General features: G+C 40.8%; 3 protein-coding genes across 4 annotated transcripts; all 3 read right to left on the reverse strand.

Moving 5' to 3' along the window:
• Positions 1-6722: 6722 nt before the first annotated feature.
• Positions 6723-31240, reverse strand: NUP93 (nucleoporin 93). Of its 2 annotated transcripts, none has more exons than XM_075188974.1 (22): positions 31155-31240; positions 28397-28588; positions 27254-27371; positions 26529-26591; positions 26134-26262; positions 25960-26034; positions 24866-24958; positions 24533-24672; positions 24293-24425; positions 24046-24203; positions 23760-23925; positions 20817-20910; positions 20524-20715; positions 18622-18748; positions 17516-17588; positions 17394-17438; positions 16890-17006; positions 16020-16138; positions 11570-11687; positions 9577-9660; positions 6993-7121; positions 6723-6919 (listed from the first exon to the last, which is right to left on the reverse strand). In XM_075188974.1, exons 1-22 carry the CDS (start codon positions 31211-31213, stop codon positions 6809-6811), a joined length of 2535 nt encoding a protein of 844 aa, XP_075045075.1. In that variant the 5' UTR covers positions 31214-31240; the 3' UTR covers positions 6723-6808. The 2 variants fall into 2 exon arrangements, with proteins under 2 accessions (XP_075045075.1, XP_075045076.1); XM_075188975.1 differs by lacking the exon at positions 31155-31240 and adding an exon at positions 29717-31004.
• An 11659-nt stretch (positions 31241-42899) lies between these two features.
• LOC142103384 (5-hydroxytryptamine receptor 3A-like) lies at positions 42900-57309 on the reverse strand. The gene is made up of 9 exons (XM_075187447.1): positions 57303-57309; positions 56089-56249; positions 54184-54228; positions 53605-53714; positions 50199-50365; positions 47917-48074; positions 45754-45961; positions 43291-43512; positions 42900-43165 (listed from the first exon to the last, which is right to left on the reverse strand). Exons 1-9 carry the CDS (start codon positions 57307-57309, stop codon positions 42900-42902), a joined length of 1344 nt encoding a protein of 447 aa, XP_075043548.1.
• A 2991-nt stretch (positions 57310-60300) lies between these two features.
• On the reverse strand, positions 60301-119608 carry LOC142104358 (heat shock factor protein 4-like). Its single transcript, XM_075188981.1, has 13 exons — positions 119419-119608; positions 102352-102460; positions 101825-101952; positions 87361-87485; positions 85795-85870; positions 82522-82586; positions 80307-80406; positions 72006-72130; positions 70248-70472; positions 68252-68357; positions 67922-67987; positions 66182-66269; positions 60301-64893 (listed from the first exon to the last, which is right to left on the reverse strand). Exons 1-13 carry the CDS (start codon positions 119539-119541, stop codon positions 64718-64720), a joined length of 1512 nt encoding a protein of 503 aa, XP_075045082.1. The 5' UTR covers positions 119542-119608; the 3' UTR covers positions 60301-64717.
• Between the last annotated feature and the right edge of the window lie 12466 nt (positions 119609-132074).

The raw sequence follows: 132074 nt of genomic DNA on the forward strand, positions 1-132074 counted from the left end.
TGGAAATATCTGTAGCAAGTACAGGTAGGCAGTTTTATCCGCTGCGCGAAGCTACTTTATTCTATGCCAATGGCCAGAATATAAGCAAATGGATCTACAACTGCCGTGTTTGGTCTAGGAAGGGGAACTCGACAAATATTAAAGACCTCCGCCTTCGAGATGTCACCAACAGTGTACGCCGATAGGTTACTATTTTTGGCAGATCCTGAGGATAGCTATCCTTCTTGGGTTGATAAACGCAGTAACATTTTCGGGTCTCAGAATAAATTGGACCAAATCCAACATTTCCGTCTAGGCTGGAATGTCCCAGATGACATTACTACATATCACTCGTTATTAAGGAATACCAAGTATAAATATCTGACATAATCCCAGGAAAACCTGGCCACCGATATTCCCAAACTTAATATTGACCCAGTAACTGAGTACCTCATAAGCAAGTGCCACACTTAGAAAAAAAAAACTTCCTCTTAGTGACCAGAATTAACATGGTCAGAATGGTCATTCAGCCCAAATAGGAGTTTTATTGTAAGTATGATCGAGAAAAGAGGATTTATATACTCACGTTAAATCCGTTTCTCCGATTCCGTCTGGGGGACACTGCTTACCATGGATTGTGGAGGTGAGCACGGGGAGTTGGCATCAAGTTAGTTAAACTTTAGCACTGCTGACAGACCCCTCCTCTCTACAATCCCCCCGCCTCTTCCTCCCCAGTTAATTTAAAAAGCCCCAAGGAGATAGGTCAAACAAGAGCATACAGAGGAAAGGCAGAAGGGAGGGATTGCAGTGTCCCCCAGACGGAATCAGAGAAACGGATTTAACGTGAGTATATAAATCCTCTTTTCTCTTTCATCCAGTCTGGGGGACACAGCTTACCATGGGGACGTTCTAAAGCAGCCCCCTAAGGGTAGGACCGCTCTGAAAGCCCCGCTCGTAGAGCACTACGAGCGAAGTTTGCATCCGCGGAAGCGAATACATTAAACTGATAGAATTTGGTAAATGTGTGGACAGAAGACCAGGTGGCGGCCCTGTAAAGCTGGTCAGCAGAAGCCCCATTTCTTGCTGCCCATGACACCCCTACCAATCTGGTGGAATGGGCCGTAAGTCTCTCCGGCACAGGAAGGTTAGCTCTTATGTAAGCCTGCTTAATAGTTGCCATAATCCATCTTGCAATGGACTGTTTTGAGGCTGGCCAGCCCCTTTTGTTAGAATCATATAGGACAAACAGGGAATCAGTTAGTCTAATTTGAGATGTTCTTTTGACATAAATCCGGAGAGCCCTAACCACATCTAACTTTTCCATTGACTGCAGATCAGACTGAGAAGTAGATGAGAAAACCAGAACTACAATTTCCTGGTTTAAATGGAAGGATGATACCACCTTTGGAATAAAGGAGGGAATCGTTCCCAAAACCGCTCTGTCTTCATAAAAAAAACAGATATGGTTCCCGGGAGACAGAGCTCCCAATTCCGACACCCTGCGTGCCAATGCAATTGCCAAAAGAAAAACAACCTTCCAGGTCAAACACCTAAAATCTGCCTCAAGTAAAGGCTCAAAGGGAGGCCTTTTAAGCATATCCAGTACCAGGTTAAGATCCCATGGTGCTGTAGGCGGAACATAGGGAGGCTGAATATGTAAGACCTATTGAAGAAAAGTCCTGATGTCCGGCAAATCGGCTAATTTCATTTGAAAAAAAGACTGAAAGTGCCGATACCTGAACTTTTACGGAACCTAAACGAAGCCCTGCTTCTAGCCCATCCTGAAGAAAAGCCAATACGCGAGGGAGACGAAAGGAGGATGTGTGACATGTTCTATTTTCACACCATTTGATATAAGCTTTCCAGATTCGATGATAGATACGAGCCGAAACTGGCTTTCGAGCTCGCATCATAGTGTTCACTACACTGGAGGAAAAACCCCTAGCCCTCCAGAGGCTGGCTTCAACAGCCGTGCCGTTAAACTGAGCTGAAGTAAATTCTGGTGACGAAAAGGACCTTGTGGAAGTCTCATGCCGGAAGACGATATCCTTGGCCCACCGCCATGGATATTATGTCTGCGTACCACACTCGACGCGGCCATGAGGGAGCTATTAGAATCACCGGCCGGCCGCCTTGCCTCACTCGTCTGAGTACTCTGGGAAGCATGGGAATCGGGGGAAATAGATAACCCAACCTGAATTCCCATGACATGGACATCACGTCCACCGCTATTGCTAAGGGATCTCTTGCCCTTGCGCAAAACCTGTGAACTTTCCTGTTGTGTCTGGAGGCCATGACATCTACATCCGGAAGACCCCACCCCTGAACTAGAGACTGGAATATTCCGGGTGAAGGGACCACTCCCCTGGCATCATCGCATTGCGACTGAGGTAATCTGCCTCCCAATTTTTTATTCCTGGAATGAACACCGCCGATATTGCTGGAACTTACTGTTCTGCCCAAAGGAATATCTGAGCTACAACGCGCATTGCAGCTGCACTTCTGGTTCCTCCCTGTCTGTTGACATATGCCACAGCCGTGGCATTGTTGGACTGAACCCTGACTGGGTGGCCCTGAAGGAGAGTCTGGGTCCCCCAAAGAGCTAAAAGAATTGCCTTCAACTCCAACGTGTTGATTGATAGAGCTAATTCCTGTACTGACCAGAGCCCCTGGAGCCTGAGGTGCAGGACTACCGCCGCCCAACCTCTCAGGCTGGCGTCTGTCGTGGCTATGATCCATGACCATGGAGCAAAGGACCTGCCCACCGCCATGTGATCCTGAATAAGCCACCACTAGAGCGATTCTCTCGCCCTTGGAGACAGTGAGATCCTCTGGAGATCTAAGCGTAGGTGGGATCCTGACCATTTCGTCAACAGATCCCACTGAAAACATCGAGAATGAGCTCGACCGAAGGGGATGGTCTCGAAGGAGGCCACCATCCTTCCCAGCAGCCGCATGCACAAGTGTATTGAGGGGCTGGGAGAAAACAAGACCTGAGTTGTTATACTCCGAATAGAACCGATCTTCTCGGCAGGCAGGAACACCTTTTGCTGGCTGGTGTCCATGATGAGCCCTAGGAAAACCATGCGTTGACACAGAACCATCTGGGATTTCATTAGGTTTATCAGCCATCCATGGCCCTCGAGAACCGCCAAGGTGAGGGATAAGTGATGACGTAAGCAATCCTCTGAGGAGGATTTGATGAGCAGATCGTCCAAATAAGGCACGACCTGAACTCCCTGTAAGTGAAGACACGCTGCCCTCACTGACATGATCTTTGTGAAAACCCTCGGCGCTGTGGAGAGGTAGAAGGGGAGGGCCCGAAACGGATAGTGGGAGGACCCCACTGTGAATCTTAGGAGAGACTGATGGTCGCTTCAAATGGGAATGTGGAGGTATGCGTCTTTTATGTCTATGGACGCCATAAACTGATCCTTCTCCAAGCCGTTTATCACCGACCTCAGGGATTCCATCCGAAATCTGTCTACCCGTAAATGCACATTGATGTTCTTTAGGTTTAAGATGGGTCGAAAAGAGCCGTCCCGCTTTTTGACCAGAAACAGATTTAAATAAAACCCCTGTCCCTTCTGGTAGTCTGGAACCCTGCAGATGACTCTTTGCGAAAGAAGAGAGGCGACACAATCCTGAATTGCCTGTCTTCTTGTTGGATCTCGGGGTAGCGGGGTTATGAAGAAACGATGTGGTACCGGGCCCAGCAGGTCTATCATGTACCCCCTTGATAGAATGCCCCGAATCCAAGGCTCTTGGGAGGACGCTGCCCACCGTTCCTGAAACAAAGACAGACGTCCCCTCACTGGTGCCCCCTCCTGCAGAATAGAGTGGTCGTCAGGACGCAGGCTTCTCCTGGGTCTTGGAGGCCTGGCGCCTAGCTGCAAACGAGGATCTTCACCTGACAGAGGCGCCTCGAGCATTTGATGTCTACCTCTAAAGGCAAGGAGGTCCCCCGAAAGGGCTGAAGAAAGGAGCTGACCCGAGGGTTTCAGCTCCTGTTAGAGAATACCGGCAAGGAAGTGCTTTTGCCTGGGAGATCATAGTATCCAATTCCGGGCCGAACAAACCTGCTGCTGAAAAGGGAATGGTTTCAATGGACCTTTTTGATTCTGCATCTCCTTCCCAGGATTTCAGCCATAACGTCCTTCTTGCTGAAATAGATGCAGCCTGAATAGAGGAGGACACAGACGCTGTGTTCTGGGCCGCCTCATAAAGGTACCCCTCTTTCAAATGCAAAACCAGGGGAAGTAAATCAGAGTCCTGTAAAGCCTCTGCCAGTTGGTCTGCCCACGCTTCCATGGCTCTAGCTGAAGCAAATGTGGGTCTAAAGGAAGAACCCGCAGACACAAATATAGATTTCAGCTGGGATTCCACTCTGCGATCATTGGCATCCTGCAGAGTTGCCGAACCTGGGGCTGGTAGTAAAGTGTGTTTGGCCAAACGGGCTACTGGAATATCCACTTTGGGAATACTCTCCCAGCGAGCCACATCTTCCTCCTGCAACAGATACAGGGAAGAGAACCTTCTGGGAACAGAGAATCTTTTCTCAGGCTGTTTCCAGGCTCCCTCTGCAATATCTTTAAGTTCTACAGAAGGGGGAAAACGGATAGGCTTCCTTTTGGCCTTTTTAAAGAGACTTCTGTCTCTAGGAGTGGGATCCTTCGGTTCAGGGAGGTCCAACGCTTGCCACTAAAACCAAATCATCCATAAATTGGCTTTTAGTGTTTTCTTCCTGCTCCAAAGGTTGAACCTGGTCAGGATCAGAATTTATTTCCCCCTCCTCTTCTGAAAACCCCTCAGAGTCTGAAAGGACCATAAGGGTATTATCAGAACTAGGCCGCTTTCTTTTAGCAGGCGGGATGTTTGGGGATTCAAGTAACTGGTTTAGTTTATCCAAACCCTTTATAAATGCTGCGGACCATGCCGGTTCTGTGGGAACAGGGGCCTGGTCCGTAAGTAATGAAGAAGGTCCTGGTATAGACGTTCCAATAGAATCTGAGGTAGCGGGGAGGGCCAAAGGTGTACTAGCAATATTAGCCACCGAGGCTGCCACATTAGATAGCAATTGATTGGATTGCAAAACCATCTGTGCTAAAGAGGAAACAGACTGTGTCAGGGAGGCCACCCAGGCCGGTTCCTCCGTCAGTGGGGCTGAAATAAGCTGTGTTTGTACAGACAGACAGAGCAGAGTGCCAACGGGTCCTTCTGCCCACATGGTAATTCTACCTTACATTTTGAACATGTGAAATATTTTGCCATAGGGCCCTGTCCTTTATCTGACATTTTTATAAAGGAAGGCACACCCAATACACAGGCTTAAATTGTAAAATTTAGCTAAGTAAGGAGAGAGAGAGAGCGAGAGAGTGTAGAGAGAATAGTGAAAAACAAACAAGTAACCAACTAATCTGAAATAAAAGTTGTACTTGCAATTTTAAAACACAATATACTATTTTTGGCAAGTAGGAGATCTACAACCCCTACTAGCCCCTCTGTACACAGCAAATACAGTAAAAGTGTGTTTAAATAAGATCAGATACTTAGCCCAAAGGCCAAACAGGGGAGAAGTCCAACAGCAGTGTCCTGGTGCCTGCTCCCTCTGATCTGTGTCCTTTTCCCGGGCTTCTGTTTGGCGCCAGACCGGGCAAGTCCACTTCTCTCTGGAGAGCGGGGGAGCTTTATATGCTTTAGCTCCCCCCCCCTCTGATATGCTGTCTCTGTTTTACAGCTCATCTCCGATGTTCTTGTAAATAAAAGAATGGTATGTAGCAGAGTAGTGGAGACCTCAAGTTGAGGTCTCCGCAGCGGTTTGCACCCCGATGCCCCCTCCTATAATGAGGGGGGATCTTGGTTTTGCCTCCTTCTTGTACTCGGTCCTCCGCAGATCCAAGATGGCCGCACGCATATGTAATCTCCGATAACCGGCGCTCTATACCTGCAGTGGCAGCACCGGTTATCGGGGAGGCTCCAGGAGTGACAGCGGTCCGGAGAGACCGCTTGTCACTCACTATTCAGGCACCCTATGCTTCTTTCTCTGTCAGTGAGAGCCTCTGGCTCTCATCTGACAGGGAAGTGCCTGCGCTGCTCTGCTGGGAGTGTGTTCCCTATAATAGAACACACTCCCGGGTCTGCCACCAAAAAGAGGAAAAAATAGTAAAATAAAAGTAAAGTAACAGCAGTTAAATAAAACTTGCCCAACTCCATGGGCACCTAAAAAAAACAGAGGAGGAAGAGGCGTGGGGATTGTAGAGGGGAGGGGTCTGTCAGCAGTGCTAAAGTTTAACTAGCTAGGTGCCAACTCCCCGTGCTCCCCTCCACAACCCATGGTAAGCAGTGTCCCCCAGACTGGATGAAAGGGAAATATACTTTTCCCAATGATACATCCCATAGTTATCATTGTGCAAGTAGTAAAAAGCCACAAAGTTACCCCGGAAACTAAACCACTGGTTCTTATACGTATAAGGATCCCAAAAATATGTACTTTAGGTAAAATGTATTGCAGCTACACCAAATGTAGATTTTGTCTTTAACATTAATTTTTCTCAGGTCTCTCCCACCATTTATAGATTCAGTGTAACCTGGATTTATGCAGCCAACATAAATATACATTGGATGGGATAAAAAATAGTCAGTTGCGGATATAGATATAATTATGGTTGGTGGAAAGGAATTAAATAAAAACATACAAATTGTAGTACTTTGGGTCAAGTTGCACAAAGAAATCAGGCAGCAAATTCAAAAAAAAAGGTTGTATTTGAATATTACAATAAAGAGCACTGACAACGGTGCTGGGGAGAGGCTTATCGCAGGGATCTCTGTATCAGTTCATTAGAATTTCCATCTGTACAAGTCGGGCATTTGTGTCTCCAGACATCCTATATGGGATCATTCCAGCGAAGGTGATGAGGGCGTGGGCTTGGCTGCGTAAGACCTGTGTAAGACAGTAGAATTAGTGGTTGGTGTAAACACGCAGCGATCTCCGCCATAAAAAGGTTTGCACTCACCGAGTCTTTATCATCTAAGACCCGCTGCGGTCTGCCAAGGGTGGAGGGGCCGCTGCTCTTTAACCTCTTGTACTGAGTGAATAATATGTTCATAGTTGAAAGGAGAACTTCAGACAAATTATGTCTGATCTACACAAAGAGAGAGAGTGGATGAACGTACACGAGCAGAATCCCAGAAACTGCAAAGTAAATACTAGACATCATACAAAGTCTACACTCCATCTGCCACTACACTACAAGTCCATCATTGTTTATTATATTCCTAAAACACTTATTCCACTTCATGACCAAGCAAATTGTTGTACCCCTGTCACCATCAATAAGTATATTTTTGTAGTTTAATTGTGAATTTTATACTGTTTTTTTCAGGAGAGACATGACTTCAGTCTGTTAAGATATCAAAACATATTTTAATTGCATGATATAGGCAAAAATAAACAGAACAAGCTAAATAAAACTCCATGTATTCAATATGACTAACTTTTACAGTCAGTACAACAATACTAAGTACGTGTTTATATTATATCACATTATATTTTTAATCAGCAGCAGATGATTCAGTGTAAATTGCGTATGTTCTACCCATGTGTGGGTTTGCTACCACACGCCAAAAACATACTAGTAAGTTAACCGACAGATATTAGAATTGATCTTAGTCTCTCTAAGTATGTGTGTTGGGGAATTTAGACTCCAATGGGACAGGGACTGATGTGACAGTTCTCTGTACAGCGCTGCAGAGTTAGTGGCGCTATATAAATAGCAGATGATGAAGAAATTGGATCTACTGTAATAGAGCAGCTTCTGGATGTTATAGAACTAGACACAGATCTCTACTGTACTGCCCTCTGCTGGGGAATCCTTCTGATGTCTCAAGGATTTACTCTTCAAATAAGGAAGCAGCACAGTGATTGATGTGTGCTATGAGAAGTGTGCCAAAGAAATCAAGGACATTCTCCTTCACCGGTTTTTGCCTTCAGTTTTAAAAAGCTTAGTTTTTTTTTATTTATTATTTTTCGAAAGTCTTACTTTACAAACCAATAAACATGTAGATGAGGAACAGGTCACCCAGCATTTTCTAATTTATGTAATACACATCATGAATAAACACAAAAATCACTTAGAATAAGGCGGAGTGGGGGTGATTGGCAGCACGTAGTTAAGAATACGCATTATAATAAAGGGGATAGATCTATTTTCTACAATGTACTCATCAGCGATCAACACTACATACACAAATTAACAAATACACTAAAAGTGTAAATAGTGTGCAAATACAGTTATATGTCATCCAAAACACTAAGACGAGGGCAAAGGGGAAGTAAAGCCACAGAATTCACACACTTAAAAACAACACTATGCAATGAAAGTGATAAACAGGTGAAGGGTACAGGCCTATACAGATATTACAGTCTCAGTCTTAGTGGGCATTACCATCAGGACTCTAAAAGCGGTTGGATTTGAGTACCGCTTTGCGAGATTGAAGTGCAGTCCTTGTGGCAGTGTGGGACTTTCACAGAAATATGGCAATGTGCAGGAACCACTGGAATAGTGTTGTTCTTGATTCAAGGAACGGTAACCTAGTATATTCCCTTCTCCTCTATAACATATCCAAAATCAGATGTAGTGTCACACAGCAATGGCTTGTCATTATAACCTAGGAAGCCTTTTTTCCTAAGGTATCCCCTCCTGCTAGCCAGAGCCCCGAGGGCTGCTCCGTGCAGTCTTTGGAAACGAGCTCCTCTGTTTCTCTAACAGTTGGACAAAAACTAAATTAATTAATAATTTGTAATACAAAACTAGCAGAACCCCTGGAAAAAGGGCTGTATGCTCAATCCCAGAGATCCAGCTGTGGGACGAGCGTCCTTTCATCATCATCATCATCATCATTTATTTATTTATATAGCGCCACTAATTCCAGAGCGCTGTACAGAGAACTCATTCCCATCAGTCCCTGCCCCATTGGGGCTTACAATTTAAATTCCCTAATATACACACACAGACACACAGACTAGGGTTAATTTTGATAGCAGCCGATTAACCTACTAGTATGGAGGTTTTTTTGGATTGTGGGAGGAAACCCACGCAAACATGGGGAGAACATACAAACGCCTCACAGATAAGGCCGTGGTCGGGAATTGAACTCATGACCCCAGTGCTGTGAGACAGAAGTGCTAACCACTTAGCCATGTTTCCTAGGAGGTAGCTTTAAAGTGTTCACAGAGCACAGGACATGTAGCCTCCAAGTATGTGCACACATTCTGAGGGGCATATTCAATTCCGATCCGCGGTATCGCGCCGGAATGGCTGCGAACCTGATCCGCGGTATCGCGCCAGAACGGCCGCGAACCCGATCCGCAGTACCGCAATAACGTGGATTTTCGTTCGCAGCCCATAGGGCTGCGTACGAAAATCCGTGTTATTGCGGTACCGTATTACCGGCAGTACTGCGCATTTTCCGCGGTAAGGATCGGATCGGAATTGAATATGCCCCTGAATGTCTAAGTGAAGCAGGCAATGTATGAAAACATTTATAATTAGTGATAACCTCATCATGACTCAGGCAAAGGAGACACCGCTCACTCACCTCGTCACTGAAATTTCTGAATGCAGCAACTCTCTCCTCCACACTGTCCTGACTCAGTGGGACAAGCTTCAGCCTCTCGATAACCTACCATTAGATAAAAAGTTATTAAGATCCAAAACTAGGTGCCTAGTACAGAACCCTGTTAACGTAAGTCATTTTTCTATACAATCATTTTTAGGGTGTGTCATGCACAACTATAGCCGGCCATCCAGGAGAAGGTTCGGACCACAACAGTTATAAAACAGTGGTACTAACCACCACACTGGAAAGGAGGGAGTTAAGAAGCCCATCAATGTAATTAAATAATTGTCCATAAATATTAAAACCTGTACTTTTGTACTTACTCTTAAATCTGTTTCTCGTGTAGTTCATTGTGGAACACATTAAGAATAGGCCCCGTCACCAGGAGGTTGGAACGAGATGACCCCTGTCCTGCAGATCTTACCCACCAGACATGACACTAGCTAATTAGTTAATTGAAAAGCAAACTTAAGGGGATTTACTACAAGGACACAAGGAGAAGAGAACATCTAAACCTACTAAATGGGTGGCAAAAGCTCTGTGTTCCCCAATGAAGGACAGGAGAACAGGATTTAAGACCTGCGCTCGGGGAGAATGAAGTTTGCAGACAAGGCCATAACCAGTTTAGTGGCTGCGCTACCTTTGCAATGTTAGTAAAAGGTTAAAAAGAGAGTTAGCGCTTCGAAAAAACTTGTGCTCAAAGACAGGCACTGAGTGTACAGACCCCACCCAAGGGTGCAAAAGGAAATGAAGGACTATGCCCTGATTTGGATGGAAAGAGAATACGACTTTAGGAAATAATTTGAGAACCAGCTGAAGCAGACTCTTGATGGAAGACAAAGAATGGCACCTTTATGGCTGAGGTCATGGACATGAAGAACATCAGGGAGGAGCCATATGAGCAACACCCTGAAGAAACGTCCAGATGTGAGCAATAGAAGCAAGATGTTGGCAAAGGTGCAGAATCACAGTGGTCCCTTGTAATCGGGGAACTGCCAAGACAATCACCGGTAGCTTCAATAAAAACATTGAAGTCACTCATAGTCTGAAAGGAATAGACACCAACTGGAAGTACTGGTCTAGGACTGCAAATCGTTTAATTGTTCCACCAGAGGTACTATGGAATCCACCATATCCTATGTAGTGAGAAGTGTCTGCTTCTCCTTGAAATGAGTGAAATAAACAGGTCTGATTATTGTTTTTAGTCTAAAAAAGGAACTGTCTTGTCACCTGACTACTCATCTTATCAGTTTAAGGCCCAGGAGCAGCTATACCAGAAAGCAATGCTTGCCATGGTGCACTTTGCAGTAGGAGCAGAAGACGAGATCTTTAGCCTGGGTGCAGCAAAGGACAATGGAGAATGTGCGAGTAGCAAGGCGAGCAACTTCCTGCAAAGGTTTAGGTTCCCTCCACAATCTCTGTGCCTCCACAATCTCTGTGCCTCCACAATCTCTGTGCCTCCACAATCTCTGTGCCTCCACAATCTCTGTGCCTAGCATACAGAGCTGGGAGGGAGCTAAAAGGAGCGGATCCCATTGGGCTCTTCCAGCACGTCACTTGTCAAGAGTTCCCTGACTGGGTAAGGAGACACCACAGAACTGTACACAACCCTTCAGTGAAGCCTGAGTACAGATAAGAGATCTAACCCTGTTACTGCCCAAAGGTAAAAGAGAAGGGCACCCTGGGTGCCTGAAAGTAAAATGAAAGTATTAAAGGCTCAGAAGACCTGATTACATTCCACCTCCCAAGGAAACATCTCGTTCTTACTTGGTGTCTAACCTCCTGGAGGCAGCATGGCCTATACCCACCTCCCTGTGTTCCCCAATATAGAGCAGATTTTGATTATAGACAGATATATAATGCTGCTGTATTCTCACAGGTTCAGGATTTATCATTGTTACACATCCATACAACATGAGGCTAATTTCAGTTTCATTTATAAAAACACATCCAGAACATTTTGTCAACTTACATCAAATGCCAGATCGATGTGGCCAGCGTGATAGTTATCAAAAAAGGTAATCAAATCCAGCAGCAGATAAAACGTGGAGTTTACTGATTTTTCAGCACTTACACCCTGGGCTCTGTATCTGGGGGGAAAAAAAAAAAAAAGGAAGAAATCAATTCATACATTAATGTATAAATCAGAAACTCAAACATTCTCAGCTGAGGACCAAGATTCCAGTGAGAGTCATCTACAAGAGTCACAGTTCAGTGAATGTTGTTTTTTCAATGACCGTTGGACACAGTTTAATCCTCTTATTTTCATTAAAATTAAACTTTCAGCAGAAAGAATATATCCCTACTATACACTATGTTACTCTCTACAACATATGAAACCCTCTGCCACACATGGTGGACCTGTCCACAGATCCCCCTGCCCTGGCACGCTTAGAACCACCAATCTACAGACACATCTCGGTCACAGAGCTGGACCTTGAATTAGAGTCAGAGCCAAACTCTGTGTTAAAGTCCAACTCACCTAAATATCCCCCCAACAAATTTGCTCAACAGCTCCCCTTCTCTTCTGCCCTAGTCTCCACTCTAGTTACTCTCAGTTACCACTTTTGGTTCATTTATGTAGTTAATACCTGTTAGGCAAACTGTGGCAACTAAAAATTGTTGTAATATCTGCTATATTTCTAAATGTTTTTTTTTTCTTTTACATATTATGAACTTATAAAATATGGATTTAAAAAAAAATAAATAAAAACAAATTAAAAAAAAGTGTTAGGAAATTAGGAACTTGAACAGAATATTAAAATATCATCAATTTATTACAATGTTCATATAATGGAAACAAATGGTTGGACATAAGGGAGATGATGTTATCTAGAACAAGTGCAACCAAAGCTCAAGTAAGGATTCTTCTCTTCCACATTACAATATAGTAAGGATTCTTCTCTTCCACATTACAATATAGTAAGGATTCTTCTCTTCCACATTACAATATAGTAAGGATTCTTCTCTTCCACATTACAATATAGTAAGGATTCTTCTCTTCCACATTACAATATAGTAAGGATTCTTCTCTTCCACATTACAATATAGTAAGGATTCTTCTCTTCCACATTACAATATAGTAAGGATTCTTCTCTTCCACATTACAATATAGTAAGGATTCTTCTCTTCCACATTACAATATAGTAAGGATTCTTCTCTTCCACATTACAATATAGTAAGGATTCTTCTCTTCCACATTACAATATAGTAAGGATTCTTCTCTTCCACATTACAATATAGTAAGGATTCTTCTCTTCCACATTACAATATAGTAAGGATTCTTCTCTTCCACATTACAATATAGTAAGGATTCTTCTCTTCCACATTACAATATAGTAAGGATTCTTCTCTTCCACATTACAATATAGTAAGGATTCTTCTCTTCCACATTACAATATAGTAAGGATTCTTCTCTTCCACATTACAATATAGTAAGGATTCTTCTCTTCCACATTACAATATAGTAAGGATTCTTCTCTTCCACATTACAATATAGTAAGGATTCTTCTCTTCCACATTACAATATAGTAAGGATTCTTCTCTTCCACATTACAATATAGTAAGGATTCTTCTCTTCCACATTACAATATAGTAAGGATTCTTCTCTTCCACATTACAATATAGTAAGGATTCTTCTCTTCCACATTACAATATAGTAAGGATTTTTCTCTTCCACATTACAATATAGTAAGGATTCTTCTCTTCCACATTACAATATAGTAAGGATTCTTCTCTTCTACATTACAATATAGTAAGGATTCTTCTCTTCTACATTACAATATAGTAAGGATTTTTCTCTTCTACATTACAATATAGTAAGGATTCTTCTCTTCTACATTACAATATAGTAAGGATTCTTCTCTTCTACATTACAATATAGTAAGGATTCTTCTCTTCTACATTACAATATAGTAAGGATTCTTCTCTTCTACATTACAATATAGTAAGGATTCTTCTCTTCTACATTACAATATAGTAAGGATTCTTCTCTTCTACATTACAATATAGTAAGGATTCTTCTCTTCTACATTACAATATAGTAAGGATTCTTCTCTTCTACATTACAATATAGTAAGGATTCTTCTCTTCTACATTACAATATAGTAAGGATTCTTCTCTTCTACATTACAATATAGTAAGGATTCTTCTCTTCTACATTACAATATAGTAAGGATTCTTCTCTTCTACATTACAATATAGTAAGGATTCTTCTCTTCTACATTACAATATAGTAAGGATTCTTCTCTTCTACATTACAATATAGTAAGGATTCTTCTCTTCTACATTACAATATAGTAAGGATTCTTCTCTTCTACATTACAATATAGTAAGGATTCTTCTCTTCTACATTACAATATAGTAAGGATTCTTCTCTTCTACATTACAATATAGTAAGGATTCTTCTCTTCTACATTACAATATAGTAAGGATTCTTCTCTTCTACATTACAATATAGTAAGGATTCTTCTCTTCTACATTACAATATAGTAAGGATTCTTCTCTTCTACATTACAATATAGTAAGGATTCTTCTCTTCTACATTACAATATAGTATGGATTCTTCTCGTTCTACATTACAATATAGTAAGGATTCTTCTCGTTCTACATTACAATATAGTAAGGATTCTTCTAGTTCTACATTACAATATAGTAAGGATTCTTCTCGTTCTACATTACAATATAGTAAGGATTCTTCTCTTCTACATTACAATATAGTAAGGATTCTTCTCTTCTACATTACAATATAGTAAGGATTCTTCTCTTCTACATTACAATATAGTAAGGATTCTTCTCTTCTACATTACAATATAGTAAGGATTCTTCTCTTCTACATTACAATATAGTAAGGATTCTTCTCTTCTACATTACAATATAGTAAGGATTCTTCTCTTCTACATTACAATATAGTAAGGATTCTTCTCTTCTACATTACAATATAGTAAGGATTCTTCTCTTCTACATTACAATATAGTAAGGATTCTTCTCTTCTACATTACAATATAGTAAGGATTCTTCTCTTCTACATTACAATATAGTAAGGATTCTTCTCTTCTACATTACAATATAGTAAGGATTCTTCTCTTCTACATTACAATATAGTAAGGATTCTTCTCTTCTACATTACAATATAGTAAGGATTCTTCTCTTCTACATTACAATATAGTAAGGATTCTTCTCTTCTACATTACAATATAGTAAGGATTCTTCTCTTCTACATTACAATATAGTAAGGATTCTTCTCTTCTACATTACAATATAGTAAGGATTCTTCTCTTCTACATTACAATATAGTAAGGATTCTTCTCTTCTACATTACAATATAGTAAGGATTCTTCTCTTCTACATTACAATATAGTAAGGATTCTTCTCTTCTACATTACAATATAGTATGGAACGGTTATAAAGTTTTTTGTTGTTTTTTTTTACCATAAAATCACTTCCTTGGTGGCATGTAATGACAATCTAATACTACAGTATTTAGCTGACAACTCCTTCAAGCTCTAGACACCCCCTATCACACAACTGGGGACATCCCAAAGAGACCAAGGAGAATAATCAAGGTGGAAAACAAAATTAGGAACAATGAACCAGAAAAGTTAAGGAAAAAAAAAAAAAAGACATTAAACAAACGGTATGCAAAACTTTCCAGCCACAATCCACACAGTCTATGAAGCAATAAACACTGTAACACTTAGGGGTGTATTCAATTGTTAGCGGTAACGCTGATAAACGAGCGCTCAAAAAATCTTACCGTTAATACGGTATTTACTCGCTGAATTTCATCTCGCAGCTCAGGGAGCTGCGAGATGAAATTCAGCGAGTAAATACCGTATTAACGGTTTTTACGCGCAATATTACCGTATAAACGGTAATAGTTTTAACGCGCTCGTTTTCCCCGGCGGCCGGAGGAACAATTGAATACGCCCCTTAGTGAATGTGTGGACTCCACTGCGACATGACAGAACTGCTCCACTGATAACATGTTCAACAGAGTTCAAGACAGAAATATTGAGCAAGATTGTATGGAATAAGGAACAGGATTCTCAAAACAGCTGTAAACAACATAGTCAGCAGCAATCATTTGGAATATGGATACTGGATGTAGAAAGCTGCAGTCTGTGACATGTAATAGCAAAAAAACCTGTTCTAAAAATGGACAAAACAAAGATGGTGCATAATGGGACAAGACACCCACATTGCGAAACCTGCAGCAAAGAGCAGATAGCTAATAGGAAGGCTACTTTTCAGGGGAAAACTTTGCAATCACAGATGACCAAACCCCCCTATTAGATTGTGCGCTCTCAATGGCCCCAAATGTATTTTGGACTGGGCTGTATGTCAACCCATTTCCAACCACTACTGTACAGCACTATACAATTACAACACACCAGAAATGGCTGGAGAATGCATCTACTCACCTTTCAGCAATAGACAGAGCCATGTTTTTGAGTCGTTCCTTGTTGGACTGTGGAGCGCTGATTTGAGAAACTACAGGACTCAGCAGCTTATTAGTTAACTCCAAAACTTTGTCTGGGTTCTAGAAAAATACAAGTAAACTGTAATCGGACCTTTCATGTTATTTGATCATTTCTCTACAGTATGCGTTTACCCGATCACCCCAAAGTAACAGGTGAAATAATAATCAGCACACGTGGATGATTTGGAATTGGGCAACCATGAATAACTACACCTGCCCCCCTCTATAATGATCCGAGAACCATTGCGTTGTGCTATTATGGAATAGACTCTCCTTATCTAAACACCAGAGGGCAGCCTTTACATTCCAATGACGCTCTTCACTTTGCTAAAAGGGGATCCACTTTAAAAGCACTTTTTTTTCTTCACAAACCTCCTCCTTCCCCACACTAGAAATATGGCAGGTGGTCCCCTAGCCTGGGTCTCCACTGTCAGCTGAGTCCTCAGCATAGCTGAAGCTAAATATGTCTAGGCAACAGAGGAGAGATGGATCCAATGCACTGACGTGAAAGGACTGCCTTTTATTATTGGACAAGGGGAGAGCCAATCAATCAGGAGCTGGCTGTCAAGTGTGTTCGGCCATCCCCCTTCTGTGGCACACAGACATCATTACCTCAGATGGCAGGTCTACACAGTGAGCGCTGAATAAAGCAAAATAGGGAGCAACCTTCTCCAATGAACCAGTAATGGGAATGGGGGGGGTTGAAATAAGTTAATTTATGTGAATTTAAAGTAGAAAAACCCTTTAAAATAATACACAATCTGACAAATGTATCCTCTAAATACCTCCGAGAGAAGACTGAACACTTTACCTTTGCCAAGTCGTAGAGTTTAGCTGCTTCTTCAAACAGTCCCTTCTGTTCTGCTGCAGCCGCCACCTCACCAATAATCGGCTTTGTGTCCCTTGTGAATTTATCTATTGCACCAGGCTATGAATATATAAAAAGACATCCTAAATATACAGCCGCTGTTATGCTGGGTGGGAATTATGCTACATTCTTATCCGAGGATTCTATTTCAGTACAGAATTCTAAACTGCTACTGCACCACAGAACTAGCGCCCCTACGTACATCAGCGATCATACCGCGTTTATACATTTAACATATTCATCATCATCAACATTTATTTATATACACAAGTCTAACAAGGTCACAGAAATGGAACAAAATGTAATTATTTTTTTTTTAAAAAAAAAACATCCTTTTTTTTTTTTAATCATCGTGTTAATTTGTTACCAATACAACAGTTGGCACATGCATTTGTGGGATAATATATGTTCACTCAGCATTTTATGAATACAGAATAACTCCATTACCTTCCTTGTACCATCCTTCTCCAGCTTTCCCAGCAGCATGTCAAACTGAAACAGAAATCAGGGATTAGCCAGAGGACAGAAAGGGCAACAAACAGAATAATTAGGGCGAGGAATGTCTGTACCTCTCGGCTTTCAATCACCAGCTCGCTGACACACCGCAGGAACATGTTCTTATCCTGGCTGTCTCTCTCATTTCTAGAAGAAAGAGGTTGGCAGAGGATGATATAACTTGAGCATGCAATACAATCTTTAACTTACAAAATGTGGACAAATGTTTCAAGAGTAAAGCTGGGTACACACTACAGAAAATTACTGCAGATGTGATTTCTGTTAACGATTGTAGCAACAACTGACTGTCCCGATGAGCATGCAGATTCATGTGTACACACCACAGGATTTACCTTCAGCTCTGTGCTCTTCATGTGTCATAACCATGTGCTGAAAAGATTGTGACTCTGTAGAGATCTGCCTACACTGCTGGTCCCGAGTGCGTGCACACTTTCACATTTGCCAACATTGTTACATCGTTAATCGTAGTTTTTAGCAAATTTAGAAAACCAAATCAAACGATACGATGTGGTTTGGTGAGATAAAACATGATCGTGGGAGAGTACACACTAATGCGATATCTGACCACACGGTGGTTGACATTGTGATCCGCATGAAAGCTGCATGAAATTACTGTATAAAGCACACAGAATAGGCATAAGATTATGTTGAGAGCACTGTAAGTGGACATTAATCAGTTGATGACCAGAAGACTTTCACCTTCTCATGACCAGACCAAAATTCACCATACACACTGTGTGTTACCGGACAGGACAAACACACTCTCCTGTACTCTGAATGACACCCACATTTCAAATGATATTTGGCAAGCTGATAGTCTAGTAATTGTAAAGCAAAAAAAAATAATAAAAAAAATAATTGCAGCATTACAATAACTTGCTAAGCCATGAAACGCGACTGCATTTCTTGTAAAGTATAGGTGGCTCTGTCATACTACTAATAAGATGCAAGCTTCAGTAACAAGCTCTAAGGGTGTAACACCTGCAAAATACACTTGCAGATTAATAGCTACAGAATGACAATATTTGCACTGTTGAAAGATGTAGCACTGTCCTCAGCAGGAGACGCCTTTGCTAAAACATCACCCTTCACTCTAAATTTCCGGCCTGCAGCTGCAGCATGACACATTGCATTCCTTTATAATCTTTTTGACATTTACCTGAGAAAGTAAAAATACTGTAAGGCTTCTCGTGGATCCGTCGACTCAAACTTCCGCGTGTACAGCATAAGGAGGCGGACAAAGTTCAGGCGCCTGATACCAATGGGGTCTCCAGCCTCCTGAGCCACTACACAGAAACAAAGAGGGATGCAGAAGACCGGTGGAAGATAGATATAATATTCATACATAAATACCAGCCACACAAACACAAAGCTGTGCTGACTGCGTCAATTACAGTGGTGCAAAGGGCTACTATCTGAAGAGCTCCTGCGGTCTCACCCAAAAATGCACACACCCCTCTGCACACAGAGTTCTATCCAATCATCAGGATTGAATACAGCCGAAAACAAAACCAAATCCTAATACGGAATTCCAATGTATACCAAAAATGATTAGGTTTGGAAACTAGCTATAATTAAGAAATGCATACATCATTAGATGGTTCACACCCATTTAACAACCAGAACAAGTTGCTTATTAAAAAAAACAAATATTTTGCTTTCCATTGTAATTTCACTACCATATATTATCCTTTGAGATAACAGAGGTCCCCCATGTGTTTAAATATCAGACAGTAGTATGCCATTAATGTCATCAATTATTTATTTCAGCTTGTAGAAGTGCAATTGGAAAAGGAATATGAACAAGTGCAGAAACATTATGTCACGTGGAAAGGTGTGTGATATAGGGAGTCATGGGACATGCGAGGGATTAATTTAGGAAGACTGAAGGCTGGTGAGTAATTATAGGCCTTAGTATATAGCAGTTAGGGATTCTGGGGAGCTTTATGTAGGTAACTTGGGAGTGTCAGGTAAGTAGCACGGGGGATGGCTCCTGCTTAATTTGTTAATGGATCTGGTTCAGTCTTGAAAAAGGATTCAGACAAATTCCTAAACACATATGCATTCTTCTTCAACACTATGGGGCATATTCAATTGTTGACGGAAACGACAAAAATCTTGCGCTCTGCGCACTATTACCGTAATAACGGTACCGTAAATACCGTTATTACGGTAGTTTTCTCGCTGGATTTCAGCTCGCAGCTCTGCGAGCTGAAATCCAGCTTTACGGTCGGTAATAGTTTTAACGCCGCAGGGACTTCAAAGAATTGAATATGCCCCTATGTGCACAAAGCTGAATTTTGAAGTTGGTTAAGGTTCACAAAGTATTAGGATAGATAAAAACTCTGTTCTAACAGGGCAGCTTTTCCCTGCCAAACCGTCTGCGTAAAGAAAGCTATTGAGACGTACACAAAAAGGCCAAATCAAGGGTTTATTCTATTAATCAAAGAGATATAACTCCTAAATCTGGCAAAAAGATTTAGGTGTTCTCCCTATTAATCAAAGGCCCCGGGCCGGTAAGGGCCATAGCAGGTGTTCGCCTATTTAACATCTCAGGATGTATGAGTTTTGGTGTTGTTTGTAATGTATCTGGAAGCCCAGGCCTGGGTTTCCAGTTCCAGGGCGCATGTACAAGCCCAGGCCTGCCGAGTGGTAAGACATGTTTTGGATAAATTGGGCGGCCATAGACTTTCTAGCCTTGCGATAGGCAGTGACAGAATATCTTCAAAATACCTGGGACTTGATTAATAGACCCCTAAGGAACCTGCTGCAGCTATAGGTTGCTCCCACTGCCCAGGAAAAATATCTAAACGAGGAGACAAACACCCTCTCTCTTGCCAACAACACTTCAAAACCAAACAATATGGACAGCATGACACAGCTGATAGAGCACGTCTGCACACTGCCATATCAGAGCCGATCATCTTACAGCTGCACCTAGGATATAGTGGGAGGAAGCTAACTGTAGGAATCCAAAATACGGCACATAATCAATCTAGTTTTAAATTAGTTTGAGTTAGAGGTCTCCTTTAAGAAGTATGCTCTATACATGTATACTTACACAACTGCGCACTTTGTCCAGATGACTTTAAAAGCAGCTTCAACTCAAAGAGAGCAAGTGCCACGTGCACGGCATGACAACGCGTACGCTCCATGCGAAACAAGTAGGCGATAGCAGCTTCAAACTGCGCGGTTAGGAAGAGGACTTGAAAGTACAGGAAAGCATGCTGGTTGCCGCCAAAGTGAGACTCGCCTAGAAGGGACAAGAGATCAGAAACACCATGTAAAAAAAAATCTGATCATTATCAAGAGTGCGCCGTTTTACTGCATTTATAGCTATTAAGCTGTTTATACCGTAGTCTTCAAGAAGCTGCTTCTGGAACTGCGGCAGCGTCAATCTGTCTTGCGGGGAGCTGCTGGTGTCATCTTCAAAGCAAATCTGACTCAACTGAATAGAGAAAACACAGAGCAGACAGATGCAAGTCTGAAACTATAGTACGACAAGCACTAAAATACAACAGTTTGTGCTTCTTCAAGAAATCATTTTGTGGTGCTACATACAGACCACATGACTATGTACCACTGACATGCTGATTACACATAGTAAATACAGCATGCTTAACGTATCCCATTACTACTGAAATCCACTTTGATCACATATTAGTATGTCTGTTCTGAACATTAGACAACACAGCTCCACTTACTGCGGTACTGGAAGTGTTGTTAATACTTACAATTAAATCTTTTTTTTCTCATAATAAATAAGGCACAACGATCGTATAGTTGGAATCACCAAAATGCCAAACACTTAATCGCTAAGTGAAGGTCTGTCCCCTCTGGCTGCACCCTTTGAGCTCAAATTATCATCCTAGTCATAAACTGAAGGAAATAATATAATCTAACATAATTTATTTATATAGCGCCACTGATTCTGCAGCGCTGTACAGAGAACTAACAATAGTCAGAGTTGTATTCATGTCAAGAGCCGTTTCTCCAATTCCATCTGGGCGACACTGTTATCATGGAGTTAAGCTGGGCATGCGTGAGCTGGGTACTTGGGGGTTAAACATTTGAAAGTCTGAAGTTCCTCCCCTCTCGGTTCATAACTTACAAAGCTCCAAAAGACAGGGTAAGCAGGAGCACACTCAGATTCAACTCCAAACAAAACTTCAGCTGAACGCCGAGTATAGGTACAAGAATCCTTCCTTCTCATTCTTGCTGCATGGGGGACACTGTTACCATGAGGACTTTCCAAAGATGCCCCCTAAGGGAAGCGAATTCTCAGATAAGGCTGAATGGACCTTTTGTCAAAAAAAAATAAAAAAATCCTCTTTGGACACGAAAAACATGAAAATAGTAAAACGTAGTAAATGTGTGGAGAGAGGACCAAGTTACGGCCCTGATCACATCCAGTAAGGAGAGCTGGTCCTCATCGTGCTAAGATCTGGATTTCTTTAGAGAAGAGATAACAATCTCCTGACTACGGTGGAAACAAGATACAACCTTAGATTGGAATAAAGAAGTTGTCCTCAAGACCGCCCTATCTTCGTGAAGTATCAGAAAGGGAAATTTTCAGGATAGCGCTCCCAACACTAAGACTTGATGAACAAGGCGGCATGTTGTTTCCAGTGACAAAAACCTCAGATCAACAGTCTTCAAGGGCTCAAACAGTGTAGGCTGGACAGCAGAAAGAACAAAGTTTAGGTCCCAAGGTGCTGTTGGTGGGACATATGGAGGTGGAACATGTAAAACTTTCTACCAGAACGTTTGCACCTCAGGAATAAGCCAATTTCTTTTGAAAGTAAGTAGACAGAGCCAAGATCTGAACCTTAGGGGAACGAAGGGAGTCCACTGTCAAGACTGCCCTGAAGAAACAAAAGAAGACAAGAAAACCAAAAGGAAGAAGTGTGAAAACCTTTTCTCCCCCCCCCACACCAAACAAGGTTTTCCACACCCGGTGATAATTCATAGCTGGCTCTGGAATGTTTGCCTTCAACATGGTCTAGATAACTTCTTCCAAAACTCCCTTGGTTCTCAAGATCCCGGCTTCAGAAGCCAGACGATAAAAGTTCTGGGGTAGAAATGGACCCTGGGATAGAATATACTCTTAGTGGAAGCTGCCATCTTGGCTCTGCCGCCACCCTTAGGATGTTGGCGTATCACGATCTTCTTGGTCAATCTGAAGCCATAAAAATCACTGGAACTTCTTCCTTTTTTGGCTTTCTTGAAAACATGAGGAAACGTGGAAAAAGATACACCAACCTTGATTCCGAGCGGTGTGGTTATAGCGTTCACTAAAGTTGCCAGAGGGACCCTGGTTCTAGAACAGAACTAGTCATCTTGTTGTTGTGCCGAGGCTTTCATGTCCACCTCCGGCTGACCCCACTTTTTCACCAGTAGATCAAACACCTCTGGGTGAAGGAACCGTTCTTGGAGGATGGTGTGTGTGCTTAAAATGGCCACTACAAAATTCTCCACACTCAGAATGTAAACCACTGACATTACCAGAACAAACCACTCAACCTATTTCATAGTAAATAAAAATAAAAGTTCTCATCTTTTGACATAAGTAACCCAATAAAAACAATGCCCAGCCCCCTGGAAACTTACGGGAGAGATGTTGGGAGAGGGAAGGAGCTTTAGACTTTCAGATGTTTAACCTCTAAATGCCCAACTCAACCCCATGGCAGCAGTGACCCCCAGATGTTAACTTCTAAATTCTCACACGGATCACTGTGTGTGTGTGTGTGTGTGTGTGTGTGTGTGTTTGTAAGTATATAAGTGGCAAAGAAAAGCACAAAACATATTAGGTGGATAAACAAACTTTACACATGTATTATTGCCAAAAGAATAATCCCACTCAGCAAAGAACATATATTTGGAAGAAGATAAATAGTTTATGGGTTGAATTCATTGTCAAGAAAAAAAATAATGAAAAAGCACATTTTTCATGTTCCCCTACTAGAACACCTATAAATTGAAAAATAAATGGGACCGATATGAATGAGTTCTCTGTACAGCGCTGCGTAGTTTGTGGCGCTATATAAATAACTGATGATGATAAAATAAAGGCACCTCTTAAGGCGTAAATTTGGCACAGGCTCCAGGCAGTGAAAGGGTTAAATATGTAAGTTAAAAGTAACTGAAATATTAACTTAAATATTGCTGACAAAACTAACCGATACGTGACTAAAATGCAATTCGGAACGGAATGAGTACACGCTCCTTTCCTGGTAGATCCATTAGATTGCCAAAGCAGTAAGTTCTTGGACTGCAGAGTAAGTAGCCATAGCTCACCTTTAGCCATAGGTAGTCTTCTGTTTTATCCGCCAGCTCAGTATGATTGTCGGCCACGTCACAGCGACCAATTATACAGTACACTGCTCTCTTATACGGGTCAGTGCTCGACCTTACAGCTCTTCTGTAATGTAAGCGGAGCTTGTTTTCTGTTGCTGGACATAACCTGGAAGCAAATATATTATTACTTTTAAACTTGAGTGGCAGCAATACTTTAAATACTTCCTGATGCGCTTAAGGTGCACCTGTTGCTTACACGTGTGAAGTTTGGTTTTTCTGTAGTTACCTGCGGTCATTGCTGTGGACGTATTCCTGGAACCAGTTCTTGAATTCTCCCAGCTGATGCTGCACTCTGTTCACCACCTGCTGTGCTGCCAAGATATCCCCGCAGCGCAAGCAGTAATAGATCAGTGCCCAGACCGGGAACCCTTCCAGTTCACCATCCTGCAAACATCAGAACATTGTACATTGAGCAATATACTAAGTAGAGGGACCGTATCCTATATAATCCATGGCCAGGACTGCGGACTCACCTGTAATCCAGGAATAGGCGCAGGCAGTCTGATATTAAGGAAGCTTCGCACAAGATTGTAGGTCCCAGGGACACCTCCCAGCTGAGCCTGTTGCAGGTTGGCAAAGACACTCATCATAGTGTAGTTCTTATAACTGGAAGAGATTCAGACAGACAGCAGCTGAGTTACAGTAGATGTATTCAAGTTCCAATAAAACATCCAGGGACATCCTCATTAATGTCGATCTCTCTTACAAGTTACCTTTCTTCTAGGAAGTTTAACGCCTGTCTCACAAAAGCCATTTGCATCTGGACTGAGCAGCGACTTTTCAATGCATCAGTGGCTGGGACTAGCAGAACATCGGTCATCTGTTTCACCATCACCCAGACATCAGATATATTCTGTAAACAGGAGTGTACAAGTGAGGGAACATAGTGACATATGTGTAACTTGATCATTGTAATCATCATGGAAATGACCAAAGGGCAATTGTGTGAGCCATTTGCAGAACATAAAAGAGCACACACACGTGTAAACCTGAAACACGCTGCATATTGTCACTGTGCTATAGATAAACAATGATGGGTTTCTTACCTTGTCATCCAATCTCTCAGCGACTGTTACACACAGATCTACAAGGTTGGGTTGTAGGTGTCCACTCACCACCTTCTCATTGTATACATAAATCTGCAGAGAGAAACAATTACCTAGCAATGAGTAATATATTGATTCACCCGGTCATGGGTATATCTTGTTAAACTAGGCCAATCATAACAAGGGCTTATGGAACATCAGTATGATCATTGTAATGTACCAAGTATTATGCATGTACTCTGATGAACTTCTTTTTTTGCCCTTGAATAAGACAATATGTGATTAATAAAAGTATTCAAAGTCCTGGGGGTAAATGTATCAAGCTGAGAGTTTTACGGAGGGTTTGAAAAGTGGAGATGTTGCCTATAGCAACCAATCAGATTCTAGCTGTCATTTTATAGAATGAACTAAATAAATGATAACTAGAATCTGAAAAACTCTCAGCTCGATACATTTACCCCCTGATGTTATGCTGGTAAAGCCTCCATACTGCAAGAGTACGTGTCAGTGTTCAGCGCATAACACGCTGTCAAAACCACAAGATAAAAGTGCTCTACTTTGTATTGGCGTCTATAGAAATCGTCAGCACTCAGGACATCCAACATTCCCATAAACTATTTTATGTTTATAAATTAAGGAATAGAAAATAGACACAGATTGGTCATGGAGCATTTTAGATTTTTAAAACAACACTAAATCTAACTGTTGAGAGCACAACCAAAAACAGTCAAAAAAGTGTTATAGTTTAAACATCTTAAGCCACTGGTCTACAGTGGTGCAGAATGTGGAGGGCACCAATTAAATCTGTGCGACAGGTAACTTTTTCAAGTAGTCAGCGATAGTAATTTACCAACAATACATTGTAATCTACATTGTTCTGGGTGTTTTCTATGTCTAACGCTATAATGAAGGGTAGATGTATGTGACGCAATAATTCTTTATATGGAGACCACCTTGCCTTGAAAAGGGTTTACTCAGGAATAGGAGGAAGCTCTCTGACCAAGTGCCCTGTGAGTGGTGCTTAACCCCACTGAGCCTGCGCCGCCTTCGCTGAAGAAAGAAACATATATAATACGGCTTTATATCTGCCTCACCTGCCGTGCATACGCCATTTCCACATTATCAAGAGAACTGCGACTGGGAGCGCCAAGCTCGCTGGTGTAGCTTGTCTGCCACAGAAACGAAACACAAATATTACACATATACATCATCAACATCTAAACAGAACCCTTTCTTGGCAAAAAGAACTGTGCTGAGTGTTTTCATACCTCAGACTCCTGTGAGAAGCCCAAGTCATCCTCCCCCGAGGCAAGCAATGTGTGGAGGATCCTCTGCTTGACTTGTTCCCACTCCACGAGCATGGACTCTCTGTGGTACTCCTCCGCCATAGCAAACGTCTGCAATGTAAGAACAGACATCTGAGCACCACATCATGCACATAAGACCCTTGAAAGATATTATTCACAGGGCATGCCGAGTGATAACAAAACATAACAAACAGCGATGCCCAGGAAAGATACAGGACCCGTACACGTGACAAGAACTGTAGGATATGAAGCATTTTCACTGACTATAGAAGTAATGCTGCTGGCACTTTGTTAAGTCGGCACTGAACACTTTTACTTATACTGAGAGATATACAACTTGTCCTAAAGATTCTCACCCTCCTCCTGGATTCCTCAATAGCAGACAGCAGTGCATTGTCCTTCTCATTCTTTAGAAATCCCTAAAAATAAAAAAGACTAAGTCAGAACCAGTCCTGCAACAGAACAGCTGGGAATCACATAACCAGCATACAGAGAGCCGTGGTCGTGGTCTATTAGTCATGGTCTTTGTCTACTGGTGACCGCCCTGCAATCGCCCGGTAGACTGTGATCAAATACTTAAGCACCACTGACACAAACCTTCAGAATTCAACAGTTTTACAGTCCATGCACCTCATGAGAAGAGGTCACATTTTATTTTCAGGGTTTCTTAGTAAACGTGTCTTCAAGGCCTTCAGGACCAATGCTCTTACAGGGATGAAAAGGCCGATGTGCTAGCATAGAAGATAGAGGAGCTGGAAGGAGATCTTCTCCAACTACATCCAGCGAGGAACAGCAATTCCTGCCAGAGAACATAACTTATAGATACATATACAGGGATCCAACTAAGACACATAGGGGAAAAATGGCCACACGGTCTTAAACTAATCCACCTGAGGCAGGGTTCAGAGAAAAGATAGGCGAGATCAGGGAAGGTGTCAATCAGTGGACTGCCCCTCATGGTCCAGTCTCCTGCTGATACAAGCTATATGTTATGGTCCCTGCGTCTCCCTGTGGGATAAAAATATACCAGCATATCATACAGTAACATTATCAGCTGTCCACACCTTCGCTGTGCACTCACCTGGATATCTGTGTCTTTCACTGGCTCAAGAGGCTCAAATGTTGTGGCTGCGCTGAGACTCTCAAGCCTGTGGGATATGTGAGATATGTCCAAGCCTCGGGAGCCCAACAAAACAGACCTAGAGAGAAGAGAGACAAAGCTGCAGCCACCTTGTATCATATATCCCTAACGATCAAGTATCTACAGAAAATAACTGGATTTCTGTGCTTACTGTCACCTTCACCTGTAGCTCAGATAGTGGGTATAGGACATGTCTACTGGAGGCTGCACATTAAGTCTGAGAATTGTACAACTCCTGCGGGCCAAACACTAAACCACCCATGGTATAAAAACTGGTGGGAAAGCTCTGTGTCCCAAAATGAACTACAAGTGAATGGCACTGTGGATCCATTTTGGTACCCTATAAATAAAGGTTAATAATAACAATACAAAAGAAAAGTATTTAACACCAAGTACAAAAAACACAATTCCTCATGTGTTACATTGGAGGACACAGGAATAGTGGGACATTCCAAAGCAGCCACAGAACCAAAAGTAGCCACTATGGGGAGAACCCCTAAGACACAGCAGCATATAACACCTTGTCCCCAGGATCTGCTGATGCCACCAAATAGTTTTGTTGTTTTTTTTTAAAAAAACAAACATGGCGCAGCTGTGCATGGAGGGCCGCAAAGCCGCTTTGCATAACTATTCCATAGACGCATGACCCCTGTCCTATTTAGGTTCTCTCACAGCCTCACTCATTGAGGGGGAGATAGAGGATATCCCTAGAACTGTGAACAGCCATCTATTGAAGCCTCGGGCACAGGGAACAGGAGAAAGGTTCACAATAAAAAAAAAAACCTCAAATCACAGACTAAGCAGATCCATGGTCTAGGTCCACATCATAAGAGCACTGAACTAAAGTGCACTCTAGTTAGGATAAAGCTTTTTCTTACTCTGTGTCTGACATCCAGGAGGTATCGCCTATAATCCCAGTCCTGTCACCAACAATAGAGCCCATGAGAAAACCGCATTAAAAGTAGCCCCTAAAACTCAAGACTCTAAAATAAATCCGTAGACTACCCAAAATCAAACTATTTTCTGACATACTAACTGCAAATTAATTGGATACTATGCACATTGTTAGAGGTCCATCCTTACGCTTTAACGTTGGCTGACTCCTGGGAGGTACGGGTCATAGTCCTGGAGCGCAGCCTCTCCCCCGCCTGCTGAATCTCCTGGAGATTACGTTCCACATGAGGTAACTCTGTTACTCCCTCAGTCTCTGCAGCCAATTGTTCTGCTTGCTGCAGCAGCTCTCCAAAACCCTCGCCGTCCATTGTGAGGGGAAATCTGTCATTAAATGGAAAAAATAACAGTATCAAGTCAGGATATCTAGACATAGTTATATCAGTATTATGTATTAAATGGAGACTTGTGGAAGGGAAACCCAGTAATGGCAACATTCAATTAAAGAAATAGTACTAACTGGCTACGGAGAGGGCCTCATGAGTGTATTTGGATTTATTATTATTATTCAAATGTATTCATATAGCGCCAGAATACTCTGAACTGCTTTACAATTCAGATCTGAGACATTTTCTCATAATTAATGAACTGCTGCTGTCAATCTGTCCTAGATCCCTTAGATCTACATAGTGGAGGGTCAAACAGCATCAAGGTTTTGTTTTGAGAAACAGTAGATAGTAAACAATTATGCAGTGTCAGAAGAAAGTAAACAGGTCAACGTCAACCTACGACTCCCACATAGAGCCCAAACACCAGCATTATCTGCGATGGGGAAAATGCTACAGTTATATGCCCTGCAGAACAACCTCATGCCCACCACATGCAGTCTACAACCAACATAATTTACCCATTCCAAAATAGAGCTCCTTCATCCAGCTCATTCGCTTCAATTACCCACTAGTTTACCCTCTCTATTTGGTGGTGACTAGTGGTCTCAGCACATTAGTAGGTTTGAGTATACCCTGTCAGTGATGCGTCTATGAAAAGGAAGCCAACAATTGCTAAGGCGCGTAGGGACTGAGCACCTTATTGTATTCCACCTACAATGCCTGCTTTCTAGGGATGTCCTCCATTTTCAATTGGGTGGGGATAGAACAACCTATAGCCAATAAGATACTTGGAATGGTCAGAGCGGCAGGAAATGAGTGCGATCTTGCGGGAGGCAGTGACCTGTCCACTTGTGCGATTATGTTAGAGAGATCAGGGCTGCATGTGGCGGCAGTGTTGTGATGGGAGGAGAAAAATGGAAGAAAGCAGAAGGAGCAGGGTTCTCAGAAGCACAGAGTAGTAATACCCCACTGCTCAATGATTTGGTGAAGCTGAAAATTGTTTCAGTCCATTGTCTAGATATTGCCCTAAAGCAGACTAACAAATGTCTGAGTCCTATGAGGAAGGGACAAAGTGAAAAACAGATATTGTTTTGCCTATTCCACCAGAAGGTGTAATATATACCATGTCAGAATAGTAGTTGTCTTGACCAAGCTGGGTGGTGGGGATGGATGTCTTGATCTCCAGCAAAAGTTAAGTTCATCCACTGCATATCCATAATAGAGGTAACTATATGAGTCACCTAAACTGCAAGATACAATGACTTGTCTTGTTGAGTTTTCAAGATTACTAAACTTCCACCTGCTCTCATTCCATTGTGTCCGGAAGATTAACTCTTTCTGACTGGGTGCCCATTAGTCCTTGGTGCAATTCAAAATTGATGTGTTACTAGATTAGGGCTTCATCACACTTCATGTAGGTCATATAGAAATACAATGGCTATGAAAATAATTGCCATGCTTCTAAATAAATCAGTTAGAAAACACGGCCGTCACTTTGGGCATTACGGTATTCGCTCTACTGGCGAATGGTGCATATGGCATTCACGCCTTTCAAAGCCCTACAAGATCCCTTAAGTAAGATAGCTGGTATCTATAGCCATAGGAATCGGCTCTGCAGTTTACAGGATACAGTGGACAGAAGGCAGTTTATACATATATTTCTGCATGTTGACAAATTGCAGTAAAATCTGTTTACATTACTATTCATCTTTGTAACAATTTTCAGCACAAATAAAATTGACCTATTTATTGAAAGGAATCATTTTCAAACTATTTTTAAATCTTATCAACTATATGAGTGACAGTATACAATTAGTACACTACCGATATGATACCTTTGTCCAGAATGGACATGGCTTTCTGGTTCAAAGACTTATCATGCTTAAATTTTATTAAAACAAAAACAACTTATCGGTCATTCCCTAAACCTGCCCGAACATTCGCTCACTACCCTGCACGGCGGCGCTCAAGAGACAATAGAATAAGATGATCTATGACCAGGTCTATGTGACATTACCACAGCAACACATATGTATCTTTCTGCCTGGGATCCCTCAGGATAGAGGTAGTCTGCACAGCAGGCACCACTAGTCACCAAAGATATGTAGAATGAGCAAATACTATAACTGATGGCTAGAGATGCAGCTGTCAACAGACCAGTATAAATCACTGAATAAAGGTGCATGATACAGGTATATATGTGGCAACTGCTGAACTTCCATATTACTCATGTTCCCCTGACGTACACCACATGGACCACAATGTAGTCGACTATACAGCTTTAGAACTGCAGGTCCTGGCATGCTGGGACTTGTGGTCCCACAGCGGCCGGGCCCCCGGCATGCTGGGTCTTGTGGTCCCACAGCGGCCCGGTCCCCGGCATGCTGGGACTTGTGGTCCCACAGCGACCCGGCCCCCGGCATGCTGGGACTTGTGGTCCCACAGCGACCCGGCCCCCGGCATGCTGGGACTCGTGGTCCCACAGCGGCCCGGCCCCCGGCATGCTGGGACTTGTGGTCCCACAGCGGCCGGCCTACATCTGCCCGGTCTCTGTACCTCACCTGAGCCGCCTCTGCTGGTCTCCTCGCGCTCTCACACCGCTGCTCTCTGATTGGTCCATTTACTTCCCAGCGTTCTGTGCGAATACAAAAGCAACTTTATTGACAGTGTGACAGCGGTTATGTTGTCAGTATATACACCCTGTGCTGGAACCTCTGTATACTGTATTTGTCTTCATTGCTCCTGCCCTCCTTCCCACTGTTACTGTCGGGGTCAGGGTCAGATTAGCCCCTCTGCCGGCCCCACCATTTTACTAATGTGTGCGTCAGTTTCATCTGGTATAACTTTATTTTTTATGCCACATGAGAAAATATTTGTTTTAGGGGGCTGTCTCTTAGTATCATAGTCAAGTAAATATATTTTATTGTTTTCATGGACATTACTCAGGCAAAAAATGAACCAGTTTGTGATTTTTCTACTCTCTACTTTGACCAAATGAATTCACACCATAAATTTTGTGTCATAATATTTACAGGGATACCAAATATTTATACTTTATTGGAGGTTTGGTTTATGATCTGGGTTGTTAAATATATATAACTTTTTTACCTATTTTTTTTATATTTTTCATTGCTTTATAAACACTGTAGTTTTTAAAAACTTAATGTAACAGTTGGGTGTGATAACAGGTGTAATATTGTAATGAACAATTCTCAAACCCTTTAGTTAGAAGAATACACATCAATATATACATATTATAAAGGGGGATTTTTATGGATATAAATATGCCAAGTGTATCTCCTTTCATCATCATCAGCTATTTATATAGCGCTACTAATTTCCTTTGTATAATTAGCCGATATGTGTGATATGTGGAACTGTCTGGTTTCCTCACATATCAGACATTTAGATCTGAATATATTTTGTAGATATTATTTTAGGTTGCACCCGATAAGATACATTTTGGGATCTATAGCTCTGCAACAAGTCTTTTGGGAACTATTATTTCTTACATAAGTGTCAATATGAACCTTAACCTAGAATCTAGGGAACATAGTAAATGAAATATTCTCTTTATAGGATGTAATATGTCATTAACATTAAGAAATCGATTTATCAAACCTAAAAAGGAAAAGTGGAGGTGTTACACGTAAAAACCGACCACATTATAGCTATAAATGATAACAAAAATCTGATAGGTTGCTATGGGCAACACCTCCACGTTGCCTTATTAGAAGGTTTGATGAATCTACTCCCTATATGTAATATATGTCAGTTGGTCTCCTAGTATTTTAAGTGTCCTCTAGTGGATGTTTCATAAGTTACCATACTGCAGCACATCTGAGAATGAAAGCTCACATCATTCACATAGTTATCATGAAATAGAACATAACATTAGAAAGAGGGTTTTGGGTTTTTTAGAACATCCTTCCACACTTTCAAAAAACACACAATAAAGAAACTTCAGGCCCATTAGAAGGGGCAGGAAGAAGAGTGCACAGCAGAGAGAAATAAGACAGGAAAAAGGAGGAAAAATTCAACAGGAGGAGATAGACAATGTTCAAATTCAACAAGCGTGGTGGCTTAGTGGGTAGCACTTCTGCCTCACAACACTGGGGTCATGAGTTCCATTCCATGGCCTTGTCTGTGTGGAGTTTGTATGTTCTCCCCGTGTTTGGTGGGTTTCCCCCATGTGCATCGGTTTCTTCCCACACTCCAAAAGCATACTAGTAAGTTAGATGGCTGCCTGCAAATTGACCCTAGTATGTGTGGGAATTTAAGCTGTAAGCTTTAATGGGGCAGGGACTGATGTGAGTGAGATCTCTACAGTGCTGCGGAATTAGTGGCGTTATGTAAATAGCTGATGATGATGATAAACAAAAACAATCACTCAGAATCATTAATCACATGTTATTTGTCAGAGAAAGTCTAAATAGTTCCCTAATGATGTTATTTGTCCACAAATAAAAATCTTCACCTCTTTAGTCCATATATAAAAGACCTAGATAAAATGATTGGCCAAGGGGACTTGAGATCGAAGGGTAGTAATATAACAACAAAACAGCAAAAAGTCCTGCAAGAAATGGAAACGGGCAGGATGTACTAATTAAACCCTCGGATAAAGGGGGTGTGTGTTGATTTGGCAACATAACAAATACAAAAAGGAAGCTTTTAAACAAAAGAAAAAACATGCTATCAACAAATGTCATTTAATCCTACCACTAAATATACAAAAGAGTATGATAAGATCATCAATGAAGCATACAAAATAGGAACAATTAGAACTGAATTTGACTTTCTGCAGTGTAAAGAACCAAAAGTTTCTACATTTTATTTGCTCCCAATAATACACAAAAACAAATTAACACTACCGGAAAGACCCATACTGTCCAGCATTGGAGGTCTCACTGAGCATGCTAGCATTTTTCTTTGATACCCATTTGAGAAAATATGTTACATGTGTACCGCCATATATGCAAAACACTACAGATGTTTAAAAAAAAAACTACATGACGTTAGTTTAGATTCTGATGTATGGCTCGCCACGTGTGACGATGAATCGTTGTATACGAGCATTCACCATACAGTGGGTATCTCAGCAGTGAGATGTTTTCCAAATTTGAACGGGGATTCATAATTTAATGGCTTTAGGTGCACGGCAATGGGGACGGCATGTGCTCCCACGTATGCTAACATATATCTTGGCTGGTGGGAAAGAGAATATGTCTTCTCTGATGAAAATTAGATTTATATAAATCGCATTATATCATGGATGAGATACATTGATGATATTTTTATCATCTGGGGGGAGGGCGGACAAATATCTCCTCGAAGAATTCCTTGCCAATTTTAATGTCAATTACAGTTAGTGTTGAAACCACCCATCTCTGCATCATCCCTAACATCACTATACCCACTATCGAGTTTGGAGCTTTTAGAGCAGCTGGGGGCCACAAAATGATTGGGACGGCCCTGACCTAGCAGATGAAGCAGTGTCTTGATTAGTGGTAAATTAAATTCTATAGATACATCCCTTCATTTTGGCATATTTCTCTCCACTGTGGGTATTACTGCAAGGGTTATTACTAACATGACTTTGTTTATATTCAGGATTACAAAGGGGCTGTTTTGGCCAATGTTCCCACAATAAATGCTTAGAAGATCATTGGCTGATCAGACTTTCCACTCTGCCTGCTCAAAATAAATTTTGGTCAGCAAGATCAGGTGGGAGCAGTGGCGGAACTACCATTGGTGTATCTGGTGTGGTGCATCGGGGCCCATGGAGATAATGGGGCCTGCAGCACAGGGATCTAGCGAGCTGTGGGCCCCAGTTCCCTCCTCCTGGGTTCCCTGCACTGGGGCCCACAGCTCACTAGTTTTGCCTCTGTGTGGGAGACTAGGGGGTGGGATAGAGATCCATATGCAATTTCAGGAAAATTTAATAAACGGACAACCCTATCGGCCGACCCAGTTTGCATCTATATGGAGAGTTTTAGGTGCCTAGTGCAAAACTTTACCCACACAAAACAGATAACAACTATATTCAGCTTAAATATAAAGAATACACAATTTTGATGCGTGTGGCTATAAAAGACGTGATGTGTGAAGCATATGTGAAGGCTGCATCACTGTATGTTCTTCTAAACACAACCTACATATATTTGGATGAATTGGATTAAGAAGATTCCGAGGTGTTGAATTCTATACATTCTGTAACACCTGTTCTCAAACTTATTCTGCATATGACCTTTACAACTCCCTTCTACTGAAAGAAATTCTTCCTTTTATTTAAGCTCTTCCTTTTTGTACCACAGTATATTGCCCAGAGGCTCATCGTACATCCTTGTCCCTCCGTTCCTGTCTCCTTAGGGTATAGTGCAGTATATTTTACATTGCTGTTTATCAAAGGTGTTTCTATTGATAGCCGTTTCCTTGTTAAACCTGTCTGCATTAAGTTGGCTTCTGTTGAACCAGGTTTTGTCAACTATTTTTGGCCCTTCAGATTATATTTTAAATTCGGGAGTCCGTTTCAGGACCGCTGTTCTGTTTTGCATTAATAATGTATTTTCTTTTAATGACATCACACAGGAGGCTCTAGTATCTTGTTTTTCTATGTTTGTTCCCAATCCACCGAAACCCCAAAATTGAAATTTTTACATATTAACCATGAAGGTAAAATACATTGTACAGTGTTCCCATTGCATTCTCTCTTCTTCTAGCTCTGTTAAAGAGAAAAAGATTACCTTAGTATTTCTTCCCATCTGCTCAGTTTTATTGGTTGAAGCAGCGGCACAGGAGATGGGACATGGGAGGGCAGGGGGTGCTGTAATGGGCAAATGCATTGTTCTAAAGGATCTGTTTGTGCTCACTCACAGCAATGAGATGCTCAGGCAGTCAGGAGGACTGACTGATGGCTCAAACTCTGATTGGCGGAATAACCAGGTCGCCTATATCCAAAGAGGACCCATTCAGTGGAGAGCAGAGAGAGCATTAATTGGTTGCTTCCAGTAATATCCTTTGCTCTCCCCAGATTGGCTCTCCGGGCAGCCTGTGGGTGAACACTGTCCTCTGTGGTCTGCCATCCGTAAGACCGCAACAAGCGTCCAATTAATCCATTTCTGTACATCCTCAAAATAAATAGCTACTAAAGGAGAAAGTTTATTTTGACACTTGTATATGACATCCTTCTTTGTGTTGACCCGTGTCCCCACACATACCTAGTATAAAGACTATAAATACTGAGGTATTATCCCAAACTCAGTTATAATCTGAGCGGCTGTTGTATAATTGAGACTGCTATATTTGTCCCTGAGCAGAATACAACATAGCTACAGCCCTCTTGTTATGATATTATACAGGTCGACACACTCAAGTAATATATGTGTTGAAAAAGTCTCCCAACGAAGATGGAACGTGCCAGAGAGCTTGTCAGTGTGAGACTGGAGGTGCGCTGTGAGAAATTGCTTAAAGATGCTAAAGAGGAAAAGAGAATACCGGAGATTGAACTTAATTTGGATATTTGTGGAGTGTATTTTAACAACCAAAGAGGTGTGTTTGAGGTTACCACCAAATCTAAAGGTACTGATTACTAACTTACTGGACCCTGCTATACTTACATTTCATTTATACCATGGTACATACTTTGTAATCAAAGCTAAGAAGCTCATGTGGAACGCCTTAGTTCCCAAGAAGCTCTGACTGATATGTAATTCACTTATATGAACTGCTCATCATAAGTGTGTATGAATTAACTTTTGGCAATATTTTGTATTTTTAATGTGTTTATTTTAGATGTACAGTATGTATTTTTTAAATAAAATTCAGTGCTGGGATACAGTTACCCAGTGATACAGATGCAGTGATGCTGGGGTTCTCTTCACTCAGTGTCTCCTCTAGAATACAGGTCTGGGCCCAAGGGTACCTCTTCAAGAAGCAGTTCTCAACCTGAGCTATGGTGGGTTCCAGCCAACACACCTGCAATGTTGAATGACACTCCTACGGGCTCTGGTGACTGAAAGTGTGGTCCTTTTTTAGTGCCTTGACAACTTAGGGAGCTTACTTGGAGGTTACTCTTGGCCTATGCAGGAGGCAGCAGCTTTAATAGGTCTTGGTCAGGGGCTTGGGATTGGCGGGCCTGTTAGATGCTGGCACAGTGTTTCTATTGGCATTATGTAGGCTCCACGCAAGGAGTCTGAGTTGTGTTCGGAGCCTTATTCCCATAGTGGAAGGCAGCGGTAAGTCGCAACTCGTCGGCACAGGTGGCGGATGATGAAATTGGATATATAGCCAATGAATTATGCTGCTTGGTCCCTGCTTACCCGAAGGATGCCCCTATTTGATGGTATGTGGGCATGCAATGATGAAGGTCAGAGGCCAGTACTTTATCATTAGTGGCTACAAGGACCACTCTGGACATCTTATGGACCAGTGCTATACCATAGGGGCTCCAGAAAATAATGGACATGGCATGTTCTGTGCATAGGTGGGTGGATGCATCAGCTCTGGCTGGAATGTTGGAGTGAATGTCTTTCTACTTTCTTCCATTCATAATATGCATCCACCGTATATCTCCATACCATACAAGGCGGCTGTGCCGTTCTTAGCTGAGCAATTTTGACAAGATGTATTTAGCCTCAAAGCTCAGTATCTCGGGTTATATTAAATTGATCTTATGATCTGGTGCTACAAACCCAGACGGAATGGAAAATATCCAGTTAACATTGGCGTTGAAAGCCAATTAGTCAACAGCACAACCATATGGCTCACCACCTAAAATTCCTCCCGCCATATAGAGCAGCGTGTCTACAAGCCCTTCAATTCTGAGGGAAGGTGATGAGGGGGACGATGTTGGTCCTCTTGGCCGTCCACCTTTCTAGGCAGACTTCCCAGGCACATAGTATCCTCTTTTAGCTGCAGGTGATCGAATGACAGTATACTTGGCAATAAGTCTAGCTCCACTACCCATTCTTGCACATCAGCTGGGCACAAAGTGAGAAACTGCTCCTGGATCATTAATTCTTTCAGAGCATCCACTATGAGAAAGAAGCAGACAGTTGGGCCACAAGTCTAGAATAAGTATCAGAGGCGCTGCGCTTTAACTCTCTAAACTTATGTCTGAGTGCCTTAGGGGTGATGTTAAAATGCTGCAATAGGGCACTTTTGATTGCCTCATATTCTCTGTCCATTTCAAGAGAAAGTCTGCAAAGGCCTCCAAGGCTTTACCTCTCAGCTCAGAGGTTAGGTACTGTGCCCACTGATCTTGGGGCAGTCCATACAATCGACAGGTCTTTTAAAATCCCTGCAGAAAAGCGTTCAAAGCCCCATCTTGCTCCAGAACAGGGAAATTCTCTAGATGTGGTCTGCTGATGCAGCCTCTCTGGCTTCTGTCTGGCTTTGGAATTTGGCCAGCTTCAGCTGATATCTCTGCTCTGCAACCTCTCCTTCTGCTTCTCACTCGGCTTGGCGTGTGCTGCATCCATTGCAGCTTGTCTCTGTCTGCTGGGAGGGCATGAAATAATGGGACACTGCTCAATATGAAATTGACTCCCAAAAGTGAACAAAACTGTTACATGTACAGGACATTTTAAACATGCTGCAGGTACCCACAGCCCCCTTCCACTTTGATGTCAGGCCTAGAAAGTCTGTGTAAATGCTCATTTGTTTTTTATTACCTCATTTCAAACACCTTTTAAGTCAGGGCTTATTTACACTGGCCTAACTTTTTACCAGAATGTCCTACAAAGATGATATTTGCTCCACACAACAGGTCATACGTTTCACTTCATTTGCATACCAAATATGACTCCTGTAAGTATGATATTTGAGAAAACATGACATTTTCCTGTGTCCTTATTTCCCTTCATTCAAACTTATCCCAGCTGCTTAGACACCCATTTGTGGTGTCCTGAGATATCACAGAATCACCAAGAATGTGAGGGCGTCTGTTTTTTGGATATCAAACCTTAACCTAAAGAGAAATTTCAAGAGCTTTAGCTTTATGACCTGTACCATAAATTGGTATTGGGCACTCCTCCTAGGTGTCTGAAACTCTCCATCCATAAATACCTCATGAGTAGAGCAGAAGAATTTAGAAACTAAATCAAAGAGATAAAGGAATTTAGCCCCCCCCCCTACTCAGTTTTAACCCCTGGCTGGACACAGAGTTCATCTGAGCCACACCAAGCCAATACTATGAATTAACTCACAAATACATATTTGCAGTTTTATATGATTCACTTGCATATGACAGTCATCAGCAGAGGATTATCTGTAATGGCGGAGGGGATCTCGCCTCATGAAGGTGAATTAAATAAACTAGGTTTTTGTTAGGTATGAATTGTTGTTATAATCGAAGATTAATCAATATATATTACTTGTTAATCCAGACTTTAATATATCTGAAAATCGTGGATTCGTTATATAGACCAACATTAGGTTACTTTATATCTTCATCTGACTTAGATTTCTGTAGTACTATTGTACTGGTGATTAGAGTATTTTAATATTTTTAGAAATAATTAGTAGGAGGATTTGTAAATGAATAAGAAATAATTTTGATGAGTTTGGATTTACCCAATAAAGAAAGACTTTGGTGTTGCCAGGATCTTATATATGGCATGAATATTTATAGGTAGGTGTATAACCAAATAGGTTATACAAGTAATGAATGCAATAAATGGCGCTCAACCCAATTTTACACTTAGAGATCAGTTCTTAGAATATACACCATAAAGCACTTCCTTATATGTATAAGACGGTTGCTGCCATTCAAGTAGTCAAGTGGTAAGTTTGGTGAGAAAGGAGTATCTATAAAAATAGAGGAGAAGGAACAAGGGGCCTGATTGTGTAGTATTTAGGTGAAAAAAACTCAATCCAACAAGGTGTTAAGTCCACCTTGCATGCCAAATATGTGGATAAATAGGGCACATCTAGATATTGGACCCAAATCCCGATGAATCAAGGATCACTGTATCTTGTGACTCAAAATGGGAATACCGAAAGCAGAAGGAAAGTGACCAGAGATAGTATATTATTTTTCACATATAAATTGTGAAAAACCCAGAATAGTAATGTATATGCATGGCAGATAGAAAAAAATATATAGGCTTATCTGTATCAATCCTTATCGCTGTATCATTCCAGGTCCACTCTATGTATCTCCAAAGAAAGGGATAAATGACCATATGGCATAGTATTTTATAAAAAGCATTTAATATAAAATAAATTAAAATCAAGACACTCACAAGCAAACATAAAGTGCTTATCTGCAATCCTGGCTATGCACAGAGGATGCCTAATCGCTGTTGTTGGCAAATCAGGCAGAATCCTTTCAAATCCAGTCCCAGAAGTAGGGAGATAACAGCTCCAGAGTGGGTCCTAGCGTTGAATGGAAGTGTGGAAAGAGTTCTTTACAGTATTAAACTCCCAACGCGTTTTGCCTTGTATTGTAAGATTTCTTCAGGAGGATACTCTTGTGAGGATCCTCCTGTGTGGTTTGGGGAGTAGGATGGTGTTGACGCCCTTAACATTGGCGAAAGGGATTTGATTTTTTTATGTATTGACAGAAAAAGTTTGGTTAGAGCAGGCACAATGTCTGTTTCTACAATTTTATAGTAATCACCATTGAGCCCATCAGGACCCGGGACCTTGTTGAAAAAGAATTCTACTGATAGCCCAACCAACCTCCTCATCATTTATATCTGCATTTAATTCATTGGGAGTAGTATTCTTATATAAGTTTATGTAGTAATTCTAAAATAGTTGCACTATTTCTTTGGGAGAAACATTTCTCCCATCATTCACTACATTTTTGATTGATATAAGTTTTTTCTTTTCTGTCTTGGCCATATGCCCAAAATATTGCCAGAATTCAATCCTGCATTTGGCGTGGTGAATAAGAACGTTTTCTAGCACCTCCGTACATTAGAAGTAAATTTCTAGGTTGGTATCAATAGGGCTAACAACATGTGTAATTTTTTTTGTATTGTTTATTCATTTTACTACATAAGAAATAATGTGCCTTGGTTGTCCCCCATAATAAGGCATGGTCATTACAGTGTTCTACATTATCGTTGACCATTTGTATTTTATATATGATGGAAAATCTTTGTTTTTAGCAAATAAGAAGGAAAGTGCCGAAGGCAGGCTATGTAGATTGGCTCCTTTCTATACAATAGAATAGATGCATGATCTGTAATTAATATGATTTCTATAGAGGAGTGTGTAACTCTAGGGAGAAGAATGTTTAATGTGAGGAGATAATCGATGAGAGTTAAAGTATTGTGGAGTGCAAGGTGTTAAGGTTTGTCATTTTGATGTTGTAGCCTCCACGGTCCATCATGTTAAGGTAAGTAGCTGGATACCCACTAAGGGCTCGATTTACTAAGCTGCGGGTTTCAAAAAGTGGAGATGTTGCCTATAGCAACCAGTCAGATTCTAGCTGTCATTTTGTAGAAGGTACTAAATAAATGAAACCTAGAATCTGATTGGTTGCTATAGGCAACAACCCCACTTTTTCAAACCCGCAGCTTAGTAAATCTAGCTCTGAGTGTTTGAACATTGAAGCCTACAAATAATTTGTCTATGGTGGGATTATCAATGGTAAACCCTGATATTGTTGAGATAAATTGTGTGTTCTGGTGAAAGAGGAGCACTAAGTCGAGGCAGACTCTTACTTTTTGCCTAGATATTTTTCCATAACCCGCTAATGAATTGCTCCGAGAGATTTAACTAAAGTCCAACTAATGAACATTTCTTATTCACATGTTGGCTAATTAGAATAGTACCATATATTAAACAGTAGGTGAAACCAGACTTTACGTTACAAGGTAAAACGTTTTAGTTACTATTAGGCTTGTGCACCAGATTTGTCACCTAGACTTCAATGTGACAGTGCAAGTGCTCAAACAGTTATCAAACAGTAACAGAAGTGAAAAGTTAGATACATAAATGTGCAACCCTGTATGGACTATGCTGACTTCACGTCTTAAGGTTTTTAGGCACCAGTCATAGATGTCTGAAAAGAAATCACCTAATACAAGAGAATAATTATGCACTCTGGGCTCTATAGCTTTAAAATAAATTTAAATTGGATTTGGGCAAATTACAGCAAATATAAAATTAACAACTTCTTATGTAAATATTGGGTATGAATCTGAGGCAGGCAGTTCATAGGTGTTATACAATAATACCACTTTCCTCAAATGTCCGGCCTTAAGTGTTCCCTGGGCCCTGGAAGGTAGGGATTGTGATACACGAACACCCCTCACAAGGTAAATGTTGGTGATGTCCCACTGACACCTCAATCTTCTCTGCTTTTGTGGGACACTTGCTGAAGGACTGGCCTTGGCACACCTCCTCCCCGGCATCTTCTGATGATGTATCCCTCCAGCTGAGTTCAACTGGACGATTAGCCCATTCAGGCGGCCTCTTGGAATGGTTAGAAAGCAGGAGAAGGTGGACCGACCCATACCTTCCAGTAACCCCTGCCCTGGCAGACGGGACCTCAAGTTCTTCGGAGTCGCAGTTTGTGCCATGAGGGAACTCTACCCCAATTTGGATGTTTTGTGTGAGAGTGGAAGATTTCTCTTTGGTGTCTCCGGGTAGGTCCAATGGCATTCTATGTAAGTTTCATGCTTTTTATGCTGGCCCTGACTATTACGGGAGGATTACGAGGTCAGGTGGTCCTACACTTCTAATATTGCAGTACGATGTTATCCATCGGAGCTACAGAAATCAGTCCTTTTTGGCTGGTTTATTGGGATTGAGACTGGACGGATGGGTACAGATTCACTGCCATGCTGTAGAAGCTACAGTAAAATGCAGCCGTTCACACTGTGTCACCCACCAAAGGTCCCAAGAACAATGAATTTAATTGAAAGGGCTGATGGTAAAGTGGTAGGAGGTTGGACTTTGATATGAAGTTTGCACTCAGTGCACCTCTAAAGATATTTCTACTGCTCCACACCTCAAAGTGCACTTATGCTCAGCAGAGGTGGTTCCCGACACCAGAGAATTGACATGTACTTTGAAATCAAGGTGTTTTGCATAAATAGAGCACTTTGCATATAACTTACACTGTATGTATTTCTGTACCTTGTTATACTTGACCTCTTCCTATTATATGTATTTCATTATAAGTTCTTTTTTAATGAAAGAGTGATTATTACCCTCTTCTGTATATGACTCAGCAAATGGCAACTTTGTCTTCTGGTGGCAGTGGGTTTGTGCTATTATCCACCTTACTCAATAATTCCAAGGTGGTGTGTCATGCAAAGAATAAATATATACCTCTTTATTTGAGTTTTTCAAATCACCCATACCAACACCACTATAATTACAATAATGCTAACAATGATTAGATAAAGAATAAGGATGAACCGGTCCAAGACAAAAGCCACCAAGTGCCATTCGGACTTTGCCTCCTCCTCTTTTTTGGAGAAAATTAGATGTCGACGAACCATAAGTAGTTCCAATAGCAGCCTCTTGAGTAGTTTAATCTCTGGACTGTCCCTAGAATCTTTAGAGATCGGTTTGCTGGTTTCCGATTCATCTATCGTCGAGACTTCTTTCGCTGCTAGAGACGAGAAAAAAAATCGGTTACTTAAAAGTTGTTGGGCTGGAAAGAGGAGAAGATCATCATTTGAATGAAAGGGTCATAGGTTCTGCCTCCCCATGCCCCATACAAACATATTTGACAAAGTCGAGTAGTACCTTTATTCTTAACTTCAACATCCATGGATAATGATGACTCAACTTTTGCAGAAACTCGAAGAACAAATGCCAGACGCTTCAGAACCCAAAGCTTTAACCATTGGGGCACATCGGGCCGCACTGCGGACAGGTACAGCATGTAGGATATAAAGATGGAATCCATGATGCTGATAATCATTATCAGCAGACAAACCATGCAGAAGACACCTGAGTGGAGACATGACACCATCAAATACCAAAAGGGCACTTTTGGGGCACATATATTGGCAACAGTTTTCTCTTGGTCTTTTAGTTTAAAATCTATGTATCAATGTAACATTGTGCAGATCTTCCTTTTTATTTTGATTTATAACGAAGAAAGGTTTTAACATGATAATTGCATATATGTACGTGTATGGATCTCTTCTCCCAGAATCCAACATTATTGTTTAACTTCTTATTAATGAGCTGAAATATAATGATACATTGTGTCTCTGTAACAGCACTGTCTTTGTCTCCCTTCCATGAACACAAAACACTTGCCTTACTAACCAAACCATTGGTCTATTAAGGTAAACTGCATTTGGAGCAGGTTGTGGACCAGCAACTTTTGCACATAGAAATGTTGTACTATACCAATAAGCTAATTATGCATGCACATATTATAGATATGCAGAATAGTCATGTGTCTACCAACTTGCACTAGATCCGTCACTAAGCCTTGTCCCTTCCTCATAGAGACTTTGATCATGTTGACCTTATGTTAATAGCTTTAACATATAACTTACATGGAAAGAGTTACTAAACTAGTGATATAGTTGATATGTCTTTGTACAGAGGAGTTTACCACAAGCTGGCCTTCATCAGCACGTACAGACAATTTGAATGATTCAATATAATTGTGTGTACATAATTTAGAGTACTATGCCTGGGATTGAAGTCATGTAATCTTCTATCCTCTTGTAGCATGTGTGGTGCTATATCTCTCTAGATGTTTCCTAGTAACCTCCAGGGCACCAGGACATTATCTCCTCCACTTCCTCTGTCTGTTGGGTTCCTCAGGGCTCTGTTCTTGACACTTTGCTTTACTATCTTTATTGCTCTTTTCTTGAGGAATTAATGTGGCCATTCCACCGCTGTGCTGATGACACACAAATCTAATCTCCTTCCCTGACCTCTTTTTTTTCTATTTCTTTCTTCTATCTAACTGCCTCTCTGCCATCTCCACCTGTCAACACTACCCAAAGCTCAATATGTCTAAAGCAAACCTCATCATATTCTCCCTTCTATAGTCTCCGCCTGTGAATACTGCAACCTCCTACTATCTGGCCTTCACCTCACATGTCTAAAATCCATCCTAAATGTTGCGGCAAGAGTGATCTTCCTCTCCTGCCACTCCACATCGCTGCGCCACTCTGCAAATCCCTGCACTGGCTACCTCCGAAATTAAATTCATCTTACCAATTCCTCCCCTTCATATATCTCTGTCCTTCTCATGAGATATACTCCATCACTTTCTCTGTAATTTGCCTCTGACCAACATCTCTCCTCCTTCCTGGTAACCACCTCTCACTCCCGCCTCCAAACTTTCTCCTGTTCTGCTTCCCACTTATGGAACGCCCTATCTGCCAACCTTCAATATTTCAAGAGCTCTCTCAAAACCTACTTCTTCACTATATCCTATCCTACTCCCACCTGAACTACTTTACCTGCATGTTCTACCAACTCCAGTCCCACTGTCTCTTCTTGTCTCAGCGCTGCCCTCTCCTTCTAGACTGTAAGCAGGTCCCTCTCTTCCGTTTGTCTCATGTCTGCACCTCTTTCATCAACCTCATCTGTACTTGTTCCCTTTTATGTGAGATTGTACTTTATACGACTCTCCTGCACTCTTGTCCGAAGCTGTAGAGCTTTGTGTCACAAATAAACGATGATGATGATGATGATGATTGTGAAATTTTATAGTAGTGCTCCTCACAGTGACTGCAGGAGGGGGCAGTTACCAATCATTTCTTTGTGCACACTATTGATTTAATTATCAACCTTTATGCATATAGTACCAACATATTACACTGTTCTTTACACAGAGGGGTATATGTACTAAACTGCGGATTTGAAAAAGTGGAGTTACCTATAGCAACCAAACAGCTGTCATTTTGTAGAATGCACTAAATAAATGACAGCTAGAATCTGATTGGTTGCTATAGGTAACGTCTCCACTTTTTCAAATCCACAGTTTAGTAAATATACCCCTGAGTTTTTAATCATTCACATCTGTTGCTGCCCCAGTGGAGTTTATTGTCTAAATAATCTACAGCACACACATACCTAGCAGTATATACCTAGCAGTATATTTTTTGGTCCGTGGGAGAAAACTGGAACACACAGAAGAAACCCCCATAAATGGGGAGAACATACAAACTGCACACAGATAGTTGACATGTTAAAATATTATAACATTGATGTGCTTACCTAATATGGGTGGATTGTCGGTGTTGGGCAGGAAATCATTTAGAATCAACAAAAGCACAGAGAATCCGAGCACAACCGTAATCTTAAATCCCAGGCGTTCCCCACCCTCCATCGGGATAAACATACTGGATACATCTACCACCACGAGGAGGCAGGCTGGGATAATGAGGTTAATGACGTACAGAATGGGAGCTCTCCTTACAACGACCTGTCAATAGAATTTCAAGTGTTCAGCAAAAACATAAATATTTTGATATACCAGTAGCTTCTTCATTATGTATGTCATATATGCGTTATAATCTATACTTATGATTTATTGGATATTTAGTAATGTTCATGTTTCTTGATCTCACTGTTATAACAGGTAAAAAAATGTAAAAATAGATACTTTGTAATTAATTTATAATACTACCCAAGTTGTATATATCACCATTTTACCCAATAATTTAGTAGACACTAATTTGTGATTGGAGAGAAGTTTCCAGCAATGATTTTCTGTTGTCACAAAGGCAGTGTTTTAGTGGTAAAGTCATTCTAGACGATTGGTGTAATTTCCCCTTGACTTGAGATCAAGTGCACATTGACGTATGGCTTTCAGCATTCTATGTCTCTTCCCCATTCTTTCTGCATTCACTTTAAAGTCATCCCTGTCCTTATAAACACATGTAATGTAACTGCAATGCAATAAACATAGCACATTATTCACAAGTATTTTGTGACAAAATCATACCCCCAAAATACTGTAATCAGGGGAGGGCTTACAAATTTAAGCCCTGGGGGGGGGGGGGGCAAGACTCGACTCAGCAGCCGATTAGGAACATTTTAAAGGAAAAATAATGCAGGTGGCCCAGCGATCCCACCCAAGGTAGCCCACTATGGGACCGGCACGGGTGGGGGGGGGGGGGGAGGCAGATGCCCCCCTGCACCCCAGTCTGCCCCTGAGTGTAAGTGAAGGTTGGTTGGTAATGTGTATGAGGTGTCCAGTTGATGTACTGTACTGTATTCACTGACAAAGTCTCCAACTCATTTGAAATTTTGTAGCCTGATCAAATGCTATGCTAGTTTCATTTGGACTATGGAATTCATTCTTGTAAACTAAAGCATTTGATCATGTGAGGACTGACCAGAATGGGAAGATTTTGTGTTGTGAGTTCAACATACATTGCAGCATGTGGAAGTAACATATATACGTATATCTGTATACAAACACATACAGTATATATTTATCTATCTATTAATATATATATACACATATATAAGAAAACATGGATACTCTGCACTCTCCAAACACATAATTAATGCTGTACCAAGTACTGTTCTATATTAAACACAGGGAATGTTAGTTCCACATATTGCAATATATGTTAAGCTGACCAACTCACACCAAAGTCTTCCCATTCTGGTCAGTCCACTCCTAACATGATCAAATGCTATACTATTTTATCTGGGCTTAAGGCTTACCTGCACACAGCTTTTACCTGACCAGAAAGGGAAGGAGTGAGTTGGTCAGCTTAACATATATTGCAATATGTGGAACTAACATTCCCTGTTTTAATATAGAACAGTACTTGGTACAGCATTAATTATGTGTTTGGAGAGTGCAGAGTATCCCTTTTTTCTTGTATATACAATGTGGGCAACCGCCTCTTGCATCCCAGTCAGTACATGGTGAGTGCAGAGGATCTATGTCTGTTTTTGTTTTTATATATATATATATATATATATATATACACACACACACACACACACACACTATAATATATATATATATATATATATATATATATATATATATATATATATTATAGTGTGTGTCTCTGGATAAGCATTTATATGCAGGGTGGTATTCCCTTACCCAAATTAAAGAGCATAGTCGCAGATTGATCTTTCTTGTGCAGTTCCAAGGACCGCAGAATGGGTGAGCACCTTAGTATGCTCTTGTTGGACAAGTACAAGCACTTCCTCCCACTTCTGTTGGCTGTCTGCATTTAATACATTTATATTCATAGAGCAGTTTTGTGTTGTATTTGAGAGCAACAGAAATAAACAACTCTATCTGCTGCATTAAATTCATGGCTAATAAGCACAGATTGAAGCTATAAAGCAATGTATTACTACAAATAGACAGACGGTATTTACAAACCAGTTAATGTATGGAATTACCTGATAAATGACTTTGCTCCAATCCTCTCCATCCTTTGAGATGTTTACATGGAGAACGTTGACTTCCTTGAGATCCCATTCTGACTTAGCAAATGCTTTCTGTGACAAGAGCGTTACCTGCTGAGTGCTGGACAAAGAAGTCAGCACCACATCGGAGACTGGTGGAAGATATAGTATTAATTACTATAAACATTTCATAGTCATAATATATTGCATCATATTCAGTGGGTCTCTTATCACAATGGGAGGAAACAGTATATAATATATTGCACTACTTCCATGGGACTCAAAACACTTCCAGCAAATTATAATGGACATTTTTGAAACCTGGTTCCAAGGAGAAAAGATTATTAATCTCAAAAATCTTATTGGTTGCTGTAGGGGACGCTATGGTTTTCATAAATGCCTCCATATATTTTCACAATAGCCTGCCCAGAGTCTAGATCCAAGTTCTGGCTGTCAGTTTCCATTTTAGCGTTTGGTGGGTTGAAGGGTATGTGCAGAATAACAGGGGAACTAAGCATTGATTACATTACTTAGGTACCTGTAGTGGAATCTTGGGGGTCCCTGTGATTAGGGAGACTTCCTCTGTAGGTATTACTATGAGAATTATTTGTAGAGTTTGCCACTAGAGTTGTTTGCAGCCACACATTTGGTGACATTGGGATGATATTTACTGCAATATCGCTACCCATGACCCCAGCGCTGTGAGGCAGCAATGCTAACCACTCTGCTACCTTCAATGAATGAAATCCTACCAACTCATAGATGCACCTACAGACTTAGGTTACCCACAATCAAAGTTAAAACTAATTATGTAATTCTGTCATGACTAAAAAAAACACACTGGAAGTAAGAATTTTATTTCATACAGAAATGCATTTGACACCATAAACTTTCAGCATAGGTTTGACAGGAACCCTCACAATGCTAGATTACCCTGCACCTTCCACCAACTCACTCTGTGGCATCCTGCATGGCTCCACTCCCCTCCTCACATCATGACACCAGGGTGACAGAGCAATGCTTTACCAGGACCTATAACAAAATTTACCTAGAGGCCGGCAATGCTGCTGTAGCCTCACAGGCCCCCTGCTCTGTTCTCAAGATAGTAGACCGGGACTTTTCAGAGCATGCACGGTCAGACACACATGCCCACGGTACATGCGCCAGACTTGCAGAAGCGGCCTCCCCTCTGCTCTATTGAGAGCATAGCAGGACCCTTAGGGAGAGCAGGGGCCCCATAGCAGCCACATCCCTTATAGTTCTGTCACTGGATGATACTGCCCTGTCACATGCAGTCTCATCCTTACTAACAGACATTAATACATTAATCTTCTGAAATACTCTGTACTGATGTGAGCATTCTCATGATGTGACTGGGTATAGGCTGTTTTATCTCCACCCGCACATTTTACAAAACACCTCTTTCTTCACATACTCTGAAATATTATAGGAACACTTTTTAGTAGATGTACAGGTTTTCTCATGCTTGCCTAGTCTCCTGGAATGTCCGGGAGACTCCCGAATTCCGGGTAGGTCTCACAGACTCTCGGGATAGCAGGCCATTCTCCCGCATCTAGCCCACTTACTAGTGAAGTGAGATAGATGCATACCTGCATACTCTCCCGGAATTCTCGGGAGGCTCCCGAATTTCGGGGAGCACGGACTCCCGGAAGAGTATGCAAAACTCCCACGGCAGTGATTGGAGGGGGCGGGGCTTAATCGCGTCATTAAGCTCTGTCCCCTCCATTCAATGCCATGAATTTCGGCTTTTCTATAGTGGGGGCGGGGCTATGGTGACGCAAAATGTCACCACGTCCCCCTCCTAGCCCATGGGAGAGATCTTAAAAGTGGGCATTTATGGATAGATGGGAGCCTCCATGACGCGATTACGTGGTGAATTGTGTCATTTTGGCCCTGTTCCCAGGATGATGTCACATGATTGCATCGTGGGGACGGGGCTAAAATTATGCAATTCGCAGAGGGAAAGAGAAAAACATTGGTAAGTATGTGTTTTCTGTGCATATATTTATTAATGTATATGCACTTTATATGTTGATGATATTAATAATATAGCAGTAATAGATAAATATGGACAGATAAAGTAAAGTGCACCCACTCTCTACACCAGGCCTGGACAACCTCCAGGTGTTGTGAAACTACAAGCCCCAACATGCTTTGCTGGCTGATAACTAGCCAATAGCTGACAGGGTATGCTGGGACTTGTAGTCAAGAAAGTCCCAGATTGTCCAGGCCATTTTCCTGGGGTGTTTTCTTACCAGTATTCATGCCCATGCCAAATGTCAGATTGCATTTCTGGATGTCAAATGGAAACTTGTAAAGATCAAGAGGACATATGGTGATAATATTCAGAGTCTGTGTCCTCCGCATTGTGCCATTGTAATAAAGCTGCATGTAGAGCACATCAAGGGAATTATCCTGTGTTCTGTTAAAAAGGGACAATAAAGTTAGTGAAAAAACTGAAAAAAACGGCGCAGAAAAAAACAACACCTATTGTGTTGCTTAAATTGAATGGGTCTCATTGTTTTATTCATTAAAAACATTTGCAAATATAATTTGCATTCATCATTTGGGATATTTCTGTTTTAAATTATTACAATCAGCCTTTCCTGAGTCCACACTTCTGCATGCAGTTCTCATGGTAAAAATCAGCCCTGGTGGATATCTGTTCGAATCCATGGTGGGATCACTCTTTAGTAGCTGCCTCATTCAACCTCACAGGCTCCCCTCCTGGAGGCTAAACAAAACTCTCCTACAGCTACCTCAATTTCAAGATACCATTAAGACACATATACAGGAATATTTTTAGCTTTTTTTAATATGACTGAGGAAATCCAGTTGCCCACAATCTGGGAAACCCATAAACCCATCATCAGAGGCACACAGATTAAACCTTTTATTGCCAACTATAATTAACAATGATCGGGGGGTTTCATCATGATGTGATAATACACACAGAATAATTAATTTAATACATCACATTAATGACTGTAAACAGCCATTGGCTGTCCTTGTGTTGGACGCCAAGAAGACATTTGATAGGCTGACCTGTCCTTTCATGCAAAAGACCCTTTCGGTTTCCAAGGAGACTACCTCCATGCCGTAGAAGTGTTATATTATAACCCATCGTCCTCTGTCTCAACAAATGGCTTAAACTCACCAAGATTCAAATTAAGCAACAGCACAAGACATGGTTGCCCCATTACAAATGTTCGCTCTTTGCTGATGATGTAATGATTACATTGACCAACACTCTCAGTTCCCTCCCAAACCTATTTCAGTAACTGGACATCTATGGCACCCTCTCTGGCTATAAGATTAGTAACAGTAAGTCAGAAGCCCTAGAATTTCATCTATCTGCCCATTTAAAAAAACTATTGGTGTTCAATTTTGAATTCCTCTGGAAGCCCAAAGCCATCTCTTGGATAGGCAGAATTAATGCCATCAAGATGAATGCCCGGCCACGATTGCTTTACCTTTTTCTATGTCTCCCTATCTCCCTCCCAATCCCTCCAAACTCAATGCAATAAATTCATATGGGTCAACAAAAAAACCCCGGAGTCAGTAGGTCAAATTTATCTTAGTCACCGACCCCAGGAGGTCTCGGTCTTTCGTTATTGAGTAAATATTATTAAACTTCACAGCTATCTGACATGAGTGCCAGGCACTCTAACCCAGATGTGAAAAAATGTGTGGAGATCGAAAGATTTCTCCTGGGTGAGGACGATTTGGACCTCCTTCCTTGGCTTGCCAAAGTTTCCGACCGGCCCCAGCCTATGAAATTGCAGCAATCAAACTACCACTAACTATCTGGGATGAATCTAACACTCTCTATAAGTTGTACCATACTCTTCACTACTCAACCCAATCTGGCAACATCCGATGTTTCATTTGGAAATGCCAACAGCTTTTTATGCCCATGGATTCAGGCAGGCATTAAACGTTCTCTCCATATCTCTGGAGAGTTTGCCCCCCTCCCCAGCCTTTAAAGATTTATGCAAGAAATATGGTGCAGCAAAATCATTGGGCAGCACGGTGGCTAGTAGTTAGCACTTCTGCCTCACAGCACTGCGGTCATACGTTCGATATTCGACCATGGCCTTATCTGTGTGGAGTTTGTATGTACTCCCCGTGTTTGCGTGGGTTTCCTCCGGGTGCTCCGGTTTCCTCCCACACTCCAAAAACATACTAGTTGGTTAATTGGCTGCTATCAAATTGACCCTAGTCTCTTTCTCTCTCTGTCTGTCTGAGAGTGTGTGTTAGGAAACTTAGACTGTAAGCTCCAATGGGGCAGGGACTGATGTGAGTGTGTTCTCTGTACAACGCTGAGTAAGTAAATAAATAGATGATGATGATGATGATGAATCATTCTTAATTCAACATATACAAATGAAAAATTCCATCCATTCACAGACAAAACCATCTAAAATAAGACTTAACTCAAACAGAGTGTGCCTGTATCTATTGTGTAGGTGGTAAAGGCCTGTCCAGCCTCTACAGCTCCATACTCTGCCATGATCAACAAATTCTGGAACCTCATGTGGCCAAATAGAAGAGAGATCTGAACACCACTCTAGAGGCGAAGGACTGTGATCACTTCGGGCGTAGAATAGCTAAGACCTCGATCAATTTAGCTTTGAGAGAAAACATATGAAAAATATATACATGATGGCACTCTGTCCTTTCTAAACTGCGGAAGATGTAATCCCCAGTCCTCTGATCTCTGTTGGAGGAGGGTTGTGTAAACATTTCTCCACTTTGGTGGGAGCGCCCCATTATTGCCCAATACTGGGAGATGGTTTTTACCCTAATCTACCAGACAATGGATGTCCAGGTATCTGCTGACCCCGCTGTACTACTCTTAAAAAGCCAAATGCTTCACTTACCAACACGGTGATAGACTGAATGCTCACATAAGTAACACAAGTAATGGAGCTAAAGTCCATACAGCTAGGGATTAGAAGAAGCAACCTCCCCCAAATAGAGAGGGTTTGCTTAATCGCATATGGGGGTAAATGTATGAATCTCCGGATTCTTCATCCCCGGCGTGTTCAGCCTCTTCAGCGCTTAAATTTAAAGCGGCGCTGCATTGTAAAGGGAAGTTTCCCTTTGCAATGCAGCGCCGCTTTAAATTTAAGTGCTGAAGAGGCTGAACACGCCGGAGATGAAGAATCCGGAGATTCATACATTTACCCCCATGGTATGTCTCCTCTATGGAATATCTATCCAGCCTACTTAATGATAGGATGTCTGCCTTCCACAAAACGTAGAACCTTTGGTACCAATATCATAATTTTATGCTCCCAGGAACCATTTGAGCACTTAATACCTCGATCTTCCTCTCTGCCAAATCCCTCTCCCCTTTAGTTCCTCTATTCCTTAACATTTCCCCCCATATCCCATAATCCCAAGTACACTGCACATTTAAAAAAACAAAACATTTGACTATCAAGTAGGTGAATAGTAACTGAGAGGTGCGTCTCCTCTCTCTACCCCTCGACCTCTAGTAGGCTAACATTTATGTTTTTAATTATTATTCCAGCTGTTGTTCAAATGTAAATTGGCATTTTTTCCCATTTATTTTACTCACCTTTTTGTGGATTTCTATAAATAGTTTTTTTAAAATATATATATATATATTCTCCATAGCTTTTTCTAACTTACATTTCAGAGATGTTGATATCTGGGATCCAAACGTAACCCTCTGGGACGAGGATCCTTTCTATATCACAGAAATCCTTTGGCTCCCAGGACAGCAGCTGATTTTCCCATATCTGACAAAAAGACAAACTCGGTCATTTAAACGGTAAGAAAACTCTCTGTTGTACATTAATAAAATAAAAACTGAACTGTCTGAACTGTATATGTTTAGTGAAAGTTGTCATGCATCCATCTGGAACTGGAAGAGATGAGCGATGACTGAAAATTTGTGAGAGACTGACTTGCAGTCTGTTCACAGATTGGTGAATTCACAGCAAGTTTGAAGTGAATAACTGACATACTCTCTTTTGCCATTTCAGCTTGTTGACCCACACCAGAAATTTAGTCATTACTTGAACTGTGTGGAATGTGTCTTTTAAAATATTATAATACACGTCATGATTGATCACTGAACAATGCAGGGTGAATTGTTATTATTATCTACCTAATAGGATGGAGCAGAAAATCCTGTTCAGGTCAGGTTGAGAAAGTTGAACACTGTGTTCTCCTCTATCTGATAATCAGATATGACATAACTCTTACCATTTCAATGTCCATCAAAGTAGTCATGAGTTGCAACTTCTCGTCCTGTAAAAAAACAAATTGTAAAGTTCTCCTTTTATATAAGGAAGTAGAGCTTTAATGCAAATCAGACAGGAAAACTGAGATAAAATCAGCTGTGCATTGAAGCGAAGTGGGAGTGGAATTTGAGAAAGCTTAATCCTGTCGAGTATTTAATATACAGAGTGCTTTGTCCAGTTAGTAACCTCACCCAAAGCTCAAAGACTGCATGTACCATAAACAAACAGTGCCCAACTCAAAGATACAAGCTCAGTGTTTCAAGGTGTGTGCCGACTAGGTATCATCCCCAAATATCATTTACTAGCAGCGAAAGTGCATAACGGACCGGTTTACAGGCCATGGTGGTGGCATCAGTGAGTCAAAAAAGTTTACCATGCTAATGAGAGGAGTTGGGTGGACTTAGGGGGTGCCTTGCTGAGAGCCGATTGGGTGCACAAGCACCCAGAAGAAGCATTGTGGGTCAGCAGATTTTACAGATACAGTTTTCCTACAGTGAATTACAGTGGGAATAATGTGGTGAATGAGCGAATAGGTGAGTGTTTTGGCAAAGCTAATGCTACAGGTGTTCCAATCTTTTTTATTACCCTGTGCCCCCCCTCCCAAGTTCTTATTTGTTTATTATTTATTTATTTTGTTTGGTATCAATTGCATTCAAACAGCTTGGGCCAGAGAAGTCATTCTATTTTGTCTCCTGATAGGCACATTGCTCAAACTACATCCACTTTGAACAATTTTGCCTATCAGAACCAGGTCTAAAATAGTTTTTACTGCAGTATGGTGTGTGGTTCGCTGCTCGATACCTTGTACAGGTTATATCTTGGCCAGGTCTTTCAATGGGCATTGCGTTTTACATTTTATTTGAAGTATATTATGTAGAAATAATGTTGATAATTTTTCCCATAGTCACATTTATAAACTTAGTCCAACCACAGGAAAAAAGTCACCACTAATTTAATCATACTTGCCCACTCTCCCGGAATTTCCAGGAGACTTCTGAATTCCGGCTAGGTCTCCCGGATTCCCAGGAGAATAAGCCATTCTCCCGCATACTGCTGACCTCCTAGTGAAGTCGGCAGGATGGAAGTCTCTATAACGCGATTTGCGGTGAATGGCTTCATTTCGGCCCCACCCCTGCATCATTGTGTCATCTGATGGGGCCAAAACAACACGATTCGACAAGCCCCCTTCCGTCCTCCCACTACATCTCCCCAAAAAGTTGGTAAGTACGAATATATTTGGTTTGCTCTTCTAAACTTGGGGAACATATGTGGTGTGAATTCATGAGCCTAGAAAAACATTTCATGACGTTATCAATGATTTAACCAGGGATCATCCCAATAAGTAACAGTAAACTACTCCCAAGTCTCCTGTATTACTGACGCTAATAAAATTGTCATTGGCGTAACGACTAGGACATAACCATGATGCTCATGCTACATTCATCAACACAGCATTTATATTGAACACTAAGGGGCTGAGTTGGACTTGGGAGCCAATCCAGCTAGTTATTGGGTTTTCTACCGGAAAAAACATTCTGCGCTGCATAATGAGGAATGGAAACCGCACTACCAGATTTAGAGATGTGGGAGGGGCCAGGGCTAGCACAATGCTAAAATGTAGTGTAAGGTTAGAGCTGGGTAACATGTATGTGCAACATGCAAGAACAGGCAGTGCTTGCTCTACATGCAAAACATTTTTTGCATGTGCACCCCAGTCCAACATTCGTTTGTTCAACTGTTAATTCTGCACCCAATTAATTTGTCACTTACTTACACTTAGTACTACAGGGCCAGAAAATGGATATCATTAAATTGTGTTACTATTTCAATGCTAAAGGTATTTGCAGTGAGCCACAGTGCACTGTACCATTTGCAAGACTCCTCTGAAGGTCATATCCATAGAGACCAGCGTTGGTTCCCTCCAGTCTTTGACAGGTCGGATATACACAAGGTTAGGAGGTTGATTCAGGACACCGATACTGTCTGTTACATTGTAATATCCGCATGTGTCTTGTGCACACGTCCCAGCTATTTGAGGAAAATAGATTAGTATGAATCTCTGAATGCTTATGGGTCTGGACCCCGAGTGGGGTCTCAGAATCTATTTTGAAGTCTCATTATTGTTAAGAATGCATTATATTCTGTTTTTTGGACAGGGTTGAGCCTATAATGAGGCAACAAGGGGCAGCTGTCTCAATGTGAGGCAATAGATTTCTGTGAACAGCTAGATGTCATTTTAAAATAATGCAAAATTTCTTGCTGAAAAGTTTCTTCTTCCCTTGCATGCAACATTGAATAAACTTTACAACCTGTGGTTGTAGTGCCATTTACTACCTTTATATCACAATTATCTAAGATGCGTTTCTGGAATATTATCTATTTCCTTAACAATAATTAATAATTTACTTCTGTATGTTTCTTTGTGCCTAGCTAGAAGTGTCTCTTTTCTGCATTATCTGGTGGTCGTCTACAGACGGCCCTAAAGGCACATCAGTTAACAACAACAATTTTGACAGTGCTGTACTTATTCACATAGGACCTGATTCTTCAAGGAACGAAACTGAATGCAATTTACATTTTTGGACGGAAATCGCAGACACATATTCGAGTTCAAGCGGATCTGAAGAAATGTTTCTAGGTGAATCTGAGTGTACGCTCTGCCTATAAGGTACTTGACGTATGCAGATACAACACACTACAGGATACGCACAGTGCCTATGTGCAATATACAGTCCCATCAGGACGCACAGTATATTTTTTTAATACATTAACATCTGTTAATAAAATAATCATTAATAAACAGACATTGAAAAAAAAATTGTTTTCTCTTTTTTTTTTTTACATGATATATATTTATCAGGATGTTTTTAATGTCTACTGTACATAAAATGCATTTATACAGTTGCTCTAAATTCCAAACACATGTTCTAGCATGTATACAGGACTGTCGTCATTATCAATCGGCACTTACACCTGATCTGTAGCTGGTGCAAGTGATCCGGCTAAAAATCACTTATCCCAGTGATACCCAGGGATTGAATCTGACTACCGTGGATGCGCCTGACCTTAGCACGGACTTACTTGACATTGCTAAGTAGATCTGCCCCTTCCCTTCTCCGCTCTGCCCCTAAAGTCATAGCCTGTCAAAAGTGTCATTTGCGTTTGAAGATGAATTGCATGCACATGAGTTCACCGGCGTATAGTCTGTTTCTGAGCATGCGCAAAATACGGCACTATCAAGATTTACATTCCTTAATGAATCAGGCCCATAGTGTATAGGGGGTACTTAAATGGGCACATTTTACTGAGAGACAATGGTGAAAGCAATGTTATATAATTTCCTATTAGAAAAGTGGTACATACTATTCTACATTTATACATGCATTAGATCTGCATAATAGACCATATAATCGGATTCAGAAGTGAATGTCCATGTATCTGCTAACATTCAATCTACCCTGTTCTTTTTTGTTTGATTTGTAACATTTTAGAAAACATGACAAGAACTTTAAACAATGCCAGTTTTATTGATTGTTTACAATCAGCACGTTAAGTTTCTAGGGTGGGTTATGTGATAGTGAACCTGTAAATTCCGACAGGAGTTTGACCGATGTCTTCATCGCGACTGCTCTGATTGGCGACTTTGTGTAAATTAGACATGTTGAAATACTGACATAGAACAATACCGAGACACACACATACCGACACTGACCTTTAAGTCACTTCTAATGGCGACACTTCTATTCATGTTATTAAGGGGCAATGCGATGACCCGCCGGCTGTACAATGTTCAAGCCTTCCTAAAAAACATTATACAGCCAACGCCTCCTTGCATTGCCCCCTTAATAGCATGAATAGAAGTGTCGCCCTTAGAAGTGATGTAAAGGTCAGTGTCGGTATGTGTGTGTCTCTGAATTGTTCCATGTCAGTATATCAACATATCTAATTTACTCAAAGTCGCCAATCAGAGCAGTCATGATAAAGACATCGGTCAAACTCCTGTCGGAATTTACAGGTTCGTTCTAATGACTACCACCAAAGTTTCAGACATGCCAGCATAATCCATGTCATCACGGACAACATTTAGCGGCTAGTTAGAACTATATCTGTTATTCCTCTGTTATTGTCCCTTGGTGTCTTTAACATAAGGTTCAATTAATGTAATTATATAATTGAGACCAGATTAATTCAGTCAAAAACAAAGTGGAAAATACCTTACCATTTGTGAAAATATGGATAGGGACTGTTAAAGTGCATACATAATTTATACACCTACCTGTCAAAATTATCTACAGTACACTATGGTGGGAACTTATCAAAGTGGTATAAAGAACAACTGGAGTAAAAATTGGAATTGTTGATGAATTACATAGTTGTAGTTATGGAAATCTTTACTTATTCTGATTCTGCTCCACATTTCCTATGTGCTTTCAGGTTGAATTAACGTTGTTTATTTATCAATTGCTGTCACAGAAATGTGGACAACAGAAGCAGAAATATGCTAAACATATAAAATGAAACAGCAAACTGCTACAACACAAGATGCAACAAACAGTATTAATAGTCTAATAAAGAGCTGATAGTGTTTCAGAAATGGGGATCACATAATGACATTTTATTTTATAATGCTGTTATTGCCCACAGATGAATAAATCTGAACAGAAGCAGCTGTACGTATTTGTCTGGAGATTCCTTGAGTGGAGAACAATTCTTATCTTACATTTATTTGTATTTATTTTCAACACATCTTTGCAAACCTTCATCCTGACAGGTAACCAACATTAAGCGTGTTAGTTCCAAAGTGATTTTCTTTATCTGACTTACAAAGTAAAACTTACCGCACAAGAGACTCATAAGCAGAAGACTCCTCAGCATTACAGCAGCGTGTGAGATATAGATCTCCAGATCTCATAGACAATTAAGGAGAGGAGCCGTAATACACTCTGGCATGCCACGGTCAAGCAGTTAAACTGGACAGGTTACTACATTTGGTATTTTTCCCACACACTGGTGGTAGAGACACAACACTGGGGATGAAAAGCAGACAAAGCTACATCCAAATTCCAATGCAGAGTGAAGTCACCATTATGTTGTATATATATATATAACGTGTGCTTAGCTAGGAGTGGTGTGGTGCATGGCAGGAGAGGGAGTGGTACTGTGGTTGAAAAATGATAGCTAAAGCCATGTAAAGAAAACAATGAACTCAGAAAATCAGTGGGAGAATAACATGTTGTTATTGCAGGATGATCTTTGTTATATCTATATTACATTTTTGTGTTATTGACTATTTCTGTGACATGTGTGTGCATACCCATGTTAAATACGCCTGGAAGCCCCCACTTCATATCAGGGGCGCACATAGACTTTGTGTTTAGGGGGAGGGCGATTTTGCATAATCACGCCCCTCCTTTACTCTGATTGGCTGGCCCGCGTTAAACCCCGCCTTCCGCTTGTGATTGGCCCCGTCCCCATCCTGTTTTGCTTGGCGGCTGGGACAACTCTGATTGGCTGGCCCGCATTTAGCCCCAGCTTCCGCTCGTGATTAGCCCCGCCTCCTCCCGTTTTGATCGGCGGCTGGGACCTAGCTTTCTGCTGGTAGGGGGGCGAATGCCCCGATCGTCCCCCCTGGATCCACCACTGCTTCATACTGAAAGAGTAGGCCGACTCCCAATGCACCTTTTAGCATACAGTTATAGTATTTTGATAGTGGCTTATGGGTATAGTCAGTGGTGGAAGTGTGGGGGTGTATACGGTGGTATGCCATACCCCCACGTCTCCTTCTGCCTTCATTGTCAAACTATTAAATCTCATTCACTTACATCCCCATTACATTTTTCATACTGCCACTTCTAAATGACCACTTCAACCACTGGTAGAGTGATATCCCACTTAAGCTACAATTAATGGCAAAGGTTTTACCCAGCCACCACGTCTTACGCTCCTTTGCATGCACACAACACACAACACTCCCAGGCAGTTGTATCATCTCCACTCCTGTGACTTGTAAGGAAGGACGGCTCATCCACACAGCACAACGCAGCCAAGTTTCATAGAAAAAAAACCGTCCTGGACAAACTCAGTGAGAAAACAATATTTATTGAATTTGGGCTGTTTGTAAAACTATACAAATTTACAGCATAGTGCAAATAGGTCTCATTAGTGCATCAGATTCAAGTAGAGCTACAGTGTATACAAGGTTGTCGGTTACAGGTTAGTGGAGGCTTAGTCACAGTTGTGCTGTAGGTACGGCAGGCACACAGGTTGGTATTATCGGGGTGTATGTGAATGGTGGGAATAGTGTAAGCATATAGAATTGTACTAGGCAGTCTGCTATAGCTCTCCTTCCCACATAATGTCTGGAAAGTTATAATCAGTGAAAATGCAGTTGACAATCATGGTTACATGTAACAGACAACGTGTACACAATTATCCAGTACAGTCACATTGTTAGACAGCTTTCAGGTACATTCACAGAGCATGTATCATTGTCAGATACATTCACAGAGCATGTATCATTGTCAGATACATTCACAGAGCATGTATCATTGTCAGGTACAGTCACAATATTATCTGGCTGTCAGACATAGTTACGTTGTGTCTGTTTGACAGTCGGACACCATCAAAATGTATGGGCAGCCAGTCAGTTTGTGCAGTTACAGTATGGCTGTAAGAATAATAAATGCTTTATAATATGGGAATAGAGAATTTATTTTTAATAAGCTATGTATCCGTTTCTAAGCACAGTTGCTGATGCTGTAGTCATTGAGCCTTTACAGATACAGTCAGAAACAGTCACAGTGTAAATAAGAAATTGTTATACAAACTTGCACACAAAGAAGGGGATTACACATTAACTCTTTTACCCCTAGCAAAATAGTAATCTTATCTTGACCTGATGGGGATGATTTTCGGAAGGCGTATGTTAATGCACCAGTCCCATAAATCAGGACATATTGAATATATTAAGACCTCAAGCACTCAGCCCTTCAATGCACACTGGTAAATGCAATGCTTGTGCAGAAACATCAGACAAGCAGAAATATCTATATTTTTTATATAACACTACACCTCAAATCTTTACATATTATGTTTAAAATATAATCAGATTGTAGATTATACAGCCATGTTTACAAATAATGCTGAAAAAATATTTCATTTTCTTCCATTAATGGTATTTTCATTGACTATTTAAATATCTAAGAGCAGGGATATCTTTGCTAATAGAATTAAATTTAGTGGTGGGACTAGTGCATTAGCAGCCTTATGATGAAATGGGGAATTATAAGATAATACACCCCAAATGTCAGGAACATAGAGTGCAAAAGACATATATATACCAGCAGCAGCTTCATGGATATCATGGTAATGGTGAAATAAATAAACAAAATTGCCATTGTAAAGAAAATACAGATCATGACCAACTGTATCTAAAATAGCATAAAACAGGAAGTGACCTGTTCACTATAGGTTACAGTCAAGCTAGTGGTTCTAGTGCTGTGGGCTGATCTACTGATTTGTCAATATCATTCAAGTAAATGCTATCTGACTTGTCGGTATCATTCAGGTAAATGCTATCTGACTTGTCGGTATCCTTCAGGTAAATGTCATCTGATTTGTCAGTATCATTCAGATAAATGTTATTTGATTTGTCAGTATCATTCAGGTAAATGTTATTTGACTTGTCGGAATCATTCAGGTAAATGTCATCTGACTTGTCGGTATCATTCAGGTAAATGTAATCTGATTTGTCAGTATCAGTCAGGTAAATGCTGCTGATTTGTCAGTATCATTCAGGTAAATGCTGCTGATTTGTCAGTATCAGTCAGGTAAATGCTGCTGATTTGTTAGTATCAGTCAGGTAAATGCTGCTGATTTGTCAGTATCAGTCAGGTAAATGCTGCTGATTTGTCAGTATCATTCAGGTAAATGTCATCTGATTTGTCAGTATCATTTAGGTAAATGTCATCTGATTGTCACTATCATCCAGGTAGATGTCATCTGATTTGTCAGTATCCTTCAGGTAAAAGCTATCTGTGCTATTTGTGATAGTATTTCAAAGGTCAACAAATCAAACTTGAAAATGAATACTTTTATTACAGCAAAATAATGTTTTGTCATTGGACATTTTTTGAAATTTGAAAAGGAAGCTGCAGAATCATTCTTAGCAGGCTGGTGTCAGGTGTTATAACACTGTATAATATCTGACAGCAGCAAACTGCTTGGTCCAAACTCTAAAACCAGTTATGCTCCGAGTATAGGTGTTTATAGCAGACTCTCTTCTTCTTTTAGAAATATTAAACTGAGCATATTGAAAAACAATCTTATTTTGCTGTAAATAAAGCTGAAATTATTTTTTCAATATTCCAATACTAGTGCTTTAGGCCTGGATATATACTGCACTTGTTCATAGTTAGGCTGAGCTACAGTGAGCCTATGGCTGAAAAACTAATATGTTTAATTGATGTCTCTGGTGAAATCCACATGTAACGCAGGAACGCACATTCACCACGAGAAAATGTTCAGTATTTTTTATAGTTAGCAATTGTTCCTTTGTTCGATGTGAACATCTCCATATAGATCAAACAACATGACATCTATTTGTGTTCAGTAAGTTGCTGAATACAGTAAGTTGTTGAATCAGAGAAAGGGAAAAACACACATATCTTTTTAAAGAAAATCTGGGCCTACTTTTTGATGTCATAACTGGGAAACTAGAACCTCAACTGGATATTTTATCAAAATTGCTGACATACAAGAGAATATAAACCAGAGACTTCAAGCACAAATTTCAGAGCATAATGAACTAAAGGAGAAATTCTAAAAATGACTTGTTGAATAATTATAGTTATTTTCTGTCAGAAGCAGGAGCAGCTTCAATGACATCTTGTTTCTATGGTGCTAAACTTGTCTGGTATCTACTGTATAAATAGGTAGACACAGACAAAATGGCTGCCACCCTGCTCTAGAGTTTGGAGATTTTGACAGTGAGCTGAAACAGATGAGTCTTTGACAAGTTTGGAATTATTTTCTTAGCTGTTATTTCCCTTAATACCATTACGATTTGCTGTGATGAGAATAATGGTAAAATATGTAATATTGGATACAGTATGGTGGAATCCAAGGCATACATTCTATGTGTATAAAATAATTACATGACGCAATTTATTATTTCTTCCATTCCTGTTGTTAATCCCATAAAGATTAGCAGCTGAATTCAAAATGTCCATATAAGAAACGTAAACAAGCCCTGTCAGATGGGTTTCCTTTGGTCATAGAAGAGCCAGTAGTGGAAAGGAACCTGAGCCGGAAGTAGTAAGGCAGGGAAGCAGCAATCGAACCCTAACATTTATAAAGGGTGCCCTGGTGTTGAAGGGGTTAACAAATAGAATGCCAACGAGTTACAATCAAATTCAGAAATATAGGAAAATCTGTTAATACTGCAGTAAGTGAAAGTTCTCATATATATTCATAATCTTCTAAAAAGCTAAACACAAGTGCTAAGATCCTGGATGTGTGTCCGTATATATATTTTTATAATAGTTTTGGATATATATATATATCTACACATGTATATCTATATCTATCTATATATCTATCTCTCTTAAAAATAAAAAAAAACTGAATAACTTCAGAAACTACAACAACAACAAAAATTACCAGTGTTTCCCAGAATCCTTAGCGGTTCACGGCAGTTACATTCAGTGGTAACCCCTTCCCTTCCACCCCTGGGCAGAAGAAAGGAATAACGGGGTCTCACGGGATCAGGTTAATATCACATAATAAGCCACAATTTATGGCATTAATTCTTTTAGGGTCGGAAGAAATGATCAATCATGTGCAAAGCATAGGTGACTCTGAAGAGTTTAGGCATTGTTGTGCTGTGTATAGACTGTGGTGTCTCAATTTACGGTTTATTCCTGAATCCCGTTCTTTTCATACATTCAAACCTGGACGTGTTTCACAAACACCCAGAATCCACCTCTCCCCCTGCTGAAAATGAACCTTCTGCAATATATAGGAGTACTTAGTATAAGTAAAAACTACTCAGATCAGCAGAATTTAAAGCACTGGCACTAAAAATAATTACTGGCGTCCGGCTGAGACAGGCCATTCAAGTGTCCAGGGGATCCATCAGCGAGCCCCAATCTAAGTCGGCTTGAGCAGCATGTTTGGCACAAGAAACCATCTTATTATTGTGTATTTAGAGCATGAAATTGGTATACTACAGAACATAAATGATTTTCCTGTCAGGCGGTCCCTGAAACCTAGTCTGAAAAAATAGATTGGAACTGTGAAAGTTTGATGAGCTCTCATCCCTGCAGCCTTAACAGGTTAAAGGAAACAGGATATTACCTCCATTAACATGACAGATTAGGCTCATGTAGTGCATAAAAATTCTGCTATACAGTGCATCAGGTCCATTTTCATTCTTTAAATATGCAGTGTTGCTGTAAAAAGGCACTCTGTTTTACATAGATATTATTATTTATAGGTCACTCATTGCCCTCCTCTGGAGGACGCAGGCTAACGGCACTATCACCAGGAAGTATCCCGCTGGAGAGGTACGACACCACACTTTCATCTGCACCAAAAAGGGATGAGGATCCTGCTAGGTTCACCATCTCTTCTGTCAGGAAAGGGACTGCGTTCTCAAGATGGGGCTCTTTTCCTAGGAAGAAAACATTGCATCATTATTGTCTTTATAAGATACTGTTCCATACATACCAGCAAACCACCATTTTAACCTGTTGCTTCTAATGCAACACATTTAAAATTATATACATGTCCACATTAACCCCAGTAGGCTTTTATGGTACTCACAGTTGTAAATATCTATAGATGCCTGCCATAACTTATTCATTGTATTACAAAAAGCTGCTCCATCATTCTCAGTTTGTTAATTCTTCTTGAAGAAGATACCTATCTAAGGACATCTCCCCTCTAGGAAAAAGCTTACTAAGGATGCACCCTAACCAAATTATTATTAGCGCTTGAATCCCCAAACAAAATGGAGTTCTTGTGGCACCTGCATGACTAGAGCTGCGCAACCTAATTCAAAAGGCGTCAGCAGGAGAAGTGTCACCTGATTGGACAGACACTGTGAGCTTTCAAAAAGGCTCCACCCTCACTAACAATGATCCCTTTTGCTGGCAGGAAAGAGTAGGGTTATTAGTAGTCCAGAAAAACACATTTTGATGTCATATGTAAATATTAGCTGTTGCACTTTGGCTTTATGATTTTTTTGCAATTTGTCCTAGTTACTGGTGGGTGGTGTTCTACACAGTTTTGCTTGCGGCCTAATACACTTTGACCTTATACATACAGCTACATAGACACATAAATAGCCTACAACCGAACATGAAATATTGTTGCATGATACAGCCAGAATGTAAAGAATAAAAATAATCAAAATATAATAATAATAATAATAATAATAATAATAGTAATGGGAACACTTAAAAACAAATTCTGAGGGAAAAATGTGAGAAATTTCACGACCAAATGCAGAATGAGGTGAAGATTCTTGGAGAACAGTTTTAAAAATGCCGCCAGACTCTACTATAAGCCATTTTGAGAGTGTCAATACTGAGCATGTTTGTACTGTATAAACGTGAAAAAGAATATGGAACGGACGCTGCTTCCTCACCTGAAGTAAAATACCATATAAACCATTGGAGCTTGCTCATTATCAGTGTAATGTACCCTATAGCACCTGCCAGATATTGTCTAAAGTTGGCCACACGAGCTGATCCTACCATTCAAATGAAGAGTAACATGACAGGACCGCTCCACTGTATAGGTTGGTCACACACATAGGTGCCTAAATCAGATTAGATCTGGCCTTCCATCTCTTGGGTTGAGCGACTGGATCACTTCCAACTTTATTGCAGACTAATATTTGTAGTATTGGTAGTTGTAGTAGAGCAGCCTAATATTTAAAGTCTAAATGACTTTACCTGAACAGGGAGCGTTAAACTGTGGATTCAACCCTTTTGGTGGCATGTCAGTTACATTCTTCTCCATATCCACTGAGAGTTGTTGCATCTAAAATAGAGAATACAGTTTAAAAGACATACAACGCACAAGGTTCTAACCTAGCCCAAAACAGACAACTGACAAACCCTTACAGGGCACCTGTTTACACCTTGTGGATGTCTTGTAGACCAACACTGTAATGCAGCCTACCAGTTCCTCAGTGATTTAATAAGATGTGTTCTCCTGAATATCACTGAGTCAGCCCACACTATGGACTAGATTTACTAAGCTGCGGGTTTGAAAAAGTGGGGATGTTGCCTATAGCAACCAATCAGATTCTAGCTGTCATTTTGTAAAAAGCACTAAATAAATGAAAGCTAGAATCTGATTGGTTGCTATAGGCAACATCCCCACTTTTTCAAATCTGCAGCTTAGTAAATCTAGCCCTATGTGTATGTGACTGGTTCACGTAAAGAATAGACATTGCATTACATAGTCAGAGTAATAAACCAAAACTAAATGTGAAAAAAATGTTGCAACGCAGCAACAAACTGATTGACAATGCAATAAATAGAGCGTGTTGTACTCAAAGCGAAAGAACGTGTTTAAAGGAGTAAAACTAGGACAAAAGGACTCTGTATATTACCTGACAGGTGTTTATATTTAAGTGCCTTGCGTGTAAGTAACAAAGAAAGCCTTGGCATGTTCCAAACATGGAGACAATCGATCTCTTTATAATAATTAAACATTTGGAACTCAAGTCTGTGATATCTTATCACAGATCAAACAGAAAATATAGCGAAGAACAATGGAACAATATTACAGTGGACAGGAAGGTACATCATCATACAGATGTTAAATACAACCCTGTCCTCATTCACACAACTGCAGAAGTGGACAGGTCACTGCCTCTCACAAGATTAGCATACTCATCATCTGAAATACTCTGTGCTGCTGGAAGACGAGGAGGAGAAGACTGAATACAAAAAGGTGCTCTGATCAGGCCTGAGCTCACCACCACCCAGTCGTAATAAATCCTACACAAATGATATCAAGCATGCTGTGCCCACGTAAAACACATGTACAGTTCTGGTGCCAGGCAGTTCACTAACTTCTCTGGCACCATTGCTGTAGTGCAGGGACACTCCTTTATAATGCATTTCACTGTATACACTGCCGAAATACAGGGAGCCTGTATTTCGTAAACACTGTTGCAATTAGCGTGCAGATCACACGATAAAACGGCCATTTGGTCAGATATTGCAAGAGTGTGTACGCCCCCACGATCATATTACCAAAGCACATTGTCCATTTGATTTGCTTTTATAAACTTTTTTTTTTCAACCGTATAAGACAAAATACAAGATTACACACTATTGTACACTATTAATAAAGCAAGCCCAGACTTGTCTATATACAGGACTTATTTATCTTGCATTATAAATGTTAGGGTGAATAATGGGGCTCTTGGGGACATTCCGGTGGGATAAGTTAACTGAAGGGAGAAAAATGCTTTAGGGGGGAGTCCCAATTGTCCCTTGAAGCTAGGGACACTCCAGTATATTCCACCCTTCACCTTCGGACCCACAGTATTTCCACTATTGCTGTTAGCCTAATATAATTTGATTATTTAACATGACTAGCAGTGAATCCTCCTATTTTGTAACACATAAATTCTATATTATATGTGACGTTATTTTATTTAGGAAACGTGTTCTCACCGGTGAAAGATTCGTGTCCATAGTGGGAAGACTCCACTCACTTACACAAAGACCAGCACTGAAAACCTGCAAAGAGTACGATCAATGATACCGTAATACCATCAACAAGGGCACGCAAGGTATATTTATAACATGCACATATAAACAGATACAAATGAACAGTGTGTAAATCCTGACCCAGAAGACCCCACAAGGCATGGTCTCCAGTAAATAGCCAGTGAAGTAGGTACACAAGGTAGGAGGAGATTTATTTAACATGAAATGGGGCTTTCTAAGCTGATATTTTAGTGAAAATAGATGTATTCCATGGCAAGGTCTGGTAATACTCACATCAAGAACAGCAGCAGAATCCAGGTTATAATGCTGACTCCTCAACAGCAGTTGCAGTCCCTCCAGACTGACGTCGGTACTGTCCAGAGAGTCTGACAGTTCTTGCCTATCAAAAAGAATGCATACAACATATATATATATATATATAAATACAAAAATGGAGCGCCAAACATAGTGTGATAACATCAAATAGCAATAAAGTGACCATATATTCCAAATTGGTCTCGTACCAAAAACAAAAGATAAAATCGCTTATCTGGACAATAGTATCCCTTGGAACTCCAAAAGTTTCTTCACGGGTACTTGGACCTTCTGCGTCCTATCCAATACTAGAACTCAATAGGAAATAGCAAATAATAGTGTAGTGTGTTCATAACAAAAAAATGAATATCCTTCTATAAAATAAAAATCTTTTATAGAAGGATATTTATTTTTTTGTTATGAACACACTACACTATTATTTGCTATTTCCTATTGAGTTCTAGTATTGGATAGGACGCAGAAGGTCCAAGTACCCGGGAAGAAACTTTTGGAGTTCCATGGGATACTATTGTCCGGATAAGCGATTTTATCTTTTGTTTTTGGTACGAGACCAATTTGGAATATATGGTCACTTTATTGCTATTTGATGTTATCACACTATGTTTGGCGCTCCTTTTTTGTATTTATCTAGGTGCCACATCTGCAATTGATGTATAAAGTGAAGCAGCCTAATGTATGTGATTTTTTTAACATAAGCACAATATATCCACGTGACTGTGTTATTGCACTGAGCGCCGTTGTCTTTTATCACTGTTTATATATATATATATATATATATATATATATATATATATATATATATATATGTGCGTGTATATATATATATATATATATATATATATGTGCACATACCCATCTATATATATATATATATATATATATATATATATATATATATGCGCATCTATAAAGTTGAGAGTGTGCAGAAGCACAAGAATTGTACTCATACTTATATTTGCCACTGCTGCTAATAATATGACAGATGCACGTCTAGGTATTATAAGTCTAGACAAAACATTTTCTTTTCTTTTTTAAAGACGCCAAAGGTGTTTGCTATCCCTCGAGCAACATCCAGGAGTTTAGAGAATGAGACGGTACTTTTTTTGACGTCTGTACCTGCCATGTTATACATGCATCCCTTCCCCGTGACAAACCACTCACACACTTCATCTCTTACTCCGGTAATTTAACCAGGACATTTTGGGGGTGATGGGTCTCATTATGTGCACCACTGTTCTCAGACAGAGGGAGTTGAGGAATTTTAAATACTTTACTAAAATTGTTCAGAATCCTATGTAACATTCATTTATTTTGGAGAAGCGTTTGTACATGGAGGTTTGACAAGTAAGTCATATTTATTAATAGGGATTGGTATGTACATTGTTTGCCTTATTCAGTTGAATCATGCCCTCCAAAAACATACTGGTAGGTTAATTGTCTGCTATCAAATAAACCCTAGTCTCTCTCTGTCTGTATGTGTTAGGGAACTTAGACTGTAAGCTCCAATGGGGCAGGGACTGATGTGAATGAGTTCTCTGTACAGCGCTGCGGAATTAGTGGCGCTATATAAATAAATGATGATGATGATGTTGTACATTGATAATTAAAATTTCCTTATTTCTATTTGACACCTCCAATGATTCCTTTTCACTCTTGCATAGATGCTAGTGATATGTGGTCACTAGCAGCCCCGGTGTGTTTTAGCCCAGGGAGACCAGTGATTACATGATTTGCTCCTAGCACTGGATGCCATATGAGAGATGATATCCGCAGACGGAACTCAGCTTCTGGTGTATGTTAGTGATCAGTTCCATGGGGCCTATATAGACAGGACATCAGTGTCACTTAGGTTATTTTCTACTCTCCTGCTCAACTCTTTAATCGTTAGATCATTGCTGGATTAATGTAATACTGATGCCGCCTTGTTGTAGGCACAACCACAGCACCCACTGACCTCTCCAGGGGATTCCTCCTTCCTCGTGCCTCCAATTGTTGAGATGCTGAGGACTGGGCTGGGCTACAACTCTCTTTTCCTTCCAATATAGACTGAACCATTGCAACTGGCAACACGGGGGGGTCGGCGCACGCACTGCACGCACTCAGAGAGACATCTGGTTCTGTGGATCCCTTTACTCCAGGACTGATGGGCTCTTTTTTAATCAGCAGCAGGCACTTACCCCTAAATACGCACAAGGAACAGACATATAATCAGGCATATGGGGGGGGGGGGATTTGGGACAGCAAAATTAATTAAAATACAGGGTTCTCTTACCTCTCTGTCTGTATGTATTACCCAGTATTGTGTTATCAATGTTTGTTCCCAATTGTAAAGCGCTACGGAATTTGCTGGCGCTATATAAAAAAAATGTTGTTGATGATGATATAGGGTTTTGATCCTTAGAAGGATTATGGAAAATCATTCCAAGAGTTCCTGATAATACTGTATAAAGGACAGGAGGACAAATTATTATAGCTATAATCAGGGCTGTGCAACAGGGCCAGCCACCCAGAGTGCAAATATGAAGGTGGGGGCAGGGAATGAATATTTTATATTATTTTGGATACAATTGAGTGCTTGGGGTCATCACATCTCCTTCTTGCCCCATGTGCTAACAGTTTTAGTTACTGGTCTGGTAACATTGTAAAGGAGAGGGGTAAGAACGATAAGCTAAAGGAGGAGTCCTTTAGAACACAGAGAACATTGGGGTTCCAGAAGTCATTTCCTCCTTTTTCTCTGTTGAAAGGGTTCATTTGTTATTCTCCATACAGTAACTTGGTAAAATGTTTGTGTTTCACAATAACTGGATCATGGTAACTGTACACCATTTGTATTCTATAAGAGCTTAAAATGCATAGTGTTGATTACCCTTCAAATGCATTCCCCTCTTTGTTTAAAACATCCCCACATATACAACCATAAAATAAAGACACGGACACCGACTTAAGTTTGGAATAAAAAAGGTCCTTTTATTACATTAATATTTTTAAATTATTTGTTTATTTTTATTTTATTTTATTTATCTTTATTTTATTTTATCTATCAATACTATCAAAATGCTATAAACAATTTGGACCTTTTTCTTTATAGAGGTGGCGAAGAGCAAGGGCAGCCAGCTAAAACCAACATGAACCAATACGGTGGAAGATCGCCTCCTTTCCACCAACCCAGGTTAACGCCTTAACTATTGGCCGGTACTATACACTATAAATTAACTCAATACCCTCTGACTCAAACTGGTCAAGCCCTTTCTAGGCAAAAACCTGATACTCCTTACAAGAGTACCAACGAGTCTAATAACATTGAGGGAACCAAGGCTATATTGCCAACACATTAAGTACCGTATGTTTAACAACCTTATGACTGCCATGCTCTCCTGCCATTCAAAAAACCTCGCTCCTCGTGACGAGGGAACATAATCAATAACCTGGAACCGGGGCGGGTGGGTGGGTCTCCGGATCCAGGAAACAGGAAGCTCTCTCCTTCTCACACTGCTTGATATTCTTTCCACGACACTCCCACTTCCTTCCTAATTGGCTGATTACACTACAGCCTTAAAACCCCCCAGTGGTGAGTAACATTATCAGCTTCACACCACATGATTTTAAACTCCTTCGGCTAATGGCCTCACTCATAATTCTCTATGCATATACTTATCAGGAATGTACAGTATACGGCCACACATTGCTCCAAATACTCCCATCCCTTTGTTACCTTTCCCCATCAGCGTTAGGTTGTGCGGTCACTGAGCTGGCGGGCAGAGCCTCTGTTACATCCGATATGATAGGCCCAGCATTGATAGCAGGGCTGCTTATAGCGGACGTTGGATCTGTAGATGGCTGCATAGAAAACGTTGTATGAGACACCCAAAAACAGACATAAGGGTGATACTTATATATTAACAAAAGTAGAACTTAGGCTACAGCATAACTGTCCACAAACTGACCAACCAGAGAAGGGGGCTGAGCCAACTATGTCATATATACTCATTCTGTATCAAGCAATGGCTAAGCTAATTTTGTCAAAATGACTACCTTTATCATAAGCCAAATCCCACCTATAACAGGTTTATTTAGTAACCCCAGGGGTTTTAATAAAATTACATTTAATGGGTCTGAGTCATGAAGGAAAGTAAGGCAAAAAAAGGAGTAAATGTTCTCTGGGACAAACTATGTTAAAATGCAAGGGGTACAAACTAGTTTATTATTTTGCATGTTAGGAAAATACTGGCTGTTTTTTTCATCTAGAACACAAATAATTGATAGCTTTATTTTTACACTAAAATTTAAATATGATATAGAACATGCTCAACCCCAACTGTAAATCCCCACATTTTAAATTTACCTCCCCCTCCAATACAACATGGTTTTGACCAGGTGCAAAGTTACTCCTTTTTATGCTTTGCACTCCTTAATGGCTCAGTCCCCCAGTATTTGTTAGATGCGATTAGCACTTCATTTGATTTTTTGTGGGAGGTGAAAGTAACGCTTTTACATTTTCTGTTTTTTTTTATTTGGAGTAATGAGCTTCCCGGGTGATTTGTCGTTCTCTGGTGGTGGGGTGGTGACTTTCTTACAGTAGTGATATATGCCCTTCAAATGCATTTTATTTGAGTGCATAATGTAATGTGATAAAGACATTTAATAAAATGTTGAGTAAAATACAGATAAATGGCAAAGCCACAAACATACATGCAAGTGTACATCACAATTTAAAATATATTTTTATTTGGTGACATGGCCTATATATTAGAATGTTTTGTATGTCTTGTTTTTCCTCTAGTGTTTTATAAAAACAAATAGTCATAAGCTATAAAAGGCTCCAGAGAATAGTCCAGTTAAAGATACATCCACAGCTTTTAAATTGCCTTCGGTCCTATTCCAGCCCTCAGTTCTTATTCTCTACAAAGACTCATTCATCACTACATATTTATGTTTAGAAATATCAGTGGCTGCCGCCATTTTGCATGTTTTGCTGAGGTAAAAAGAAACAATGTCCAATAGAACAGAAAGCTGCTTGCTAGCCACTGACACACCTTTCAAACATAATTTCCACACAAAGAAAATCAATAAAATAACAATAAGCAACGGGTCAGTAAAGTGGCCCTTTAAGATGACTGTACTGCAAACCATCATTAGACAAGAGACCCCCCTCCTTCCACCAGCCTCAAACGGGGGTGATCATTTCTACACTCTATACAAAGAGTGCTTTTGTTTCTGTAGTAGTACAGATTATGACAGAGGGGCTGCCAAGTGTTTGCAATTATTGTTCCTAATGGCCTACAATTAGGTATGTAATTACAGAAGAGAACACTACCTACTATTAACTAGAGATGCTTAGGCTCGGTTCCCCGAGAACCGAAAACACCCGAACTTAGCAGACATCGGAATTGAAAATGAGGCAAAAACGTCATTGTTACGTTGTCGGATCTCTTTGGATTCTATAAGTACCGCCCTCCACAGCGATCCAGCACCATTTCACAGAGGGACACAGAAGTGTTACACAGTTCTTGGCAGTCTCTAGTGCAGTTGGGCAGCGTCATAGGTAGAATAGAAAGAGGAGGGGTAGCCATGTCCTTCAAAGTCTCTAGTGACATTCAGGAGAGCTCCATTGCTCCATTGCTAATTGTCATTGCTGAAATAGAAATAATAGTGCTGGCAGGCTTGGTCTTCTAAATCGTCAGTCACATTGTACTGTGTTACATAGGTAACATACAAAGAGGAGAGCGCCATTGCTAATTGTCATTGCTGAAACAGAAATAATAGGTCTGGCAGGTTTGGTCTTCTAAATCTGCAGTCACATTGTACTGTGTTATATAGGTAACATACAAAGAGGAGAGCTCCATTGCTTCATTGCTAATTGTCATTGCTGAAATACAAATAATAGGACTGGCAGGTTTGATCTTCTAAATCTGCAGTCACATTGTACTGTGTTATATAGGTAAAACACAAAGAGGAGAGCTCCATTGCTAATTGTCATTGCTAAAATAGAAATAATAGGGCTGGCAGTGTTGTTCTTAATCTGCAGTCACATTGTACTGTGTTATCAAAATGGATTCACAGCAGTACACACAAGACCAGGAGCACCAAGCAGTTGCTGGCACCAGTCATGATGATAGTAATCCCTCTACGTCATCTGCTAAAGCCTATATTAAAGTGCATAGTGTTTTTAAGACAGGAAAACAAAAATGTAAAAAACACCTTTTACCTTGGTCAAGAAAAAAAGAACTGTAATCCAGGCAATGTTATCTGCAGAAAAAAAATTGCCAACATGCCATTCTACACACACAGTGGCAAGGAAAGAATGAGGCCTTTGCCTTTCTCTATGAGTGCTAGTTCTGCAACTGTCACGGAGGCATCTTCTTGTAAGGTCAGTCATGACCAAGCAAGATCTTGTCATTCGGACTTCAAAAGTGGTGTCCAAATACTTTTATGTGTAAAAGCCGAGCTGGAAGAAAACAGTAAGTGTAGCCGGTGGTACACAAATTGAGGATGCCACTTTGGAATTGCAACAAGATGAAGGGGATATTTGTGTAGCTGATGAGGGCGCTAATGAGGATGTTGATGAGGATGATGTTGTTTGTGTAAGTCCTGCCCCAATGGAAGCAGTTCTTGCACGTGATAAGAAGAAGGCCATTGTCATGCATGGGCATAAGACCAAAAAATACACCTCTTATGTGTGGAATTACTTTTACCCAAATCCTGACAACAGTTGTCTAGCCATTTGTAAAGCCACAGTCAGTAGGGGTAGGGACCTTAACCATCTAGGAACCTCATCCATGTTACGCCATTTGAAGCGAGTTGTTGGGAAAATTGGAAACTTATGCTAAAAAAATAACAACAAGCAGTCCATCATCGGTTAGGTCCCTTCTCTCAGCTAGATCCCGACACCTGCAACCTACACCCACAAAACAGTCATAAAAATCCTCAGTAGCAATCGTAGTTAGTCCGGCATCCAGGTTGGTAAGGCTAGAGGACTCCTCCACCTTCCTGGATTCCTCAGAAGAATTGTTGAGCATTAGTCCCACTGTTGCTGCTGCTGGGGGTGAATCTTCATCCCAGAAGCAGACCAAGAAGAAGAGTACTAGTAGTTTACAACAATTGACTGTTAAACAATCCTTTGCAAGAGGAAGGAAGTGTGAAAGCTGTAACCCAGTCGCAATGCGGATCACAGACACCATGGCGACTATGCTAGTATTAGATCTGCGTCCAATATCCATTATTAATGCAGCTGGCTTTAGACAATTACTTTAGGTTTTGTGTCCCCGTTACCAAATTCCATCCAGACACCATTTTACTAGAAAAACTATTCCTCGCCTCTTCCAGAAGGTTCGTAAAAATGTAATTATTGGGCTACAAAATGCAATTCTACCCACTGTGCACTTAACCAGAGATATGTGGAACAAACGGAACTGGGCAAACTAAAGATTATATGACAGACAGCCCACTGGGTTAGTGATTTGCCTTCAACAGTAGGAACAGCAGCATTATGTACCCAAGTACGTCACATTTTTCAGAGGCAGGCCACTCTGTGTATCATCGGCTTCACTAAGAGGCATACAGCTGACAATCTGTTACGAAAACTAAGGGATATCATTGCAACATGGCTTATCCCGCTTGGACTTTCCTCAGCATATGTCATTTCTGAGAACGCCACCAATATTACAGCTGGGTGAATTCCATCACATTCCCTGTTTTGCTCACACAATAAACTTAGTGGTGCAGAGCTTTTTAAAAAATGACAGGGACGTGCAGGAGATGCTGTCTGTGACCCGTAAAATATCTGGACATTTCCTGCATTCGGCAACGGCATGTAGGAGATTGCAACAGCTACAAAAGCAATTTAATTTGCTCTGCCACCAACTGAAGCAAGAGGTGGTGACAAGATGGAATTCCACCCTCTATATGCTTCTGCGGATGGAGGAACAGTGAAAAGCCATCCACGCTTACTCCACAAGCCAAGACATTGGGAAAGGATGGGGGATGTATTTTAGTAAAGCGCAGTGGAGAATACTTTCTGTGTTGTGCAAGATGCTGAAAACATTTGAAGTAGTCACCTGTGAAGTGAGTTCAGACACTGCTAGCTTGAGTCAAGTGATTCCCTTAATTAGACTTTTGGAAAAGCAGCTTGAGAAACTGAAGGAGGAGATTAAACAAAGCAATTACGCTAACTATGTTGGACTTATAGATCAAGTACTTTATTCGCTTCGCCAGGATCCAAGAGTTATCAAAATCTTGAAATCGGATCACTACATTTTGGCGACTGTGCTTGATCCTCGGTTTACGACCTATGTCTTCTCTTTGTTTCCAACTGACCCAGATCTGAATAGATGCAAGGAGCTCCTGGTGAGCATGAAGACAACTCAAGTGTTACGTGACAGGATGGCGTCTCCTCCTTCAGTTTCTCACTCATCTGCTGCTATGAAAAAACTTAGCTTTCCCAAGAGACCCAGGGATGATACAGATGACTCAGCACAACATTTTGACATCTGGTCTGGTCTAAAAGAATTGACCAAAAAATGTGACATCTCTGCCGTAACTCCACCTGATCCTACTATCAACATCCAAAGGATGGTGGAGGATTATTTTCACGACAGCATAGAAATAGACACATCAGACAGTCACTTTACATAATGGGAGGAAAAAAGGGAATTTGGAGACCCATGTACCAACTCGCTTTGCACTGCCTAAGCTGCCCACCCTCCAGTGTGTACTCGGAAAGAGTTTTCAGCATGTCACTTCCTCAAAATGTAGAAAAGATGAAGTTCATGCCTGCTCCCTACGCTCAGCTAATGACCGCCGCCTCTCCTCCACTCTTATCACCACTTCCCACTCCAGAATCCAAGACTTCTCCCGTGCCGCCTCCCTCCACTGGAACGACCTCCCTCGCTCCATCCGTCTCTCTCCTAATCTGTGCTCCTTCAAACGAGCACTCAAAACTCACCTGTTCCTTAAAGCCTACCAACCTTCTACCTAACCCGCATCTCCTCCAAACGTTCTACCCTCTCTCCTCCCAGTCCCTCTCCCCACACTTCAACTTCCTCCAATTGTGTCTGTTTCGTTCACCCACCCTTAGGATGTAAGCTCGAATGAGCAGGGCCTTCTTCCCTCTTGTCTCCACACCTGTTCTTCTACTCCGCCTCTACTGCACTGACCTAACTGGAGTTTCTGAAGCATTGGTATTTTTGTTTATTGTTCTGTACTGTTATACCCTGTATAGTCTACTGTTTGCTTTGTGTACGGCGCTGCGGAAATCTTGTGGCGCCTAACAAATAAATGATAATAATAATAATAATAAGTTCATTTTTATGAACTTCAATTTCCACGAGGAAGGCCATTCCTGGCAATTACATCAAAGTACTGAGACTTCTGTAATGGTGGATTCCAGCGGTGATGAATTAATAATGTGTGATGATGATGTACAAACTGATGAGGGTGAGGATGAGGCTGAGGATGATGACAACATCTTGCCACAGTAGAGTTCATTAAGAGCACTGTTACCTTAGGTGCCTTAAGCCCATTGTTAGCTTGTTTTGTGGGGGCCCAAACAAACCAAGCACATCAGCCTCAAAAGCGGCACATCTTGTTGCTGAAGTGTTTGGTTTGTTAAAGTGTGCATGTCATTTTCAAGATCCAACATAAGGGTGGATGGGAGTACCCAAGGACAATTCCATCTTGCACTACTTTTCCTTTCAGCTACTGATGTGTGCCAATGTTACCTACATGTGCTATATACGGTTGTGTGCTTTGCAAAAATCTTAGACACCCACTGATGATGCAGATGACTCGGCACAACATTTTGAAATCTGGTCTTGTCTACTGTAAAAAAATTGGCTGCACATGAAATACTGGAAAAACCTGATATTTTCAATTATAGAAAAATAACTCCCTTTTCTCTTCAAACCATGTAGCTGAGACCCAGCAAAACAGCACCACTCCTACACGAGGCACAATGCACCTTATGAAATCCACAGGGGTGAACTGGAAATGTCTGATGTATTTAGCTGCAGGTTTCAGAGGAGCAGAAGAGTTTCCCTTTAAAGTACTGGACACTTCTCTATAAATTACTATCCATTCTGGACTATTAGCACTATCTTAGCTGGTAACCATTTTGTAGCAAGGTTCGAGCTGGCATCCATTTTGTACATGCATATCGCTTATAATTGGTCTGAGGTGATTCATCTAATCCAACGCGGGGCATCAGACGGCTCTCAGCAGAGGCCTCCAGCTCCTTCCTGCTATATTGTTAGATTTGTTTGTTAACATTTGTAACAGTTGTTTAAAGTATACATTACAGATAGGTATCTCTTTCTTTGATAAAATGTATTGTTTTAAATTATTACTGAGGTTAAGGACAATGTACAGCCCTTTAAAAATTTAGAGGTTTCAGGATTCCTATCACTGATCTAATCCATACTTGCCAACTCTCCCGGAATGTCCGGGAGACTCCCGAGATTTGGGTCAGTCTCACGGACTCCTGGGAGAGCCGGCAAATCTCCCGCATCCCGCACCTGGCACCCCAAAATGATGCGATTCGCGGTGAATCGCGTCATTTTGGCCCTGCCCTCCGCGACAAAACGGCATTTCCGTAGCGGGGGCAGTACCAAAATGACGCGATTGGCTGCGCTCTGCCCCCTCCACGCCCCCTCTTGGCGTGGAGGGGGCAGAGCGTAAGTATGATCTAATCGGTGACAAGGAATGATCGGCATGAATAATCCAGAACTAATCATATCATCTCACAATAATGAAACAGCAGCCACAATTGCAATTTTTAACGTCCGTCTAAATTTCTTCTATTGTCTAATCTAATGGACTTCACTTCACTGGCTCCTCTACAACATGTGTAGATATATAACTGTAAACATAAAAAAGTCCATTTATTTATACAAAATTTAGCTTGAAGTTTTGGGAGATATTAAACTGTAATCTGTTCTCAAATACAAATAGTTGCTAATGTTTGAAGACAGATTTGAGGTGTGGCTGACATTGCCTTCGTTCTTATTGACACTATTAGTTGTTATATAAACTTTTACATCTGCTGTGATGTCAAGAGTCCAGGATGTGAATGCTGAGGGTGTATACTGCTTAGCTATATACAAAAAATGGGGGCATCCCAGCAGTATTCAGTACTTTCTCTAACAGAAAAGGTGAATATATATAATTTTTGATGAAGCAAAAGTAGTAAAAAAAAAAGAAAAAAAAAAGATCTTATTAACCAGGTCTACATTACAAACAGGGATCATTTGCACCTTATCTAGTTCAAAAAACATAATTCTGGTTATGGTGTTAATTAAACAGAAAACTAGACATGAATGTTGAAATGTCATTGACTAACTGTGTATAATTTTTTTGGGGCCCTGATGCTGTCACTTCCTGTGGCCCTCTAAGGTGTGTGACAACACGGACCACTGCCCAAGTGGGCTACTGGTCCACATAATTATTTTAATGTGATTTATCTAGGGTTGTGGTGGGAACCAAGCCCTATCAGGCCTACCACCACAGATGCCCCAAGAGAGGACCGGGCACTGTACCTCCCCCCTCCAATGTTCATGGTTTCTCCCAAAAAATTTATGACGGCAGTGGTTTGACCCTCCATTGTGCTGGTTCACAATACTAACTTAGTGGACATGGTCTGTACATACTAGTTTAAGAGCCTGTATTCCTAATGTTTCTATTAAAATACTAAAGTGCATGTTTACTATTATCTGCTTTGCATAGGGAAAAAAAAATCAAAAGATTCACACAGCGATATCACTGCGCAATTGATCAAATATAACTGAGTAGGCAGCACAAAAAATCCAATAATGATCTGAAATTGATAAGTTCATTTTTGGACATATTGGTGAAAATGATCACGACTGCTCTGTGTGTACTGCAGTAACAGGCCACAGTCATTCTGGAGGTTATCTCACAGATTGGCAGGATACGTGGGGAAGTAAAGCTTCAGTACACACCTTACTAACATTACTGCCATAAATGTATCACGACACTACAAAAATGGTAAAAACAGACTCACCGATTGGATGTAATACGGGTCATGCAGGGAATCCACAGGGAGGTGTCGGCTGAATTTAGACAGTGGTAAGGCCGAGTTTCCATCATCCAACATGAGAGGTCTACAGAGGAATAGTAAGAGTTAATTGTATGTATTTATTCTTTACAAAATAGTCATAAATCTAACTGACATTTAGGCAAAGTGACTAATATCAATAGACTTAAACTTGTTTCCCAAACGCAAACTATGCACAATCAATGGTAGGTGTACCTGTAATTTTCATACAAACTAGATTTAAGGAGTCTGTTTCAAGAGTCTGGTAGAATCTTGTAAAACTGGTTCCTACACTACTCAGTGTTCTAGTCCATAATTTGAAACCAATGGGGGAAGCAGAGCTGTGAAAATGACCTTATTACTGTTAAACTTTGTGACGGTAACCTTTAGTATACATGATAAACAGCTGCAATGTCAGATTTATTTGCAAATTCAGTGATATCACAAGAAGTATAAACAATACAGCAGCCGGTTCCATACTTCTTGTAGACCATGGCAAGTCCTAGTTGTGGACGTCTGCCTACTCGTCATGGACAAGTCCAAGCCTAACATCACTTAACACCTGTTATAGGTATTGTGCTCCATCACCTGGGAGCTATTGTGTTATTGGAATTATTGCTACTGACCCCCTATTTGTTCCTGACCGCTGGTCCTTGCTGTCAGCCATGACCTTCATGCCTGCTTTGACCTTGAGTTTGCTTGCTGAATTTGTACTGCTGTCTATGACTTGGGCTGACCTCTCTTGCCTTTTCGTAGGACTGGTATTTGGGAAAACTACCCTAAATTTCTATGTCTTATGACCAGGTGACAGCTGGCAAATTTTAGCCCAGGGGGCAAGGCTCGACTCAGCAGCCTATCAGGAACATTTTAAAGGAAAAAAAATGCAGTGACCCAGTCCAAGGTAGCCCACTATGGGACTAGCCCGGGGGGGGCTAATGCCACCCTGACCCCAGCCTTGCCTGCCTCTGCTTATGACCTGTCCTATGACAAGTCTTAAGCAAAATATAAAAGACCCTCAAAAGGTGGATATACGCTGTTTTTTTGCCAAGAATTATATTAAGAACAATTTAACATATTTTTTTTTAATAATGAATATATTATGTTTAATATATATAACCAAATTTTACTCCACGTATAGCCTGCAACACCTATTTATTTTATTTTATTATTTTTATTTGATATTTAGTGATATTCATGCTGAAACACATACTTTTTATATACAGTATATAAGGCAGGCTTAAGCAAGTTAACCTTTCATTGGTTCATTGGTCTTTTCATTAACAGACATTTTCCCAGTAGCTCTCAAATTGTGAAATTTTAGTGATTTAAACTGTGAAATCTAACAAAAATCTATCTCTTTGCTCATCAAGGATGTTGAGTATTATTTAATAAAATATATAAACGTTATCTGCTATACATTGCATCATTATTGTCGATTGTATCTATAATTGTTATAGTTAATGTTAAAGGATAATTACATCTACTATCCCCTTGTATACCTCTATACCCATTTTTTCTCTTCCACTTTTTCTTCTTTCTACCTCACAAGTTCTTTAAAAACTAATAAAAATGAATAACTAAAATAAATAATATGTAATATATCTGAAAGAAACATGAAACACATAAACTCCAAAACTCCCCACTCAGCATTTAAAATGCACAGGTCACCAACTAACAGTGGTGGCAGCCATATTGCAGGCTGAGTGACATCACCGTGTGCCTCAGTGATGTCACTCATTTCTAGCGAGCTAATAGGTTAAATATTGTCTAACTCCACAAAATTGCTGCCTCCACTATGCAATGACAGGTACATTTCCTGTAATGCTAGATCCTATTACCAGAAAGATGTGCAGCTCATACCAATCTGCTTCTATATAAATAGTTTTTCACATAATATTTCCACACACTCCTTATTGATCTGGGATATTGTGCTTAGCTGCCTATTTCCAGGACGCTTGTTCCTCTCTCTGCCCCCACAATAGTCCCAGGAGCTGAGAGGGCACTTTGTACACAGCATTCTGAAAGCCAGCGGTCAGCAGGTCTGACTCAGCAGGTCCATTCAGTGGGCATCACCAGGGTGATGGGGTCAGGTGACCTGCACCCAGGGCCTCGCTGAGCTTGTCATATTGCTGCTGGGGAGTTTGTGTGAGCGTGGTAGGTGGGATCCGGTGCAGGCACTCACATCTTTCTCTTTATCCCATTGCTGGAGGGGCCAGGAGGCAGCTGTCCAAACAGAAACTGGATTAACTGTCAGGGGAAAAAAAGCACAGCATCAGGTGTTACGTACAGGACTCATTGACCTCTGTGCGTTAATCACCAGATAAAAACAAAATTTTTCTTTATAAGCCATACAAATTATTATTATCATTTATTTATATAGCGCTAATCATATTATGCAGCACTGTACAGAGAACATGTCGTCGTTCACATCAGTCTCTGCCCTGCTGGAGCTTAACATGTAACTTCCCTACCACACATAGACTAGGGCAGTGTTTCTCCAACCCAGTCCTCAGCACCCCTAACAGGGCAGGTTTTCCAGGTGACAAGGGAAATCATTATACCACCTGTGGATCTGTTACAGTAATGAATACACCTGTGCTAAAACAAGGAGATATGGAAAACATGCACTGTTAGGGGTCCTGAGGACCAGGTTTAAGAAACACTGGTCGAGGAGACATTTTGGCAGCAGCTAATTATTAACCTACCAGCATATTTTTTGGACTGTAGGAGGAAACCCACGCAAACACAGGGAGAGAATACAAACTCCACACAGATAGCGCCGTGGTTGGATTCAAACTCATGACCCCAGTGCTACGAAGCAGCAATGCTAGCCACTGTGCCACCGTTCTGTTTCTCACAAAGGGAAATATAGGGGTAGATGGCAATTGATATAAGTACAATAGATTTAGACAGACCAAATCAGAGGAGAATAGATAGATCATATTAAGCTAATCTAAAGGAGACGAAACACACGATACATTGTGAAATGCTGCAGTTAGCAAAAAGGTGAAAAATGTTCGTTAGATATATTACTAAATGGTTAAAAAACAAAGAAGATATAGTAAGGGTAAACACTGAAAGGAGTGGAGATGTTGAAGGAGACAAAATATTGCAGACTGTCTAAATAACTATTTTTGTGTTGAATTTACTGTTGAAAGTTCAAGGGGTCACCTATACTAGAGGAGAAATATACACTTTATTGTACAGTAATTACAAATGTATCTATAGATTGTAAGCTTGAGAGCAGGGTTCTCTTACCTCTCTGTCTGTATGTATTACCCAGTATTGTCTTATTAATGTTTGTTCCCAATTGTAAAGCGCTACGGAATTTGCTGGCGCTATATAAATAAATGTTGATGATGATGATGATGATTTACTGCAGCAAAGGTGTTATTTGTACTCTTAAAATGAAAATGAAATATTTGAATGGGTCCATATGCTGTGCGTTCAAGAGTATTAACAAGAACTAGTATTTGTCCCACTAAACAAAAGGCAAAAGAGAATATGATAACTCCTACTTAACAACTTTTTCCCTCCGGGAGGGGAGGTGAATTGTGAGGATAGGGGCGATGGCGCAGTGAATCGCGCCATTTTGTCCCCACCCCCCGCAATGCAATGATGCCAAAGTGTCATTTTGTCGGGGCCAAGATAACACGATTCACAGCGAATCACATCTTGGAGGTTCCCATCCTGCCCCCTTTACTAGGAAGTAGGCAGGATGCGGGAGAATGGCCTGCTCTCCCGGGAGTCCGGGAGGACTGCCCAGAATTCGTGCGTCTCCCGAACATTGGGCAAGTATGTGATAACTTTAGACCTCGGAGTCTCACAACAATAGTGTGAGAACTAGTGAAATCATTTAATAAAATAATTGGTGACTATTTAGTGTCAATCAAATCACAAAACCCAAGACAGCATGGAATTGCTGCCAAGAGATCATGTCGAAAGAATCCAGTGGATTTTTTTGAATCAGCAGCTAGAGTGATAGATTGCAAGAATCCTTATTAATTTCCCCCCCCATTATAATCTGCAAGCATCATTATATTTATTTCTAAACCTAAATAATTATTTGACTTTAATTACTCACTCGTTATACAGTAAGAGGTTTTAAGAGTGTGGAGCTGAAATAATTCAAATAAAAGTATACTTAAATTCTATTCATCGTCCTCTGGATCTGTCAGTGTCATCAATGGCTGTAACAGATCTAAAATGCTCTTACAATCCATCTCACACGAATAGTAAGTTTAGGGGGGATCAGTAAACGTTTTAGAGGTGTAAAATACTTAGGATGATCTTCAGATACAGTATGTTATCTTTATACAGGAAAATGTATGTTAAAAGTATCCTAGAGAACCAACCCAGGAGAAACTACAGAGACCACAAGAATATAACGGGTTACTTTTGTAGCTGACAAAAACAGTTATCATTGTTTTCTATGACGACTGTCACATTATTTGTTCTTTAATATAGACAGTTTTTATGACTTTGTAAATATATATTAAAGATAACAGGAGACATTTTTATGGAGGTTATTCAAGTTTTATTTCCATTTGGACTATGTAGGATCAAAAAATGTATGTTTAATAAAAATATATTTCATAAATTGGTAAATACGAGTTTGGAGGTCTGTTATTCAATAAAAGTATATTTTAAAATTGAGTAGGTATTTTTAGTTTTCTATTTTTGTATGGGCAAGAGTCTTAGGGACCCCGGTCAATTATGCTGGGGTGGCAAAGCTGCAATTATAAGGGTTCCAGTCTTGTTAATTAGTCTAGGCCCCACAGTCCAGGAGGGTAGAAAAGAGCCCCACTGTTGTTATTTGGTGTCCCCCATCAGCCCATTGAGGCCCTGTGTTTTCACTATGTCAGGGTCCTGCGCTGGGGCTGATTGAGGATATAAGAAGGGGAGCACACTGTCCGCTTATTAATGTTTTACTTTTAGATAATTTACTTTTCTTGGCGGCTGCCTCTATTCCAGGTGGCGATTCTGTGTGTGAAGTGTTATTACATTACTCAGTAGGAGCTTCTCTGATGAACAGGCCCCAATTAAAAGTACAATTCTAAGTGCACTCCAAGTGATATTATAAAAAAGCTTGACTAAAAGCAGACACGTAATAAAAGCAAATAAATCTATTTATGGCATAAATAAGACATTTGGAGAAAAAAAGATTTATTTGACACCCCTTTAGGATTCCTCCACCAATAATTGAAATGGATGGTCCTAAAGATGAAGGGGGTAGAAAGTAAGCGTGTGCTGGGCGGATCATCAAAGCACACTGGTGCAAAACCAAGGTGTTTTGTGGTGCCTCCGGGTGTGCTTTGTAAACGTCACTCTAAATAATGTGTTACTAAGAGACAGAGTAACAGGATCAGGACAGTGACAGGACCTATTCCTCTTTATCTGCTGCCCTATCTCTATGTTTCTCTTGTAAGAGGATCTGAACCATGGGTGACCTCACCTTGTTGATGATCTTCTGCTGCTGTGAGTGGTTCTGTCTGAGTGAGACCACCTCTCGCCACAGGACCTCATTCTGCCTGGCAAAAGGAAGGAGACAACAAAGGGTTAATCACTACAGCAATGCATTGATATTTGCACCGGATTGTGGCTAATAGAAAAAAAAAAAAAAGAGTTAATCTGTCGATCCTCTATGGAGGGCATGCTGAACATATAACACACAACATATAGCACACAAATACCAACTTTGAATTTCAGTGTACAAATAAGCTATCAAGTATTTGTGTGATACATGAAAAAACAGTCAGTATTTAACTTATGTGCAAAACAGAAAACTCATTTGCTCCCCTTGCAGTGTAACATGGTTTTGTCCAGGAGACTTAAATAAGAAACTTCTTAATTTAAGATCCTTAATGAATCAGGCCCTAGAATCTGATTGGTTGCTATAGGCAACATCTTCAGGTTTTTTAAAACTGCAGCTTGATAAATTTACCCCCAAGTCATCAACTCATGGTTTACAAGCTCTGAAACTACAGATGCAGAATTATCTTGTGACTTATTGTATATGTGGTCCAGGTTCTGGTGAGGCATATCCTCATCTTAAGTTTGGGTTTTCAAACTATGGCGGTAGAAGATGTGTACTGGGGAGGTAGGTAGGGGTTGATGTGCATCCTAAAACATATTAAGGAACTAAGCGATATCTGGTATGGTATATAACAGATCTGCCACATCTGCAAAGATGTTTATTATGTTATGCCTCCATGGGGTATATTTACTAAACTGCAGATCTAAATATGTGGAGATGTTGCCTATAGCAACCAATCAGATTCTAGTTATGATTTATTTAGTACATACTGCTAAGTGATAACTAGAATCTGATTGGTTGCTACAGGCAACATCTCCACTTATTCAAACTAACAGTTTAGTAAATATATCCCCATGTGTCTAAAGTTTTATAAATTCAATTATAGCATTCTTGCCCCTCACCCCACCCAAGACTCACTTTTGCATTGGACACAGGCATTGATCTCCGGTAAGTATTTACAATTTTACAATTATATAATGCATACAATGTTTGCACAAATACATTAAAATATAAGACACCATCAGGGCCTCCCAGGGTGGGGAAGGGGGAGGGGAATAAAGGAAAACATGTTAGTAAATATATTGTTAACTTAAAATAAACCGCAGGACTGAAATTTTAAAATGCAAGGCCCAGTTAAATAATCAAAATTTTCACACACACATTCCTCTACATGTACTTTTAATGACTTAATTGCATTATTTATTATATTATTAGAAATAAGTCATATATTTTTTATATGGAGATGATTTTTCCCTAACATATTTGTACATGGTTTCCTAGCATTTCCAAGTGTCACAGTTTTTTGAAAACTTTAATTTCTTAAAAATCAGACTCCTGATTCACCGACATTAATTAAAAAAGTTGTTGAGAACAGGTTGTGATAGATGTTTGATTGCATTTGGCTCCTGTAAATAAGTAAGAGTAGATTGCACGGATCTCGAAAAACTTCATGTTACTTAGATCTCCTGGTTGTCTAGGACTTACTGTTTCATATCTTGCATCTGACACTCTGTATTCTCTTGCTGGCTCCGTAGGGTCTGCACCTCATAAAGGAGTCTGCTCACGTCTTCATGTCGAAGCTTCGTCTCCTCACTTTTCACAACAGACACCTATGCAGAGGGACACAAACTTTAGTTCATCATCTTTTCAACACATGTCCATTTCATTCATACCTCCCAACATTTCTACATACAAAACCGGGACGAAATTAGCCCAGACCCGATCCACTAAAAATGTCCACGTTTGGTGAAGCTCTGCCCACTACCATGTAAACCCTGACCCCTTTTCAAGGTCCACAAATCAGGACAGTTGGGAGATATGTTTTATTACAAGGATATTTCATGCTATGTTCTGTAAACCATGATTACAGTATTACATTGCACACTTATATAATGAGATCTAAGTAAGAAAACTAGTTTATCCTATTTTACATTAAAATATATTAAGTTAAAGTATACGAAATGAAGAGAATAAAAGGTGACATTTATCAAAATAAATAATGGACAAAGATTGAATTATGAGATATTATTTGTCTTTTTAGGCAAAACAAGTGATAGCAAAAGAACCACAAAACCCTCAAAGTTTATTACAATAAATACAGAGCATACATATGCCAGCATAAGGCTGAAATACAGCGCCTCATATGCTGCTATCCAAGTAAGAGAGTAACAGTTCCTGTTATAAGCTATCTGCAGGAACAAGTCTCCTGCAGATGTTCAGAAAGCAAAGGGTCCAAAGTTAATCCAGGGTTTGACCATAATGCCCAACTTTTTCCGTGTATTAATTGGGAGAAGAATGTAAGCTCTCCAGGCAAGGGTCTCTCTACCCAATGTCTCACGTCTATCTATCTGTGCCCCTGTGATGTCCTAGGCTGAAGTCTTTGTGGGACCGCTATGCTGATTGTTTACTCATACATATGTCATTCCTATTTGTACTTGTAATTGCTCAAGCATTACTCAGACTAGATTTGGGATTTTTTTCCATATTTTTGCTATTATTCTTAATTGTATTTTTTTATTACACTTATGTATATTCATGTATTTGTTATGATGTTTTCATGTATATATATATATATATATGCCGACTGTCCGGAGCTCGGGAATCTGTAGTGCCTTATAAATAAACGATGATGACGACAACGTTGACGCACAAAACAGAGGTATGCACACAAGAATGGCCTTCCTTTAGTGGGACATACCTTCCATCTGTCCTGGAATCATGATAGAAGTTAAGATACGCGGGATGACTGGACAGTCCCCTCAAATCGGGACTGTCCTGCCTAAATCAGGACAGTTGGGAGGTATGGTCTAATTATGATACCATACATACACAGTATAGTCCACAGGAATCTGAAACTTACAAGACTAGACCAAACAGACTAGAAAACTAATACTCTTCAAGTTATAAGCTAAGGAAATGGGTGTCCCTCTGCAAAACTTCTTACCTTGTGATAAGTAAATGGTGGCTGCTGCTCTTTCATGTCAGTGGCAGGCTGGGGGTGTGACATCACAGTCCAGCGCCACTCTCCTGGCCTAACAATAACGGAGAAGAGCAGCAGCTTCATATAACAAGGTAGAAAGCGCGCAAGGCGCTCTCAATTTAAGTGATTAAACACATTCCCTCTTCCACATTGTCATCCAAGTGTTTAATGTAAGTCCCCAGGGAGACCGGCTCTCAGTGTGGAGGCATCAGGAAAAATAAAAACACTAAGTGATATGCTGTCACTCAGTCAGTGTTTTAGGCTCCCCCAAAAGATCCGCCGCTCCAGGCAGACACCTAATGGAAAAGCTGGCGGTGGGTAAAAGCTCAGAGACTACAAGTTGTCCCGGTCTTTCCTCCATTGGTCAATTAAAATATGAGACTGGCACATCAGTAATGAAGGTTGGTGTGCACCGGGGCCCATGGAGATAATGGGGCCTGCTGCACGGCAGATGCAGAGGGTTGGGGTCCCCGCTTCCCTCCTCCCCGCACCGGGGCCCACAACTCGCTAGTTCCGCCTCTGGTTCTGTGAGTTTATAATATACGCAAGTGTGACTTTTTAGATTGTAAGCTTGTATGGAGAGGATCAGCTTTTCCTGTTTTGCTTTGCAGAATGCATCAGATACAACTGTAGACAAACAAGTAGTTCTAAACACAAACAACTAGGTAAACTAAATGAAAGAAAACCTGCACATGGCTGCAAATGCACCAATTTATAATAATCCCCAAAGTACAAAGCAGTATTGACCAATAATCCCCTGGATGGAGGAATTGGAGGCTAAATATATGTTTTTGCTGGTAAAACAATGCCAAGAAATCATCCAAGAGAACAACATATAATCTTATCTGGTTAGCCTATAATTTTATACTAATACATATAAATAAATGATGATGATGATGATGATGATAAGCCTGAATTAATTTCAGGACAGAAAGATATTCCATTTACACAGGAAACTAATAACCTAATTACAGTGTATCAATGTTGGTAGTAGCAATGCCAGGTCTTATAAGTGACAGATTATACTATATAAATAAGTAATTCACAGCCATAGTATCACAACACATTTGGCTGTCATGAATTTTGGATGAAAAGGGGAAAATTCTTAAAATAAATTGAAAGCACACAATTGGATTATGAGCTAATTATATTCAAATATAATTTAAGAAGATGAAATTCAGTTTGCATTTAAAGCATCTTTGTATTTTAGTATGATCTTGATTTTATTTATTAAGGTGTTTTAATATTTTTGATTTGTGAAAAATGTATAATGTGACATTTGTGTGTCACAACACAAAAAAGGTTTTAGTAACACTAGAGTTCCCCAGTTACCTTTTAACACGGATAAAATCTGTTGTACATTAGCTCCAGGGCACTGTCCTGTATAGTATATTATGTTGTAAGCAACACAGACACAATGTATCTTTGGTCAAAAGTGCACTGTTCAGCAGACACAATCTGCTCTACAATAAACACAAAGTATACTGCACACTATACACAGTTTACTCTGCACAATTAGCCTACACATTATTCTACACAATATAGCTCTACAGTGATATCCATAGATAACAATACACAATTTTCTATAAAATACACAATACAATTTTACTCTGTACAGTATACACTGATCAGTCACAACATTTAAACCACCTGCCTAATATTATGTAGGTTCAACTCGTGCCACCAAAACAGCTCTGACTTGTCGAGGCACGGACTCCACAAGACCTCTGAAGGTGTCCTGTGGTATCTGGCACCAAGATGTTAGCAGCAGATCCTTTAAGACCTGTAAGGTGCCAGATGAGGCGTCCATGGCTCAGACTTGTTTTTCCAGCACATGCCACAGATGCTCGATCGGACTGAGATCTGGTGAATTTGGAGGCCAAGTCAACACTTTGAACTCTTTGTCATGTTCCTCAAACCATTCTAGTGTTTGCTGAATGAGACCACCGCCATCAGGGAATACCGTTGTCATGAAGGGGTGTACTTGGCCTGCAATAATGTTTAGGTAGGTGGTACATGTCAAAGTAACATCCACACAAATGCCAGGACCCAATGTTTCCTAGCAGAACATTGCCCAGAGCATTACACTGATCCACTGGTTTGCTTTCTTCCATTGTGCATCCTGGTGCCATCTCTTCCCCAGGTAAACAATGCACATGTAACCGGGCCGTTCACATGATGTAAAAGAAAGCATGATTCCTTAGACAAGGGCACCGTCTTCCATTGCGCCATGGTCCAATTCTGTATCTCATGAGCCCATTGTAGGCACTTTTTCGTGGTGGACAGGGGTCAGCATGGGCACACTGTCCGGTCTGTGGACACGCTGCCTCATACGCAGCAAGCTGAGATGCACTGTGTTTTCTCTCATAGCCAACAGTACTTTTTCAGAAATGTGTATTACAGTAGTTCTTCTGTGGGATTGGTCTAGACAGGTTAGCCTTCGCTACCTGCATGCATCAATGAGTACCGGTTGTCCTTCCTTGGACCACTTTTGGTAGGTTATAACCACTGCATACTGGGAACACCCCACAAGACCTGTCATTTTGGAAATGCTACCCCATGTGGTGACCCCTTCATATATAGGGCAAAGCCCTATCTCTGGTGAAAACACAAGTTTTGTCTGAGATAGAGCTTTTCGCAATATAATAAATAGACCTAATTTTCGGAAATTATGAGGTAGGAAGAAGCTTGCATCGCAGTATGTTCTGCTAGATGCTGATTAAACCAACTGACAGATGACATGCAGGGGTGCACGCAGGGGGGGTTTCTGGGTCTCCAGAAATCCCTCCCTCCGCTAACAAAGTGCCCTCATAGCGGCACTGTACTATACAGCAGCCGCGGCACTGTACTATACAGCAGCCGCGGACGCTTCTTTGACAGCGCCGCGGCTGCTGTATAGTACAGTGCTGCAAAAACGGTGGTGGTGGGGGGAAACCCCCCTAAAAATCCTGCGTGCGCCCCTGACATGAGTCAGACTTGTTTGCTAAATTACATGGGTGCAAGCTGCATTTCTCCTTGATCTAATGTCGAAGGGACATCAACCCAACCCGCAACCCACCTTCCCATACAAACAGCCATGAGGCCAGGATCCAACTGTCCTAGCTATCAGTGACCCCGAAGTGCTTCATATACATGCCACTAGTTATGCATTAGAAAACTTCAGCACTTGGCTGTTTACTCCAGAGAATGGTCATTGCATCTGTTCTTTTCATTGTTTAAGGGGTTAAAGTAGGAGAAATCGTTAACTTCTCCTGCCTTAACCTGTTTAACGCTGAGATGGTGTTAGCTTACCTGTTAAGTGGAGTTTTATGGAGTAACCACTAGGATCAGTGCTTCCATTCGCCAGCAGTGTCAGGCTGCCGGTGATGGAGGTTTTAGATAGTTTAGATGGGGGGGGGGGGGGGGGGGGGGGTGCGCCAGGGCTCGACAATGATCGCTGGCTTGATAAATCTTTGTTTTGCTGCGATATGTAGTGATGCAAAATTAATCTTATTGTCACCCACTGCCCACCAATGTTAAATAGACTCCACAGTCAACTACCGAAATAAACCAAGCACCAAGAGGTATTTATGAAAGTGGAAGTGGGGTTTCAGTATAAAGTGCTGATTAGATAAATCATATTGCTGCTATTTATAAAAGGAAGGTGCAGTGTAATTTGCGAACATCACCCACATACTGGAAGATTTTTGTTGCTTGTGAAGATCAGGGGGTAAATGTATGAACCTCCGGAAGTTTCCCTGTTAGGGAAAGGCGACTGCTAAAGATGAAGATCATGTTTAGCCTGGTTCCAGGAATTCAACATCTGGGGGTAAATGTATGAGTCTCCGGATTCTTCATCTCCGGCGTGTTCAGCCTCTTGAGCGCTTAAATTTAAAGCGGCGCTGCATTGTAAAGGGAAACTTCCCTTTACAATGCAGCGCCGCTTTAAATTTAAGCGCTGAAGACGCTGAACTCGCCGGAGTTGAAGAGTCCGGAGGTTCATACATTTACCCCCAGGTGTAAAATAAAACTGTCTATGGGAAAACTGTAATAATTAAAGGATATAGAAATGGGGTATATCAGTGTAAATAAAATTCCAGGAACAATGGAAAATATTTTTTTCTCTAATGTTTATTTCTTTATTTTTAGGCATTTTTAATATTTTTATTTGGTAAATGTAACCAAATGTATATTTTCCTTTACTCAGCCAATAATTCAGTTCCTCCTTACTATTTTTCCTTGGCTAACACCACAAATTCTCATTCATAAATATATATACATTTTAGCCAATATGTATATACATATTTCTCAATAATTGCCATATATTTGCCAACATTTATTTAAATGTTTACAAAAACACACCTGCTAATTTATTATAATTTATTATAAATATGTTTTACTCATTACTTACATATACGTCTGTTAAAACAACAAAATGAGTGTTACATAAAGACCACATACTTATTGTACATTTTGTCATTCATCATAAAATATATTGTTAACATACCGTTGTGACTAAAAATATTGGCACCCTTTTTCAACTCACAATTTCTTCTAAAAATCAGGTGAAATGATCAACAGTAATGGTCTCCAGAATTCTATTTCTGTTAATATTACCTAATTGTTGTTTATTATCTTTCATTTAATACTAGATATCCTTTTAAATCAGTAAATAAAAATAAAGGACAAAGCCGGTCTACCAAATAACTGCAATGAAGCCATGGATGAGCTTCCTGCTCCTCTCTACAGACTGTTTGATCCACTCTTCGGGCCTGATTCATTAAGGAAGGTAAGTAAAAAAAATGAGTACGTTTTCTCCTGGACAAAACCATGTTACAATGCAAGGGGTGCATATTAGTTTATTATTTTGCACATAAGTTAAACACTGGCTGTTTTTTCATGTAGCACACAAATACTTGATAGCGTTATGTTTACACTGACATTTAAAGTTGATCTAGGTCATGTCCTATCCCAACTATAAATCTGTCCCCACATTTTAAATTGAGCTCTCCCTCCAATGCAAAAAGGTTTTGCCCAGGTGCAAAGTTGCTAATTTTTTTGCTTTCCCTTCGTTAATGAATCAGGCCCTTCTTGTGTAAATAGTTCTCCCAGATTTGAAGGTGCCTCCTCCCAGCTGCTGTTTTCAGATCTCACCAGAGGTGCTCTCTGGTATTTAGATCTGGACTCATTTCTGGCCACTTCAGAGCAGTCCTGTGTCTTATCCTGAACCATTTCTGGGTGCTTTATGAAGTGTGTGTTGGGGTCATTGTCCTACCGGAAGACCCATGACCTTTGACAGAGAACCAGCTTTTTGACACTGGGTTCAACTTTACGTTACAAAATGGCCTGGTAAGCTCCATATTTCATTATGCCAAGCCCACGTTCAAGGCACCCAGTGCCAGATGCAGCGCAGCAACCCAAAAACATCACTGAACCTCCTCCATATTCGACTGTAGGTAATGTGTTCTTTGTGTTTTGTGTTCTTCTCTTTGGAAGCTTAATTTTGTGTGAAGATACGTGGTTCCCAAATCACTCGGAGACGGTATTAGGGGAAATATAGAAGGATGATTTAATCTGCAGAACAGCATTAAATACAGCACAGTCCCGTAACGATAGCAGGTCCAACAAGTGAGGAAATCAGTTCAATAAATGCAGTGAGATATGTTCCACAGCACATCTCTGGCAGAGCATCACCTCTTGGCCAAAAGTTACACACGCGTGCAGATCCCAGGGTAGCCTCTTTTTTCACCTCCTAATCCCACCTTGGGATCTGCCTGCCCAGTGGAGTTGCAAAAGGTCTCGATTGGTGGGCTGCTTACACTATCCTGACCCCTCCCCTACCTTCCCAGGTGTCTTCCCTCAGGTGACCCTTGTTGGGTCAGGCTCCCGGCTGGCTGTAGAGCTCCACTAGTGGACAACAGGGAGCAAACAGAAATAACAATGATAACTAAATTCACTTAACTCCTGTGTAGGGGGAATTTAACCCCTGAAGTACTTTTCCAAGGAGATGATATAGTTACATCTCTGATACTTCCTGTAACAACATGGCTGAAAAGTGCAGTTCAAGTATGGATTAGATTAAGGGGTTGTAACACCATACACCATGCCCGTTGCTTTACATTTTGTTTTTTGTGATCGTAGGGATGATGTGCTTTACCAAAAAGCTCAAATTTCATCTCATCTGTCCACAGGACATTTTACCGGAAGGAATGTGACTTGTTCAGGTGTGTTCTGGCAAACTGCAGTTGGGCTTTCTCACGTCTCTCTCTTGCAGCAGTGGGGTGCTCATGGGCCTCTTACTATGTAACCACTTTTCTTGTAGTTGGCAATGAATGGTGATGACATAAGGCCTTACATTTCCTCTAGAATACTCTGGTATATAGAAGAGTTCATGGTGGACTTAATGACTGTGCATCGTCCAAGTTTTATGTGTGCAAAACTACCCCAAATCATTACCGCACCACCAGTGATGGTTGTTATGAGATTCTTCTGATGATACACTGTGCTTGGTTTTACCAAATATGGTATTATGCATTAAGACTAAACGACTCCACTTTGCTCTCACCTATCCAGAGGACATTGTTCTAGACATCTTGGGGTATATTTACAAAACTGCGAGTTTGAAAAAGTGGAGATGTTGCCTATAGCAACCAATCAGATTCTAGCTATCATTTTGTAGAATGTACTAAATAAATGATAACCCCTTGTGTTTCATTCAGCTGCAAACTTAAGCAAGACTGCAATGTTTGTTTTGAGAGAAAGAGCTTTCTCCTAGATACCCTTCCATGACAGCCATACTTTGTCAGTCTATTCTGATAGTATTCTCATAGGAAGGAATGCAATTGCTTGTGGAGTGCCTCCAAAACGGTCATGGGGGCACTCCGCAGAGATCTAACATCTATGGGGTGGCAGGAGAAATCCACGATGTTGGGGTAACATATTACCAGGAAATGTGTGAGGCAGCGATGTTACGCTGAACAACGCGGCTAATTCGATTCCCCACATTAACGTTAACATTTACTGTGTTGGCAGAGATCTTTAGATCTCTGGATGTAGCTTTTTGTAGCATCATACGATCTAATCTTTGGGTGAATTTTTATCTGCTAAAAAATATTTAGTGAAAAATAAATCCTCGGAGGAACTAATTTGGAAGAGACAAGAACCAACATTAATCCATACACTTTTGAAAAAAAAAAAAAAAAAATTCTGGTCACATGACGGACTTTTTCTGGTCACATAAAAGGGATAACTAACTATGGGTGATTTTGTTCAGACTTTAAAATTTATAATAATAAATAATGTATTTCCCAAACACTCCGATCTATTAAATCCTGATTTGATTCACAATCTGACAATTTTACTCTGCTGAGCAAAACATCTGTTTTTTCCTCATTCTTTTGAATAGGCAATGTACTACAATGGGTACAGAAAGCCTATTAAAATGTGTTGATATTAAAATAGAAATGAATGGGAAGAGCTCAGCAAATCACAAGCATGCTTACATGCTGGTCACTTGTGATTGGCTGATCTCCAGCCCTATTGGTGGCAAAGCAAGTTAATATAACTGTGGAACTATTCCATTGTGCCAGAGCTGACAGTGGACAGTATTGTTTGGAGATTTCCATGGCAGGAGGGATAGATCCCCCTGTTCTACACTTGACAATGCTGAAATCAATGTTTTCTGTGATTGTGAGATGTAAGGGGATTTTTTTTATTGATATTTTAAAAATTGGAGATTTACACAGTGATTTGCTTTTAGTAGATTATGTGAATGGGAAATCTCCATGCAAATCACTAAAAAAATAGGAGATTTGGTCAAAATTGACCTTTGACAGATCTCCCCCTTACTAGGGGAAGCTGGTTGAGGATGTTATATAAAAGAAACTCCTGAGAAACAAGCAATCAGCCTTACAAATAGAGAACAGGCAGCTCTCAAGGATTTAAAAAATAATAAAGACATAATAATAAAATCAGATGATATATGTGGGGGGCATTGTGATTCTAAACAAGCGTGACTACTTGAATAAAGCAGATAGGCTTCACTCAATTTATAAATGAATTAACAAACACTCAACTTTGATTATCAAAAAGAACTTGCTGACTTCCTTAGCAGTATTTTGACTAAAAAGGAATTTCATTTTGTGCTGGGGAATTCCTACGGGGGAATTCAGTTAGCTGTGAAGTGTCTCAAGAACGATCGTAAGACACTTCCCGACGGAGCTTTGACAGAAATCTCTGCTCACCTCTATGGAGTGTGAGGGAAAATGAGCGTAATTGCCGACCCATCGTCTCTGGCATACAGTCTATTACCTCAAAACTATCCGAATATATAAACTGTTTTTTACAATCAATAGTGACCAATCAGATGAGCTATCTCACGGATACAAGTCAGGCTTTACAAACATTGGCAGAAATAAAGTGGCAATAAAAATTCATAGTGGCTACTTGTGATATCAAATCTTTATATAATTGTATCCCACACAGGACAGGCTCCCCTTTTAACACTACTCGGATTAATTTTTTTGTTGGGAATTTAACATTCATTTTAAACCATAACTATTTTTAGTATGAACATAAGTTCTACAATCAGTCACAGGGCACTGCGATGGGCAGTAAGTTTGCCCCAAAATATACAAACTTATTTAAGTCAAACTTGGAGGAAGAAGAATAAGGAATAATAATCCCTAAAAATATTCCTATAGATGATATATATATTGTCTATGTTCTCTTTATATGGGAGCGAATACAACAGAGGAGCTCAACAAATTTCGGGAATTTGTTCAGCAACTTTAAAAGGGTTTATTTCTCAATCTGGAAATCTTCATACAAAAGACCAATTGCAAACTCAAAATTACAACAACCCTCATGATTGTAATAATGATATTGTAAGGCAGTATAGGAAGTTCAAAAAAACTGTTCTGAGTAAATATAATAGAACATGGGGAAAGTTTGAAGTATAAATCTATAGAACGTAACTATGAAGTGAATCTTCTAACTATAAGCTATGAAGATACAGGTAAAAAAAGATAGTGCTAGTCTACTAACTATTTATCACCCAATACAATAATACACAAAACAGAAACACTGTCATGTATCAATGAAGAATAACACACTGAAATAGATCCTTAACAACAAATCAAGGGTGGTATACAAGAGAGTGCCAAACATTCACAAAGTAAGGCAAAGACTTCATGGCTAGATAAAGATACAGGACTTTATCACTGTAGTCAATATAAAAGTGCACAAGTATAACTAATAAAATCATCAAACCAATTAAAGAAGTAAAATTCATTCTCTATGAAGAAAAGTTATAAGTTAACAGAGAAAATGTCATTTGACATTCAGAGTGTAGTATATTTATTCCAATCCCCCTATGATCTTTAATACATAGGCAGGATAAAGTGGAAATTGTAAACCAGAGATCATTAGAATCATTAACAATGAATTTGTCTCTCATAGATTATCAAATAATTTTACACTAGAAGATAAAAAGAATTCATCAAAACTCACCTGAATTTAATTAGTTAGAAAACATTGGAGAGGGGTGACTCTAGAATTTCTAAGGAAAAAACAAGTCACTACCTACTACCTACTTCAAACGCTCACACCCAAGGGTCTAAATATCATTTTTAATCTGGGCTCTTTTCTAATATTTGAAGTTGAATAACTAATATAGTTAAATATAATTGACTGATTTATGTATTTAATTTTCTCTCTCTGTATTACTCTCAGAATATGAATGCATGCTATTAGAAATGCCTATATACTTTTATTGTATCAAATATATAAAGTTAATTTCATAATAGTACTGTTTAAATATAGTTATTATGATATTAAACTATTAGGACTACACAAATGCTTTTAACATAGAGTATTTATTCTAATGACCAATTTGCTACTTAATGTTTTCCATACAGCACTTATACTAAAAACTTAATTGTCAATGTATATATTACCATTCACTTAATTTATTATCAATAGGAGGTTTCTCTCTATGTAAAATACTGCAGATTTACACTTTAATATTATAATATAGCAATAATGATTTCTTTTAAGAATTGGTATAAAATATGATTATCTAGACATATGATGTCGGTCGACTGTCATTAAGGACAAAATGTGTTGGATAAATTATTGCAAATATTCTCTCAATACTGGCATTTATATTGAAGAGCCGCAAAGAGAGCTGACTGGTTGTGTCTTCTAGCTGTCATATAAGTATAAAGTGGAGTAACTGCAACAAATCCACAGACTGATTTATATAACTGCTGGACACAGCTCTATCACACACACACACACACACTACTCACATAACTGGGGTCTATTTACCCATACTTTCTCAAACTACTATTTGAAATGGAAAAGCCGCAATGGACCTCCTTGTTAGCAAAGCTCAGACCCGGCCATGGACATTCCTAACAATAAGTCAACAGTGATTACATGGTGTGGTGGATTTCAAATGCAGGAACAGTTTATAGTGGAAGTGGTGTACTGTACCTTTAAGTACAGAGGATGAGCCTGGGAACTAAATTATAACATAATTCAGGAATCACCAGTGAGGTAGTCATTCAAGATCCAGGGGTTAAGAGCCAGAGAATTTAGTCATCTGAGATCCAGGGGTTATCAATAAGATAGGTAATTGTCCAAAGCAAGGGCTCAGGAGCCAGAGAGGTAGTCATTGGAAAGCCATGGAGCAAAGCATCAGAAAGTTGTCAGGAAGGTACATGATTCAGAATGGTAGGTCACAAAGACAAGGCTTAATAAACTGGCCAAGTGATGTTCACCGGAAGCTACTTATATAGGCCTGAACTTGTAGTAAAAAGCCTTTGATGCTGGCAACACATTAGGCCATTCCCTGATGCAGGTCTACACAGATGAAATGAAAAGGATGCATCATGTTGTTAACTGAGCCTGTAGCTCACTGTGCAGAGGTGTACTGCTGCAACCCAGAGTTGACAGTTTGATAACCAGATTCCTCCATTGTACTGGCATGAAAATTGCTGCAGCACAGTAGCCGCACCATATCAGGGAAGAGACATAATCTCAAACGCGGGTCAGCACACTAACAGTGAGGCTTCAGGGCACATTACGCTCTCACATCAGGCCAAAGAAGGGACTGACTTAGTACTGGACCTGATAAGTGTGCTGAAAGCACATATTCAATTAATATTGACTGCCAGATCTGGTTCTTATTGAACTCTAGCATATATGACTATACAAGAGTTGTACTGCAGAATACAGTATATTTAAACTCTATGGTCACCATACACACATACAGTCACAGTACTCCTTCTGAGGTTTTTTTTGCATGTGTGATATACTTGCCAATTGCATGCTTAAAGACATACTTGCTGCATGAATGAAAAGTGTGACATCAAATACCAGTAGCCTATTTATAATACTGACATTTGTTAATTGTTACTTGTTTATATTGTCACTGATTGCAATCAGCCTTTTATGGTGTGTTTTATGGTGTACAGCAATTTCTCTAATCTATATTATTGTTCACCCCATTTTTTTGTAAATCAATTTTTAATTGTTTTGATCTATTTATGCTTTTTATTTTACCGTTTTACATATTGATCTCTTTTATATAGTTACCTGTTAGGAACAAAATACTGAACATGAATTTAAGCCATACATTCTTTGCCTAACGCACTTCTATACATAGTCAATCCCAATTTCTGCAACTTTATTCTTTATTGAGTTTGCTTTGATACCCACTCCTGGGAAGATTGACAACTGTCTTCAATGTTCTCCACCTGCACTGCTGACTGAGCTATTCTGGCTGCTGGACAGTTCCTTGCCTTTATTCAGTGTTCTAGATCAGTTCCAGTGATGTCCTGATCTTCCAGCATGCCTTAGCTCCACCCCTTGACTTCCTATAAAAGCCTGTCCAGTTCCTGTCTCCAGTGCCTGTTTATTGTGCTCTTTGGCTGTGATCTAGCTCCTGCAACTGTTGCTGTTCCTGTCTACCAGCATCTACTACACGTGTACCGACCTCGGCTTGCCCTCCACTTCGCTTCTGCCTCAACCTTTGGACCTCTACGCCTCTCTGTGTACCGCACCCGGCTTGTTTGACCTTTCCTTCCATCTCATCTCCTGTTAGCCAGCCTTCCTCCCTGCCACTGGGCTCCTATCCAGTCTCCGGACCGTGACACCACCTCTCACTGTAGAATGATGGACTTCACATTGTTTGCAAATCGCTTTTTAATCCTTTTCAGGATAATGAGTAGCAACACTCGCTCTCTATGAGATCAGGCATCCTTTTCTCCTTGGCATGGTATTATTACAAACCATTCTTGTCCACTCTCCCGGAATGTCCGGGAGACACCCGAATTCCTGGTAGGTCTCCCGGACTCCTGGGAGAGCAGGCAATTCTCTCTTAATCTGCTTACTTCCCAGTGAAGTGGGCAGGATGGGAGCCTCAATGACGTGATTCACGGTGAATTGCATCATTTTGGCCCGTCCTCATGACAAAATGATGCTTTCAACGCAGGGGCGGGGTCAAAATTATGCGATTTTCCGCAACCCACCCCCTCCCGACCTCCCACCAAGCTCCCTTCCCGCAGGACAAAATCTCAGTGTTGGCAAGTATGACACAAACCTGAATGCTCCAGACCAGGTTCTGCTTTTATACAGAGGTGGCAGAATTTCTTGATGACCAAAAAATGACTTGCATTTGGTTAGCAGCGCATGACTCAAATGACCTTCTGTATTGATATTGAAGCTGTAAGGGTGTACTCACTTTTTCACACCCGGCTTCTTCAGGCTGGCTTATTTTTTATTGAATAAATAATGACAAAGTCCATAGGATTTTGTCACATAATTGTGGTTGGCAAGAAGATGATTGGTAATTATGTCCTGATATATAAAAACAGATTTGTTTTCTTTTTCAGTTGAATGTACGAGGACAGTTTTAGAACTGGTAAACTGCTTGTTAATATACATCATTTGTGACATTGCATATGTAAGTCCTGGACGTCTTACCTTCCTCTTGATGTGTTCCAGCAGATGCTCATGTCCTTGCAGGAAGTACAGATGCTGAAACTCTGTATCATCTCTCTCTGGCTTCACCAGCCCACCTTGCTCAATATTAACCACTTTTCTAAATCCATCTGTGAAAAAAAAAAAAAAAAAATTAAAGAATTTGTTATGGTTTTGCATTGGTCGGTGGCCTGAACAAGCAGATTGCGAGGTACTGCAGATTTCCTGTTGAACGATGATCACGTACATACAAACTAGCAAGGAGAATGCTTTAAGCTGGCAACGCACGTCTATTTGTTAGCCAAATAGTGACCCATAATCGACTATTGTGTGAGCCATCGGACCGTCTTCTTAAGTAGCCTCAGTGCTCCCGTATCAAATCAATGTACAAAACAAATTTGTAATTGTCTTTCGGGCTTTCGGTCTTTCTTTTAGCATAGAATTATTTTATTGTCTCTGATCAGTTTTGTGTGTGCCAGCACGCAGATAACACATGTATAACATACTTACTTGCATCATTATAAACTTACACATATTCAGCTGCCTCACAAAGCTGGCCATGTTATTGTGCTTGAAGTACTTGGGGAGGACTTCCTTGGCAAACCTGCCTTGGTCGAAAACATGGAAACTGGTCCCATTCTGGAAGAGAGAAGTTGGAAGACAAGAGAAGGCACCAATGTAAAACAATTAATCCAATAGGAGAAATTACAGATAAAGACAACAGAGAAGATAGATGAGTATTTGACTTGTTTAGACCATAGATCAGGGCTAGATTTACTTCTTTGTAGACACAGAACCTTTGACTCCCTTAGACCCGCCTATCAAACAGATAAGGATATGGTTGTAAAACCAAATTGTTCAGAGAAACATATGAAATACTACCTGCAATATCCTCATCTTACACTGTATCACTGTAATAGCAGTCAGTGCCCACAGATGGCACCAGCAGTCAGCTCCCCACGTTGTACAGAAACGGTATCTTAAACACTACGTACACTTATAGAGAAATATACGGATAAAAGCTACCTGTATGTAGCGCTTAAGATACCCGTTGTTGTACTTTACTACTTCATAGAGTTTAGATATCACTATACATAAGCTGCTCTCACTATGGGGCCTTTTTATTAATCTTTTTACAGAGCAAAATCCCCTCGAAACCAGATGTTTTCAGGGGACAGTCGCATAAAAATGTAAAGCTGTCATTTATTAATAAGGCATCGCAGCAGATATTGGAGTTTTGTCCAGAAGAATTGTGGTCAAACTAGGTACGTTTTAGCAAAACTCAGTCGTTCCTTTCTATGTATTTTGTTCAGCAGTGGGGTCCTCCTTGACCTTCGCCCATAAAGACCTTCTTGGCTTAATGTGTGGTGTATGGTACAGGTTGATACCATCACTCCAGATAGTTCCAGGTCAGCCTTCAGCTCTTTGGTTGGTTTACGTGGTGTTTTTTCCACAGTACGTGACAACCTTTCAAGACTTCACTCATTAATTTTCCTCTTTCACCCAGAGGTTCTTCACAGGTCCAAGAATAGTAACCTACTCAATAGCATTTTGCACTTTTGAAACTGGTATGCCAAGTTCTTTGCAGATGGCCCTGTACCCTATAGAGCAGGGGTGTCCAACCTTTTAGCTTCCCTGGGCCACATTGGAAGGCGACAAGTTGTTTTGGGCCGCACATAAAATACACTAGCACTAATGATAGCCGATCATCCAAAAAAAACATAGAAAACATTGCTAATGCTCCTTATTGTTGCACAGTGCTTCAATGACATGCTAATGGCTGCTGTCAAAAATCAAGTGATATTGTTACAACATTTTATGAAGGGCTTCAATACAGCAGTCATTAAGACAGGAAGATAAGGTCCGTGATGCTCCAGGACCAGGTGAGTTTATGCACTGGTCAGCGTCCCTTGAAATAATAATAAAAAAAACCAAAAAACCCTTAACTTACCTTTTAATCGGCTTGTTCTCTGATTCTCTTCTCTTGTTTTTTCCGTTTCACTGCTGCTGATAGTTCGCGCGGGTGACTCCTATGTGCTGTGCTCCGCAATGGATGTCGGACGTGATGACGTCACGCCCGACATTCACTGCGAGCGCCGCACGGAGGAGGAGACCAGGGAGGGACCGCGTGACCACAAGGTAAGTATTTTCTTATCTTTTTCTTTTTTTGCAGGATTTTTTTTTTCATTAACAGCGCTGCCCCCTTGCCACAACCAAAACTCCTGCTGGGCCACATTTACAGGCATGCTGGGCCGCATGCGGCCCGCGGGTTGGACAACCCTGCTATAGAGGTCTTGTGTTTGGTGATAACTGCACTTCTGATGCTTTCAGACAGCTCTCTCGTCTTCACCATTGTGACAAAATAACAGGGAATAAAGAGTGGCCTTTTTACACATTAAAGCTATTATCATTGGATAATTTAAGTCATGTGAGCACTGACAATTTATCACAGGTAACTCTAATTTCTAATTTATCACACTTGAGTCTAATCGTCATCTCTTTGTCAAATTCCTTTGAATTGCTCAAAAGGTGTCAATAATTGTGTCATGGCAATCTTTATTATTCATTATATATATTACATATATTCATTATATATTATATAATTAATTTATATATCATTTCCTACTATTGCTTTTTAAAATTGTTATTGTTTTATCATTAGCTATTCTGTGTCAAACATGAGTTTCTATAGACCAAAGCTGTCTCACTACATTCCTTTTTTTCCGAAGAAATTTTACATGATGTGCCAATAATGATAACCACAATTGTAATAACTGTAATAATTGTACAGTACATGTAAATACTGCTGTAGAATAGCATACAACCAGGGTGGAACACTACATCGCCTTCTAGGAGAATTTTTTTTTTGGGGGGGTGGGCCATGCTCCCATGGCCTCCGCTCTGCTCTACATGGGGCTGGCATATGCACAGTGAAGCCCCAATTTTAGCTTCACTGTGCATGCTCTGTACTGGTAGTGGGTGCAGGCAGTTTTGGACCAGCACTGCTGCAGTGGGTGTCGCTGCTACAGCCCCTTAAGCCACTGTGCCCCCTACAATGGCAGTAGTTCTACCACTGGACCATACAAGCCAAAGTGAATACAAAGAAGAAAGGTAAAATAATATATTGCCATCTACTGGTGACAAGTGATTCAAGCAACTTCTGGCTTGTAATTACAGTATTCTGTATAGGCAATATGTATTTTGTATGTTGCAGGAATAACATAAATCTGCAATCTGCCCTAATATAATCTGTATTTCTGTGAATACTCTATCATCCAAATGCTAGTTTTCCCGTGTGCTTTTGAGCATAAGTTACCTCTGGAAAGAGTTCATTTTAAAATAGTATGTTTATATTCTGAGAATTATCGTTGAGTAAGGAGAAACTTTTTCCCAAAAGGCATGAATGCAAAAAGCATAAATATGAAAATAGATGAAATATGTGAGTGAATGAATGAATGAATGAATGAATGAATGAATGAATGAATACAATACAATAAACTTTGCATTTCTGTTTATATCCCTGACGAAGTCCTCGGACAAAACGCGTTGGTTAGATTCAAACACCCACACCAGAAGACATCAAGAACCACCACGCCACCACCAAGCAAAGATCCACCCCCTCCGCCAGAAAACAACTGCGGGAGAATAGAGAAGAACATCGTCGAGCAGACAAAGCAGTGGAACGCACAGGCGTCTGTGCACTCCACCCAAAACCTGGAAGTTCTGCATTTGGAACGCATAGTGCGTTCCAAGTGCCACGATAGGAAGCCGCTTGGGCCAGCTACATCACCGCCCAATAAGCAACAAAAAAGCCCCGTATTCCACTGGAACCCACAGAAAATAATATATGGGCAATCAACACAACTGCTCTTATAAGAGCAACATTACAAGAGCATGCCATACACTACCTTTCTATTCACCCACAGACACATGCGCAGATTAACAATACCTATACACCTACACCGCTTACACAGTCAAGAGCACACATTTAAAACAAAACACATACTACACGGCATCCCACACAATAACATATAATCCCCCATACCTACACCACAATCAACTACTAATTATAAACATAAGCTCTCAAACAAAGTTACAAACCTATAAATAGGAGCTATAAACAAAGAGCTATAAACATTGCTATAAACACCTACTAATAATTCCAATTCCCTAAGCTATAAACCGAGAGTTTATAAACAAATAGTGGCATCCAGTACTACAATCAATATACACCGCATATATCAGTATATCATTGTTCTGGGATCTGAAGTGTCAGTGTATCATTGTTCTGGGATCCCAAGTGTCAGTGTGTTCTGGGATCCCAAGTGTATGTGTATCATTGTTCTGGGATCCCAAGTGTATGTGTATCATTGTTCTGGGATCCCAAGTATCAGTGTATCATTGCTCTGGGATCCCAAGTGTCAGTGTATCATTGTTCTGGGATCCCAAGTGTCAGTGTATCATCGTTCTGGGCACCAAGTATCAGTGTATCATTGTTCTGGGCACCAAGTATCAGTGTATCATTGTTCTGCACACCAAGTATCAGTGTATCATTGTTCTGGACACCAAGTATCAGTGTATCATTGTTCTGGGATCCCAAGTGTCAGTGTATCATTGTTCTGGACACCAAGTATCAGTGTATCATTGTTCTGGGATCCCAAGTGTCAGTGTATCATTGTTCTGGACACCAAGTATCAGTGTATCATTGTTCTGGGCACCAAGTATCAGTGTATCATTGTTCTGGACACCAAGTATCAGTGTATCATTGTTCTGGGATCCCAAGTGTCAGTGTATCATTGTTCTGGACACCAAGTATCAGTGTATCATTGTTCTGGGCACCAAGTATCAGTGTGTCATTGTTCTGGACACCAAGTATCAGTGTATCATTGTTCTGGACACCAAGTATCAGTGTATCATTGTTCTGGGCACCAAGTATCAGTATATCATTGTTCTGGGATCCCAAGTGTCAGTGTATCATTGTTCTGGACACTAAGTATCAGTGTATCATTGTTCTGGGCATCAAGTATCAGTGTATCATTGTTCTGGGATCCCAAGTGTCAGTGTATTATTGTTCTGGATACCAAGTATCAGTGTATCATTGTTCTGGGCACCAAGTATCAGTGTATCATTGTTCTGGGATCCCAAGTGCCAGTGTATCATTGTTCTGGGCACCAAGTATCAGTGTATCATTTTTCTGGGATCCCAAGTGTCAGTGTATTATTGTTCTGGATACCAAGTATCAGTGTATCATTGTTCTGGGCACCAAGTATCAGTGTATCATTGTTCTGGGATCCCAAGTGTCAGTGTATCATTGTTCTGGGCACCAAGTATCAGTGTATCATTGTTCTGGAATCCCAAATGTCAGTGTATCATTGTTCTGGGCACCAAGTATCAGTGTATCATTGTTCTGGGCACCAAGTATCAGTGTATCATTGTTCTGGGATCCCAAGTGTCAGTGTATTATTGTTCTGGATACCAAGTATCAGTGTATCATTGTTCTGGGCACCAAGTATCAGTGTATCATTGTTCTGGGATCCCAAGTGTCAGTGTATCATTGTTCTGGGCACCAAGTATCAGTGTATCATTGTTCTGGGATCCCAAGTGTCAGTGTATCATTGTTCTGGGCACCAAGTATCAGTGTATCATTGTTCTGGGCACCAAGTATCAGTGTATCATTGTTCTGGGCACCAAGTATCAGTGTATCTGTATCATTGTTCTGGGCACCAAGTATCAGTGTCACATTGTTCTGGGATCCCAAGTGTCAGTGTATCACTGTTCTGGGTGCCAAGTATCAGTGTATCATTGTTCTGGGCACCAAGTATCAGTGTGTCATTGTTCTGGGCACCAAGTATCAGTGTATCTGTATCATTGTTCTGGGTACCAAGTATCAGTGTATTATTGTTCTGGGATCCCAAGTGTCAGTGTATCATTGTTCTGGGATCCCAAGTGTCAGTGTATCATTGTTCTGGGATCCAAAGTGTCAGTGTATCATTGTTCTGGGATCCCAAGTATCAGTGTATCACTGTTCTGTGCGCCAAGTATCAGTGTATCATTGTTCTGGGCAACAAGTATCAGTGTATCATTGTTCTGGGCACCAAGTATCAGTGTATCATTGTTCTGCACACCAAGTATCAGTGTATCATTGTTCTGGGATCCCAAGTGTCAGTGTATCATTGTTCTGTTATCCCTAAGTGTCAGTGTATCATTGTTCTGGGATCCCAAGTGTCAGTGTATCATTGTTCTGGGATCCCTAGTGTCAGTGTATAATTGTTCTGGGATTCTAAGTGTTAATATATCATTGTTCTGGGATCCCTAGTGTCAGTGTATCATTGTTATGGGATCCTAAAAGAGATGGTTCCACATAGAACGTATTGCATTGCTGACAATAAGGGGAACAAAGACAGATTCTGTATTCCACTAGCTATCCCAACCGACAGGGTGGGCATATTTGCCATAAAATACATGCAGCCCCCACTAGTAGCGCTGACCGCAGTACCTATTTTAGAGGATCGGACCTGGCTGGCACAAGATTTTCTCTTCATGATGACAGCATGAGCAGGCACTAGTCATGGGGTGACTATTTATGGAGATGAAGGAGGAGGCTGTCTATTCATCAACTTGGGTCTGGTCACTGATCAAATGGTATACAATTTTATACTGTTCAAATAGAGCTGTTTACTGTGGGCTTTACAACAAGGTATGGTAAGTATGATGAAAAAAGAGATATAGCATAAGAAAAATTGTTAGCTCTAATTTAGAGTTGCATATAAGAATGCCTCATTTGCATATGAGCAAAGATGCGTCCACACAGCTTTTTTCTGCATCTGTATTTTTACCTGATGCATCTTAAGACACGTTCAACCTTAAATCTAGTGTATAGATGTGTCCACAGCAAAGATATGGCAATCATCATCATCAACTCCACAGCTAGCATATGGTTTTGTGTAAGTGTAAAATTTACATATCACAGCCAACGTACTTGAAGGTCTGTATCACTCCAAATAATATGCATCTCAAAGTGACGTTCTTAACTTCCTTCTGCAAGCTCTTGCTGTACTGCACTTGTGCGTTAATGGCCCTAATCTGCCTCTCCAAGTGCAAGTTACATACAACTCCAAATACACAGCGCCGGTGCTAGGGCCCTAGGCACAGTGTGAAAACCGCCGCCCCCCCCCCCCCGTGTGAAAATCACCGCCCCCCCCTTTAAAAATCGCCGCCCACCCTTTTAAAAATCGCCGCCCCCCCCCTTTAAAAATCGCCGCTGCGCTTCCCTCCCCACCCCTCCCCATGTCTTTCTTTAACTTACCTGCATGAAGCTGCTCCTCTCTGCTCTGTCTTCTCCCCTCCACTCACAGACACTGTCGGGCCGTGATGATGACATCATCACGGCGTGTCACTGTCAGTGAGCGGAGGGGAGAAGACAGAGCAGAGAGGAGCAGCTTCATGCAGGTATGATTCAATAGCCCCTTTCCTCCTCTCCTCCCCGTGGATTTCCGTTTTTTTTTAATTTCGAGGCGCCCTGCAGGTCCCGGCGCCCTAGGCAATTGCCTAACCTTGCCTAATGGGAGCGCCGGGCCTGCAAATACATATGAAAGTTGTACGCAGTGCAGCAGTTTTGCACCAGGATGCATCTTCACGTCTTCCATATGCACTTATGTGCAACACTAGTTCTAGACAGCTATTATGATGCCTCTATTAGGCATGAACAGCATAATTTCCATCAATATGTCTATTAGCTACATCACACATGCATTCTAGCAATAACATTATGGGCCTGAGTCATTAAGGCAAAAAAGGAGTAAATGTTCTCTGGGACAAACCATGTTACAATGCAAGGGGTGCAAATTAGTTTATTATTTTGCACATAAGTTAAATACTGGCTGTTTTTTTCATCTAGCACACAAATACCTGATAGCTTTATTATTGCACTGAAATTTAAAGTTGATCTAGGACATGCCCTACCCCAACTATATATCTGTCCCCACATTTTAAATTTACCTCCCCCTCCAATGCAACATGGTTTTGCCCAGGTGCAAACGTTACTCCTTTTTTATGTTTTGCTCTCCTTAATGACTCAGGACCGATATGTTAAGTCTACTTGTCAGTAGAGGCACGAGTATATTCCTGTCCATTATGCTACTCTGTAAATTCAGACTCACATACCTACATAAAAACCAGTAGCTCATTGTTTGCAAATTACAGCATCTTAATTGTGTAAAAATCTGATATTACATCATTGACATATTTATTCTAAAACCAAACCTGGGATACGGACATGTGTTCTCTGAAAAGGGGGCATGGTCATGTCACATTAGGGCATGGGCACAGAACAGTGGGTTCGGTCACTCCATCTGGGGCGTATTTAATGCTTCTGAAGCGCTAGGCCACCATACGGGGGCAGGGCCAGCCAATCAGAATGGAGGTGGGGCTTGACTAAGCTAAATCGCCTCCCCCCTAAAAATAAAGTCTAGGTCCGCCCCTGCACGGGACTCGTTCACAGATGCTCTGCTATGCTGAGCAGCGGTGAATGTGACATACATCCCAAATTACTCCATCAGGACAAAGCTGTCACAATTGTGATGGCGGGACAGAGCCCTCAAATTGGGACGGTTGGGAGATAGAGTAAAACTAATTTCTGGACATTCCTTGTCTATGATTCCTCATGGCATTCTGTCCAACACTATTTTGATGGCAGTGGTAAAGGGGTACTCTGCTGTGTGTAGCAATTAATGGGTGATTGGAGGGAAGGGGGAAAGCTTCAACATTGCTAGGCGCCACTCTGGGGTGTGGTCAAGCCTCCATAATAATGCGGCCATGCCACCTGTACCGATTCCCAGCTCTTCAAATTTGGGCGATATGTCATGGTAAAATATTTTTTATTTATACTGGCCCCCGATCCAGCTCTGGTTGAGCGATGTGAAGGGACTGCACGATATGCCTTATGCCACAGTGATGTCACTAGATTTTAGTGAAATTGATAGGCTCCTATATATTTTGTGACAGGGTCGATTCTGGAATAAGCCTCTACTACTACAGTCATGGCCAACAGTTTTGAGAATATCACAAATATTATTTTCCACAAAGTCTGCTGCCTCAGTTTTTATGATGGCAATTTGCATATACTCCAGAATGTCATGAAGAGTGATCAGATGAATAACAATTAATTTCAAAGTCCCTCGTTGCCATGACAATGAACTTTATCCCAAAAACAAACTTTCCACTGCATTTCAGCCCTGCCACAAAAGGCCCAGCTGACATCAGGTCACAGGGGTGCTGTGGGCCGGCGGAGAGTGGGTTGGGCAAGGTGGGGAGGGGAGAGGGCACCAAGTGCTCTCCTGTGACTGCCACCCTACCCCCACTTGGTTGCTGTCCGGCCGAAAAAAATCCTCCTCCCTGCTCTGTTGCATTGCATGTTGGGCGTGACGTCATCATGCCCGGCATTTTCAGTGAAGAGCAGTGCAGCGTGGACCAACAATGGAAGAAGACAGAACAGGGCAGACGAAAACAACAGAAGAAGACAGAACAGAAGAAAGAAGGGCAAGTAAAAGGTAAGAAAATAAATGGAGGTTGAAAGGGGCAGAGGAAAACAAGGAAAACTGATTCTCCTTTGAGCACAGAGGGCATAGAGGTCCATATATAAAGGGGCACAGAGGTCCATATATATATAGGGGCACAGAGGTCCATATATAAGGTGGCACAGAGGGCCATATATAAAGCGACACATGGTGAAAATTTAAAGGGGCAAAGGAGCACAGAGTGAGGATGAAGGCGCACAGAGTGAGGATGAAGAGGCACAGAGTGAGGATGACGGGGCACAGAGTGAGGGTGAAGAGGCACAGAGTGAGGGTGAAGAGGCACAGAGTGAGGATGAAGAGGCACAGAGTGAGGATGAAGGGGCACAGAGTGTGAGGATGAAGGAGGGTACAGTGTGAGGATGAAGGAGGGCACAGTGTGAGGACGAAGGGGCACGGTGTGTGGATGAAGAGGCACAGAGTGTGATGGTGAAGGTACACAGAAAGGATGAAGGGGCACAGAGAGTGAGGATGGAGGGGCACAGAGTGTGAGGATGAAGAGGCACAGAATCTGATGGTGAAGGGGTACAGAGTGTGAGAATGAAGGGACACAAAGTGTGAGGATTAAGAGACACAGAGTGTGATGGTGAAGGGGCACAAAGTGTGAGGATGAAGAGGCACAGAGTGTGATGATGAAGGGGCACAGAGTGTGAGGATGAAGGGGCACAGAGTGTGAGGGTGAAGGGGCACAGAGTGTGATGGTGAAGGGGCACAGAGTGTAATGGTGAAGGGGCACCAAGTGTAAGGATGAAGAGATACAGAGTGTGATGGTGAAGGGGCACAAAGTGTGAGGATGAAGAGGCACAGAGTCTGATAGTGAAGGGGCACAGAGTGTGAGGATGAAGGGGCACAGAGTGTGATGGTGAAGGGGCACAAAGTGTGAGGATGAAGAGGCACAGAGTCTGATAGTGAAGGGGCACAGAGTGTGAGGATGAAGGGGCACAGAGTGTGATGGTGAAGGGGCACAAAGTGTGAGGATGAAGAGGCACAGAGTGTGATGATGAAGAGGCACAGAGTGTGAGGATGAAGGGGCACAAAGTGTGATGATGAAGGGGCACAAAGTGTGATGATGAAGGGGCACAGAGTGTGATGATGAAGGGGCACAGAGTGTGATGATGAAGGGGCACAAAGTGTGAGGATGAAGAGACACAGAGTGTGATGGTGAAGGGGCACAGAGTGTGAGGATGAAGGGGCACAGAGTGTGATGGTGAAGGGGCACAAAGTGTGAGGATGAAGAGGCACAGAGTCTGATGGTGAAGGGGCACAGAGTGTGAGGATGAAGGGGCACAGAGTGTGATGGTGAAGGTACACAGAAAGTATGAAGGGGCACAGAGTGTGAGGATGAAGGGGCACAGAGTGTGATGGTGAAGGGGCACAGAGTGTGATGGTGAAGGGGCACAGAGTGTGATGGTGAAGGGGCACAAAGTGTGAGGATGAAGAGGCACAGAGTCTGATGGTGAAGGGGCACAGAGTGTGAGGATGAAGGGGCACAGAGTGTGATGGTGAAGGTACACAGAAAGTATGAAGGGGCACAGAGTGTGAGGATGAAGGGGCACAGAGTGTGATGGTGAAGGGGCACAGAGTGTGATGGTGAAGGGGCACAAAGTGTGAGGATGAAGAGGCACAGAGTCTGATGGTGAAGGGGCATAGAGTGTGAGGATGAAGGAGCACAGAGTGTGATGGTGAAGGTACACAGAAAGGATGAAGGGGCACAGAGTGTGAGGATGAAGGGGCACAGAGTGTGATGGTGAAGGGGCACAGAGTGTGATGGTGAAGGGGCACAGAGTGTGATGGTGAAGGGGCACAGAGTCTGATGGTGAAGGGGCACAGAGTCTGATGGTGAAGGGGCACAGAGTGTGAGGATGAAGGAGCACAGAGTGTGATGGTGAAGGTACACAGAAAGGATGAAGGGGCACAGAGTGTGAGGATGAAGGGGCACAGAGTGTGATGGTGAAGGGGCACAGAGTGTGATGGTGAAGGTACACAGAAAGGATGAAGTGGCACAGAGTGTGAAGATGAAGGGGCACAGAGTGAGGATGAAGGGGCACAGAGTGAGGATGAAGGGGCACAATGTGAACGTGAAGGGGCACAGTATGAATGTGAAGGGGCACAGTGTGATGATTTTTGTACATGCTGTTGTTTTATATTATCTGTAAATTATTCTATGACAGAAATATAATTGAAAAAAATACATAAAAATATTCTTTTCCCTTGGATTTATGTGTATTATTTTTGCAAACAACTTACTAAATATTTCTGTCCTGACCTAAGTACTTATTACGTTATTTTGATCCAACTACTTATAAAACGGGACTGCTGGGTAATTATTTTGGAGGGGTGCTTTGAAAAAATCATGGAGACTCTAAGTTTGCCGAGACCTGAAAAAGTTTGGGAACCACTGCTGTTAGGGAAAGGCGACTGCTAAAGATGAAGATCATGTTTAGCCTGGTTCCAGGAATTCAACATCTGGGGGTAAATGTATGAATCTCCGGATTCTTCATCTCCGGCGTGTTCAGCCTCTTCAGCGCTTAAATTTAAAGCGGCGCTGCCTTGTAAAGGGAAACTTCCCTTTACAATGCAGGGCCGCTTTAAATTTAAGCGCTGAAGAGGCTGAACACGCCGGAGATGAAGAATCCGGAGATTCATACATTTACCCCCCCTGGCCTCACAGACACTTAAGGAAGAATTCCAAACAAAACTGTATTGAGTAGAGTTCATGCAATAATATTATACACCATATACATATTTGGTGTGTGCCCTGTGCCTTAGCTGCCGGGGGCTCCAAGACTTCAACGGGCTGGCACATGATTTGTGCATACTTCCTATGCAAGCTTGTGTCAGTCACCCAGAGTTGCTTTCCATTCTCCTCCTCTTCACATTTATTAGAAAGTTCACAGTGCCGGGAAACAAGTCATTGTGAGTTTGTATCACCAATAAAATCATTGTCGCAGCCCAGGTGTGTAAAATTCTGTATTTTATCTTAACTTAATGAACTCCACTCAATACTACATATAAAGTTATGGGTTGAGATAATCTTTAATGTTAATTGCCTTAGCTTTCACCCCTATAATAGACCTTTAAACACTAAAATAAAACACATCAAGCCACACAAAGCCATAAACAATACAAAACACAATACAATGTATACAGTAGATATGATTATGTTTAATTTGGAGGACAGAGTTTTGGGCACCAGTGGGCTTAGCAATGAAGAGTAGGATTTAGTTGTATATCAGGGGCAGCTGGTATATCCATAATATTTTAATAAAATAATACCCTCAAACTTCCAATCATAGATGAGTAATTACACAGCTGAAGGCTACAACTGAACTGTAACAATGAATTGTTTCTTCATTCTGCTTGTTTTTATAAGGTACTTCATAATTGTAAGATATTTTCAATTTGCAAAACTATCCAGAAAATGGAAAATGTTTGTTCAAGCTCCATTACATTTCACTGAGCAATAGCAGAAGAGAAATACTTGTTTGCATACAGTCACTACAATGGAGTTTTAAAGGGTCCCCTAACCTCATTCCATACCTCCCAACTGTCCCATTTTTCATCAGGACAGAACCGATTTTCGGGCTCTGTCCTGCTGTCCCACCCAGGAACATGTTTGTCCCGCAGGTGTGAATGTTGGGAGGTATCTTCTATTCATCGAGGTGGATCGGTGCAGCACACCTGCTACTCATACATGTTGCAGTGTTTGGAGGGGAAAGGAGGTATATAAGGAGCAGCCCTCTGGGGGGGGGGGGGGGGGAGTGGCCAAGCCCCTGCTGTAACATGGTAGTCATGCCTCCTACCCAGGGCCGGTGCTAGGGTCCTTGGCGCCCTAGGCACACTTTCAAAATCCGCCCCCCATCCCCCCCCTCTCAGGCACACTTTCAAAATCCGCGCCCCCCCGGCACACTTTCAAAATCCGTGCCCCCCCGTCTTTCCTTACACTAACTTGCCTCCATAAACCTGCTCCTCTCTGCTCCGTCTCCTCCCCTCCATTCACTGACACTGTTGGGCCGTGATGATGATGTCACGCCCGACAGGCAGTGAGTGGAGGGGAGGAGACGGAGCGCCCCATCAACTGCTGGAGGGGAGGGCGGCGGTGGTGATCCATAGCCCCTTCCCCCTCCCCGTGAATTTATTTGAAGCTGTGCGGCGGCCGTGGAAGGTATGGTCAGTGGTCGCCGCACAGTTTTAAAGTAATTTTAATTCTGTGGCGCCCTCCAGAGCCCGGTGCCCTAGGCAACTGCCTAACCTTGCCTAATGGGAGCGCCGGGCCTGCTCTCATCCCAATGCCAGAGATAACAATGTTGGGAGGTATGCTTATTCACTTACTGAGTGAAGATATCTCTTGATTGCTTTCTCTGCTAAGTAGAAGACCTCTACCCTACACTGATTATCCCCCAACAGGGTGAAACAGTCTGCATGATTCTGTCTCAGTATTTGGCTCATGCTAAGCTCAGAAAAACATTGACTGAAAGGGTTACCATACAAATGATATGACTGCTCCTGCAATGAAGATGCTTATTTGCAAATGTTGACTCTGGGGGAGCTTTTAAAGTGTCTGTAAGCTTTTCCACTTTCTCAGTAAGGTTAGATCACATACAACAGCTCTCTTCTATAAACACTTTACAGTATAATAGCTGAAATAGCACTTTATTTGTGCTGCAGCATAATAATACGGATTGTGCAATATCCTCTATTCTGAAACATGCATTAGGAACAGGTCAGTGGTATAATAACAAGTGTGCATGTGAGTCATTCACTGTGTTACAAGCATCATTTTGCGAAGTTGTACATTTTGAATAAGTCAGTATTCAAGAACATCTGTTTTCAATGAAGCTCAATAATCCCCATTTTCACTTTGTTCCCCCCTCACAGCAATGTTACAAATATCCCTCAGAACACTGTTGACAATATTATTTTGATAAACTGCAGCAAAATACATAAGGAATGTATTTTTTCACAGCAATTAGAAATCTGCATTATGATCAAAGAAAGGGGCCTACTGATAAAAGAGACCTGAATATCTAAGAGACCTGTCCTGATCTGTACACAGCCTTTACAAAGCTTCACTCCTAGCAAGTTTTTCATAAGCATAGTTTGAATTTATATTTCTTTATTGGTGCTTCAAAGAGTTTTGTCTCTTTGCCTTATTCATCGACTTCAGCTTCTTCCCTGAGAATACTACCTTCTCCAAACCCTTGACTTCAGCTTCTTCCCTGAGAATACTACCTTCTTCAAACCATCGATTTCAGCTTCTTCCCTGAGAATACTACCTTCTCCAAACCCTTGACTTCAGCTTCTTCCCTGAGAATACTACCTTCTCCAAACCCTTGACTTCAGCTTCTTCCCTGAGAATACTACCTTCTTCAAACCATCAACATCAGCTTCTTCCCTGAGAATACTACCTTCTCCAAACCATTGACTTCAGCTTTTTCACTGAGAATACTACCTTCTCCAAACCATCAATTTCAGCTTCTTTCCTGAGAATACTACTCTCTCCAAAAAATCAAATTCAACTTCCTCCCTGAGACTACTACCTTCTGCAAACTATTGACTTCAGCTTCTTCTCTGAGAATACTACCTTCTCCAAACCATCAACTTCAGCTTCTTCCCTGAGAATACTACCTTCTCCAAACCATTGAATGCAGCTTCTTCAATGAGAATACTACCTTCTCTAAACTATCGATTTCAGCTTCTTTACTGAGAATACTACGCTCTCCAAACCATCAAATTCAACAAATTCAGCTTCTTCAATGAGAATACTACCTTCTCCAAACCCAAACCATCGCTTCAGCTTCTTCTCTGAGAATACTACCTTCTCCAAACCATTGACTTCGGCTTCTTCTCTGAGAATACTACCTTCTCCAAACCATCGACTTCAGCTTCTTCCCTGAGAATACTACCTTCTCCAAACCATCAACTTCAGCTTCTTCCCTGAGATTGCTACCTTCTCCAAACTATTGACTTCAGCTTTCTCCCTGCGAATACTACTTTCTCCATCAAGTTCAGCTTCTTCCCTGAGCACGCTACCTTTTCCAACAATCAACTTCAGCTTCGCCCTTCACAACTTGTCTTCTCAGGACTAAGTAGCTTAGCCAGATGTAGTGCATCTCTGATAGCTCCACTTGTTCTCTTCAGGGGTGCTGAGAGGCATGGGGAGCAGGTACAAGGTATCGAGCCTGGGCCCGGGACTTCAGTAGCTAGGGAAGGGGCCCCAAGAAGTTGCTGAACGGGGGCTAAAAATTCCTCTTGGTGACACTGGTTCCCTGCAGGGAGCAATCTGCACTGTGACAGGCTAAAGCTTAGGATAGTGGTCATTTCAGAACTAGGGCTAGATAAGATATTACACCAAGTGTTATGGTTATAGCCTAGGATTAAGACAAGCAATGCTTATAAGGTTGCCTATGTGACCACCTGGATCAAGAAACTCATATGATTTCCTGTTTTTATTTTTCCTATGACTAATGCATGAGATGCTCTTTTTAAAGCCTTTACGTTACAGGCTCCATAATTAGGACTTTGAATGGTTTCATTAACAAATGCTACATCCTTTTGCTAATTTTTATCTAGGATCTTATGCTGCGCTCCCCATGACCCTGCTGGTATAAACAAAATATGTAGAATTTAACTTTAGTTAGATGCTTTTTATACATACTTTATCGTCTGATTCATAAAACTGCACACATAAAGAAATTACTTTTGCAACCACTTCTTACAGTAAGAATTCTACCCCAAAATCAAAATCAGGTGTTTTTTGGAAGTCAGCATTTGGTGCAGCCCTGCCCTTTACCCAATGACAGTGCATAGCAGCTTAAGTGGAGAAACACCATAGTATATATATATATATATATATATATATATATATATACACACATTATGTAGGGGTACAGCTTTCCCCAAGGCCTATTTTTCATCAAAGTTCTTTAGTCAGATACAAAACTCTTTAGGTACAAGGCCCAGAATTTTCCTGTGTAGAGTTTCGCGACAGGTTATACAGACAAACATTTTAATAGAGAAGGGCAAACTAAATGCAAAACAGTGCAATCCATCCCAAAGCAATGTTACATTCTTAGATCTCTATTAATTGTTCCAGTTTCCCAGGATTCTTTATTAAATACAGACTATCGCAAACAAAGGATATGGCAAGGTGACTGTAGACACCAACTTACAATGTTATAATACAATAACAGATGCCTACAATAGCAGTGAAATCACAAGTTGATATTACTGCGGATAAGTACATAAACCTTCGGCTACAAACCCGCATCATAAATATAGACAACATGACCTTACCAGAGAGGTGCTCTATTAGAACTGGTTGTATCAAGCCAGCCCTATAACCAATCAGTATCGCACTATATTGTACATTGAATTTATCAGATAATTATCTAGATATCTAGTTTATACACTCTATACACCAATTTAAACATAAGTTAATATTAAAGGTGAAGCAAATGTAACTCACATATGGCTGATATATACTCTGAGGTACGTAAGATATACAACCAGTAATAGCAAAAAAAAATACCTCATACGGTCAATGATAATCAATTATAATACATCCTGCTCTGCTTATAAAGCACCAACTTTAATTGAAACATTATTTATGTAATATGACATGTATAAAAATGAATTCATGAGTGACTTAGTGGACATGGGTCTAAGCAATTGGAAATAAGGAGTTAAACAACCTTATTCAGGCCCATACAACATGATGTTGTACGTTACACAGATAGTATTAGTTTAGCAGTGTCGTATATCACTATATTTTATTTTACAGGCGGACAACATTTATTTTTATCGACTGTCCTATGGCAAACATCGACGAGAGTGCGAGATATTCTATAAATCTATTTCTGTTGTCTGCTGTATCTGCGGATTAACATATAAAGTTGTACATGTTTATACATACAAGGATTTCCATGAATTACATGTGGAAAGAAGTTCAACATATTGTGGATCTACCCACCAGCCCTCCCCTTGCTGGCCCTGTGCTGCCCCGTTCAGCGACTTGACACTTACCACACTCCAGCAAATCAGATGATTGGTTTCAGGGTCTTCAACCAGTGTCCAGAGCTTGGTGAGGAAGGCTGGCACGTTGCTGCAGTACCCGTCCATTGCCAGGGAGCTAGCAGATTCCTGCATGGTGACAGATAGGTGTTACTCAAACTCCATGCCTGTGAGAGGGTACAATGATAGGGACAGCCGAGAGGGACCCATGTACTGAGGTCACAGTGTCACAATGAGAGTGGCTGCAGCTGATTCACACCACCAGGTCACACTGTTAAACACTCAGCAGTAATTTGCTGGCACTGACTCCCTCCCCAGTGCAGAACAATGCCCAGCGGTGCGGTATTCATATTCACACCACAGAGCTCTGAACAAACATGCAACATCATGCAGAGATCCCACAGACCCACTCAACACAAAATACTACACACAGCTGAGATGTTTCACCATTTTCCTATACAGAACTTTATGGCCATATCTGACACATACACCTAGAGAAATGTACTTGTCTGTGCTGTGTTACCATACAGTGCTGAGTTTCCCTGTTCTAAGGGTTGTTAACTTTTAACATGGACTATATGAGGTTGGCCTAACAGTTTGTTGACCTTACTTGCACGCGATTTACTGTTATACTGTGAGAATCAGTTAATTCCCTGTAGATTTTGTTTCATACATGCCGCTATCTTAAGGCACTAGATCTTTTGGCTAACATTTGTACCCCTGTCCTCTGCTATTATTGTGGTACAATGTACTGACCATCCACACAATCAGGAACACACCCCTGCGTACTACAAAGGGTACACACCACTGCACCACAGAACAATTAAAATGATTACGGATCATCATCATTGTAGGTACAATAAATAGCGCTGGATCAATTTGCCTCTAATCTGTATTACAAAGGTCTGGACACCCTTAGATCTCAACAACTGTGTACACTAACTTCCCCTAATCCTAGTGAACCTAACCTGTGCATGAGATATCATCTACTAACACAGGTAAGTCTGTAGACTAAGAGTTGATGACCTAATAATGGGAGAATAGCACTAAAATGAATGTATCGGAAGGTAAGTGGAATTAACCACTATATTTTGTACATCTACTTATTAGTCAGTTGCTCCCCATTTGCCCTCAGAACAGCCTTAAAATTTAGCCCAAGGATGCTGGCCCAGGTAGACTGTTATGTGTCCATTCATTCTTACACATTAGCTGATGGTGGATCTCTATTCCTAAGAGCTCATTCCATCTCCTCTTAGAGAACTTTGATTGGATGAGATTTGGTGACTGGGGAGGCCACTGAATTAATCTGAATTCATTCATATTTTTGGAAACATTCCAGGACTTCCCTAGTCTTGTAGCATGAAACATTATTTGCCAGAAGAGACCAATTGCATACTGGCAGATTGCAGTAACGCATTCACCCGATTGGCAACAATCTTCAATATCACGTGGTATTCAAATACTGTTTTATTTATATTAAGGAACAAATATATGCAGTGAATAACCAAATAATTGCTCCACCACTTCCGACCTGCATTGTTGTCACCAGGATGGGTCCATGGAATCATGTGGTTTTTGCTGACAGATGTGGAACTTAGTGAAATCATTGGATGACATGCCACATACATGATTAGTTATGATGAATTGTGCAGTCTGATATGTCTCTTTCAGCTCCGCTGTTGTGCTCAGCTGTTAGTTGACTAATTAGCTGTATCTGTCTTCATTGGCCCATTTCATTAATGACACATTGGCGACCTTGGGATCACTATTTGCTGAATGTCATTTGGGGTGATCGTGTAGCTCAATATTGATCTACCCGATACCTCTGGGCATGAAAACCCCATCAGTGTTGCTGATATACTCACTACTACACATCTGGCATCCACTACCTTGACACGTTAAAAGTCCATTATATTTTTTGTCTTGTCTCCGACTTGCACACGTTTCTGATCCACTGACCACTCAGACTGACCATCTCTTATGGGCTGTCTCTGGTTCACAAGTTCTCTGCATGCAAAAAAAATACAGTTTTAGCAAAAATGATTTCTCCAAACTGCTGCTTAGTTAAATGTATTGTCATATGGAAGCCCAAAAGGTGACAAGCGCCAATAGACAGATTATAAGGATCAAATACTGCAGCCTGGAAAGAAAAAGAGCTTCAACCTTGCTCTTAATATGAATCTAACATGAAAAAACTATTCTAGCGCACTTGGATCCTTATCTTGATGGTGTTATATGTATTGATAATAGAGATGCTCACTGACCCCCGTGTTTTTGGTTTTGGTTTTGGATCTGGATTAACTTCGTGTTTTGGTTTTGGCAAAGCCACCCCCGCGTGTTTTGGTTTTGGATCCCTATATTTTTTCTCCTAAAATTCCTTTTTTTTTTAATAAAAATCACATAATTTGGCTCTTTTTTCATTCCTACATTATTATTAACCTAAATAACATTAATTTCCAATTTTTTTCAAGTGACAAGATCACTGCTAACCCTGTTTCTGTGTGAGCAATGGCACTGAGAGATGTCACTGGAGACTGGAGAGTGACAAGAACACTGCTAACCCTGTTTCTGTGTGAGCAATGGCACTGGAGACTGGAGAGTGACAAGAACACTGCTACCCTGTTTCTGTGTGAGCAATGGCACTGAGAGATGTCACTGGAGACTGGAGAGTGACAAGAACACTGCTAACCCTGTTTCTGTGTGAGCAATGGCAATGAGCAATGTCACTGGAGACTGGAGAGTGACAAGAACACTGCTAACCCTGTTTCTGTGTGAGCAATGGCGCTGGATCTCATGGGGAGGGAGGTACTTATGGAATCCAAAACCCGCAAGATCCGACAATGCAACAATGACGTTTTACTCGGATCTCCTAAGTTCGGATGAGTACGGTTTTCAGAAGACCGAGCCCGACCATCTCTAATTGATAATATCAAAATCCTCGATACATGGATATATTTTCCCTGTTCTACATTGAATTCTGATTGATATTATCAATACACCATCAAGTTAAGGATCCAAGTTCCCCACAATTGCTTTTTCACATTTAAGTCAAATTCACTGTCATTCTTTGTAACTATAGCTAAAGAGTTATTTGGCCAATGAAATTGATATAATGTATGTTTTTAATTGATTTAATACAATTTCTGCAAATTATTTTCTGCTGGGTGACATACACTTAAGTAATGAAAACTACAGGAGTTCACCCAAGCTGGCAACGCTCCCATACTAACAAACTGTCTAAATAATAGTAAAAACCTTGACAAGCACAAAATCAGCACTTGATTGTCCCATTATATAGCTGTATGAGTCAAAACATAAAAACAACACTACATAAACTCACACTTGCAGGTGTCCAAATCTTTTATGTGGTATGAATGGAATCTGGACAATGTCCTATAATACCAGTTTCAGCAGCAGCTACAGTACTGTCCATTCACATCACCCATGAATCATGAAATGTGTGTGTAACTGTTGTGTATTGTTTACTGCCATCTTCAGGACATTGGCTAGTACTACCACCACAACAAAAGAAATTCCCTATTAATGTTAGCCACCGCATTTAAAACGCACACTGCCTTATATAAGAAAGCTACTAATCACTTTTGCAAACTTGTGAAATTTCCTGAAAACTTTCCACCCTCACTCAATTCATAGCTATGACTCTGAGACTAGCTACTGATATCTATAAAAGGATTTAAGCCTGGAAGAGAAGAGGACAACTGTCTGTGCCCTTAAATAGTGTGTGTGTGCATGTGTGCGTGTGTGTGTGTGTGTGTGTGAGAATCTTTTCTACAAGACCATTTGTATTTTATGTTTAGCAACTACTATTTCTGAAAGGTAGCAAGTGAAACATTGCTGAATGGAAACAAATTAGAAATGTTCACTGACCCCCGTGTTTTGGTTTTGGTTTTGGATCTGGATTTTTTTTTTCTAAAATCACATAATTTGGCTCTTTTTTTATCCCTATATTATTATTAACCTCAATAACACTGCTACCCCTCCTGTTTCTGTATGAGCAATGGCACTGAGCAATGTCACTGGAGAATGGAGAGTGACAAGAACACTGCTAGCCCTGTGTCTGTGTGAGCAATGGCGCTGGGTCTCCTGGGGAGGGAGGTACTTATGGAATCCAAAACCTGCGATATCCGACAATGCAACAATGACGCTTTGCCTCGATTCAGATCTGGGGACGTGCAAAAGTAACGAGCCGGCTCGCAAACCTACCCGGATCCCCTAAGTTCGGGTGGGCCTGAGCATCTCTAAAACAAATGCGTATTTTGTCCAATCAGAAGACAAGTTGGGAAAAGGAAAAACATGGTATAACATACATCACAGAGAGATCACATAGCCAAATATGTTCTGCTTTGTATATAAACACATTTGGATCTATACACACTAGTGACTAAACCCTACACAGTGCTTGCCAGACATCACTTACTATCCAACATCTTAGGACACCAGCCACAGTAAACCAATGCGTCAGCTTCCCTATCTGCACCAGAACCTTACATTGTCAAAACACACAGTGGTTCACAAGTGAGGGCAAACCCTGCACTGACTTAGCCAGTGCTTGAGAGCCATACTTTGGGGGAGAAGCAAAACAAAGTAGCATGATTTGGGGGAGAATAAATACAGGCGGTATAGCCTTGGGGGCAATTAATAAGGGGGGACATGATTTTAAATTGAATCAATATAATGGGCAAGATTTAAGGGGCAGCACGGTGGCTTAGTGGTTAGCAATTCTGCCTCACAGCACTGGGTCCATGATTCTCGATCATAGCCTTATCTGTATGGAGTTTGTATGTTCTCCCCGTGTTTGCATCGGTTTCCTCTGGGTGCTCCAGTTTCCCCCCACACTCCAAAAACATACTAATAGGTTAATTGGCTGGTAACAAATTGACCCTAGTCTCTGTGTGTGTGTGTTTGTGTGTGTGTGTGTGTGTGTGTGTGTGTGTATGTTAGGGAATTTAGACTGTGAGCTCCAATTGGGCAGGGACAATGGGGCAATGGGGCAGGGACAATGGGGCAGCGTTGCTCATGCGCAGTGAACTACATTCATTGTGTAGCGGAGGTCCTAGCTAGTAGGAACTCCGCTACGCAATGAACGTAGTTCATTGCGCTTGTTCAATTTTCAGTATTAGTTGATTTCCCCACTAGCGTGGGAAAATGACCTAATACTGTAAATAGACATTGCGCATGAGCTATGCTCATTGCGTAGCGGAGCTCCTAGCTTGCTAGGAGCTGTTTGTGGCGGCTGCTGTCATTTTTTTTTTCCTGCAATCAAAAACAAAGTTTTGTGGATGTACAAATATGGGGCCCCCCTGGCCGAAGAAATGAATACTATCAACAATGGGCCCCTCCTGGGCGAGGAATTGAAGAGATTACAAGCCAGGACTTTGGAAGTATAAATAACTTGGGGACTGGGGCAAGCCTGGACAATTGGATCTACAAATTGTTTTGGGTCTTTCTCAAGCCTGGACATTTGGAAGTATAAATTACTTGGGGACTGGGGCAAGCCAGGACTGTTGGATACCAATTTATTTGGGACATTTGTGACAGCCATTTTGGATTGAAAGCTGCTGACAAAAGAAAGAAAACCTTATTCACAAAAAGGCGTCCGTTTGTTTTTTTAACTATTTATCGCTGGTATTACCCTACTACCCACAGCCCACGTGGGTAGGAAGAGCTCTAGTGCTATCAGCACTGCGCTGGTTCTTTCTAGGGGGGGGCCCGCTCGTTTTTTCCGGCGGACCCCACTCCCTAGGGAATCCAGCCCAGCGCTGAACAGTCTGGGGCTGGTTAGTCATTATGGCAGGGGGACCCCTGCTGCGTGTCCCCCCTGCTATAGTGCCTACAACCCTGGCTGGTTTGCCTTGTGCTGGTTAAGTGAAAATCGGGGGGACCCCACGCAAAATTTTTCCCAAATTTTCACGGAACCAGCAGTAGTCAGGCAGCACTAGGGTTAAGCATGAATAGAGGGGGGACCCCACGCTTTTTTTTTCTTTTTTCACTTTCATCTATTCTTTACAGTTTTTACAGCTCCGCTGTATGACAATCAGTGTAACAGTGATGTGTTTACAACTTGCTGCTTCAACACAGGAGAGTTAGCTAAACACGGGAGTGTTTACATCACAGCAAATCACCAGAGATGACCAGCGATTTTGAAGATCAGGGTCAAATTCACAGCTTGATACATTTCAGTTTTTTTTTTACTAAAATCGCGGGTTATGACCCGCGATTTGCCGCGTATTTTAACACGCTGTCAAAATCGGACCTTGATACATTTACCCCCAGACATGAATTTGGTCTGGTGATTCGGTTGACAACCATGTAGAGAAGCCTTTATATTGTCCTTGCATGTTTGCTGCACCATCAGTAGAACTGCCAGTGCAATTTTTGATGTTTATTTTGCATGACTGTAGAACTTGCTTTACCAAGTTAAGGAAGTATTCTCCAGATGAAGATTCACAATCTACCACTGCAAGGAGCTTCTCATGAATTTCATCTGTTACATAACGAACAATTACAGAACACTGTTCTTTTGATGTGATATCCTGAGTGGTGTCAATTTGTACTGAGAACATCCCAGCTTCTCTAACATCACTTGCCACGGTCTCTTGAATAAGCTGTCGTATAGTTTCTATAACTTTGTTAAGAGTTGTTTTGGAGAGAAAAGTTATAAACGACCCTCTGCCCTTTCCTCTTGAATGCAACTTCTTGCTTTTTGTTATGGAATCGCTAACGTGTTCTCGTAGACAAGCATCATACTTTACCAATCACTTTTATAATGTCTATGACACGCTCCAATATCTGACGTCTTTTTCTGACTTGTTCTCTGTGTACAGACATTTGATTGCACAGCAGTAAGTTATTGATATCTGCACTGCTGGCATTCAAAAAGTAAGCTTCAGCGCAAGATCTGTGCATTACACTTTTTTCATGTTCCTCAATTCTTTGATGAATATGTCTCATGTCTGTCATTCCTTCAATGAATGGATTTGTTACAGAAGCCTTTGAAAATGCAAGACAGACTGAGCAAAATACAGCGTTTTGGTCTTCACAGTAGGTCAGCCACTTGCAGATTAATCCATCTTTGCGAAGGACAGCTTTCTTTATGATATGATCACTTATGTTTTGTTTTGGGTGATATTTAAAAAAATAAAGCTACCGTATATACTCGAGTATTAGTCGACCCGAATATATACCGAGGCACCTAATTTTACTACATAAAACTGGGAAAACTTATTGACTCGAGTATAAGCCTAGGGTGGAAAAGAGCGCTAATTTAAAAACCTAAATAAAAATGATAGGTTCAATCTATGAAATCATTTTTAGCTAAACCATAAATAACAGTAGATGACAAGGAACATTCATAAATGATTATAAAATCATTGGCATTGGGTACAACCTAACCTAAATAAAGGGGTATATAAGGGGTAGGGATATAAATGTATGAACATGGTGGCTGTATTGTTTGTTCATTATGTAATTGCACTGTAAATTTGAGAGAGAGAGAGAGATTTTTTTCACTTACCCGGCAGCGGAACGCATATGCGTTCCAACAACAGGAAGTTCGGCATTTGGAACGCAAGTTTGCGTTCCAAATGCCGAACTTCCTGTGTTGGAACGCATATGCAGAAGTTGAAGCCGAGGGACCGGACACCAGGTAAGTTCACCCGTGTATAAGCCGAGTGCCCTTTTTCAGCATACAAAAGTATGCTGAAAAACTCGGCTTATACACGAGTATATACGGTAGTTAAATTGTTTTCGGCCGAACAAAGTAATTGAATGGAGACTGTGACTCTAAACCTTGTGTACATGGAGAGCTACTGGTTTCAATAAAATTTTGCCTTTCATCACCCTCTTGTTCTGGAAAGGATTCCTTCATGACAACGCTGACACCTTGTTCGGGTACTAGATCATACGCTAGTGCAGCAATTTGGTGCTCACACACAGATATAACTGACTGTTCCTTCTGTTGACTGGTGCTTGGGGATTCTGGAATACATAACTGTGTTTCACTTTCTTAAACAATTTGCATTTCTGAAACATTTTCTTCCATGGATGTTTTCCCAGGAATAGTGTGACCTTGTTGATGACGACTGAACATATCAGTTATTTTAACACATTTTTCCGCATCAGCTTCAAGATTCTTCTTTTTCTTCTCCCTGATTTTTTCTGCTCCACCTTTTCTTTTTTGTTTGGAGTCCATCTTTTCTTCCAACAGGGTACAAAAACCTTTCAAGGGAGATATTTAGGGGTTTATTATTATCCAGGATTAATTAACCAATGAATTGAGTAAATTGTGACATTTCGGTATAGATCTATATCTCACCTGAAAAAGAAGCAAAGGGCATTACAGTGGCTTAGTGGTTAGCACTACTTCCTCACAGCGCTGGGGTCATGAGTTCAATTCCCGACCATGGCCTTATCTGTGAGGAGTTTGTATGTTCTCCCCGTGTTTGCGTGGGTTTCCTCCGGGTGCTCTGGTTTCCTCCCACACTCCAAAAACATACTGGTAGGTTAATTGGCTGCTATCAAAAAAAATAATTGACCCTAGTCTGTGTCTCTGTCTGTCTGTCTGTGTGTGTATGTTAGGGAATTTAGAATGAAAGCTCCAATGGGGCAGGGACTGATGAGAATGAGCTATCTGTACAGCGCTGCGGAATCAGTGGCGCTATATAAATAAATGGTGATGATGATGATGATAATTCTGTTAGAAGTCTCTTCTATTTTTGCTGCACTTTCAGTCCAATGCCTCCCCTCAATGCTCTGCAGTGCCTTCTGACAGGTATATTCACTGCTGTCTGTCACTTGGGTAACGGTGTCCCACCTCCTCGTTGACTGAGCAGTTCCCAGCCTCCGCAGATGGGTTCATTTTGGGAATTCCTTCATGAAAACAGGTTAGGTACATCAGCGAGTCTACTTTTGTACCAATATACTAAAATTAGATTACATTTTGTGGGATAACATTTCAATGAAATAAAGTCATAGAGAAGGTGCAATTAAAGGGACATATCCAACTTTCAGTGAGGGCACTACGTCTACTGGGACATGTCCTGCACATTCCAGTTGCATTTCTGTCCAAAAAGTGCATTTCTATGTGAAATGTACTCAAAGCTTAAAAAGACACAAACGTGACACGTGTAATAAAGATGTCCCCTAGCTATGGTAAATAAAGCAGTAAGGAGGAAAAATGGGCAAGCGTATATGCATACTTGCCAACATTTGTTTTCTGGCTTCCGGGAGATGCAGGCTGAGACGTGGGCGTACAGGGGGCGGGGCACCGAGATTGCGTCATTTTGGCCCCGCCCCTTGACGTGTTGACGCAAATCGCGTCATTTTACAGCGGGGGCGGGGCTAAGCGCCGCGATTCCGGGTGAATCGCGGCGTTTAAACCTAATTTTGCCGATCAGGGAGATTGCCACACTCGCCCAGGAGTCCGGGAGACTCTCGAAGAATGCGGGAGTCTCCCGGACATTTCGGGAGAGTTGGCAAGTATGCGTATATGAGTGACTTTGACAAGGGCCAAAATGAAAAAGATAGAATGCTCTTCATTCTGGTAAAGACATTGTAAATAGATGAGATCTCATTTATGGAAATTTGGACCACATCATAGAAAATAGGTCTGTTGTAACCAGAGGACCATAAATCAGACAGAAGCATCAATTTAAGAATAAACATTTCTATCTCTGTGTACCAACATTTATCAGTTTTATTTATTTATCAGACAAAGTACACAAAACTTTCCATAATGAGCATGATGCAGAGCTGCCTGTATGTGCTCCCCAAATCACAAAGTGCAAAATACAAAGTAAAAACACATAATTCACAACCATATACAGGGGGCAACTATCTTGTTATGTGTGTCAGCCTGAACAGCAACATATGCATCTGGTTTACGCCATGAACAGGACACAGACCTTTACAGGCCACTTGCAACCATATTTTAATTCACTTAGTTTATATACAATGCATTATATTATTATGCTTACATTTTTTATTATTATTAAATGCCCTCACAACTCCCTATCTTGTCCCAAACAATAAAAGCATGCTATATGGTTAAGCAATAAATAAATCACAATTCACTGTCATAAGTGTATTTGCAAACAGCCAATCACATAATTCTGGGGACAATAATCATCAAAAATTTACACCTGCCCCTGACTACCTGCAAATAATACTGATTTCTCATTTTTTCATAGCAGTTCATCTTATTGAAAAATATATTTTGACATCAGCATTAGCCAATCAAATTGACTGATAACTGAAGACTTTAAGTTATATAAGTTATATAATATATAAATATGTCTCCAAATAATGACCCAGCAACTGAATTTCTAAGGATATTTCCCGCTCCGTAAATTAAATACGCAGAACAAAAAAAGCTGAAGCAAGCAGCGCTCAAGATAATAAACATCCCAAAAAAATATCTAAAAAAAAAATCTACATAGCTAAAAATATATAATATAATAAAAAAAATATATATAAACAGATAGGAGATTTCCTACTCTGGGATAGGTAAAAAAACATTAATTTCATGTCAGTAACTTTAATGAAACAAATATTAATGATTATAACTGTGGTCACATGAACAGTATTTGTGAGTTTTGCCACACTAAGCACTTTGTGGCTGAGCAGCCATCTGACAAACTGTCCATTCAATGCTGCCACAAGAGTAAAGTCAAATCCAGTGCAATAAGGTCTGCCCCTGTTATATTATCTTACTCTTATTTTTTTACGTCATGTTTATGGACTTTTAACTACTGTACCTATATTTCCTAAAGGAATGACATCAAAGAAAAAACACACCCTTTGTAATTACTTAAAACAGCAATTTATCAAGTTTCTCATTTTGCAAGTGAATAAGAAAGGAAAGGACAGAAAACTCTAGCGCTGGGCTTATTATCTCCGAACTTAAACAAGCAAAATAATATATATACACGTTTATATAATATATATATATATCACTAGGATGCTCTTTGTGTTGTATATCGGTCACTAGGATTCTGTCTGTGTTGCATGGACATAAATAGGATGCTCTCTGTACTGTATGATAGTCACTAGAATGCTCGCTAGATTATATATCTTATCCTGCTTGTGTATTGGCTCGACCTACTGTGAAAGGGTCCACCTGCCCATTGCGTATTAGACTGCCTCACCTACCACCAATGTGGCTAGGGCTAATGGTACGATAACCCCAACTGCTTTTTCGGTTGGCCCCACCAACAGTTGATTTGGTCCCTCCTACATGAGGCCACTTTCAGATTTTTTATCCAGCGCCACTTTAAGTTCCCAATCCGTCCCTATCCATAATGACATACAGACAGCCTGACTGACATTAACAAACAGCCTCAACTGCTCATACGCTCTGAATGTACACCTAATAACAGCACAATATTACAATGAATCGATAGAATATATTATTAAGGATGAACAGAAAAAGAGTAGCAGATAAATGACTCAAGCAGATTACTGATTTCCCTTATGAGTGGGCAGAGTCCAGGTGGACGATTTTACTACAATTCCCACTTGGAGCAGCCGGTTACAGTAATACATAAAGAAAAATATAATATATCTTTCACAGGATAGCAATCACACCCCCAGGAATCACCATAGTTCTGTCCCAGCTCCTATGTCTTTCATACAGTGAATTGTCCAAGAATTGTCCACATTGCTGATCAAAATCACATTGGACTTGGCTGGCTTCAGTTATAATATATGCAGGACATGCCCTGCTATGTATTTGTATGTAAAGTAATTTAACCTTTTACAAACATGGCTGAATAAGAAACCAGCCTAAGTCTTGGGATCAGCTGTGGAATTTTTATATGCAAATGGTGGCAGATTGTGATGTCACCCAGAATCATGGCAACACATTTGTTACATCACAGAACCCTACAGACACTAGTTACCTCTACAGACAGCAGTTACCAGACTGGGCTGATGGCAGAGGAAGATACCACACATTTTTCTCTGTCCAGCATATGGATGCCGAGTACACCGACAACACTTATCCCAACATGATGACTCCGAAGGGCTCCTTCCCGACGATCAGCGATGACTACTAGTCTTCAAAGCGACTTCAACTAATCACGATAGAGCAAGAAGCCGACTCCACTTCATGACACCACTGACCAATGCGACGGTATTATCGCTGCTGTAAGTATACGTAAGTATGCGCCCATGTACAATGTAGAAGGCTTTGTAAACTATATTGTACATGGGTGCATAATTACATTACCCCCTTAAGAGCAGCGATAAAACCGTCGACTTTGTGAGTGACGTCATGAGGTGGAGCCGGTTTCTTGCTTGATCGTGATTGGTTGAAGTCGCTTTGGAGAGTAGTCATCATCGCGGATAGTCAGGAAGGAGCCCTTCAGAGTCATCATGTCAGGGTAAGTGTTGTCAGGTAGTCAGTATATTGATGATGATGATTACCACCAGTGAGAGCAATATCACCTGAGATGGTCGGATGTCTCCTCATTCTCCTGTTTATTTCTGTAAGTATCCATCACTTGCCATGGTTTTTATTATTATTTAATATGGTCTTATGTTTACTTGCTTTAGGTCTTACTGTCACTTCTATTTGTATATGTTGTTTTTGTTAAAGCAACTGATAAGTAACTGAGATTTGATGGAATTGTATAACTTGTGATGGTCAG

Source organism: Mixophyes fleayi, chromosome 10, assembly GCF_038048845.1.
Source record: "Mixophyes fleayi isolate aMixFle1 chromosome 10, aMixFle1.hap1, whole genome shotgun sequence".
Classification (NCBI taxonomy): Eukaryota; Metazoa; Chordata; class Amphibia; order Anura; family Limnodynastidae; genus Mixophyes; species Mixophyes fleayi.

What these genes read in the sequence shown, in the direction of transcription:
- NUP93 (XM_075188974.1), bottom strand. Translation starts at nt 31,213, where the DNA reads ATGGACCAATCAGAGAGCAGCGGTGTGAGAGCGCGAGGAGACCAGCAG. An exon ending in AAGACTACCTATGGCTAAAG is followed by an intron (nt 20,911 to 23,759) that starts GTGAGCTATGGC and finishes TTCTCTATTCAG; the next exon opens with TTGAGTCAGATTTGCTTTGA. An exon ending in ACATCGATCTGGCATTTGAT is followed by an intron (nt 9,661 to 11,569) that starts GTAAGTTGACAA and finishes ATCTAATGGTAG; the next exon opens with GTTATCGAGAGGCTGAAGCT.
- LOC142103384 (XM_075187447.1), bottom strand. An exon ending in CTTTGATGGACATTGAAATG is followed by an intron (nt 53,715 to 54,183) that starts GTAAGAGTTATG and finishes TCTTTTTGTCAG; the next exon opens with ATATGGGAAAATCAGCTGCT. An exon ending in CGACAATCCACCCATATTAG is followed by an intron (nt 43,513 to 45,753) that starts GTAAGCACATCA and finishes GTCTCCACTCAG; the next exon opens with GTGTCTTCTGCATGGTTTGT.
- LOC142104358 (XM_075188981.1), bottom strand. Translation starts at nt 119,541, where the DNA reads ATGCAGGAATCTGCTAGCTCCCTGGCAATGGACGGGTACTGCAGCAAC. An exon ending in ATCTGATTTGCTGGAGTGTG is followed by an intron (nt 102,461 to 119,418) that starts GTAAGTGTCAAG and finishes TCTCTCTTCCAG; the next exon opens with AATGGGACCAGTTTCCATGT. An exon ending in TGGACACGAATCTTTCACCG is followed by an intron (nt 66,270 to 67,921) that starts GTGAGAACACGT and finishes TCTCTATTTTAG; the next exon opens with ATGCAACAACTCTCAGTGGA.